The sequence below is a fragment of the Arachis hypogaea genome, chromosome 16 (genome assembly GCF_003086295.3).
Source record: "Arachis hypogaea cultivar Tifrunner chromosome 16, arahy.Tifrunner.gnm2.J5K5, whole genome shotgun sequence".
Lineage (NCBI taxonomy): Eukaryota > Viridiplantae > Streptophyta > Magnoliopsida > Fabales > Fabaceae > Arachis > Arachis hypogaea.
Window position 1 is genome coordinate 12244488 of NC_092051.1, and position 144179 is coordinate 12388666.

General features: G+C 35.8%; 8 protein-coding genes and 1 non-coding gene across 11 annotated transcripts; 4 read left to right on the forward strand and 5 right to left on the reverse strand.

The window, feature by feature from the left end:
• Window positions 1-6018: 6018 nt before the first annotated feature.
• Window positions 6019-11936, reverse strand: LOC112756431 (kinesin-like protein KIN-14I). Its single transcript, XM_025805020.3, has 18 exons — window positions 11377-11936; window positions 10934-11100; window positions 10697-10840; window positions 10313-10552; window positions 10157-10228; window positions 9811-9963; window positions 9592-9720; window positions 9421-9502; window positions 9224-9319; window positions 8966-9139; window positions 8780-8886; window positions 8518-8696; window positions 8134-8295; window positions 7803-8056; window positions 7474-7637; window positions 7176-7361; window positions 6567-7069; window positions 6019-6472 (listed from the first exon to the last, which is right to left on the reverse strand). Exons 1-18 carry the CDS (start codon window positions 11492-11494, stop codon window positions 6394-6396), a joined length of 3009 nt encoding a protein of 1002 aa, XP_025660805.1. The 5' UTR covers window positions 11495-11936; the 3' UTR covers window positions 6019-6393.
• Window positions 11937-20649: 8713 nt separating this feature from the next.
• Window positions 20650-20757, reverse strand: LOC112760060 (small nucleolar RNA R71). Its single transcript, XR_003180517.1, has one exon. It is a non-coding gene; the product is annotated as a small nucleolar RNA R71 (small nucleolar RNA).
• A 19255-nt stretch (window positions 20758-40012) lies between these two features.
• Window positions 40013-43741, reverse strand: LOC112756433 (nicotinamide adenine dinucleotide transporter 1, chloroplastic). Of its 2 annotated transcripts, none has more exons than XM_025805025.3 (8): window positions 43156-43741; window positions 42940-43035; window positions 42689-42798; window positions 42066-42114; window positions 41822-41928; window positions 41206-41300; window positions 40929-41112; window positions 40013-40561 (listed from the first exon to the last, which is right to left on the reverse strand). In XM_025805025.3, exons 1-8 carry the CDS (start codon window positions 43256-43258, stop codon window positions 40325-40327), a joined length of 981 nt encoding a protein of 326 aa, XP_025660810.1. In that variant the 5' UTR covers window positions 43259-43741; the 3' UTR covers window positions 40013-40324. The 2 variants fall into 2 exon arrangements, with proteins under 2 accessions (XP_025660810.1, XP_025660811.1); XM_025805026.3 differs by having other exon boundaries at window positions 42689-42795; window positions 43156-43696.
• A 5738-nt stretch (window positions 43742-49479) lies between these two features.
• On the forward strand, window positions 49480-52119 carry LOC112756435 (L10-interacting MYB domain-containing protein). Of its 2 annotated transcripts, none has more exons than XM_029293638.2 (4): window positions 49480-49939; window positions 50035-50128; window positions 50230-50732; window positions 51287-52119. In XM_029293638.2, the coding sequence occupies exons 1-4, from the start codon at window positions 49604-49606 to the stop codon at window positions 51857-51859; spliced, it is 1506 nt and encodes a 501-aa protein (XP_029149471.1). In that variant the 5' UTR covers window positions 49480-49603; the 3' UTR covers window positions 51860-52119. The 2 variants fall into 2 exon arrangements, with proteins under 2 accessions (XP_029149471.1, XP_025660813.1); XM_025805028.3 differs by having other exon boundaries at window positions 51299-52119.
• A 269-nt stretch (window positions 52120-52388) lies between these two features.
• On the reverse strand, window positions 52389-55261 carry LOC112756436 (protein DEHYDRATION-INDUCED 19 homolog 3). The gene is made up of 5 exons (XM_025805030.3): window positions 54843-55261; window positions 54561-54703; window positions 53545-53622; window positions 53117-53388; window positions 52389-52707 (listed from the first exon to the last, which is right to left on the reverse strand). Exons 1-5 carry the CDS (start codon window positions 54919-54921, stop codon window positions 52599-52601), a joined length of 681 nt encoding a protein of 226 aa, XP_025660815.1. The 5' UTR covers window positions 54922-55261; the 3' UTR covers window positions 52389-52598.
• Window positions 55262-91283: 36022 nt separating this feature from the next.
• On the forward strand, window positions 91284-94171 carry LOC112759153 (synaptotagmin-2-like). The gene is made up of 8 exons (XM_025807974.3): window positions 91284-91524; window positions 91650-91748; window positions 91858-91908; window positions 92207-92330; window positions 92409-92629; window positions 92734-92808; window positions 93026-93102; window positions 93190-94171. The coding sequence occupies exons 1-8, from the start codon at window positions 91414-91416 to the stop codon at window positions 94061-94063; spliced, it is 1632 nt and encodes a 543-aa protein (XP_025663759.1). The 5' UTR covers window positions 91284-91413; the 3' UTR covers window positions 94064-94171.
• Window positions 94172-109960: 15789 nt separating this feature from the next.
• Window positions 109961-112246, forward strand: LOC112756656 (uncharacterized). Its single transcript, XM_025805281.1, has 2 exons — window positions 109961-110364; window positions 112129-112246. The coding sequence occupies exons 1-2, from the start codon at window positions 109961-109963 to the stop codon at window positions 112244-112246; spliced, it is 522 nt and encodes a 173-aa protein (XP_025661066.1).
• A 19582-nt stretch (window positions 112247-131828) lies between these two features.
• On the forward strand, window positions 131829-136443 carry LOC112756440 (cellulose synthase-like protein D5). The gene is given in 4 exon segments (XM_025805034.3): window positions 131829-133235; window positions 133324-134128; window positions 134394-135230; window positions 135232-136443. Coding segments are annotated over 4 exon segments (3540 nt in total). The 5' UTR covers window positions 131829-132264; the 3' UTR covers window positions 136159-136443.
• A 4284-nt stretch (window positions 136444-140727) lies between these two features.
• Window positions 140728-143825, reverse strand: LOC112756442 (probable galacturonosyltransferase-like 7). The gene is made up of 2 exons (XM_025805036.3): window positions 142051-143825; window positions 140728-141224 (listed from the first exon to the last, which is right to left on the reverse strand). The coding sequence occupies exon 1, from the start codon at window positions 143173-143175 to the stop codon at window positions 142096-142098; it is 1080 nt and encodes a 359-aa protein (XP_025660821.1). The 5' UTR covers window positions 143176-143825; the 3' UTR covers window positions 140728-141224; window positions 142051-142095.
• Between the last annotated feature and the right edge of the window lie 354 nt (window positions 143826-144179).

Here is a 144179-nt window from a genome sequence, read left to right on the forward strand (position 1 = left end):
AATACACAAAAGCATCGGGACAGATGATAAACTTGGAGAAGTCGAGGATTATTTTTGGAAGCCAAGTTCCTATCCAAACGAGGGTAAATATTGAGGAGATATTAGAAATGCCTACATGGGAGGAACCAGGAAAATATCTTGGCTTACCGGCACAGTGGGGAAGATCCAAAAATAAGGCACTAACATGGATAGAGGAGAAGGTGATGAATAAGTTAGAAGGCTGGAAAGAAAAATTGCTAAATCAGGCGGGTAAAGAGATCTTAATTAAGTCTGTGATACAAGCAATTCCAGCATATATTATGAATGTTGTGATGTTGCCAAAGAATTTCTGTCAGAAGATCTGCACGATAATATCAAAATTCTAGTGGGCAAGCTCAGGGAAAGAAAAAGGGGTGCATTGGAGAAGTTGGACTAAAATCAGCATGAGCAAAGAGGATGGAAGCTTAGGGTTCAGGGACATGCAAAGCCAGAACCTGGCGTACCTAGCGAAACAAGCTTGGAGAGTAACTAGGAATCCTGATGCCATTTGGGTAAAAATACTGAAGGGTATATACTTTTCAGAAACAGATTTTTGGGAAGCCAAGGAGGGGAAAGGAAGATCTTGGACTTGGAAAAGCATAATACAAGGAAGAGATTTTTTAAGAAGGAAAGGAAGATGGAGCATCAGACAAGGTAAATCAATTAAAGTGACGGAAGATAATTGGATTATTGGGATAAGTAGAAATCAAGCAACCATGAACACAATAGTGGATAGAGTGAGTGATTTAATGGAGGAAGGTGGAGGATGGAATGAAAACAAAATTAGACAATTTTTTTCACAGAACATACGAGATATGATCATGAAAATACCAATAAGCTTTATTAATAAAGAAGATCGGATAATGTGGCCTTACAGATATGATGGAACGTATACAGTGAAGACAGGTTATTATGTGGCAAAGATGGAGAAAAGAGAACATGAAACAAGTTTAGCATCATCAAGTACAAATTTAAAGGAACTTTGGAAGGGAATCTGGGGAATGCGAGTCCCTAAAAAAATCAAAATGTTTGTATAGAGGGCTGCACATAATATAATTCCAATAAATAATAATCTATGTAAGAAAAGAATCATAAGAAGCCCTATATGTCAAATTTGTGGAACTGAAGTAGAAACAACAGAGCATGCACTATTACTGTGTCCCTAGACAAGGGCTGTGTGGTTTGGTGCTCAAAGTCAATGCATTCCAACACCAGAAAATGTTACCTCATATGGAGTATGGCTATTAGAGAATATGAGGCAAATTAACAGGGAGGGCAAAGAAGTAAAAGAAACTAAGATAAACAAATTGGGATACCTAAGCTGGAAAATTTGGAAATCCAGAAATTATGCAATTTTTTGAAATATAAACACAGAACCAATGGCAACAATTACAAGGGCGAGAATTTTGGAAACGGAATTCGTGGAGGCAAATAAATTAGATGAACAGAAGCAGCCAATCACAGACAAGAGAAACAGTATTGAAAATAGAAATTCTTATAGAAGAAGGGTTACCTGGAGGCCGCCAACAGGAGACAGGCTCAAAGCGAATGTCGATGGAGCTTTTAGGAAGGAATCCGGAGAGGGCACAATAGCTGTTATAATCAGAGATAAAGTAAGAAATTTGGTAGCAGGATCAGCTGAAATTGTCAGAGCAACATCGAGTTTAATAGTGGAATCAATGACATTAAGGAGTACTCTTATTCTAGCAAAAAATCTCCAATTAGGAAATATCCTATTTGAATCGGATAGTTTACCTCTCATCCAAGCAGTGAAAGCGAAGGAAACCGTCGGTGAGATAGATCTGATTCTAAGGGATATCTATGTCCTGGTGGAAGGTATATCGAATAGCGGTTTTACATGGACACATAGAGAGGGCAATCAACTAGCACATCAAGTGGAAAACCTTGCGATAAATGGCAAACTGAATCGAAATTGGACTTGGGACCAACCAGTGGAAATTAGAGAAATTGCAAGAAGAGAAACACAGAGGAATTTCAAAGAGACCATGACCAACCAGAACGGAAGAAGAGTGACGGCCATAGTAGAGTTTCAATGCACCAGCCACTAGGACATGGCAACAAGGTAACCAACTCTGACTTAGGGCGGGGACAACTTGCAATGTACACAGCTCTTCGTACCTGGGGATAACAAACTCACATACAGGACGGTTGTACTGGTGTGGTAGAGACATGGCCACCATTGTCATGAAAGCAATAGCTGTATAAGGGGCAGCGACAGTGAAATCTGAAATTGAAATTGAAATTGAAATCGGAGAAATGGGAGAGACAGCTTCTGCGACTGCGTCCACCGTCGACGACGATTTGCTTCTCAAGAACTTCTTTGCCGAAGTCAGCAAAGCCGAGAGGGACAACGAAGTCGCTAGGATTCTCTCTTATTTTAAGTTGAATCCATTTGAGTATCTAAAGCTTCCATTTGACTCATCACCTGATGATGTGAAAAAGCAGTACCGCAAGTTGTCTTTGATGGTTCACCCTTAAGCATCCACAAGCAAAGGAGGCTTTTGGAGCCCTAGCAAAAGCCCAACAATTATTACTAGACCAAAAAAAAAAAACTGATGGGAGATTGTTTATCGTTGTATTATTAGTAATGCTACATATCCAAGTCTTTTTATGAAGTCTAACCAAGTTAACCAATAAGACTTAGAATAATGTTAGTTATAGCTAATTTTTATTATGTTAAAACTCCGGGTCCTGATGGGTTTCAAGCTTTCTTCTTCAAAGAATATTGGGAGATCATTGGTCTTGATGTTTGGAAGATGGTTAAGCAGACATTCTCCGGTGTTACTCTTGATCCGAGAATGATGGAGACTTTACTGGTTCTTATTCCAAAGATTGAATCACCGGTATCTATGAAAGATTTCAGACCGATTAGTCTCTGCAATGTAGTTTACAAGATCATCACGAAGGTCCTTGTTAATAGGCTCCGTCCTCATCTTGCGGAGATTGTTGGCCCGCTTCAAGGAGGATTTATTCCGGGACGAGGAACGTAACTCTTGACAATATCATTATTGCTCAAGAAGTCCTCCACTTTATGAAGAAGACTAAATCAAAGAAAGGCACACTGGCCTTTAAGATTGATCTGGAGAAAGCTTATGACAGAGTTGACTGGAGATTTTTAACTCATACCCTTAAGAGCTTTGGTTTTCCTATTCCTACAATTAATTTGATTATGAATTGTGTCACTGTTTCCTCCTTATCTATTCTTTAGAATGGGAATCGTCTGAATGGCTTTACTCCTAGTCGAGGTCTTTGACAAGGAGACCCTATGTCACCCTATCTTTTTGTGTTGTGTATGGAGGCGATTGGCATGCTTTATTAGTCATCAGGTTGATTTGGGCTTGTGGGAGCCGGTTGCTATTTCTAGAGGGGGACCAAGAATATCCCACTTAATGTTTGCAGATGACTTGCTTCTATTCTGTAAAGCTACAAACAGACAAGTGCAAAATGTGATGTTGGTTTTAGAGACTTTTTGTAAAGCATATGGGATGAAGATTAATGTGGAGAAGTCTAAAGCGCTTTGCTCCAAGAATGTCTCTGCAACAAGAAAAGAGGTTTTCATTGGGGTATCCTCTATCAGATTTGTCCAGGACTTGGGCAAGTATCTTGGAGTTACCCTTAACCATTCTTAGGTGACCCGTTCAGCTTTCAATGGTGTCTTGGATAAGATTCGGAGTAGACTAGCAAGCTGGAAAGGGAGTTTACTCAATCGTGCTGGTAGACTCTGCTTGGTTAATTATGTTGCAGCCGCTATTCTCACATACCAGATGCATGTCTCTATTTTTTCCAAAGAAATCATTAGTAAATTAGAGTCTATGATGAGGAATTTTCTTTGGAAAGGACAAGTTGATGGAAGAAGATTGAATCTTATTAGTTAGAAGGTACTGGTTACTCCAAAAAAATATAGAAGTTTGGGGATTAGAGATCCTTATTGTGTAAATATTGTTCTTCTTGGGAAGCTAGTTTGGACTTTTTTCTAGCAGCCAAACAAGTTATGAGTCCAATTGTTGGATGCCAAATACCGATCATCTCTATTATGACTGTTTTAGTTGTCCTAAGAACAAGGACTCTCCCATGTGGAGGAGTCTTTGCAAGGCTTGGAAAGTGTTGAAGGATGGGTTTGCTTGGTGTATTGGGGATTTGAACCAGAATTTTTTTTTCTAGATGGAGGAGAGAAGGACGGTTATCTAATGAGATGTATTATGTTCACATTTCTGATTCGAATCTCTGGATACAGGATATTTGGTCGGTTGGTAGGTGGCATTTGGATACTCTTTATTCTCCTTTATCTCAAAATCTGAAAGGTAATATTCTCTCTTACAATCCAGATGTGCAAGCAGGTCCGGAAGTGGGTTGGTATTGGTTTGGGTCTGCTGCCAAAGTCTATGACTCATGCAATAGTTACTTGTGGTTGTATAAGCAGCTGTTTAATTGGGAGGAGCGGGAGAATTGGCTTTAGCGTCAGCTTGTTCCGGAAAAGTACAAGTTTTTGGCTTGGTTGTGTCTTAAGGAGGTTCTTCCTACTGCAAGTTTTCGCTTTAGAAGAGGGATGTCGTCATCGGATAGGTGCCCAAGATGTATTTCTAGTCAGGAATTGGTTTTACATTGTATTCGGGATTGTCCAAAAGCTCAGCTTGTATGGCATATGTTGGATATTTCTTGTCATCCTTTGGATTTGAAGAACTGGTTCTTGTATCATAGCAGAGAGCCTCCGTTCAAGTTCTTTTCGGGACTTTGGTGGATATGGCGAGCAAGGAATAATGACATCTTTAATCCTCATGAAACTTGGCCTCCAGAAAAAGTGATTTGTCTGGCATTAACTTCAGAAAAGGAGCTTAGGAATATTTTTGAATTACAATGTATGTCCTCTCCCTCTACTCTAAATGGTTTTTGAAATCCCTGTCCATTGGTACTTTTAAGATTAATTGTGATGCTAGTTATCTTGATTCGGGTGATAATATTGGTTTTGCTTGTATTATTAGAGATTGTAATGGGAGTTGGCAAAGGGGTGTTTGGGAATGATTGAGAGTAATAGTGTTCTTCAAGGGGAATTGTTTGCTATTTGGAAAGGATATCTCTTAGTTTGGGATATGGGTCAACGAGATGTTATTTGTGAGACGGATTGTGTGGAAGCATTTAATCTTGTTACTAATCACCAATATGGTTTTGGGTTTATTGATCCATTGGTGCTCAAAATAAGAGATATCATGCATTAAAATTGGCGTGTTGACTTTCGTTTGATTATGAGAGATGCAAACACGGTGGCAGATACTATGGCAAAGATGGCGATGAAGTTACAACTTTCTCAGTTTAAGAGTAGTCCCGTGGTGATGAAGTTACAACTTTCTCAGTTTAAAAGTAGTCTTAAACGGGACTGTTCCTCTATTTAAGCAGTTCCTTTGTTTTGTTTGTTTTGTCTTCCTTTGTTTAGTTTATTTTAGTCACAAAAAAAAAAAACTAATTTGATTGGAATTGTTTTAAGAAAAAAATTTATATGAATAACATTATTCTATTAAAAAATATATATATAACGTTTCTCATATTCTGGTGTGCAAATTAAAATTCTCTCCCAATTAGCTCTCTATGGTTTTCTTTACAAAAACTCGTCATAATAGAAAATGTATGTTTTACTTTTGTAAATTCATACTTATAGTATGGTAAAAATAGTTGTTGAGAAATATTGTGAATAAATTATTTTTGTAATTAAATTTAACTAAGTCTTTTTTCTTTTCTTTTTTTTTTTATGAATCTTGTTCTTTTTCAATTGGTTTTTATTACACCAATAAACTACTGGACCAACTTAGTTGAATTATTGTCACTGATATTTGTTATACACTTATACTAACACTTTATATAAATCTTTTTAAACACTGACAAATGACAAACAGAAAAATATAAAATAACCTTGAAGCAAAAACAAAGAGTGGGAGATAGAAAAAGATTGCAGTTTAATTACGAGGGGGAGGTGGAAGACAAAAACGGTGATGGGAAAACTGATTTCACAGAAAGTGACAGAAACCATTGCAGTGAGTTTTGTGTTTACAAATTACATCCCCTAAGCTGATTTCACAGAAAGTGACAGAAACCATTGCAGTGAGTTTTGTGTTTACAAATTACATCCCCTAAGCTGCTGTGTGAGATAAAACACAATACAAGCAACAAGCATTATTGCTCCCATTATATGCGTGTTTACAAAATACAAAAAAGTTACAAACACAAAATGTAAAAAATATATATATGGCAAAACCTCTCCTCGCTCTAAAAAATTGAAAAAATTGACAAATAAAATAGATATAACAGAAAAAAGAAAAGAAAAGAAAAGAAAAATCACTCTTTTTACGTTTTAAATTACCAGGTTTACTTTCTATTGCCAGCTTTACGTTTGACATCAACTGGAGCTGGATGCCTTCTATTTGAAACAGAAGCACCGATCCTGCTATAAAATTTGTCAAAACACAAGTCAGTTATTTTTCATTATCCACTGATGCTGAAAAATCATAATCATAACTAGAATGTCATTTTTGTATTACCTCATTTCTGGGCTCTTTGCTGACTTTGGGATAGATCTCTTAGTCTTTGATCCAACTGCATTGGTCATGGTCATGGTGGAGAGTTTAGAATGATTGAATTGCCAAAGCAGGTCAGGTTCAGAGGAATCACTGGTTGCAGCATCAAGCTCATCCATTTCATCAGAACCCGCCATCATGCTGAACTGGTTGCCTCCCATGAACATGTTGTACGATTGTTCGGAGTACATCTTAGAAGAGTCTTGCAGATATTTTTGGTAAAAGACATCGGATAAGTTCCCGTTGGCTCCCGGTGATTCCCAACATCCTAAGAGGTTGTCAGTTTTGTTTACGTCTTGCTTGTTTACCATGACTTTGTCCACCCATTCTCCAGAACCAGTTTCTTTATCGTCTTCTGCGTAGTTCTGCCCGGGACTACTTACTGGGGGCCAGGGTGGTGAAGTTGATGACATCTCATCAAAATCCAAGCTTTGAGTTTTGTGTCTAAATCTGGACTTACTTTGAAGCTGCAGGATGAATGGTTCAAGTTCCATGAGTTCAAGGAATATTAATAACCAACCAAAAAGCATAAATTAGCTATATTTAGAGAAACTCTATATTTTGAGAGCATACCCCTATATTGCCAACATCAACCATTGGTTGCCGGCATCCAGGGCGATCCCCAGCATCTGTGCCTCGCTGGCTTGCGTGATAAGGTGATAGATCACCAGCCCTTGTCCTGTATTTTTCAGAGCTACCAGAGAAAGAATGTTCCGATTCTCCTTCTTTTCTTGCCAATGCTGCCTTTAGGTTCGCAATCTGAAGTAAAACCCAATAGTTAGACTTCTATAAGTGGTAATGGAATTTGATCTTCTCTTTTGTAAGATTTTATTTTGTTATTAAGAAAAAGTGGTTAAATTTGAATAATAACCTGTTCTTTGAGCTCTTTGACATCTGCACTATCCTTGTTTACTCGAGCAGCACCGAGTTCAACTGTGGCAACCCTTTCGGCAAATTTAAGGGTACTGAGTGTTTCTCCAATAGCATCACTCTCTGGACTTATATGAACAAACATTAGTGTCTTGGCCTGTCCACCTGTAATTAAAACCCAAACAGACAGCATTATCAGTTTCATTCGAAAGAAAAGGTCTACCTGACTCAGCATTCAGCAAAGTTTACGAGAATACACATGCAATATAGTTACTACTACTCTACTAGTACTGACCCATAACATAAGCAAGACAGCTCTTAAAACCTTACCAAGTGAATCCTGGAGCAATTGTGTGAGTTTACTGTTTCTGTAAGGAACATGTGAGTTTTTCTGAGCAAGGGAAGCAATGACATCCCCAAGAGCAGAAAGGGATTTGTTGATATGCTGTGCTTCTTTTAGTCTGTCTCCTGTGGCCTCAGATTTGTCTACCCTTTCACTTCCTGCCAAGTCAACTAAATGCATGCATCCGCGAAGTATGGTTCCAGATGTCAAATCTCTTCCTTGAACATGAACAGTCAAGCAACTGCCAAATTGATAACCAAGTTAGCACTGCCTGCAAAACACCATCAGAATGAAACACTGGCCAAGAAGAGGATATACCTATGAGATCGGCTACTACGATCGTTAAGGGCTGTTGCTCCAACTGCGCGGTTCCTTTGCCCAAGGTTCATTAGCTCAATAACATCAAGTGTTGATGATACAGGGACAAGGCTTGCATCTGGCACACTGAGCCCTTTGTTGGAACTACTACGGATTTCTAATGTAATCAATGGTTAAGGGCAAGCAGTACAAATAAAAGGTTGTGTTCTTCATGAAAGCTTAAGCACTATGAAAAAATCCAAATTGCATGAGAGAGCATATTGGATTTAAAACCATTCATGTGCCTCTACCAAATAGCTTAAGTTTTTAAGAGAGATAATTTATGACAGGAATAACCATATAAGCACTTCCAAATGAGAATCAAATGACTGGTAAAAAGGATATCTTTTGTTTGTTCCATCACTAACAAGTAGATCCCTGACTTGCTCATTATATATCTCAATCATTTGAACAGAAACATCATAGTGGAAAGTATCCTTTCTTTGATCTGCTATGAGAAACAAATCACTTAGAGCCCTGTAGTTCACACCTTGGCTTTTCTCTGTGATCTCTTTTGGTCCAGTCTACGTATTAAAAAACCTAAATGAGAATAAGCTCGATAAATTAAATCTCAGTTTTTCCAAAGAAAACTTTAATTGAATTCTACCATAGTGTAAGTTTTTCCGGATCCTGTTTGGCCATATGCAAATATGCAAACATTGAAACCGTCAAGAACAGATCTAATGAGTGGCTGCATATCAAGGAAGACCTCCGCTGCAAAATGAGGGAAAAATTTTTCAATCACACTAACAAATAAATCCTGGAGAAAACTCAGACCTAAAACCAAACCAACCTTGGGATGCAGATGGTCCAAAGACCTTGTTGAAGTTAAAGGATTTGCGTCCCTTCCCATTCTTTGAAGGAATATGTACAGTGAGAGTTCCATCTTCTATACTTTCAACTGTGCTCAACTGGTTTGGTTGTCCAGGAAAGAAGGGTCTTACTCGACAATAAACTCGAATACTCCCTGATCAAACAAAATTATCCATCTTAATTCTATGCTAGGACTTAAAAAATAAAGAAACCTCTCATTAATCAGTATTCTTATTACCCTTGAGATCCTGGACTTGATTATATAGTTTGCGATTTTCTTCAAGAACTCTATGATATCCGGATGCAGCATGAGCTAAGCCACAAACGTGCATACCTATGGAATAATAGAAGTTAAAATAAGATAATGACATGTTAATGAGGGAAGCAACAATTGAGCAAAGAACTTGAAATTAATTAATCCCAACTCTGTAGTACCTAGATTAGAGAACTCCTCTTGAAATTTCATTTGGATAAACTGCATACCAGCTTTTGTTGTGTGGAGCATGTGCTTCAGTTCCTACAAAAACATAATGAACCAAAATATTTTATTAAATCAAGTATAAAATATATATATTATAATGACAAATACAGCCTAAGATTTTTTACTTGAATATCCCTCTGTTGTTGATCAGATAGCTCTTTCTGTCTCAGAAGTTGGCCTCTTGATTGCTCAGCAACACGGCTTTTCTGAATGAAATCCTCTTTCTTTGTTACCATATTAATCCTGTTGTCCACCTAACCAATTACAACAAAAATGCATTCTTAAGTTTCATAAGGTCCTGGAATGTTGCAAACACTAGGCATAACAAAATGTGATTGTGTTACCCTTTTATCTGGCATAACAAACTTCAATGCAGACCCATTGCTTTGAGAAACAGGATCTCTTGAAGTTATTTTTGGCTGTACCTGTTCACCTCCTCGGCTTGCAATCCGATGTTCGAACTCTTCTACAACCTTGCTTAAAACAGATTCAACCAACTGTTCCATACAGAGAAAAATATTACTTAGAAGCTTGTAGGCTCAAACGCACTCTCGATAGTACTGAAGCAGTGGAAGACTAGTGGTGGGACTGAGAATTGTTCTATCAGGATACATAGAAATTTCAAATGCATTTTACCAAAGTAGCCACTAACTTGATCATTTGTGGAACACCTACAATATATCAGCTTACCATTGGAACTTCTTCTGGCCTCTTATCTGATAGAATCGCATGAACAAGCGAACTCAATGATTGGGAACCAGACTGCAAATGTGTGATTATGATCATTCCATTAGTTATTCTTTCAGCTCAACTAGCCAAGCAATGCCACAAATAAAGCTTACCTACCATTTTACTATTAGATTCAGCTTCATTGTTAAGACCGGTTAGAGACTTTTCATTAATCGATGAGGTCCTCGACAAGGAATTAGTAAATGGCTCTGTGTTCATTCTCACAAAAGATTTCGTTGATGTAGCTGGTCTGAGATTTCCCCCGAATTTCCACACACCATTTGCCCCACTCTTTTTCCATTCACCATAGGATTTAAGGGCCAAGACGCAATTCACAATCCTGGATGATTTTCCTCCCTAAAACATAACCAGCGTTTCAGCAGAAAGACAAAGCAGTGCATAATCAAATTGGAAGGTCGTAATTAAATTAAATTCACCACTATGAGAATTCTATAAAGAAAAACAAAGTTGAAACAGAAAAAAGTATGTTATTTTACATACCTGTTCCAGATCAGATGCCTCAAAAGTAGGAAGTCCAATTTCCTGGACAGCAACCAGAAAATTCCTCACGTTTTCGAAGTACTGATATGCCGATAATGGTGCCCCATCCGGGATCAATGCAGAATCAACAGGACTCTCCACAACCTTAAAATGAAGAACACATTGTAGACATTAGTAAATACTAAACAAACAATAAGAGAAAAGTGAGTAAATTAAACTAGGATCTATCTAATTCACCTTGGGAACAGCTCCAGATTGAACCTTGTTAATAACATTACAAAGAATAATCCCACTTCTCAAACCAAGCCTAAACTCTTCTTCAGAGGGTTCAGCCGGTAAATCTTTGGCCGCAACAACTCCAACCATTTTTCTAAGCCACCCTGCTGCTTCATATCTTCTAGATGCTGCACATCAATGATTTTCTATTTGAGAATTCAGAATAACTCATACAAAATCCAGATATGCAACCGTCACAGAGATAAAGATGATAAATCAATACATTCACGCAAAGATGGATTGTGGATCAAAGGACTAAATTGTTCTGATGTTGAATTTACAGTGATCAGACATTGATAAACCTATCTCCCAGCAATGAAAAAAGAGCAATGCAGAATTCAGAGGTCATAGATTCATATTATGATCAGCGATTCCAAAATCTCAGAAAAATGAAGGGAAAATACCAGCTTCTTCTGCTTTCCTGGACTCCAAATCAAGATCTTTGAGTCGAGTGCCGTGCTGCTGCAGCACATCCTCCACCACGGACGCCACTGAGAAGGAGAATGCTGCCTCTGCCGCCATAACTGGAACACCACTACAATGCAATACGGAAGCTTGCTCTTTTGAGTCCCTCAGCAGAGGCAAAGTTCAACAACAATCCAGCTCACCAACATTGCAGAAGCAAGAAGAGAAAAGAGAATCTAAGGTGAGGAACAAGGGAGAGAGAGAAAGAAAGAGAGAGAGAAAGAGAGAGAAATAAAAGTGGTTTTAAAGAGTGGGTTGTGGTGTGCCTCTCTTTGATGGTGCTGTTGAGTGTTGTTGAGATTTTTTCATATTCCATAATTCCATTACCTTTTAGCTTTTTTTTTTTTTCTTTTTCCTTTTTTCTTCTCTAGCGAATACAGAAGAGATGATTTGCAATTGCAGGGAATTCAAGTTTCGCTTTATACTCTCCTCCACTAACCACTATGCTGGTTTTTCGCTTTCTCTTTCCCACTCACTCCGAACCTATACACCCACACCCAAACCAAACCTGGGACCTCCCTCTTTCAAGTTATTTTATTTTTTAATTTTTGTTTTGGATTTGTTCCCTTCTCCCACCCCAAAACCCCAAGCTTTGAGTTCACTTCCAGTGATGGCGCGTGCGCTTGACTTTTATACATAGAAACAGTGCAAGCGAAGGGTGTTTGTGTTGGTTAACATGTTTACATTCTACTGTACCTTTATTTTGTCTTGTAGTTGTATAGCTACTGTTATAGTGTTATGGATTATGGTGTATCTCTACAACATTTATGGCCGTAACTGCAGGTAAACTGAAACTGGAACGATTGCAATTTCGTAATGTTGGATACTTATTTAATTTCACTCGCCGTGTAATTATTCTCTTAAATATCCTCTTCAATATTAAATAGATTCAAATGTAAATATAATTACTTTTTAGTCCTAAAGGGAAAATGATCTGTTTTTTCTTTATAATCACATGTTTTTTTAAGTAGATAATTAGTAATAATAAGTTGGAGAAATAAAAGAAAGAATGTCGTTTCGTATGTAATAAGAACAAAAAAGGAAGACATAAACTGCGTTAAAGAAGTTTTATATGGTAATAAATTATATTTAATTTTTTTTTACTGAATAAAATTCAGAAAATTTATCATTCCAGAATTAATTTTTTTTAAAAAATCTTGTACCTTATTCTAGTCTTACATCCCACACCTTTAATATTAGAAGAACAATTCTATATGACCAGTAAATATTATTATTATGGATTAGTAATAATTTATATTTATATTTATATAAATTTATATAAAAAAATATATACTTTGTATTTATGTTTATCAAAATTTATACACATAAATTAATACCATTTGTACTTATATTTTTTAAAATTTGTACATATAAATTAGTAAAATATATTTGTTGAAAATAATTTAGTGTCTGAGGATCAAAATTTTTTTGCTAGTTCCAAAAATTTCTCATATTAAAAAGAGAAAAGAAGAAGAAATAGTTGGACATCAATGTCACATACGGTTTTTTTTTTTAAGTTAGAAATGAGATTTAAATCCGAATATTCGGTTGAAAGGAAAGAAATAAAGAGGAAGGAAATAGAAAAGAAAGAAAGGAAAGGAAAGAAATTGAGTGAATTTTTATTTATTTTTTAGATGTATTTGGATGGAAGGAAAATAAGAAAAAAAGAAATGTTATAAAAATAATTTTATGTATTTGGATGTGAATTTTTTTTCCATCACTTTCTTTTCTCTTTAGTTTTTCTCCTCAATTAAACAATAAAAAATAATCATTTTTCTTTCCATTTTCTTTTTTCCTTTTTCTTTCCTTCTATTTTCCTTTCAAACAAACATAGATAAAGATAGAGAGACTATATCATTTAAATTTTAACTCGTTGGCTCACTACTACATACGTTTGCTGACCGTTTTCTTGTTTAAATAATTTGTTTCTTGATACAAGTCTGTAAGATAGGCCAATAAAAAGAGAACGTTAAATATATTTGGTAAAAGAAATTGGAGAATTTGTTATAGTGTTAGTTTAAATGTAAAGTAAAAAAAAGGGGCAAATGACTTGGTTAAACCAAGTATATTTGAAAATGTTCTGAATGTCCCAAACGAAAATTTGCAACGTCAAAGTTCCAAACCACATTTTTATATAAATCGAATCGAATAAATTCGATTTATCAAAACAGGTAGTAAATCGAATCTAATTAATTCGAATTAGCCAATTAACAAAATTCAATGGAAATCGAATCAAATAAATTCGATTTAGAAGTGAACGTAAATCGAATGAATTTAATTCGATTTATACATACAACTAGCGTTAGAGTAAATCGAATGTAATTGTTTCGATTTACAAAGGAGGGAGGTATATAAAAACCAGATGCTATACAAAATTTTGTGAGAGAGTGAGATTCAGAATGGCTAGTGATGAAAGTTTTGTACTTCTTGTGCAATATAGAGGTTCTATTAAGAAGAAAACGCGATCAGGGATTAAGTTCATTGACAAGGACCCGATGAGTATTTTTCTCAAACCTTCGACAAGTTTCGCTGAGTTTAAGAGTACTATACTCTAGAGACTAGGACTGCTTGGCGTGAAACGGGTGGAGAAGTTGTTCTATCGTATTCCGATCTCCGTGTTACGCAATGATGTTAAGTATGATTCATTCATTATTAATAGTGACGAAGATATGCAGGTGTTGTTTCATTGTCGCCGTCAGTTTCCTGAGGTGAGGACTCCGGAGTTGTTGGCGAAACTTGTGGATGTGGCATCTAGTTCTGGAGGCTCGAACAGGAATATGCACTCCACAGGATATGTAGCCAGCTCTAGTGCATTGCCTGTTGGATCATCGTCAGCAGTGCCGGTGCTTGCATCCGAGTCAGACTTAGTGGCTTCACCATCGTTTGCCGTCAATCTGAATCGAAGTTGTGATGCATTAGTTGGCGAGGCTGGACCGTTGGAAGACGGTGATTTTGCGGCACGCAGCTCTCCTCCGTGTGTTCCGGTAATCGAAGAGCTTGTAGCACCCGAAGGGGTTGAGGATGCATTGCAGGATGATGATGCTGATGATGTGGAGCCCGCAACGATTGATGCGGATGATAGCAAGGAGGAGACTCCACGGATGACTCCACCTGTCAGCGAGGGAGCATCTAGTTCAGGTAATAATCAGTACTCTCCCCCCCCCCCCCACTTCTCTGCTCTGGACTTGGATGCCATAGTGCCTCAGGAAGATCCGTCTGTACCTGTTGGCTTCGGGGCGAGAGACTCGCAAAATCCAGGTGGCGTGTCGGAGTTTCAGGTCGGCCAGCAGTTTCAGGATAAGGAGGAAGTTGTGCTTAGCGTGAAGACCTACAGCATCCGCCGCAGGGTTGAGTACAAGGTCTTGGAGTCGGATCACCGCAAGTACTATGGCAAGTGCAAGGAGTTCGGGAGCGGGTGTGTATGGCTAATCCGGGTCAGCCTCCGGCAGCGCAAGAGAATTTGGGAGGTAAAACAGTACAATGATCCTCATACTTGTCTAGCCACATCGATCTCTAGTGACCACAGAAAGCTTGATTATCATGTCATATCGACTTTCATTATGCCCCTGATTAGAGCTGATGCTGCAACGTCGATTAAGGTACTGCAGAATGCCACGAAGGCACACTTCGGGTTCAGGCCGACGTATAGGAGGGTTTGGATGGCCAAACAGAAGGCTATGGCACAAATTTACGGAGACTGGGATGATTCGTATAATGAGTTGCCAGATGGGTATTGGGCTTGCAGATCACTATGCCGGGCAGTGTAGCTGTGCTGAGGACGAGTCCTGTTTGAGTGGGTGGGCAGTTGGATGATTCTACAGCTTTTTTCCATCGCTTGTTTTGGACATTCCCACCATGTGTTGAGGCATTTCGACATTGCAAGCCGTTGGTTACTGTGGATGGGACCCACCTCTACGGCAAATACGGTGGTACACTGCTTATCGCGATTGCACAGGACGGCAACTCCAACGTCATTCCTATTGCCTTTGCACTTGTGCAAGGTGTGAATGCGGAGTCATGATCATTCTTTCTATCCTACCTTAGGGCTCATGTGACGCCTCAACCGGGTATACTTGTCATATCAGATAGGCACAATGGGATAAAGGCTGCATTGGAGGCTCCTGATGGGGGATGGCTTCCCCCTACTGCATATAGGGCGTTTTGCATCCGTCACGTGGCGGCTAATTTTGCCCTGACTTTCAAGGGGAAGGATGCAAGGAGGTTGTTAGGCTGCGTTTGTTTCTGAGAACAGGATAGGACAAGACACTAAGAATAGAATAGGACAAGACACTGATGGACAGAGACACAAAATTGTGTTCTTGTATTCTATTTGGTGATAAACTAGAACAAATTATGAAAATCTAATTTATTCTCATTTTTTTCATTCAAAAAATTTGAGATGAAAAATATAATAATAAAAAAAATATAATTATGAAAAATTAACAAAAATAATGAAAAATAAGTTGTGTCCCTTGTTAGTGTCCCCGTGTCCTTCCTGACAGGATGGACACAAAATACACTAATTCAGTGTCTTTGGACACACTGTCTCTATCCATGTCTCTTCTGTCAAACATGTTTTTGTGTCTCAGTGTTCTGTCTCTGTAAACAAACGCGGCCTTAGTGAATGCTGCATATGCAAAGACGGAGGTCGAGTTTCAATACTGGTTTAACATCCTGAGAACGTTTGATCCAACGATGTGCGACTGGGCTAATCGAATTGAGTATGCACTTTGGACTCAGCATCGGGATGAAGGCCGCAGATTTGGGCACATGACTACGAACATATCTGAGTGTGTGAACTCGATCCTAAAGGGTGTTAGGAACCTCCCGGTGTGTGCATTGGTGAAAGCCACGTACGGGCGGTTGGCCGAGTTATTCATTCGCAAAGGAAAAGAGGCTGAGGCACAGTTAGGCACTGGGCAGCAGTTCAGTCAGCATCTACTTAGGGTGATCGAGGCCAACCTAAAGGCCTCAAGGTGTTTCACCGTGATGCAGTACGACAGGGACAACTCAGAGTTTACGGTGGCTGAGACCACTCCGACAGGGGGCTTTTCACTTGGGTCATACAGAGTATCGCTCAAGCTCGGCTGATAACCTCCCCATCTGAAAATCACAACATTTAGTTAACCATAATTATAGATGCTAAATAAATGGAAAAATAGTTCGCATGACTAATGGAGACTACCTCGAGGCCAACGGCTAATGAAAAACATCATATCCGTCCGGCCAGAATCTAGGGAACCTCCAAAAGATCCACGACTGGAGGAGCTGCAATGGACCAGCCAACTTGACGACATTTCTGTTCGCCACACGGTACATGCACCTGTATAGCCATGACAACGCAGCGGAACCCCAACTGTACTGACCCATGTCCTCCAACCTAGCCACATACGGCAACCATCGGATGTGGAGGCGGGTACCTGACTTGTCCCCAAACAGCTGTGTCGATAGGAGCATCATGATGTACGCACGGGTGTACCTCCTAACCGTCTCGTCATCTGCCCCCTGTGGAAGATCTGATGAGCGGATAATTTATACGCTTTTTGGCATTGTTTTTACATAGTTTTCAGTATGATTTAGTTAGTTTTTAGTATATTTTTATTAGTTTTTAATTAAAATTCACATTTCTAGAATTTACTATCTGTTTGTGTGTTTTTCTGTGATTTCAGGTATTTTCTGGCTGAAATTGAGGGACTTGAGCAAAAATCAAATTCAGAGGTTGAAGAAGGACTGCAGATGCTGTTGGATTCTGACCTCCCTGCACTCAAAGTGGATTTTCTGGAGTTACAGAACTCCAAATGGCACGCTCTTAATTGCGTTGGAAATTAAACATCCAGGGCTTTCCAGAAATATATAATAGTCCATACTTTGATTAAGTATAGATGACGTAAACTGGCGTTGAACACCAGTTCCATGCTGCATTCTGGAGTCAAACGCCAGAAACAGGTTGCAAAGTGGAGTTAAACGCCAGAAACAGGTTACAAACTGGCGTTCAACTCCAAGAAAGACCTCTACACGTGTAAAGCTCAATGCTCAGTCCAAGCACACACCAAGTGGGCCCCGAAAGTGAAATTCTGCATCATTTACTCATTTCTGTAAACCCTAGTAACTAGTTTAGTATAAATAGGACTTTTTACTATCTTTGTAAGGGGGTCTTTGATTAGTTTTATGCTATCTTAGACTTTCATGGGGACTGGCCATTCGGCCATGCCTGGACCATTATCACTTATGTATTTTCAAACGGTAGAGTTTCTACACACCATAGATTAAGGTGTGGAGCTCTGCTGTTCCTCATGAATTAATACAAAGTACTACTGTTTTTCTATTCAATTCAAGCTTATTCCTTCTCTAAGATATCCATTCGCACCCAAGAACATGATGAATGTGATGATTATGTGACGCTCATCATCATTCTCACCTATGAACGCATGCCTGACAAACACTCCCGTTCTACATGCAAACAAGCTAGAATGAGTATCTCTTAGATATCTAATACAGAGGACCAAGTTCGAGATATTAGAGTCTTCGTGGTATAAGTTAGAACCCATGGATGGCCATTCTTAAGATCCGGAAAGTCTAAACCTTGTCTGTGGTATTCCGAGTAGGATCTGGGAAGGGATGGCTGTGACGAGCTTCAAACTCGCGAGTGCTGGGCGTAGTGACAGACGCAAAAGGATAGTAAATCCTATTCCAGTATGATCGAGAACCGACAGATGATTAGTTATGCAGTGACAGCGCATTGGACCATTTTCACAGAGAGGATGGGATGTAGCCATTGACAACGGTGATGCCCTACATAAAGCTTGCCATGGAAAGGAGTAGGAATGATTGGATGAAGACAGCAAGAAAGCAGAGGTTCAGAGGAACGAAAACATCTCTATGCGCTTATCTGAAACTCTCACCAATGAATTACATAAGTATCTCTATCCTATTTTAATTATCTTTTAGTACACTATAATCTCTTAATACATTTGAATCCGCCTGACTGAGATTTACAAGGTGACCATAGCTTGCTTCAAGCCGACAATCTCCGCGGGATCGACCCTTACTCACGTAAGGTTTATTACTTGGACGACACAGTGCACTTGCTGGTCAGTTGTGCGAAGTTGTGACAAAGAATTAAGATTATGAACGTGCGTATAAAGTTTTCAGCGCCGTTACCAAGGAATGGAACCGTCACGATTTCTGCGCACCAAGTTTTTGGCGCCCTTGCCGGGGATTGTTCGAGTTTGGACAACTGACGGTTCATCTTGTTGCTCAGATTAGGTAATTTTATTTTAATTTTAAGCTTTTTATTTCTTATTTTCGAAAAAATACAAAAAAAAAAAATTTTCTTCTTTTTCGTTTTTCCCAAAATAATTTTCGAAAAATCCAAAAAAAATTAATAAAATCATAAAATCAAAAATAATTTGATGTTTCTTGTTTGAGTCTTGAGTCAAATTTTAAGTTTGGTGTCAATTGCATCCTTTTAATTTTCTAACAATTATTTTCGAAAATTTCATGCATTGCATTCTTCGTGATCTTCAAGTTGTTCTTGGCCAGTCTTCTTGTTTGATCTTTATATTTTCTTGTTTTGTATCTTTTCTTATTTTTCATATGCATTCTTGCATTCGTAGTGTCTAAAAAATAAAAATTTTTAAGTTTGGTGTCTTGCATGTTTTCTTTTCTTGAAAATTTTTTAAAAATAAGTTCTTGGTGTTCATCTTGACATTCAAAGTGTTCTTGCTGTTCATCTTGACATTCATAGTGTTCTTGCATGCATCACATGTTTTGATCCAAAATTTTCATGCATTGAGTCTTTTTTATGTTTTTCTCTCTCATCCTTAAAATTAAAAAAAAATCAAAAAAATATCTTTCCCTTATTATCTCATAAATTTTCGAAAATTTGACTTGACTTTTTCAAAAAATTTTAAAATCTAGTTGTTTCTTATGAGTCAAATCAAATTTTCACTTTAAAAATTCCATCTTTTTCAAATCTTTTTCAAAAATCAAATCTTTTTCATTTTTCTTTCATAATTTTCAAAAATTTCAAATTAATTTCAAAATCTTTTCTAACTTCTTTTCTAACTTCCTATCTTTTCAAAATTTAATTTTCAAATCTTTTTCAATCAATCCTATCTTTTTGTTTCAATCACATCTTTTTAAATTTCAATCACATCTTTTTCAAAATTTGATTTCAAAATCTTTTTTTTAACTTCTTATCTTTTTCAAAATTTGATTTTCAAATCTTTTTCAATTAACCACTTATCTTTTTGTTTGATTCTTATCTTTTTCAAAACTACCTAACTAATTCTATCTCTAATTTTCGAAAATCACCTTCACCTTTTTCAAAATTCCTTTTTGAATTAACTAATTGTTTTAAATTTAATTTAATTTGATTTAATTTTCCTTGCTTAATTTTCGAATTTTTTATTTTAATTTTAATTTTTAATTTAAAAACAAAAAATACTTTTATTTTATTTTATCTAATTTTCGAATTCTTCTCCTTCATCTCCTTCTATTTATTTATTCATCTACTAACACTTCTCTTCCACCCAAAATTCGAACACCATCTTTCTCTCTTTGTTCGAGTTTTTCTCTTCTCCTTCTTACATTCTTCTCTTCTTATACTCACATAAATGAATCTCTATACTGTGACATAGAGGATTTCATATTTTCTTTTGTGTTCTCTTCTTTTTCATATGAGCAGGAAAAAGGATAAGAACATTCTTGTTGAAGCTAATCCTGAACCTGAAAGGACTCTGAAGAGAAAGCTAAGGGAAGCCAAAGCACAACTCTCTGGAGAAAATCTGACAGAAATTTTTGAAAAAGAAGAAAACATGGCCGAAAATAATAACAATGCAAGGAAGACGCTTGGTGACTTTACTGCACCAAATTCCAATTTACATGGAAGAAGCATCTCAATCCCTGCCATTGGAGCAAACAATTTTGAGCTTAAACCTCAATTAGTTTTTCTGATGCAACAGAATTGCAAGTTTCATGGACTTCCATCAGAAGATCCTTTTCAGTTCTTAACTGAATTCTTGCAGATCTGTGATACTGTTAAGACCAATGGGGTTGATCCCGAGGTCTACAGGCTTATGCTTTTCCCGTTTGCTGTAAGAGATAGAGCTAGAGTATGGTTGGACTCTCAACCTAAAGATAGCCTGAACTCTTGGGATAAGCTGGTCACGGCTTTCTTAGCCAAGTTCTTTCCTCCTCAAAAGCTTAGTAAGCTTAGAGTGGATGTTCAAACCTTCAGACAGAAGGAAGGTGAATCCCTCTATGAAGCTTGGGAGAGATACAAGGAACTGACCAAAAAGTGTCCTTCTGACATGCTTTCAGAATGGACCATCCTGGATATATTCTATGATGGTCTGTCTGAGCTATCAAAGATGTCATTGGACCATTCTGCAGGTGGATCCATTCACCTAAAGAAAACGCCTGCAGAAGCTCAAGAACTCATTGACATGGTTGCAAATAACCAATTCATGTACACTTCTGAAAGGAATCCTGTGAATAATGGGACGCCTATGAGGAAGGGAGTTCTTGAAATTGATACTCTGAATGCCATATTGGCTCAGAATAAAATATTGATTCAGCAAGTCAATATGATCTCTCAGAGTCTGAATGGATTGAAGGAATCATCCAACAGTACTAAAGAGGCATCTTCTGAAGAAGAAGCTTATGATCCTGAGAACCCTGCAATAGCAGAGGTGAATTACATGGGTGAACCCTATGGAAATACCTATAATCCCTCATGGAGGAATCATCCAAATTTCTCATGGAAGGATCAACAAAAGCCTCAACAAGGCTTTAACAATGGTGGAAGAAACAGGTTTAGCAATAGCAAGCCTTTTCCATCATCCACTCAGCAAAAGACAGAGAGTTTTGAGCAGGATCCATCTAGCTTAGCAAACATAGTCTCTGATCTATCTAAGGCCACTTTGAGTTTCATGAATGAAACAATGTCCTCCATTAGAAATTTAGAGGCACAAGTGGGCCAGCTGAGTAAAAGGGTCACTAAAACCCCTCCTAGTACTCTCCCAAGCAATACAAAAGAGAATCCAAAGAGAGAGTGCAAGGCCATTGAATTAATCATCATGGCCGAACCTACAAGGAAGGGAGAAGACGTGAATCCCAGTGAGGAAGACCTCCTGGGACGTCCAGTGATCAACAAGGAGTTTCCCTCTGAGGAACCAAAGGAATCTGAGACTTATCTAGAGACCATAGAGATTCCATTGAACCTCCTTCTACCCTTCATGAGCTCTGATGAGTATTCTTCTTCTGAAGAGAATGAGGATGCTACTGAAGAGCAAGTTGCCAAGTACCTTGGTGCAATCATGAAGCTGAATGCCAAATTATTTGGTAATGAGACTTGGGAAGATGAACCTCCCTTGCTCATCAATGAACTAAGTGATCTGGATCAACTGAGATTACCTCAGAAGAAACATGATCCTGGAAAGTTCTTAATACCTTGTACCATAGGCACCATGGCCTTTGAGAAGGCTCTATGTGACCTTGGATCAGAGATAAACCTCATGCCACTCTCTGTAATGGAGAAACTGGGAATCTTTGAGGTGCAAGCTGCCAGAATCTCATTAGAAATGGCAGACAACTCCAGAAAACAAGCTTATGGACAAGTAGAGGACGTGCTAGTAAAGGTTGAAGGCCTTAACATCCCTGTTGATTTCATAATCCTGGATACTGGGAAGGATGAGGATGAATCCATCATCCTTGGAAGATCCTTCCTAGCCACAGCAAGAGCTGTGATTGATGTGGACAAAGGAGAATTAGTCCTTCAACTGAATGAGGACAACCTTGTGTTTAAGACTCAAGGATCTCCTTCTGTAACCATGGAGAGGAAGCATGAAAAGCTTCTCTCACTACAGAGTTAACCAAGGCCCCCACAGTCAAACTCTAAGTTTGGTGTTGGGAGGTCCCAACAATGCTCTGAATATCTGTGAGGCTCCATGAGAGTTCACTGTCAAGCTATTGACATTAAAGAAGCGCTTATTGGGAGGTAACCCAATGTTATTTAATCATATCTATTTTATTTTCTTTTTGTTATTTTGTGTTTTATTAGGTTGATGATCATGTGAAGTCATAAAAACTACTGAAAAATAAAAAACAGAATGAAAAATAGCATTGAAAATAGCACACCCTGGAGGAAAGCAGTCTGGCGTTTAAACGCCAGAAACAGGCACCAAGCTGGCGTTTAACGCCAGAAACAAGCATTTACCTGGCGTTAAACGCCAGAAACAAGCTACATTTGGGCGTTTAACGCCAGAAACAGGCAGCAGTCTGGCGTTAAACGCCAGGATTGCACAGCAAGGGCGTTTTACACACCTAATTGGAGCAGGGATGTTAAGTCCTTGACCCCACTTGATCTGTGAACCCCACAGGATCCCCACATCTTCTTTTCTCCTCTTCACACCTTTTCATAACTCTTTTCCACAAATACCCTTCACCAATCACCCCTATTACTCCTCCAAAACCATCATACAACCCACCTACACCCACCCACTCAAATTCAAACCATCACTCCTTCCTTTTCACACTTCATAACCACCTAAAACCCCCTTGACCGAACCAGTCCCACACCTCCATCTCCTCCATTTTCTTCTTCTTCTACTCACTTCTTTCTTATTTTGCTCGGGGACGAGCAAACCTTCTAAGTTTGGTGTGGTAAAAGCATTGCTTTTTTTTTCCATAACCATTTATGGCACCTAAGGCTAGAGACATCCTCATTGAAGAGGATAAGCCCATCACTAAGAAAAGGATGGAGCAAACAAGAGATCATGGACCTCAACATGAGCATGAGGAGATTCCTCACCATGAAATCCTTGAGATGCCTCAAGGGATGCACTTCCCTCCACAAAACTATTGGGAACAAATCAACACTTCTCTAGGAGAATTAAGTTCCAACATGGGACAACTAAGGGTGGAGCACCAAGAGCACTCCATCATCCTCCATGAAATTAGAGAAGATCAAAGAGCTATGAGGGAGGAGCAAGAAAGACAAGGAAGAGACATAGAGGAGCTCAAGAGCATCATTGGTTCTTCAAGAAGAGGAAGACGCCACCCTCACTAAGGTGGACTCATTCCTTAATCTCCTTGTCTATTTATTTTCTGTTTTCGGCTTCCATGCTTCATGTTTAATTATGTTTGTGTCTTATTACATGATCACTAGTGTCTAAGTGTCTATGCCTTAAAGTTATGAATATGAATCCATCACCTCTCTTGAATGAAAAATGTTTTAATTACAAAAGAACAAGAAGTACATGGTTTCGAATTCATCCTTGAAACTAGTTCAATTATTTTGATGTGGTGGCAATACTTTTTATTTTCTGAATGTATGCTTGAACAATGCATATGTCTTTTGAAGTTGTTGTTTATGAATGTTAAATATGTTGGCTCTTGAAAGAATGATGAAAAGGAGAAATGTTATTTGATAATTTGAAAAATCATAAAAATGATTCTTGAAGCAAGAAAAAGCAGTGAATACAAAAGCTTGCAGAAAAAAAAAGAGAGAAAAAAAATGGCAAAAAAATAGAAAAAGAAAAAGCAAGCAGAAAAAGCCAAAAGCTCTTAAAACCAAAAGGCAAGAGCAAAAAGCCAATAGCCCTTAAAACCAAAAGGTAAGGGTAATAAAAAAGATCCAAGGTTTTGAGCATCAGTGGATAGGAGGGCCTAAAGGAATAAAATCCTGGCTTAAGCGGCTAAACCAAGCTGTCCCTAACCATGTGCTTGTGGCGTGAAGGTGCAAGTGAAAACTTGAGACTGAGCGGTTAAAGTCAAGGTCCAAAGAAAAAAAAGAGTGTGTTTAAGAACCCTGGACACCTCTAATTGGGGACTTTAGCAAAGCTGAGTCACAATCTGAAAAGGTTCACCCAGTTATGTGTCTGTGGCATTTATGTATCCGGTGGTAATACTGGAAAACAAAGTGCTTAGGGCCACGGCCAAGACTCATAAAGTAGCTGTGTTCAAGAATCAACATACTGAACTAGGAGAATCAATAACACTATCTAAATTCTAAGTTCCTATAGATGCCAATCATTCTGAACCTCAATGGATAAAACGAGATGCCAAAACTATTCAAGAGGCAAAAAGCTACAAGTCCCGCTCATTTGATTGGAGCTAAGTTTCATTGATATTTTGGAATCTATAGTATATTCTCTTCTTTTTATCCTATTTGATTTTCAGTTGCTTGGGGACAAGCAACAATTTAAGTTTGGTATTGTGATGAGCGGATAATTTATACGCTTTTTGGCATTGTTTTTACATAGTTTTCAGTATGATTTAGTTAGTTTTTAGTATATTTTTATTAGTTTTTAATTAAAATTCATATTTCTGGACTTTACTATGAGTTTGTGTGTTTTTCTGTGATTTCAGGTATTTTCTGGCTGAAATTGAGGGACTTGAGCAAAAATCAGATTCAGAGGTTGAAGAAGGACTGCAGATGCTGTTGGATTCTGACATCCCTGTACTCAAAGTGGATTTTCTGGAGCTAAAGAACTCTAAATGGTACACTCTTAATTGCGTTAGAAAGTAGACATCCAGGGCTTTCCAGCAATATATAATAGTCCATACTTTGATTAAGGATAGATGACGTAAACTGGCGTTCTGCATTCTGGAGTCAAACGCCAGAAACAGGTTGCAAAGTGGAGTTAAACGCCAGAAACAGGTTACAAACTGGTGTTCAAATCCAAGAAAGACCTCTACACGTGTAAAGCTCAATGCTCAGCCCAAACACACACCAAGTAAGCCCCGGAAGTGGAATTCTGCATCATTTACTCATTTCTGTAAACCCTAGTAACTAGTTTAGTATAAATAGGACTTTTTACTATCTTTGTAAGGGGGATCTTTGATTAGTTTTATGCTATCTTAGACTTTCATGGGGGTTGGCCATTCGGCCATGCCTGGACCATTATCACTTATGTATTTTCAAACGGTAGAGTTTCCACACACCATAGATTAAGGTGTGGAGCTCTGCTGTTCCTCATGAATTAATACAAAGTACTACTGTTTTTCTATTCAATTCAAGCTTATTCCTTCTCTAAGATATCCATTCACACCCAAGAACATGATGAATGTAATGATTATGTGACGCTCATCATCATTCTCACCTATGAATGCGTGCCTGACAAACACTCCCGTTCTACATGCAAACAAGCTAGAATGAGTATCTCTTAGATATCTAATACAGAGGACCAAGTTCGAGATATTAGAGTCTTCGTGGTATAAGTTAGAACCCATGGATGGCCATTCTTGAGATCCGGAAAGTCTAAACCTTGTCTGTGGTATTCCGAGTAGGATCTGGGAAGGGATGGCTGTGACGAGCTTCAAACTCGCGAGTGCTGGGCGTAGTGATAGACGCAAAAGGATAGTAAATCCTATTCCAGTATGACCGAGAACCGACAGATGATTAGCTATGCAGTGACAGCGCATTGGACCATTTTCACAGAGAGGATGGGATGTAGCCATTGACAACGGTGATGCCCTACATAAAGCTTGCCATGGAAAGGAGTAGGAATGATTGGATGAAGACAGCAGGAAAGCAGAGGTTCAGAGGAACGAAAGCATCTCTATGCGCTTATCTGAAACTCTCACCAATGAATTACATAAGTATCTCTATCCTATTTTAATTATCTTTTAGTACACTATAATCTCTTAATACATTTGAATCCGCCTGACTGAGATTTACAAGGTGACCATAGCTTGCTTCAAGCCGACAATCTCCGCGGGATCGACCCTTACTCACGTAAGGTTTATTACTTGGACGACCCAGTGCACTTGCTGGTCAGTTGTGCGAAGTTGTGACAAAGAATTAAGATTATGAACGTGCGTATAAAGTTTTCAGCGCCATTACCAAGGAATGGAACCGTCATGATTTCTGCGCACCAAGATCACTAAACGCTCCTCAAACCGTATGCACTTCACTGTGAACTTGTCGATGCAGTTCGCAGGAGGCAACACCCCGAGCAGCTCCTCAAACCACACCCATGGTGGTTGGCTGCCCGCTATAAATCGCGGAAAGTCTGTGAGGCAGCCGCTAACATACTGACCGTCGATCGGGAGACCAAGGTGGTATGCTACATCCTGTAGGGTTATAGTGCACTCTCCAAACGGCATGTGGAATGTATGCGTCTCAGGGCGCCATCTATCTACGAAGGCGCTGACCAACGGCTCGTCCAACCTAAACCAACTCTCGTTCAATCTTGCAAGATGGTACAAACTAGCCATCTACAAGTAAGGAACGATCTTATCATCAACCTCATATCATGCTGTCGTCTCATGCTACTGATGCATCGATGGGGCTGCATAACAATAGAACATAACTTCTCACATTTGTCAAAGAAAAACCTCTCAATGAATCCCAACCAATCCTTTATAGATAGAAACGCTAACCACTACATTAATCACGATCCAATTTTTTGTATTAACAAAACAGTTACTAATATGAGATAAAAACATGTTATTTTTATCAACAATCATCAAAAACAGCAGTTAACCCTGTTCATTACTCTACACCTAACCCTATTCTATAGTTAATGACTCACTAAGACTGACATGAACTGAATTCAAATATCTGTTTCCGGATTTATTTTAAAAATCGCACACTAACAGTTCTAACTGACGACTAATTTATTTAAAAAAATTAAATATTAAAAAACACTAACCTCAAGGTGGACGACTCCAGTGATATGCGCGACTCCATCAAGTCGATATAGACGATTCGGGTCGTCCTCCATGCATGCAGAGTTGGTCCAAACCGGGTTGCTTTCCAGAGAATCTGGGAACTAGGTGGTGGGGTTGGGAGTGGGGTATGAGTTTCTGAGTTCGAATCAAGTAACTTCGATTTGTTTAAATAGCGAAGAAGCATGTAAATCGAATCAACTTGATTCGAACTATACTCGTTCCAATTGCATGTAAATTGAAGCAAGTGAGTTCGATTTACAAAAGTCCTAAATCGAAACAAGTGGTTTCGATTTACGTTGGTTTTGATTCCGATGGGTAAATCGAATTCAGTTAATTCGATTTATGCGGTTTCTGAAATCGAATTCAGTCAATTCGATTTATAGGGTTACTTAAATCGAATTGATTTGATTCGATTTGCATTCAAATTGTTCTCTAACGTAATTCGAATCATTTAAATTCGATTTACTTTGTGTTTGGCTAAATCGAATTGAGTAAATTCGATTTATATAGAAATCAACATTGAGACTTTGACGTTGCAAATTTCCATTTGGGACATTCAGGACATTTTCAAATGTACTTGGTTTAACCAAGTCATTTGCCCTAAAAAAAATATTAGTTACCTAATATTTTTCATATCTAAGAAGCTAAAAATATAAAATTCCTAATATATTTATTATATAAAAATTTAAATTGTGCTATTTAAATTGATTTAACATATTTGTCAACAAAATACGACTGTGAAACTAATATGAAATTATGAATTTTAACCTTGCTCTAGTTTAGCTCATAAATTGAAGATGATCGATACTAGCTATTAGTACATACTAGCATTTACAATGTGATTTTGGTGATTATCTTAAAGTGGCCAACCATCAATCTTAATGACCATGCTTTGAGTTTAGATTATTATGTTTATGTTATCCGTTTTTATTGTTTCATTGAGACTCATGAACCAATTGAACCTGTCCTCATCCACCCCACCAACTCTATGAAGAACCGACTTTGGCACATGAAAGAAAGGCTTATATGGCCAATGCCACATTCCCACACACGAGTTATTTTCTTCTCTTTTATTCCAAGTTTCCAATTTAAGTATTTCAATTTAAAAGTGGAGGATTTTAATGTTTCATGTAAAATAAACAATGCGCTTTGGCTAGGCATCACCCTAGCTATAATACTAGGTAGGTTATATATTAGTTGTCCAAGTAACCTTTTATTCTTAAACAAATTATATAAGTGTATAATTTAAGGATCATGACATGATGAGAGTCACTAATATCATGCCATACCATTTAAATGATCCTCTCTCTGTAGAATGTGCTATTGCTACCTTCTAATTAGAAAGAAAAGTAAAAAAATAATAAAATAATCGAAGAGGAGAGAAAAGAAAAGAAAAGAAAAGAAAAGAAAAGAAGTTCCATCTCTTTGCCTAACTTAGCGGAACAAAAACCTCTCCCTTTTGGGGTTCGAAAAAATTATTCTTAGAACCTAAAATAAAAGAAAAGTATGCTATAGAGAAGTAGAAGGTGGTTGGATTTGTCTGCTTCGTTAATGCTCATCCACACATTACAATAGCGCGTTTGGTTTGGTCGAGCCCAACTTAGCTTTGTATCATTTTGCTCACTTGATTCAAATTATAGAGGGAACTTAGTAGGTCCATCTAGCGCTGGAATTTCAAGTTGATAATGGGTTTTCTCTAGTGTTAATTTAGAATAATATGATTGTTATGATGGTTTTGCAAGCTTAATGCTGGTACTTATGGTCTTTTTGGTTAAGACTTAAGACTCAAATGATCAAAAGTGCCCTCTCTGTTTAGGCACCTTTTGGCGTTGGGTATTTAATCCCAAAGAGCAAATTAAACAATGAGCTTGCCCCTGTTAATTAAGGTTTTGAGGGCCACATCATGCATCCATCTTTTTTATAATAATGCATGATTATTTTTTAAGAAAATAAAAGCTTTATTTATGTATTTTTAAAGGATACTTTATATATATATTTGGTATTAGCCATTATATATTTCTATATAAATATATCTTGTTTAACTAATTTTTAATGTATATTTTGTATTCAAATTTTATATATATTATATATGATACACATACATAATTGATGTACATATTATCGGTTGTTAAAAAAATTATATCAAAATAAAATTTATATTGCTTAATTATCTATAATAGGTTTATATTTTCTTAATACAAATATTAGGTGAATAATATTTGCATTTGATATAATATTAACTCACTCTTTTTTTTTTTTTTTTTTTACTGAAACGCTAGTATTTAGCATTCCATTTTCTCAAAATTATTATGGATTGTAATTAGATGATAGTGTATGCACAAAATATTTTCACATGTGTGTATGTACCTTTTGATATATCACTAAAATATTCACTTTCCAAATAGTTATGGTTAGTAATATTAACAAAAAGTATTAATTATGTATTATTTTGTGGTTAGGAGGTATAATATTTTATTTTATTTTATTTTAATTGAACTAGAAGGCACAATTGATGTGTGTAATTCTCATAATAAGATGCATGTTGACCCAATGGATGAAAATGCGGTTTAGTTTCAAAGTGAAGGAAGCACATAAACTAATATATAGACTGTAGACACGTACCAACATTGGCTTAAGCAGGTTAGAAAGGTTGAAAAGCAAGCATTCACTGAGTTTCACATCGTATATTGTAATCAAATAATCCCATTTAGCAGTAACTTATTAGAAAGGAATGGGCCATGCAACCACACTATTTGGTAAACCTTCTCTTTCGGTTAGTGAAATGGTTGTTGGAAAACAGTTACCCTCCACAGCCTTCAAATTACTATTTTAATGATGAAATTAAAACAACCATATATAGCAAAGTGCAGTGTAACAACTGATCATCAATTGTTTATGTCCTTCTCCTCCAAGTCAATTAAATCTATTGCACACGCTTTACTCGTCACTTAAGCCGTAGATGATTTACGAAGGAAAATGTGTTTTGTATGGACTTTTTGTTGGAAATGTAGCAAAAATATTTTAAACCATTTTTTTTCTGTAATAATACGATTATTGTTCCCAAATATATATACCTTAAATGGATAATGTGTAAATTGACTTAGTGAAAGAGGTTGGAGGTGGCCAATGAACTATAACTCAAATGACATAGTCTCTTCATACTCATTTAGAGGTGAGGTTGTGGGTTCGAATCTTTCTATTTTTAGTAAAAAAAAAAAAGGTTGGAGGTGGCAAATGTGGCAATAAATAAGCATAAAGTGCATTCATTTCGATGTTTAGGTCAGTAAAAGGCATAATCTCTTCATATTCATTTAAAGGTTGCGAGTTCAAATTTTATTATTTTTAATAAAAAAAAAAGATAAATAAGTATAAAGTGCATTCATTTCGATGTTTAGGTCAGTAAAAATTTAAACAGTAGGTTTAAGCGAAAATTGAGTGATGAAATACCTAAAGTAACGAAGTATTTATAGAATATAGTCTCCAAATCGATTCATGTTAGAACCTCTTTATTGGATCACTAGTAATTAGAATATTATAAATTAGGATGTGAAAAGTTATATTATTATTGTTTCATGTTAGCTGAGGTAATTATTTTTTTGTTTATATAAATATTTAATAATTTAATAATCATATAAATATATTTTTTTCACTTAATCATGATCGACTTCTTTAGACTTTTCCAAAAAAGCTCTTGAAAAGTTTGGATTGTTATTTGATAAAATGAAGAAAAAGATTGCACTTAATAAGTAGAATATAAAAGTGGTGTTTGGTAAATTTGTTCATAAAATTTAAAATAGTTATAGCAAACAGAACATCAATGAGATGAAACCAAAATTAGACTCCTATTGTGAAATATAAGAATACGAAAATAGAAATAGAAAAAGAAGTCCAGAAAAAATGAGGTAATGATTAAGCTATTAATTATAGTAATCTAACATTATTTAATTTTTATAGACAAAAGGTATTTATATACAAGCTAAGACTACATTAAGCAATAAGGTTTTTTTGGTGACTACATTAACAATAAGTTGTATCTAGCTAATTAATAAATTTTAACCAATTTTAAAATGAAAAAGGATAAAAACATTCACATTAGACAAAAATATTTTAATCTCACAATGCAATATTCTTTAAACACACACTAGCTGTGTTATCAGTTTACTTTTTTATATTTAATAATAATTTCATAATGAGAAAATAGTATAGTTTAATAGTTTGTAAATTGAAGCAGCATGGTGGACGGACGTGGAGGCACGCACAAAACTTAGAAAAAGCATGACATGAGCGTAACGTTCAAAATTTTCAAATTGGAAGTTCGGAACCAAAGCAAGTAGGTTCGGGAAGGCCCACGAGAGCGTCCATGTAATGGCCCACTTAGCCCATTCAAACCAATTATTTGTCCACGTCACGCGCCGGCTGCCGGCAACCGGCAACCTGCAGCTCAGTCAACTAACACGCCACCCGCTCTATCCACTTACAATTCGTACACACTCTCACTCTCACACCCTCCTACGTAAGCGCGTGACAAATCCGTTACCATGTGAATTGCGAAAGCCTTCAACTATAATTTTCTCAAAATAAAAAAGACAAATGTAAAAAGATTTTGTAATTATTTAAAATTTAATTTTCATACACCATAAAAAATAAAAAAAATTATATGCAAATATCTCATCATGTACCATTATATAATTAAAAATAATTATTTTATATTTATTACTTAATTAAATAACAACGTAAATTTAATTAAATAATAGTATAAAATATTATAAACATCATGTGGTTCAAAATTAAATTCTCATTATCATTTTTAAAATTAAAATACTGATTTTAACTAATTTAGTTCCATTAAATTAAGATTTTATAGATGGTAGATTTTTTTAGCAGTTTTCTTTTTTATTATTATTTTAACTCAAACTTTGGTTTAAAGAGTAAACTTATTTTTAGATTGATCTTGATTTTTTTAGAATAATTGTTTTTAACATTTTTTTTAGATTGAAGAATAGAACTACATTGAAACAATTTTGGAGAAACTATTTGCTCTCAAGTTAGCATCAAAAGCAAAGAAAATGAAATTAGGAAGAGCATTAAAGATAAAATATCTTACTCTTCAAAGAATGATCAAACACTAACAATCTTTTTTGCTTGATCAAAATCTACCTACACTAACACTAACACTAATAAACAATTAGCAAGTCATAAATACAGTTTAAAAGAAATAATCATTCACAGCGAAAGGCCAAAAAGCTACTGTATGTTTAGAGTTTAGATATAAATCAGATCGCAACTAACCTTAGGTTTTATTTTCTTCCCCTCTAATTATAGGTCCAATCCAAAAAATGCATAGTAGAAACGTAGACTAATTATACATATGGGACCTGCAAATTAAAGTGGTTAATGGTTCAAAAAGAAAAGGTATTAATTTTGATCCATAATTTTAGAAATTAATGTAAGCAAATAAAGTTTAGAGTTACAGATATATAATTATTGAAAGGTTATTAAAGGTATGTGTTTATTAGTACTAGCACTTTTTCTTTATGAGTTTCACATGTTAAGTGAGCCCAGCTGCTACCCATAAAATATGATTGTATTCATGAGTAGTTCTCTTTGCATTGTGAGGTTCCCATCACTTTCTGGTGCATGTTCATGCTGTCAACTCTGTAGATGGCCAGCTACATCACTCAACTGAAGCACATGCCCTCTCTTCCTCTTCTCATCATCTTATTTATGCAAAACAATTATACTCCCTCTTTGCACCATTTATTATATCCAATTTCAGTTTTGTTGTTCCCCTGCTTCATCTTTATATATATATATATATATGCTTTCTTTTCTTTTTCATAATGCAAGATTATTGATGAAATGCCAATGAGTTATAGCTCAAATGGCATAGTCTCCATACTCATTTAAGATGTTGCGGGTTCGAGTCTCTTATCTTTGGTAAAAAAAAAAAATTTATTGATGAAATAAATGAATTAGCGTATAGTATTCAAATATTAACCATTTAAATACTTAAAATACAAAAGATTTAATTAATGAATAAATGGATATTGTTAAATATAATTTTGATACTAAGATTCTTTTTTCACCGAATAAGTATAGAGAGTTAATTTTTTATTGTAAATTAATCTTATTTTTTGGACGATTTAAGACTCAAAATTGAAATTTAAAATTTAGGATTAAAATAAAGTTGATTAATACTAATTAAAAAAGTTGGCTCCCATGATTGAGTTCTTTCTTGATTGTGTTGAAAGAGGACAAATAGTGTGCGGATGTGGTTGACATCTTATTCTTCCTCTTCTTATCTTTCATCCCTTTTTTTATATATAAAAAAGTTTAACAAAATTTATAAGGAATTTAATGGAAACTCTTGTACTCTGTTCATTCCAATACTTATGAGTATAAAGCTGAACAAAAGAATCTACCCCAAAATGTTATTCTTCTTTTATAAAAGGATAACTAAGAAGTGCTTGTGTGAAAAGAATGAAGAATAGTATGTATAAATTATTTAAAAAAATTAATAAAAATAAAATGATATTGTTCTGGCCCGGTTCGGCTGAGTCATTGTCCAATCTGACCCGGCCAACCGACTAAGTGGACCCCGCGTCCGGATCGCGTGCGGAAACCTACCTCCTGGCAGCCACAGCTGGCTGAGGAAGCTTTCAGGAAGGAGATCTCTTCTGTGGGACCCACCCTACTGATAGGGTATATATGGGGAGGGTCCTACCCCTTCTCCAAGGTACGTCACTACCTCTTTTACTCTTTTACCACCATCTGCACCATTTCTGACTTAGGCGTCGGAATGTTATTGCAGGTGGCTCCCCCCTCACGTCACAATTCAGGAGGTCGTCTGTCCGTGCGTTCCGCTCACCAGACTCAGGTCCTAATCAATTCCCACCTTCTCACCTAAGGAGCATTTCCTACCCGTCCGGCACCCAAAGTCCCGAACAGATATATTTTAAAAAAAAAATTTAACTATTTATAAAGATGATTTTTTGTTTCTTTACTATTATTTTTTTACCATATAGTATGCACCTTTATGAAATGCAGGTGAACACTTTTGGCCACTATCTATATTCGATGACCCCAAACTAAAAGAAGATTGTCACTTACTGTATTCATCATAGCGGTGACTTTAATATCGGAGGATAACTTTGGCTTTGGTAAGAAGGATCCTAAAAACAACAACGTAAAAGAGTCACCATTATAGCCCATTTTTGCTGTCAAAGTAGAAGCTTTCATCATCATATGAGTTTATTAATTAGGGAAAGCAAAACATATATACTATACAAGAATTTAAAATTACACCAGACATAAATTAATTATGTAATAAACATAAGGGAACAAGGGTACGCTTTTCCTTCATTACTTCCTTTAGGAATAATTAGTGGATGAAAAATGAAATTAAAAAATGTACAGCAATAGGCGTGGGTTTAATTAAACTCTCTAAAAGGGAAGATAGGAAAATAAAAAAGTAAAGGGCCAGGGTCATGGTATGATGAAGTAATGGAATATTAGTGTTGAAATAAAAATGGTCCATATATCCTCTTATAACATGCCATTTCTAAAGAGGCACGATGCCCAGCATTCCAAAAAGAATAATGAAAGTATAGCACTCCCGCTTCCATTGATGGAGTTAGGCATTTTGGACCGACCAAATAATGATAAGGTTGAAGGTAATGAAACTAAAACATTGTATTCTCCTGCTTTCCTTCTGTTTAGGAGGGGCAATAGCCAATAGATAGGTCAAAATATTGGTAATACTAGAAAAACAAACAAAAATCGTTAGAATTTATTTTATTTAATATTTATTAAATAAGGCAAATTTTAGTTATTTTTGATTAATTTTTTTTTGTTGTTAACCATTTTCATCAAAATATGTAGGGTTTAAATTAGGGCAATTCAATTAAATAAAATAATTAGAGATTAATTTTACTCAAATATAACTTTCCAAACAATAAGACGCAAATGCAATTTTTTACAAAACTATAGAAACTGTTACGGTAGCAGTTTAGAAGAATACGTAAACTGCTATTGACAGCCACGATTTACGTGAAACAATGGGCTAGCAGAAACCGCTATAGACAACAGCGATTTCTATACAAATGAGCTTGGTCATAAACCGCTACAAGCAGTAGCAGTTTATGTATTGTTGTGTGTGTACATAAACTGTTAGAGGTAGTCGCGGTTTACGTTGAAAGGGTGTATAAAACCACGAAAGCTAACTGCAGATTCTTCATTTGGTGTGGAGTTTGAATATTGTTATGGAGAGGGAGGAGAATTTTGGGAGCAGATCCGAATTTTCTCAGTGCTGACCTTCTCTTGGACATCATGGCAGACGAATAGAGCTTATATCGACTGAATGGCGTTGTCCACATTGCCAATGTCATTGTCGACGAGGTTAGCTTTTTTTTTTTTCTGAGTATTAGAATTTGTAAAATAGAATAATAGTATGTAGGGTATAAAAGCTAGAAGTTATAATTTAACCTTTATAGTTGAGTACTAGACTTTGAAATTTAGGATCTAAGATGTAGAATATGAAAAATAGAATATATAAATTAATATTTATAATTTAGTATTAGACCTTGGAATATAGAGTGTAGTATGTTGTAGCATATAAGACATGGACAATATCATCCACGTGCACCCTTTCCCAAACTCCTTGCATTTTTCGTGGTATTTAAGATGGTCTGACTCCATCACTTTGTACTCAACTCCATGCCGGATGCTGTAATCCTTTACGCTCAGCACAGCTTTCTCCTTACTCTGAAAAGATTGGCCAATCTGAAAATTCCGTTAGAATGGTTGCATCATGCAGACCCTGAGCTCCAAAGGTTGTATCGACATCCGGCTGTTGGCATATGGCTTCCAAGTTCAAGGTTGACAAGTGTGGAGGATATTGTTGTGTGCCAAAACCCGATGGCCCATGGGGTATATGTGGATTGTTCGGAATACCATCATTACTGTCCCCAACAATGACGACCAGCTCATTTTTCGAATCATCGTCTTGCATCGCATTTTCAACTCGATCCGATCTAGTCTCAACTGCAAAATCAGGAACACCACGAGACACAGTAGCAGTACCAACTGCAACACATGGAGGATCAGGGATCAGACAAGCAGGTGCTACCACAGGCATCGACGTTGAGGCACCCCATCATCGTCGACTAAGGATTCGGCACTGATACCCTAGAACTGTCGACGCCATCTTCCAATTTGGCAAACAACTCGGGTATTCTAATCTCAGGAAAACTTCGCACACAGTGAAACAAGACCTGCATATCTTCATCGGACCCTATCACAAACGTCTCATACTTCACATTGGTTGACACAATGGCAATAGAAATCTTGTAGAACAACTTCTTTACCCACTTTGTCCCACACATCTCCAACTTCTGTAATATGCTGTTTTTTATATCTGCCAACGTACTCAACGACCGGATAAAAAAGTTTAGCGGTTCTTTATCCGTAAATTTTATCAGAGCAATGCAGTAGAGTTAGAAAACTCTCTTCACCATCCGTTTGTGAAAAATAGCACTCCACTACTATCTCAATGCGTTGGAGGGGTATATATAGCCAAGCACCATATGCATACACCACACATAAATCGTTACTGCCTTTAGCGGTTTATGATCACACCCCCTTGTACAAAAACCATTGTTGTCTTTAGCTTTTTTTGTTTAGCCACTGCTCCACGTAAACCACAACTGTCAGTAGCAATTTACGTTCTTCTCTAAACTGCTACTGCCAACAGCGATTTCTACAGTTTTGTGAAAAATTGCATTTGCGTCTTGTTATTTTAAAAGTTGTATTTGAGTAAAATTCATATATAAACAATTTATTTAAGTGAATTGTCCTTTAAATTTGATTCTAACTCTATTCAAATCTTACTATATCTTAAACTCTTTAAATTAATTTCATTCAACCTGATATGCAAAAATAAATATATTTTTATTCGAATACAATATTTATTCTTTTTACATTTTATAATATCAAATATTATTTATGGATTATTAGTATACTGAATTATTAATTTGGTGACCCTATCCGCAGGGAATATTCAAACTGCTCCGAAGTTACCAAATTATTCTTGGAGCGGATTGAATACGTGCAGATTAGAGGAGTGCTTCCCATCCTAACTCCGTTCTAAACACTTTAAGAGAGTCTAATTAACAAGTAAATACAATTAAATATTACAAATTTACAATAATTTATTTAACATGAAACTCTTAAGATTAAAAATGTTATGTATCCCCACTCGATCTCACCCCAGTGATCCTTTTACAGTGTATTTATGCCACCAGAAACGCCGAACGGTAGACATTCTAGTACCCGCTTGTCTTTATCATCAACCTCATCTCATCAATTATCATCCCTGAAACATATACTAATGATGTTGATTTAACCAATATTCAATAATCATCGTATTGATGGATGTTGATCTCCAAGAAGCTGGAAAAAAATTATTCATTTTCTTTCATGCTTTTGGATTTGATATTTAGAACTTGACAAAAGAATCCGATTCCATGTGTCCTATTCAGCCGTCCAGGGATGTTTCGAATTTCGGATGCCAATGACTAATCCGTTGTTTTACTGGTGTGATAAAGTATTTTTCTAATTGGATTGGATTTACATTTTAAAAGGGATTACTTTTTTATGGTGAAAACTCAGGCGACTTTACGTGAAGTTGATAGAGTCGTTCGATAAAAATTTAGCCAAATGAGTCAAATCATTTAATAGCTCTCAAGTATCAACTTCACGTCGACTGTACTTGAGTTTCCACCCGTTTATACATAATTCTATTTGTTTACATAGACATACACATAAAATCTTTATGATTGACTTCTAAGTTAATCTGATTTTATTTGAAAATAACATATCTTCTATATTTATATATAACGGAAATAGCCAAATTTTATGTAAGTAATGCTCAAGCTCAAACAATATTAGCATCTAAAAGAAATATAACCATTTCTAAAAGAAATTAAACGTAATTTGGGGTAATGATCCCGCCATTTTATGATTTCATTATTCTCTTTTATCTAAAGGCAAAAGACAAACAAGAAGAGCTTTATGGGATGGTACATGTCCTACTTTAAAGAGAATATAATTGAGTCAAGTGAAGTAACGGGGAAACAAAATCCATCTACAGTAAGAAAGATAGCAAACTTGGTAAGGAAGCAGATTGAGACGTGTTCTCTAGCTGGAAATGAAACCTCCCTGATCTTTGACGTTTTCTTTGTGGGGAAATAAAAGCCTCTTTTGTTTGCTATTCCAAGTTCCTTTGATACTGACAACTCAACTCATGAAAACTTTTTTCCCCCTTCATCGTGGTTTTCGCTAGTTTTGTTTTAAATTAATTAAAACTTGTATAAATAGTAAATGGTATAGGCTAATTTTGTTTAGAGACATGGAATAATAACACAAAAATATATAAATATAAAATTATATTTAACAGATAAGATATAGAAATAAATATTGTATTTAGAAATGTTAAATTAATATATTTTTTTTATCTTTTTTAATCGAAAAAATCTAAAGACACTAATAAAAAATATAATTTATTTTTTATTTTATTATTTTTATAAATTTTTTATTATTATATTTTTTTCTTAATTTTTTTATATAAAAAATAAGAGTAAATTAAATTTTTATAACTGGTTTTTTTATATTTAGTCTATTACTAAATAAAATATCAAAATATTAATTTTTATGAATCTATTTTTTTATCATGTTTTCAATCATGTTTTTTAAGGATTTTTTTTTTCCGAATTTCTAACACTTGTTTAAGCAAAAGAATAAATTAATTACTCGACCAATCTAAATTAATTGTTTTCACTTTTCAGTCATGGTTTATTCTGAGATTTTTTTTTTCGGTAGAATGATTTATTCTGAGGTTATAATGTTATACTGATGTACTGGGCTGGACTCTTATATGGGCCCATTCCAAATAGTATCCTAGGCTCTTAAATTAAAATAAAATTAAAATGAAAATAATAATAACCTGTCTAAAAGGTTAATAATAGATAATGATTAAGAGTAGAATAATCATTATGATCCAGCGGTGATTACTCATGAGTCAATAACCTTTATGATGGCATATATATTTTGGGGCTTGGAAGCTTCTGCCCTGTAAGTTTTAAATGTTACCATATATTTTCATTCCAATCTTTAATCCAAACATGCCAAAAGTCACAAAGTTGCGTTGAATAATCCAGGAAGCCTACAAGTTATAGTCCAATGCGATCGCACCTAGCCACTTATCTTTCTTGCTTAAATTATTACATGCAAACAAGAAGGAAACTGCCACAACCCTATACTGAAGGAGATAATCGATATGAGAAGCCCTTGAAAAATCAAATTGCACCATACATACAGGGAGGCGAATTCAAAGAACCTTTTAAATTTCTGGACGTTCTCTAGTAGCAATTTGAATGATGATTGTAAGGGGACAACTATACCCCGCAACTTGTTATCACTGGTTATGAGAAGTGACTCTCCATTAGGATAGAAATGGGCCAGACTAATTTATATTGGTTTAAGTCTCGTATATTAGCCTCACTTGAAGACTATCAATAAGCCTGATTTTTTTAATAAATAAAATATTTGTAAAGAATGTTTGTCAAAAAAGATCTTAAAGCTTATTACCCTTATATATGAATCCATCATATAGGGCCTTTCTAGGTGAGAAATTTTTGTTTCGTAAAAAGAATTGAAACTTGGCCGACTACTAAACAACAAATAAATAATGGTTGAAAAAAAATTACAGAATAACACTTATTCGAATTTCACCGTGCGAACTACTAGTCTAGTAGGTGGCGTCAGCCGTCAAGCGATGACGTGAGCAAGATTGTTAAATGTGTCAAGTATTTTAGATTTTTAGATAGTCATAGAAGAGATGCATAATACCACTATACTATTATCATCAATGTATGTAATAACCATGAGAATGTGTACCACTATTATCATCTTTATCGACATCATCACTGATATATATTATCCTCGGTCTCCCTACGAAGACAATGACTTTGAACAAGTTTAACGAGAGAAACCGGGGTTCCAAATGGACGTATGGGGGCTCTACCATACATAAACACCTAAAAAATCACAAAGAATGGGATTTGCACCACCAAGAGATGGATTACTAGCTTCACTAGCTATGTTTGGAATCTATTGTTATGAATGATAGACGACCACCGTGATCAATAATCACAAAATCTGAGGCTGCGGATCAGACGGAAAAACCGAAACAAGAAAACGATGTATCATTTCAAAGCTTGTGAATGTGATTACAGCAGCTGGTGTTGTCCTCAGAAGGTTGGTGGCACACCCACGGTAAAACCCAGGTACGCCCTCTTGCTGAAAAACCTTCCGAACGCAATCAATCACACCCGAGTACCTTTTCTCAGAATGGTGCCCTTGCTCTTGCAGTCTGGAACGTACAACCTACAAACAGAACATGGTATTTATTTATTTATTTACCTCTTTTTCGTCAAACCAGAGAATAATTACTAATGAGTTCATGAAGCCTGGGCTACTAGTAACACCAAATTATTAGGTACATGGCTCTGTAGGCTGGGTAACGAAAGAAAGGAAATCAGCAAGCTCCAAATATTAATACAAGGAAAACTATGTCTATGGTGCTTTAATCATTAACAATGGGTTCTAAACCATTTTCCACATAAAAATCGCCGGCAAGGTCATTTTCGTTATTTTATTCACAAGACCGAGTATCTGGAAATATGAATATCAAAATTTATGTATTGATATCTTCAACAAATTGCAGAACTAAGTCAATCACTCAGCAACATACCTCATGGGGATATGTCAATGTTGATGCAAAAATTTTGGAGACTGATGAGGCAATTGCAACATCACGTGCACCAAGTTTATCCATTGATGTGTCACCTTGAGTTGCCAAGTAACATTTTATTTTCTCGTATGTTGGAAACTGGATGGCAACATGACTGATACCAGCCAGCGCAGGTACAAGTCCACTGAAGATAAAGAATACCCCAAAATTCATCAAATTAATAATTGCAATGCTATACATAATTAACACTGCTGCATTCATAACAAGCAACACCAACCTGTACAGCCCTCGAATACCCTCCTCGTGTGCAATTCTCCTCAATGCAGAAAGAGTGCTCCTATATGGCACAACACCAGATCTCATTCCCTGAGTCTGCATTTAAAAGGGAAGCAAACTTTTAATGCAGAGCACACATATGAAATGAATAATAGAAAGTTCTATATCTTATTATGGTAATACTTTAACATGGTTGCATGCACCATTAAATTGGATGGTATTAATCTAAACATTGATAACATTGCAATGTCATTCGGACAGTAAATTTCTGGCAAAACTTCTGGTTGTGTAGCATTTTCTGTTGTACAAATGGTATACGAGAAAGGAAATAAAATCTACACCATCCCGCTCCCATTTTGAAAGCAAGAAAAATTAAAGAGAGCTTCTTATTATTTTGAATATTTGTGCGCGTGCATTTGTGTGTGTGCAAGAGAGAGAGCGAGTGTTATGGAGGGCCAAGGCTAATCAAAAGAGCTTTTTATCCTCAAATCAAGTGTAAACTGCAAATATTACTAAATCATTTAACTAACTCATGCAGTATGCCAATTATCAGTGCTAGGTTGCAAGGATAATGAAATAGATCAGCAGAGAATTAAGCACGAATTGAGGAAACATACTTGGAGTCTAGTCTTGACAACCCAAAGTGGATTTGTGAACATTGTTGTTGCAGCTCCAGCACCAGAAGCGGCCATCATATTAGCTCCAACTGAAAGATTATGGCAATCTGTGTACATACCGTAAACTATTATAATTTGTACATCTTCAAAAATAGGAAACCCAAAAAAGTGCAAGTCGGACCAAATAAGCTCCATGAATCACTCATCTTGTTCAATACAAAAAAGTAATAAGCAGTGAACTAACCCTCAGGCTGAAGAAGGCTCTTGAGCTGTTCATACATGGTAAAATATACCTGCAAGTTTACAAATTGATACAACATATATAAATCCCTCTTAATAAAATAAAACAATATCCTGCTTCCAAAAAGAATATAGGCAGGCTAATCATAAATTTTCTGTAGCCCAGTGAAATAAATTAATAGTAAGCTGCACTAATTAGAAAAGAGAATCGTCCGATGCTTGAGACATCAAAACACTGTATGAACTTGACTTTAAATGTAATATGAAAGTTGCTTTGACAATAGCAGGTAATTTAAATTTAACCAAACCCAAACTACCACATTGGAAGAATCCTTCGCCTAGATAGCTACCGTCCTTATTGCTTGATCAAAAAATTGTAACTATAGAGATATCATATAACTTGGGCCTTCTAATGTCTACAACTATCAAAAGACTCTAGGCCAATACTTAACACTGTTTCGACTCCATATATCTGATCTACACCCCTCCTACTATCTAGTCTAACCCTAGATCATACTTTGAAGTTAAGAATGTTAAAGCAACAACATATTATTTTTGTTCTTAAGTTCACCGAGGGAAAAAAAACTAAAGAAATAAGCAGCTAATAGACCAGAGGGGAGAACTCACAGCCCAGTTTGGCAGTAAAGCTAGCACAGTGGGAGACAACCCACGGTACATGCCACGCAATCCCTCCTTGTGAAATATTTGTTCCAAGCTACCAACTATGATGCTGCCTGCTGACAAAATCACCCATAAATAAAATATTGAGTTTCTCTAATCATATTTTTTATTTTCTCTGCAATAGCTTCACGTACTAAAATTACAATGATAATACATAAAACAAAAAACGAATCCAAGAAGAGCAGGGCTAGGTATACCTTTAACACGTCCATTATGGAGTTGCGCTACCCCATGAACCTGAAACCTAGTTTTGATTACATCTAAAGGACACACAAATGTAGCAGCAATAACACCTGCATCAAATTGCAAATTAAAATAATCAACAAATAAGAAACAATAAGACGATCATATTGAAAAACAAGGGGGAGAAAATTGAAACAAAAAACATTAGGAATCAGATAAGTGGTGATTACCGGCGGCGGCGCCAGCTGCAGCATTGCAGAGAAGACCCCTGGGGTTGATATTAGGGGCGGCGTGAGTGGCGGGGTGTGTGGCGGCGTGAGTATCGGAGGACATGGCTACTGGTGCAGAAGAAGGAAGCTAAGCGAGAAGCGGAGAAATTATCGGCGGCGAAAAAAAAGGAGTCCTCTCGGGAGAGGGCGTTGGCGGAGAACGATGACCAGCGTCGCATGGCCTGAGACTAAGGTGGGGTTTTGGTTCGGGAGCTGCCAAAGCTAGTTTCTTTTGGATCGATCGATACGCGACGCAACAACAACGAAGATGTTTCTTCCTTCGGATTGGGTTAGGGTTCTTCGATGAGATCCAAGACCGTGCGAGTCAAAGCCAAAGAAAAAAGAGAGAAAGAAAGAGAGTTTATTTTGGTTTCTCTATTCTATTCTATGCGAAATTGCCTAGTGCTTTATATGTATGGCTCTGCTTTCTTCCTCTAATTGAATTTTCTTGGTTACCACTTACCACAACAATCTCTAACAAAGTAACAATAATAATGCAATTAATTATTTCATCACCCCCTCCCTCCTATTTATTACTTCTCTATTTAGTGGGTCCCTTCCATAAAACAGCACCATATAACAATATGCCATCTTTTTTGTTTTTGGGGTAACAAATTAACAGATAAAGATAATAATTTGGATTAGTTATGTTATTAAGTAATTTTATCTTACCTTTTAGATGATCTTCTGGGATAATTTAACTTTTTTGTATATATCTTTTCTACAAATGACAGAAGTAAAAAATTACGCTACTTAAACAATTGCATCGTCATGAATGGTACTATAATTATAGGTATATATTTAAATTAAAATTTAAAAGTTGGATAAGATATTTTTAAAAAAAAAAATTTTAGAAAAATTTAAGAATTTAAAATTTTTAAATACAAACTTTTTTAAATTTTAAATTTTGGACAAAATATGATTTAAATTAAAAAATATTAAATTTAAAATCTAAATAAGATATAAAAATGGAATTCAAATCATAATAAATTGAATCAAATTATTAGATTAAAAAATAAATTTAAATTAATATCATACACATTTCAATCATTCGAATAAAATTTTATTAAATAAAAAATAAAATAAAACGGATACAAGTCAAATCGTAATAAATTATATCAAATTTTATTTTTAAAATTAATTTAACTTATAATATAAAATATAAATATCTTCTTTTAATTATTCAATAATCTAATCTCACGTGATTTTTTAGATATTTCATTTGTAAACGGGATGTAAAAAAAAGGGTACGTATGTTTATATCTTTTTTTTGTCAATATTATAAACAAGATATATAATATAGTATACAAATATAACTTGTTCTAAATATACATATATTAGTAAAGTGATTTATTTGATTAATTTAATAAATCCCCAAAAAAGTCTTAAAAAAGTATTAATTACTCTTTCCATTTCATATTAATAAAAAATGTTATCTATTTTATGTCCTTGAATTTATAAATTGAAATTTTTTTAATTAAAAATGTAAAAAATTTAAAATTTTAATATATTTATTTTATATTTATTGTATGAAAATATTTAAAATATTTTACTGATGATAAATTTATTACGAATCCTAACAACACGGATTAGCTAAATACCTAAATCTATAAAAAAATATATAGCAATTACCTAAACTTCGAAGATTGATACTAATAAATTCGAGTCCTCAAAATTGGGTTAATAAAGTAACAAAGTGGCCTGTTAAGTGCTGAGTGCTAACCATGCTTATTCCCTATATAGTTGGCAAATTTGACTCAAGTGATGTTCTGCCATCCGAACCCCAAATTCTAGGTCAAGTTAATTGAAAATTCTCACACTCAATTGCCATCAACGACCTTCAAATCTCTGTGTTTGCCCAAATTGCATATTCTATCCTTTTCTGCTTGCTAACTAGTGGAAATAAATAAATTTAAATTCTATAGAAAAATTTAGCTAACATGTGTTTTAAAGGTATATGATAAATTTATTATTAATAGAAAGTCTTAAATTTTTTTATTTAATAAATATAAAATAAATACATTAAAAATTTAAATTCTTTGTACTTACAATAAAAAAAATTTCAATTTATAATTTTAACTTATACTTTTAGGACCTCATGATAGATGGAGCTTTTTTCGATAAAAAAAATGGATAAGTACTTTTTTCGTCCCCAAAATCTGGGTCGAAATCAAAATCGTCCTCGACCTTTTTTTGTTATTAAAATCATCCTCAACTTTATAAAACATTATAAAATCGTCATTTTTACCAATTTTATTTTTTTATTACCAAATTATCCTTTATTAAAAAATTATAAAATAAAATAAAAAGAAAAGAAAAGAAAAGAAAAGAAAGGCTGAGGGAGAAAGAGAATCGGGGGAAGGGGGAAGGGGGAAGGGGGGCGAGAAAGAGAGGGGGGGTGGGGGGAAAAAGAGAATCCGGGGGAGAGGGGAGGGAGGGCCTCAAGCTCCGCCGCTGTCCGCGAGTTGTCGTTGTTCGGTGGCATCAGATCCGCGAATTTGTTTTCTTCTTCTGTGAGGGGAGGGGGCAGGGGAGAGGGGAGAGGGGAGAGGGGAGAGGGGAGAAGGGAAAAGGGGAAGGGCGAGGGGGTAGGGGAGAAGGGAAAAGGAAGAGGGGAAGGGGAAGGGGGGGGGAGGGGGGACAGCGTCGGCGAAGGGGGGAAAGGGGAAAGGACGCGGGGTGGGGGTGGGGGAAGGGGTGTGGGGGAGGAGGAGTGGGAAGGGGAAAGGGGGGAGGGGATCGCCGCCGTTGGAGGAGCCGCGTCCTATCGCCGCCATCGCGCCAGTCACCTCAGGATCGTCGCCTTGTCACAGCCACTGTCTATCGCGCCGCACCACGCCACATTGCCATCAGGAACAGAGTGCGCACAGGGGAGGGAGACCGCCGCGTCTTCGTCGCCGTTCCTCGCCGCCTCCGCCTCCGCCTCGCAACCTCGCCGTCTCGCCGCCTCCGCCATCTGCATCTGCTTTCTTGCTTTCTTGTTTTTTGCTTTCTGTTTCTGCTTTTTGGTTTGGTGTTGTTTTGTGTTGTTGCTATTGTTTGAGGTTCTTGGTGTTGGTTGGTGGTGTTTGTGGTGTTTGTGGTGGTGGTGGTGGTGGTAGTGGTGGTGGTATTATGTTGTTGATGTTGCTTGATGTTCTTGGTGTTGATGTTGGTGGTAGTGTTTGTGGTGGTGGTGGTGTTGATGGTGGTTGTGGTGGTAATGTTGGTGGCAGTGGAGGTGGTGGGGTGAGAAAAGTAAAGAGAAGAATGATGATGATGATGGGTATTTTGGTCCAAAAATTCGGGGAAGGATGATTTTAAAGCATTTTTGAACATTGAGGATAATTTTAATAAGAAAAAAAGGTCGGGGACGATTTTGATTTCGACCCCAGACCTTGGGGACGAAAAAATTACTTATCCCTAAAAAAAATATCTTTTAGATCTTGAAAGATCAAAGGAAAATTAATGAAAAATATGAGGGCCAGTTCACAAATAAACTTCTATTAACTTGTTGGGCAAATTTAAATGTAGAGTTAAATTGGATTGGAGTGATAGAAAAGCTTGGACTAGACGACTTCGTAGCAGACGGCGCTGCACGATGGAGTAGAGAGAGTGATAGAACGCCGCCGAAACAGGAGTGTAGATCGGGTCCTGACCGAGTTGAGGTACACTGGACAGGAGACAATGGACGACATAGGGCAACTGTCAACATAAGTACATGGTGTCGATGTCTCTATTTACGGTCCTGTATTGTCTCCAGAACCATGGTGGAGATATGCTCTCGAAATTGGGTTTAAGTGGGGTTTGTGCCTTCTCGGTGGGTCCGAAGTGATGACAAATTTCACGAGGCAATGTTTATGGTGTTCAATGTGGGTAGGAACATACAGAGTATAAATGTTTGATCTGTTATGCATATAATGTGGATAATTGCTGTTATGAATTTGTGGAGTTTAAAATTAATAGGAAGAAAGATTGAATTTACGGAAAATTTTCTCTCTATTAATGAAATTTGTTCAACTTTAAAACTTGTCTTTCTTTCATATGAATGAGTGATGAAATGAAATTGAGGAAGAGTTGATTTGGACCTATTTTCAATCGATTTCCAGCCGAACTAAAAGTTATTAAGGTATTTATTGACATTGCTGTGTTTGAAATCGTTGTAATATTACATAAGAGACTAATAAAAATTATCAGTTGTTGTCGATGGGGAAATTTTGGATTACGTCTCTTGGGTTTTGCTATTTAGATGATAATGACAATGAGACTAGATTTTGGGTGAGGTTGATCAATTTGTAGAACCAAGTTTTAGTTATTGTGATGTCTGAAATGTTCCAGACGAATGATTTTGCAGAACCAACCTACGAGTTATCATCCAATTTTCACTGAGTCCATTCATTGCAGGTGTGTGTGTTTTGTTCATTGTGATGTTAATAATGTGTTATTGTCTGGATTATGTTGTTGTGCCCCCATTGCTTGGTCTAACCCATGGCCTATGTTGTGTGTTAGGTTAGAAAAGATGGGTTGAGCAGCGATACCATTATGCTGAAATACCATGTTCTGTATTTTACTATATTATTCCTTTTATTTCAGTGATTAATATTTGTTTAATTGAATAGTGTTCTCCAAATAATACTACATCTAGATATGGTGTAAATCAAAATTAATAATTGAACTCGTTCAGAATAACTGCAATTATAAAAAATTAACTCGACACAATTTCGTTATTTTATTAATGTGTATAGCTAGCTTCTTCAAATAATACTACTTCTCCGCCAAATAAAAATACGCTCACACGAATAGAAAAGTACTACACTTTATACAAATGAAACTCATAATCTTTCACACAAAAAAAATTTATCACCTGTCTTTCATGATTATTAATAATATTTTAAAAAAGACAATATAAATTTATATGCAATAAGTCTAAAATAAATAAATTACTTCTGGATTATTAAAGTTCTTTAAGGTCCAACAGCCACTTAGTCCACTAAATCAAATATCAATACTTTTTTATAAAAAAAAAAATTTAACCAATCATCATGTCGTCAATTCAATCAGAATGCAATATACTAATTTATAATTAGAGTAAATATTGGATCACATGTAATATTATAAATAATTTATATACAAAATCAATATGAATCACACATTAAAAATATTTTTATTTAGGCCTTAAAAGATTATATTATTATTTTTCCACTAAAAACATTCTCATGATAGATAAATACTTTATAGAAAAAAAAAAAGAGCTCACTAATTGGAATTTAACAATAAGAAGAATTGATTTTTTTTTTTGGTGACTAATAAAAAGAATTGATTGGATGACGGTGACGGGTATCATAAAAAAAGCTATAATCTTAAAGAAAATTATGAACCAAATAAAACCAAATGATAGTATCCAAGTTTCAAAAAGACTCTACTTAAGCATCAACAGTTACTATCCCCTCTTTCTGTCTTTCAAGTTTATTTCATATTTTCTTTTAGGAGTCTAACAAATTTTAGATACAATGAATTTATTAAAGATTAATAGTTAAATTAGTCTCTAAAAAATAAAATATTTTTTAAATTTATTTTTAAAAGATGTTTTTAATTAAATTAATCATTTAAAAATTATAAATTAGTTATATTTGTCTTCTAATCACTTCATTAACAATTTTCTTTAAAAATTGATGTTGTAAAACGTTAATTGATAATATATATAATACCTGATATGTCTAATTAGATATTGACTAAATATATTTATAAAAAATTTTTAATTTAGTCATTTTTCTTAATTACAAAAATTTTATTCCTAATATAACCTAGTGACTAAATTGATAGATTTTCGTAAACATATTTAGTCAACGTCTAATGATGTGTCATGTATGCTATCAGTTAATATTTCACATCATCAATCATTGACAAAAATTGTGAGTGGAGTAACTGAAGGACAAATATGATTAATTCGTAATCTTTAAGAGACCAATTTGATTAAAAAAATCTTTGAAAAACAAATTTAAAAAATATCTTATATTTCACAAACTAATTTGACTATTAACCCAATTTATTAACTTAGACACACACAAAATGGTATTATTAGAAATACTACAAATAAAAAGTTCATATTAAATATTACTTTTTAAATTTTGTATACATTAATCAAAATTTTCTCTTTTATTATCTTAATTTATACCGTCAGGACTCAGGACCATTCTTTTAAAGCAAACTCCTCTATTTAATTATGATCATTTGCAAGAATTTAACGAAAGAAAATTTTTAAAATATAAGAATAAAAAAAGCACGTGAGAAGTAAATCAAGTAATAAGTAATAACCCTAAATAGGATTGGGAATTGGAAGTATCGTATTCTTCCCACGGAGCATCTTCAACCTTATTCCCTTCCAAAGGTACTAATTTTTTCGAATTCATTCTCTTGCATTGAAGATAAAATGGGTTTGGGAGCACGAAATAGCAGCGAGCGCCTCAGAACAATTTGGACCCCTGAGATGGATCGCTACTTCGTTGATCTTTTGTTAGAGCAGGTTCGCCAGGGCACTAAATTCGATGATCATTTAACGAGCAAACGAGCATGGATTCATATGTCATCATTGTTCAATGCAAAGTTCAACTTTCAATATGAAAAGGATATTCTCAAGAATCGCTACAAAACACTCAGGAATCTCTACAGAGTTATCAACAACCTTCTAGCCAATCCGGGTTTTAGCTGGGATCAGAAGCGGAGTATGGTCACTGCTGATAATCCTGTTTGGGATGAGTATCTCAAGGTATGAAAATCTTGTCATTTACCCTAAATCAAATATAATCTTTTCAATTTTAACAAAATGTTTCCAATCATTTATCTTCAGCATGATTTGGGCAGTTAAATCCGGCTGCACGGTCACACAGAATAAAAAGTATTCCTTATTTCAAGGATTTGTGTATTATCTATGGAAATGCAGTGATAGAAGAAAAAGGTAGCTCTTTTCATTGAAAATTAATTTACACTATGCTTGATGCTTTGAAGGTCTATGTTTCAAACTTTCAATATCTAATAGTAATGTGTATGAATTCATAGGTGACAATGCACCGGGTGGGTCATCTTATTCAGGCGAAAATGAGACATTCATACACTTAGATAAGAATATAGGAGAGGATGTTCATGAGGTTCTTCATGATATAATGGTTGATGAAGATTTTGGAATATCTACCTTGGAAACTGAAAATGATGATTCGGAGCAGAGGGTGGTGAACGAAACAGCGATCCCATTTTCTACCCGTACCCGGACTTATTGGCAGCCACCAATGGATCGTTACTTCATCAATCAAATGCTTGCCCACGTGGACAAAGGAAATCGGCCTGATGGAGTCTTTAGCAGACAAGCATGGATGGAGATGATTTTGTCTTTCAACGAAAAATTTGGTTTTGACTATAGTTTGGAACATCTTAAAAATCGATACAAAACTCTGAGAAGGCAGTATAATTTAATTAAAAATCTTCTTGATTTGGACGCGTTTGTCTGGGATGAATCGCGCCAGATGGTTACTGCCGATGATTCTGCTTGGCAAAATTGTATTAAGGTATGTACTTGCATACAAAATCTGCTAGGAAATCGTACCTCTTTGGACTTGTATACATGAAAGGTCAATTGCTTATCCAGCCAATGAGTATATCCATTTGTGAAACGAAGAATGAAGGCTTACTGAAACTAGTTGTCAAGAACATAAATCGTACCTCTTTGTCATGCTCTTCTTTAATTAATTTAGTACCAGGATGCCAGCCTTCCCCTTTGAGCTAAAACAGGGAAACAACTTGGTAAATTCTGCAAATCTTAAGGGTTTGGTTGGTAATATACTAATATAGGTGCAAAATGGAGAAGAACAGAAAGATGGAAATTGGGATCATTGGAGTTTTTTTTTTTTTTTTTTTTATTATTCCTAGTTAGGTTTCTTTTTCATCCTTTGGTGCTGCTTATAGTTGAAAGGAGCAAGGTTATTGTGCAAGGGATTATTAGGGGATACTGGGATAGTCAAAGACAACATTATCTTCTTAGTCACTTGATTTTCCTTTATTGTTGAGTGTCAATGCAGATGATTTCTTAGTCTTCTTGTTTATGGTTTAACAAGTTCGAAAGCATTACATGCAGGTACATCCAGATGCAAGGCAGTTTATGACCCGGCCTTTGCCATATTATAAAGATTTGTGTATCATATGTAATCCTAAATTTGAGGAGAAAAAATCTACTCTCCTTCAAGATATTGAGCATCAAAACATAGTTGAAGTTAAGATTGATAGTGACTACGCATCCACAGCTAGTCATTCTTCAATTACTTCCAATCCCAGTGAAGAACAACTTGGTGTTGTAAAGGAGGTAGCTCATTCGGATCAGAAACAAAAGCGACAGTTAGAGAAGTTTTCCGGTGCTCCTAATCCTAAACACTCAAGAAATGAAGAACATGGCATGGCTGTTGCTCTCCGTGAGATGGCAACTGCAGTGTCTTCTTTGTCTACAGAGAAGAATGATGAGAACCCTGTATCAATAGAGACTGTCATACATGCAGTGCAAGCATTGCCTGATATGGATGAAGATCTGGTTCTGGATGCTTGTGATTTCCTAGAAGATGAAAGAAAAGCCAAAATATTTCTTGCTTTGGATATCAAGTTAAGAAAGAAATGGTTGATTAGGAAACTTCGCACACAGGCCTAGCCTGTGCATTTTCTATATCTTATTGGATTGTATACTTCTAACAGGGTTAGCTTGATTAGGTTTTCTTTGACTCAAAATCTAGTAGTAGATTTTATGATTAGGAAAGGGAAGTCAATATGCATCAATGATTGTCTAAGTAAATGTAAATGATCAATTGTTCAATGGTGGCTTGGCTGATTAGTTCAATAGCACTAAAATTCCCTTATATTAAGGTGACTTTGTTGAGATAGCGAATTTGGAAATGAACCATCTTTTTACAAGTACTTGATTAGATAGATATTAGGATTAAAAAAAAACCTCTAACATCTAATCACATGCTATTAAAAGTGAATTCTTTAAGATAGTGAAGGCAAAAATAAACTGAAATTGCCCAAGTACCTGATTGGCAGAAATTAAAACCATGTTTTAGATGATTAGTTCATTATACATTTTTATACATGCGATTCTGAAAATAATAATAGGTTCCAGCCCATAGCAAGGGTAAGAACTCGGAAGCTACTAAGCAAGTAACTAGAAGGAGCTGTGCAAATGTTATAAACTACTAATTACATTGCCTTGAAAATACGTTACATTTAATTCCTACATCTCTACCTCAGCTATACGATGTATATGTAACAAGACTAACAAACAGAAACATTGATTCCATAATTAAAATCATGTTCAAGATTGAAACTAATACTTTTTTCATTTTATTTTTCTTTTCATCAAACTAAATATAACATGTTGCCACTAGTCTCAATCAGAAGTCTGGATCAAGGATAGTAGACATCAAAAGTTCTTGTACAAATCCACTACGCCGTGCTTTCTCTGTTTGGTCTTTGTCAGATAAAGATGGCTGAACAACATCTCTGCAATAATGAAAGGAGGAAAAAAATTTTGCCTCGGCATTAGTATTGTCATCACCATCTTGAAAGCTATAGTCAAGTACTCAAGTGCATTAATTTATTTATTCTATTTAAAAAAAAAACTACAAATAATCATATCCTATATTAGGGTTCAGCCATCCTGGATTAGAGGAACACATTTAGCAATTTCAAGGTAAAGTGCTTGTTAAAGTGCAGGTAGTCTAAGAAAGTCTTGAATTGTAGCTACTATCAACCACCTTAACAACATGACTTATTTTCTCAAAAACACCCCACTCCACTTTCTCTTTTTTCCCCCTTTACATCAATGCAAGGACAACTAGATAATGGATGAGGAATATAGTAAGACAAGAAGTTGAAAAGTTAGGATAGGAATATGCTAGGAATATGGTACCTTTCTATCACTGTATCGCTTGAGTGTGTTTCTTCGGTGCTTACTTCACTTGAAGAGTCAGGCCCCACATTTTCGGTTTCGGCGGAGGCAGCAGCTCCACCGTATAAAAATGACAGAAATGGATCACATGCTGCCTTGGAGCTAGAGGTAGATATTGTAGGGGATAACCCATCCGAGAAAGATTGCCACTGTCCATCATCTATATCCTTAGAGCACCTCAGAAATGAGAGACTTGGGTATGAGTCTTTATAGCGCCTTGATTTAAGCTGAGCGTAGTCTCGAGTCAAGGAAGCAAAACAGTTGAACAAAATGAAGGACAAAGAACATCAGAAAGAAGCACTGTAAAAGAATTTGGTAAAAGGAGACCATAATTGAAACGAATTTGGTAAATATAATGTTTTTTTTATCAAATGGATGAGAAAGGATATCTTAATTATGCTTCCATGTTGTGCTGTTATGTGATCCACCATGTTTGTCCCCACCCACACCGCACAAACAGGACAAATCTGCAAGTAGATATAAAGATAGAGAACACAATTGAGTGTAACCCAACAAGTACAATGATGGATAGTAGCAAATGATAAATTAACACAGAAATACATTGTATGAGAGAGATTAAGCTTAGGTCATTATTTCCACATTTTGAATACAATTGCTTCTTACTCTCTTTGTTCCCTTTTAATTTGTAACTGTTACTGTCAACCAGAAAAATTGATCTAAGATGTGTGTCTAATAACATTATTAATTAAAAATCCGTTACAACGATGCTATAAAGTGACAGTGATCGATAAATACGAACAGAGGGAGTATGTGACAAACATGTGCTATTTGTCTGTTAAAATTGTTTTCAGTTATCATCTCTTGTATCCACATGAAGTACAAGTTAAAGAGTGTAACAGTTTTTATAGTTTTCAAATATAAACTATAAAAAAAGAACATTCATTTCCAAGCAGCAAAATGGCACAATGGAGTCTTTTCAAACAAACATATTTGCAACAAATTGTAAGACCTAGTGGTTAAACTGAAATATGTTTATCATTGAGAAAAATACAAAGTTGGATGGATTACAGCTAGGTAGTAATAAAGAAGCAACAACATGAAGGACCAAGTTGGCCTTTTAACTTTTAGCAGTTGTGATCACTCTGAAAACAATTTATATAAAGTTATTGTCAAAAAAGTAAAAGCTGGTTTGTGAAAAAAGCCCTAAGACGCGGTTTCTTATGTTTACCATGAGGATATTGACTTAATAATTCGCAGGCGAATAATCTAATTATTTTCAAGAATATAGATTCATATCCTACCATGTATATAATCCTATTGTTGTTAATTAATAATAATCAAATAGAACTAAAGCAGAAAACATAAAAAAAAAAAGGTAAATCTTTTTTTTTTTTTTAAATGAAAAGGAAAGAAAATGTTAAAAGGTGGGAGACGAATAAAATACCCCAGATTTGGGTTCAAGAGAATGTTCCAAGTCAATATGGCAACAAAGCTCGAGAAGATCAAAGTCATCTACACAAAACGGGCATGGATATACCGTCCTCAACTCATCTTCCCCTTTCATCTCTTCAAAATCCTCGAACACCTCTGCTTCAACATCCCCACCAAAATAAATAAATAAATAAAAAGGTTAAATATTGAGCTAACACAACACACCCCAAAAAGGAAAAAAGGACCTTTTTTGCTTCGACCCCACGAAACTGTGTTATAAAGAAGAAGAAAATACCAGCATAACGGGATTTGTGTCTGGATGGGTAGCTTCTAGAAGCAGTACCGAAGGGAAAACCCAAAGTGTCGCGGTCCATTGGTTTTGCGATTGAAGTAGGAACTGGAACAACCACCACAAGAAGAAGAAGAGGAAGAAGCAAATGAAGTAGACGACTATGTATTTGTGTGTGTAAGTGAGTGAGTTATATATATAGAGAGAGAGAGAGTGTGTGGGTGTGTAAGAAATGAGAAGGGGGAGGAAAGTACGAAGGAGTTTCGCTTGGTTCGGTTTGGGGTTGCAATTTGCACTGCGCGCTTCCTTCTTGTGGTGTGGATCCTTAGCCAGCACGAATTCTAGTTATTTTATGAATTTACCGAAATGCCCCTTCAAGACCAAGACCGCATCAAGTCATCAACCACCGTCCAATGTCCATCCTCAACCACCTCTAAGTAATTTCCAATTTTTTATAAGGTCCATTCAACTAGGCCCAGTTCCCATAATAGAGACTTTCAATCATCATAAGCCCAAATATACAGATTAAGCCCAACTCAAATCCATTTGTAATATTCTATATAGTATTCATCACGTTTGAGTCTAGAGTTCAGCCCTATACCAAAAATCCCAGACCAAATAGAAAAGTTTTGTCGGCAAACTCAATAACTCATACACTATCCATAAAGCTATTTGATAAAAGAACTAAATATAGAATTTTAAAACTTAAATTCTAAATTCTAAATTCTAGTCATAAATAATTTACATAGGAAAGAATCAGAGAGTTGAGTTTAATATTTGATATTTGATTAACGATCATTTTTTAATTTCACATAAGAAGAACACTGGCTAAAAGCAAACATTATTTAGGTATTACCACAACCAGACACTGCATGTTTTAATTTTGAACTTATTGATTACTTAGGATGCCATATTTGGTATTTATTCTGAGCTAGAAATAAACAGGACAGATAATTAAGGCAACTCAATAGTGTGGTTCCTGTCTGTGAACGTAACAGAGGAAACAGAGAAAGTGTAGGAATCTTTGAAGGTGAAAGTAATGAATTATATTCTTGATCAAATGTTACAAGTTGACATGTCAATGCTTATATAATATATCAGATACATGACTCTATATAATACGCACGTAACAAACCTCAGCAAACTAAACTAACTCTAATTGACTCGTAACAAACTTTTTATATCAGGTTCTAATGGCTTCCTATATTTGTTATGTTAACTATACTATCTATATCTCCCCTCAAACTTAGTGTTACATAGAGGAAATAATGCAAAAGTGGTATGTGAGAGCGGTTTCGTAAATACATCCACTATCTAGAAAGAAGAGAAACATGAACAACATATAGGTGCTTGCCAGTAACCATGTCCCGTATCAAATGCAAACCAACCTCAAAATACTTTGATCTATAGTATGAAGCACAGGGTTTGTTGTTAGCATAACTGCGCCAAGGTTATTGCAGAAGATGGTCGGAGGCATGGAGGATTCAACCTTGAGTTCTCCCAACAATTTTTAAAGCCATATGATCTCTGCATTTGTATCTACGAGTGACCTGAATTCGCCCTTTGTCGACGACCTGATGACCGTGTGTTGTTTTCTACTCACCCATGAGACAAGATTCAATCCTACATAGACGCATTATTCGCTCGTTGATCGGCGATCATCCACATTGTTGGCCCAGTCACTGTAAGAGAAAGCCAAAATTTGAAAATCAGTGCTTGATGTGAAGAGTAAACCATGTGAGGTACAACCCGAAAAATATCGAAGGATCTGCTTCACGGCTGTCCAGTGTGTAAAAAGAGGCCTTTGCATGAATTGGCTGACTCGATTGACAGAGTATACTATCTTAGGATGAGTCAATGTTGCATATTGTAAGCTCCTGACGATAGACCTGTACAAAGTAGGCTTATCAATCAGTGCCTTTTCTCTCTTTTAACACCAACATTTGATTTTTCTTTTGTTAAATAGGATAGATTGCATGATAATAGCTGTTTGCATGTATGTTTTGCTTGGTTGAAGTAATGAGTTTCTTTTCAAGACCTTATTTTATAGTATTTCACTAATTCAAATTAAAATTTGTGTTAAACTTGTTTGAGGATTGTAATTTGGAATATGATTTATAGCTAAGAACACACAACCTGTGAGATTTTGAGCTTAATTATATGGTTACATTATTTAACCATGATTTTTTTATTCTTGTGTGTTTTCTTCTCTATGATTGCAATCTATAGTTTGTTCCATTCTATATGTCCATTGTTTAGTGTATTCGCATGCATACATATGATTGAGGCCATCATTTGTTACTAACTCACTTACCCTAAATAGCCTACCGTTCCAATTACCTTTGTTTGTCACTTTGAGCCTTTTAATCCCCATTTGTTCTTTATATTACCACATCACTAGCCTTAAGCGGAAAAACAATTAATTACCTGATTTGAATCTTTGGTTAGTTTAAGATAGTGTGTGTCAACTAAGTGTGGGAAATTATGGAAACTTGGGTTGATGAGAATGTGTTGTATTTTATTGACAAAAATATTGGGAATTTGGGGTGCTTACTCATGTGAAAATTGAAAAAACCATATGCATTGATATATTATGCTTTCATTTATATATATATAAATAAAAAAAATAAAAAAAAGAAAAAAAGAAATAAATGAACAGGGGATAAAATCACCCCAATACTAAGTTCAATAAAAGATCAATGCATATGTGATGAAATTAAAAATTGATACACGAGTATGTGATGCAAAAGTGGGATTTTTGGGTAGCTAGGCATGATTTTAGAATTATATAGAGTGTGTGTGTTAGGTGAGAACTTAGGTTAGTCAAAGATACATATTATAGCTCACTTGGTCATACATATATCCTCACCCTTACCTTAGCCCCATTACAACCTTGAAAAGACCTCATGATGTTTGCATTTGTACACTAAATATTTGTTGATTGGTTAGATGAAGAATAAAGTTTTAGAAAGCATGACTAGAGAAGAGTAGAGTGGATTAACCCTAGACACTTGAGCGATTAGAGTGCATATACACTTCCAGTGAGGGTTCAATGCTTGATTCTATGTTCTCTGCTTTCATGAGCTATCCTCTTACAAGTTTACTTGTCTTTTATTGTGTAATTTGAATTAGTGGAATCTGATTTTTGTTTGTCTTGGAGAACTTGTTTACTTCTAACCAAGTAGGTAAAAACATCTTAGTATATAGTTGCATTCATTTACATAGACTGCATTGCACGAGTCTTACTTTCCCCCATTCATTCTTTTGGTCTCCTTGAGCTTAGCATGAGGGCATGCTAATGTTTAAGTGTGGGGAGATTGATAAACCACTATTTTATGGTTTATCTTGTGCTAAATTGAGTGGTTTTATTAATTCTTTGCACACTTATTCATACGAATTGCATGCTTTTACAAATCCTTCCCAATTTTGTTATATGATTGAAAACTTGCTTCCTAAGCCTTTAAATTGTGTATTTTTTTATATCCTTTTTGTACCATTCGATGCCGTGATCTGTGTGTTAAGTCTTTTCAGGCTATATAGGACCGGAATGGCTTAGAGGATGGAGAGGAAGCTTGCAAAAATGGGAGGAACACAAGAAACAAAGGAGATGACCAGCGAGGATCAACGCGCACGCATGGCTCACGCGTGCGCGTGACTTGAAGCTTTTCACAGCGACGCGTACGCGTAATTAACGCGTACACGTGACAAGCGAAATTGCACAGTGACACGTGCGCGTGACTGATGCGCACGCGTGACATGCGCAGAAGACCATCGACGCGTACGCGTGACTTACGCGTACGCGTGATGTGCGCCACGTGCAGAAATCACAGAAGACGTTGGGGGCAATTTTGGGCTGGTTTTGGACCCAGTTTTCGACCCAGAAACACAGACTAGAGCCAAGGGACAGGCAGAGACTCAACACATATTCACTTTTACACAATTTTAGTTTTTAGTTTTGAATCTTAGAGAGAAAAACACTACTTCCTCTAGGGGTTCTTTACATTCATAGATTTCTAGTTTTATGCTTTTGAATTGGATATTGAGAAGAGTTACTACCTCCGTTTGAAGTCTTTATCATTACAGTTTGCTTTCCTATTCCCTTACTCTTTTACTTTCCATTCAGTTGGTTTAGAGTTACATATGGATATCTTCGATTTTGGAAATTATTAATGCAAAGAGTTATTTTTACCTTTAATTAGTTTTTTGTTATTACTTTATTTGAATTACCATGTCTTCTTTTCACTCCCTTTATATGTTTATGAAAATGGCACTCATGTCAATGGAGTAGACTCCCAACTTGACATGGGAGTTGATTAATAGGAGACCCTTGAGTTGGAATGCTCAAGTGTTAATCTGTAATTGGAAGTTGTTGGCTGACTCTCTAGTCACTTACTCTAATCCTTCCCTATGAGAGGATTAGGACTTGTGAATCAGAGTTGGTTAGTTACTTGACTTTTCTTTATTAAGTAAAGGATAACTAAGTAGAATAACAACCTCTTACTATTATACTTGAGAAATTTCAACAAGGATAGAAATTTCGATTAATCCTCTCCCAGTCAAGGCTTTCTATTTCAAATATATAAAACCTCTTATTGATTTTTATTGCTTTAATTAATAATTATTTTATTTTTCCGTTCTCCAACTCTAAAATTTCTCAGAAAATTCCTGACCAATAAATTGCACTCTTTTGTCAACTCGTTGGGAGACGACCTGGGAATTCTACTCCCAGTATTTTATTCTTAAATTGTGACAACTCTTTTTAAATTGATAAGCGGAATTTTTGTCGGTTAAAAACTATACTTGCAACGCTGTTTTCATTATAAATTCTTAATCGGCAATTTTCCGTCTGTCATGAATTCTTGGAAATTAAATTATTTTGACTAAGTAGTTGTATTCATGTAGATAGGCTACTTATAGATAGTTTACATTGAATAAATGTTGATACCCCTTTCTTGTATCTTTCATGCTTTAGCATGAGGACATGCTTGGTTTAAGTGTGGGGAGATTGATAAACCACAATTTTGTGATTTATCTTGTGTTGAATTTGGTGAATTTTATCAACTTTTCCTACATTTATTCAATGAAATAGCATGGTTTTATGAATTTCTCCTAAATTGTGCTTATGCATAAAAACATGCTTTTTATGCTCTTAATTTGCTAATTTTAATCCTCTTTAATTTTATTCGATGCCTAGATGTGTTCGTTAAGTGATTTCAGATTTAGAAGGCAAAGATTGGATTGAAGGAATGAAGAAAAAATAAGTAAAAGTGAAGAATTCATGAAGAAATGAAGTTTTGGAAATATGTCATGCAAGGCGTACACGTGACCCACGCGTACGCATGACTAGAGTATCGTCAAGCGACGTGTACGCGTGACCCACATGTACGTGTGACATCTGTCACGTGACCTCATTAAAGAAACATGCTGGGAGCGATTTCTGAGCTCATTGAGGACTAGATCCAACTCATTTCTGAAGTATTTGAGGCCAGAATCAAGAAGGAAGAAGGGGGGAGCAATTAGTATAGTGTAGGAAATATGCTTTAGGTTAGTTCTAGAGAGAGTAGCTTCCTCTTCTCTCTAGAAATTAGGGTAGATTTAGGATAGATTTCTCTTAGGTTTAGAATTTAATTGTTGCTTTGATTTTGTTTCCTTGCAATTTCTTATTCCTACATCTTTGTTCTCTTAGTTTACATTATTAGTTTCCCTTTTATGTCATTTTCATGTTCATGCGCTATTGTTGGATTTGAATTTTCTTTAATGCAATTTTATGTTTTCATGTCATTGATGTTTAATTGAGTTGTTATTGTTATTTTCTTGCATTTGGTAGTAGTAGATTTTATTCTTATTGCAATTCATTATGCTTTTATTTTTATGCACACCAAGTGTTTGATAAAATGCTTGGCTTAGGTTTACAGTAGTTTTTTAGCATTCTTGGCTTGGAAAGAAAAATTAGGTGATCTTGAGTCATTAATATCCAATTTAGATTGGTGATCTAGAATTGCTAGTTAATCTTGTTTCCATTAACATTACTTATGGATTAGGATTAACTAGGCATATTTGACTTTCTTCCGATGTTGAAGATAACGTAATAGGCTTTAGTTCTTGATAATTATTGTGTTATGATTAATGACTAGGATAGAAAATCTTGATTCTCAATCCTTGCCATGAATGACTCTTTTTAGTATTTGTTATCTTTAATTGTTTTCTTTACTTTATTGTCATTTAAATTCTTGCCTTTTTAATTTCTTGTCTCATCATCAACCTAACCCCGTGAAACTCATAACCAATAATTGAGCAATCGATTGTAATTCCTAGGGAGAACGACCCGGGAGCAATACTCTCGATTAATTTTATTCGGTTGAACTTGTGACAAGCAAAATTAAACTTTGATTAAGGGTTATTTGTCGGTTTGGAACTATACTTGCAACGAAGTGATTTCTTTTATTGAGAAGAAATTCTAAGCCGACAAAACTCCTCTTTCACTAACCAGAAAAGATGCACCATTTGTTTGGACATCGGAATGCGAAGAGAGTTTTCAAACTCTGAAGCAGAAACAGACTACTGCGCCTGTACCTGTGTTACCTGAACCTGATGAGCCTTTAAGGTATATTGTGACACGTCATTGAAAGGTCTGGGGTATGTGCTAATGCAACACCGTAATGTCGAAGCATATGCTTCTCGACAATTGAGGCCACATGAAATGAACTATCTAAGTCTGGATTTAGAACTCGTTGCGGTTATGTTTGCTCTGAAAGTCTGGAGGCATTATTTGTATGGAGTCAAGTTTCAAGTTTTTCTCCGATCGTAAGAGTTTGAGATATCTTTTCGATCAACAAGAATTGAATATGCACCAGAGGTGGCGGATGGAGCTGCTGAAAGATTATGACTTTGAATTAAATTACCATTCAGGAAAGGCAAATATCGTGGCAGATGCTTTAAGCCAAAAATCATTATATGTCGCATGGATGATGCTTGAAGACGAAAAGTTGCTGAAACATTTTAAAGACTTGAATTTTGGCGTAAGGGAAGTAGTAGGTGAAGTATGTTTGAGTCAGTTGCACGTCTCGAGTGACTTTAAGGCTGAGATTCATAAAGCTCAGCTGAATGATCAGGAAATGGGAAAAATGTTACAAACAGTTGAACAAAAGAAACCTGAAGAAGTCGCACAAGATAGAAAAGGAGTGTGGAGGTATAAGGGGAGGATTTGTATACCGAACGTGGGAAGTTTAAGACAAGACGTGTTAACGGAAGCTCACCGGAGTAAGTTTTCGATCCATCCAGGAAGTACCAAGATGTACCATGACTTGAAGGCAATGTTTTGGTAGCTAGGAAGGAAAAAAAGATGTGGCATCGTATGTTTCTAAGTGTTTAACCTGTCAAAAAGTCAAGATTCAGCATCAAAAACCATCCAGAGCCCTTCAACCTTTAGAGATTCCTCAATGAAAGTGGGAAAGTATCGCAATGGATTTTGTGTCAGGTTTGCCAAGGACTCGGACTGGATTTGATGATGTTTGGGTGATTGTGGATTGGCTGACAAAGTCAGCTCACTTTTTGCCCGTTCAGATGAATTATACCTTGGAAGGGCTAGCACGCTTGTACATCAAGAAAATTTTAAGGTTGCATGGTGTGCCTACCACCATAATCTCTAACAAAGATTCCCGTTTCACTTCAAGATTTTGGGGAGCTTTCTAGCATGCGTTTGCAACTCAGTTGAGCTTAAGTATGGCATACAATCCTCAAACAGATGGCCAAACGGAGAGGACCATTCAAACCCTAGAAAATATGTTGAGAGCTTGCATTCTGGACTAACCGGCGAGCTGGAATCGATATATGCCGCTAGTGGAATATCTATCATCCGAGCCTCGGAATGGCTCTGTATGAGGCTCTGTGTGGTAGGAAGTGCCAATCTCTACTGTGTTGGTATAAAGCTGGAAAATCGAGTTTGTTGGGGCCTGAGTTAGTAGCCGAAACTACCAAACAAATTAAGAAAATCCGAAATAGAATGCTTACTGCTCAAAGCCACCACAAAAGCTACACCGATCAGAGGTGAAAACCTTTAAAGTTCGATGAAGGAGATCATGTATTCTTAAGGGCTATCCCAACCACAAGAGTGGGTAGAGCGATTAAGAGAAAGAAGCTGAACCCTGGTTATATCGGTCCGTTTCAGATTCTGAAGAGAATTGGAACAATAGCCTACCGAATAGCCTTACCACCGCATCTTTCGAACTTGCATGACATGTTTCACATCTCACAGCTTTGGAAGTATACTCCTAATGCCAGCCATGTTCTGGAACTTAAATCAGTGCAATTAAAAGAGGATTTGACACTCCAAGTAACACCGCACAGAATCGACGATACCAGTGTGAAGATATTACGGGGGAAAAAGGTTTTATTGGTTAAAGTTTCTTGGAGTTAAGCCATAATTGAATAACACACTTGGGAACTCAAATCTAAAATAAGAAAGGACTACCCACACCTCTTTTCAGGTAACTAAATCTGAATTTTGAGGGCAAAGTTCTTATTTTTGTGGGTAGGATGTAAACCCTACATAATTAGTAAATAATTAGCCAATAAATTAATTATTAACCAAAGAAATAAGGAAATTAAATTTTATTAATCCAACGAGTTAGAAATATTAAAAATACAAATTTTGACACTAATTTTAAAGAATTTGGCCTAAAACCGGGCCAACGGGCCGAACCAGCCGGACCGGACCCAAACTAGGTCCATGGCTCAACATATAAATGACAAGTTCAGCTCCTTTCATTCCCATTCATCACACTTCACGCTGGAAAAGGGAGGAACACAAGGAACCCTAACCTAAACCCTTACTCAATTTCAATCTCATATAACTTTCAATCGAGAGCTCCGGTCGCCGCATTGTTTGTGGCCACACGACCACCACATTGAGCTCTACAAGGCCCACTAAAAAATTTGGTAAGGATATCTCACATGCACACATAGTCTCTCCTTCCTAATTTTGAAATTTGGCTATTTGGGAATTGAGATTTTTGAGGTTTTGATGTGTTAGGATCAAGCTAGCTTGTGGGGATTGGAGTGTTTTGGTTAGAAATAGCTGTGGGGTAAGGTATGAACCTTCCAACCCTTGTGCCATATTTGGAATTATGAACTCTATGTTGATTATAGTGGTATTGTATAAAATTAGATTGAATTTTGTGTTTTAGAGACAAATTGATGATGTTGGGAGCTTGAATTAGAACCTTGGGAGCTGAATTTATTATTGGATTAGAGTTGGAGCCATGGACGGTTGTGGAACAAAAATATTTGAGGTGCTTCTCCATTAGTGAGGACTCAGCCAAGGTATGTGTAAGTATGTTAATGTTTAGTAACCTTGATGGAAATATGGAATTATCTTGAGAATCAGTTAATGAATGATGATCTTGTTGATTGATGATTTTGGTGTTTGATGATGATAATATATTATGATGAGTTACGTTGTATGATTTTGGGGTTGTTTGGAGTAAAAATCATTATAACTGCGTAAATAATGTAAAGGGGAAGAGATGGAATGGTTGTAATCCTGTTTTATACACAATGGGTGTGGTTTTAAGGAGTATATATTAGTTTTAAAATGAAAGTTTGGTAAAAATAGAGGTTCGGTAAAATTTTGTGAAACTTAATTTTTGACCAGATTTTGCGGGCCATAACTCAGCTTTCAAACTCTCAATATCTATCAAACTTATTTTAAATTAAAATTGGGTCCGTGAAGTTTACACCGTTCGAGGAACGGATAAAAACCAATTTCTAACAAAAAATTTATGCGTATCAGAAGTTTGGTGTGCAAAAGCAAATTCTGCAGGACTTAGTAGCTTTTTAGCATGTATGGAGGAGATGCGTACGCGAACATACAAGTGACGTGGACTTGGGCTCTGTCCGGTCATCCTATGTACATGAGCGTGTGCATGCGTACGCGAAAGGGGAATTTTACAGGATCGCGTACACGGGCAAGTAACACGTGACGCGGGACATTTCCTCTGTTCGAGGGGCTCGTGTACGCGGACAACAGTCCTAAACACGAGTTGGGCGAATGACACCCCTGCGTACGCGAAACATAGCATGCGTACTCAGAACCCCTGTTTTGGGGAAAAGTGAATTTTTGTGATTTTAACCAATTTTCGAACTTCCAAACATCTATAGTTACCTTTTAAAGTTCCAAAATTAGTTCCTAATCATAGGGAGAGGGGAAAGCTTAGAGAACGAGTTAACTTGACGGTGAAGAAAGGTTTTGAAGTAATGATTTTTGGTTAAGTGAGGAAATGATAATGATGATATGAATGATGACAGAATTGATAATGAATGATTGATATTGAATTATTGGTTGGCTTATGCACTTTTACTTATCTGAGATCCGAGTTTACCTGGGTAAATGTAATGGTCAGCCACCACTCGCTCCAGGTACTCTGTTGACCCTACGTCGCAAGATTTGACGAGGTACTTTAACTCCCAGAAAATTCCCCCAATGAGCTAAATTTGATGAATGATTATAAAGCTATGCATAGACTTTTGGGGATGCGCGTACGGAGGGACTGTCCAAGATCTACCAGACATGTCCAGGGACTTGTCTCTGGTTCAATATATAATTCTGAGTTTTAAATCTGAGTATCGAAGTTCTAGAATTGCTTCTAGCTTTTTCGGGACCTTATCTCTTATGTACGTGGGCACCTTTACCTTGCTGAGAACCTCCGGTTCTCATTCCATACATGTGTTATCATTTTCAGATGCAGGTCGAGAGGCACCTTGCTAGACGTTTGGATTTTCTCCACAAGCAAAGTTGGGATGCTATATTTTGATATTTTGTTATGTATATCTATGTATATAGACTTCTCCTCCATATACGATTTACTTTTGTTCCTTCTAGAGGTTTCATAGAGAAATAGGAAATTGTTATAGCTATTTGAGTTTGGTTTTGGGATGCATATATATATGTATGTATGTATGTATGTATGTATGTATGTATGAATGTATGTATGTATATGATATTCTCCGGCCGGCTTTGGCTTCGCAGGTCGAGCTCAGGACTTGATATTTTGTACCATTGATATTCTGCTCCTTATGTGGTGTGTTTATATATATATATATATATATATATATATATATATATATATATATATATATATATATATATATATATCTTTGTTTTCTTCCTTCTCTAGTTTCCATTCACACGAGTGATGCGCTTTTTTTTGTGACTTGTTGCTTAAGCTTTCTTTCATGGCTCTTCAATTTTGTATTTCTTTCAATTATTACCATGTAAATATTTAATTTTAGAGGTTGTAATACTGGTGCATGAATCCGCACACTTTTGTACAGTTGTACCAGCAAGTGCACTGGGTCGTCCAAGTAATACCTAAGTGAGTCAGGGTCGATCCCACGAGGATTGTTGGTTTGAAGCAAGCTATGGTTATCTTGTAGGTCTTAGTCAGGCGAAATCAGAAGGTTGTAGGATTACAGAGTTGTATTAGGATTTTTGGAATCAGTAATAGGAATATAGTTAAAGATTGGAGTTGCTTTGTCTTTCTGAATTAACTTTGCTATCACTGTCTTCTCTGCTTGTGAATGATCTCTTCTATGGCAGGCTGTATGTGATCAAAGCCATTGCCCATGGTCATTGATTTTCTCTGCTCCAGATCAAACGCCATTGCCCGTGGTCATCAATCTGACGGAGGGTGAAGCTCTAACAGTTCATTCTCTTGGCGATCCTACTCAAAACGCCACAGACAAGGTCGAGTCTTCCGGATCAGAGAATGCCGCTTCTTTGAATTCTAGCCTATACCACGGAGACCTTAATCTCCCCAGAAATTGGCTGAACTGGTGTCTCGAGAAGTCTCCAATGAAGTCGTGGATTAGCCGTCTGAGAGATGTCTAAACATAGCTGTTGGTTCGCGCTTTCTGGCCACGTATTCACACGAACCCAAGTAGACGTGGGTGTTTGTCAGGCACGTTCATCTTAGTATGATGAATAGAGTTGATTGTCACTGATCATCCTATTCACCATGTTGAAGAACGAATATACATCTTAGAAATAAATCAAACACGGATCCGAGAAGAAATAGTAATACTTTTATTAATTCATAGGACTCAGCAGGGCTCATCCCCTCAACCCAGGAGGTTTAGAAACTCATACTGAAAAGAAATATAAGGTAAAACTTGAAAATAATGGTAAATGATAGGCGTCTCCCCCTTAGAGAGATGTAAAATAAGTCTTAAATACTAAACAGATGACTAGTAAGGGTAAAACAGTCTATCTAGTGCTAAAATTCACTTTTGGGGCCCACTTGGTAAGTGTTTGGGCTGAGCTTTGATGAGATCCTCGTGCTATGAGACTCCTAGGACGTTGAACGCTGGCTAGCTGGACTCTGCTCTGTAGGCGCTGGACGCCTGGAAGAGGGCAAGTCACTGGCGTTGGATGCCAGTTTTTGGCCTTCTAATCCGAAGCAAAGTATGGATAATTATATATTTCTGGAAAGCTCTAAAAGTCAGATTTCCATAGCCGTTAAGAATGTGCCATTTGAACTTCTGTAGCTCCAGAAAAACTCTTCCAAATGCAAGAAGGTCAGATCCAGACAACATCTGCAGTGCTTTCTGTCTCTGAATCAAACTTTTGCTCCAGCTCCTCAATTTCAGCCAGAAAATACTTGAAATTGTACAAAAATACAAAAAATCACAGTATAATCCAAAAATGTGAATTTAACACTAAAACCTATAAAAACTTAATAAAAACTAAATAAAACATATTAAAAACTATATGAAAATGATGCGAAAAAGCGTATAAAATATCCGCTCATCACAACACCAAACTTAAACTATTGCTTGTCCCCAAGCAACTAAAAACACAGTAGGATAGAAAGAAAATTAAGATATAATAAATTTTAAAGTTTTCAATGAAGCTCAGTTATAATCAGATGAGCGGGAATTAGTAGCTTTTTGCTTCTGAATAGTTTTGGCATCTCACTATCCATTGAAACTCAGAATGGTTGGCATCTTTAGGAACTTAGAATCCAGATGATATTATTGACTCTCATAGTTTAGTTCTTTTTTATTCTTGAATACAGCTTTTCAGAGTCTTGGCCGTGTCTTTAAGCACCTTGTTTTCCAGTATTACCACCGGATACAATAATGCCACAGACACTTTAAATGGGTGAACCTTTTCAAATTGTGACTCAGCTTTGCTAGAGTCCTCAGATAGAGGTGTCTAGAGTTCTTAAGCACACTCTTTTTGCTTTGGACCACGACTTTAACTGCTCAGTCTCAAGCTTTTCACTTGACACCTTCACGTCACAAGCACATGGTTAGGGACAACTTGGTTGAGCCGCTTAGGCCAGGATTTTATTCCTTTAGGCCCTCCTATCCACTGATGCTCAAAGCCTTGGATCCTTTTACCCTTGGCTTTTGGTTTAAAGGGTTATTGGCTTTTTGCTCTTGTCTTTTGGTTTAAAGAGCTATTGACTTTTTTTGCTTGCTTTTTCTCTCTTTTTTTTCTATTTATTTTTTTCGCCACTTTTTTTTTCGCATGCAAGCTTTTTCTTTTTTTTTTTTTGCTGCTTTTTCTTGCTTCAAGAATCAATTTTATTGATTTTTCAGATTACCAATAATACTTTTCCTTTTTTCTTATTCTTTCAAGAGCCAGCATTCTAAAATTCTAACTTCAAATGTGCACTGTTTAATCATACATTCAGAAAACAAAAGCAATGCCACCACATCAACATAATTAAACTATTCTTATTTTAAACTTGAAATTCATGGATCTCTCAATTCCTTTCAAATAAAATTTTCTTTTAAGCAAGGTGAGAGATATATGGAACATTTTACAACTTTAAGATATCAATGCAAATGATCATGCAACTAGAACAGGAAAACAAACAAAACATAACAAAAAATAGAAAAGAAAAGGAAGTAAAAGAGAACGAGTGCACCTTTAATGGTGGCGGCTAGTGCTCCTCCTAGAGGATCCAATGTGATGCTTGATCTCTTCTATATCACTCCTTTGCCTTTGTTGTTCTTCCCTCATAGCCTTTGGTCTTCCTTTATGGCTCTTTGATCTTCTCTTATTTCGTTGAGGGTGATGGAGTGCTCTTGATGCTCAACCCTCAATTGGTCCATGTTAGTGCTCAGTTCTCCAAGAAAAGTTTTCCATTGATCACAATAGCTTTGGGGAGGAAAATATATCCCTCGAGGCATCTCAGGGATCTCATGCTGAGGCTGTTGCACAGGCTCTTGTGCATGCTCTCTAGTTTGCTCCATCTTCTTCTTAGTGATGGGCTTGTCCTCTCCAATGGAGATATCTCCTTCTATGACAATTCTAGCTGAATTACATAGATAACAGATGAAGTGTGGGAATGCCAACCTTGCATTGGTGTGAGGCTTCTCAGCTACCTTGTACAATTATTGAGGGATCACCTCATGTACTTCCACCTCACTTCCAATCATGATGCAATGAATCATGATGGTTCTGTCAATGGTCACTTCTGACCGGTTGCTAGTGGGATGATGGAACGTTGGATGAAATCCAACCATCCTTTAGCTATGGGCTTGATGCACCACTATTTCGTGGTACATTTTATGCTGAATTGGGTGGATTTTATCCATTATTCTCACACCTATTCATAGAATTCGCATGTTTTACTTTTTCCTTTCTAATTTTGTGCTATGATTGAAAACATGCTTTTTTGGCCTTAAATTACTAAATTTTAATCCTCTCTTATTACCATTCGATGCCGTGATATGTGTGCTAAGTGATTTCAGGTTTTCCAGGGCAGGAATGGCTCAGAGGATGGAAAAGGAGCATGCAAAAGTGGAAGGAACACAAGAAATCAAGTTTTTCAGAATCTGGTAGTGACGCACATGCATGGGCGACACGTACGCGTGACCAGTGCAGCAGGCAAGCGACGCGTACGCGTGACAGAGCGTCACGTGCTGCATTAAACAGAAGACGCTGGGGGCGATTTCTGGGCTGCTTTTAGCCCAGTTTCAAGTCCGAAAGTGAAGATTAGACACTACAGAGTGGAGCTAGAAGGAAAAATCAATCATTCACACATTCATTCATTCACAGTTAGTTAGGTTTTAGATGTAGTTTTCTATAGCCTCTCTCTAGGTTTTAGGGTTTTTAGTCTTGTTTCTTCTCAATTTTAGAATTGTACCTTGCTTTAATTGAGTCTTCTTCTACTCTTATTTGTTCTAGCACTTTAGTTATCTACTTCTCTTATTGATTCCTTTATTTTGCTAATCTAGTTTATGAGTGCATGTGTTACTCTCAATTTTCATTAATGCAATTTATGTTTCACGTTTCTTATTGTTCAATTGCTTTATTATTGTTATTTCTTTGCTTTGGCTAGTTTTAGATTTTGCTATGTCTTATTAGTTTTCTAAGTTTTTATTTTATGCCTTCCAAGTGTTTGATAAAATGCTTGGTTGGATTTTAAATTAGATTTTTATATTCTTAGCTTGGATTGATCAACTAGAGACTCTTGAGTTATCAAAATTCCTTTGTTGATTGGTGATTGAGACTTGCTAGTTGGCTTAGACTTCACTAAATCTAGTCTTTGATTAGGACTTGTGAACTTAAGTTGATTTTGCTCACTTGACTTTCCTTCATTGTTAGAGGTTGACTAAGTGAAAGCAAAAGGCAATTACCATCACAATTGATGATGATAATGAGGATAGGAATTCCAATTCTCAATCCTTGCTAGGATATTTCTTAGTTGTTATTTTATTTCCTTGTTATTTACATTACTTGTTCCTTATTTTAAAACCCAAAAATATACTTTCCCATAACCAATAATAACTACACTTCCCTGCAATTCCTTGAGAGACGACCCGAGATTTAAATACTTTGGTTAATTTTATTGGGTTTGCTTAAGTGACAAACAATTTAAATATTGATTGAGGTTTAATTGTCGGTTTAGACTATACTTGCAACGCGATATTTTTGTGAAAATCTTTGCCGACATTTTTCCTACGTCAAATTTTTGGCGCCGTTGCCGGGGAATTACAAACGTGTGCCTTATTATTGGTTATTGTATATATTTACCTTTTGCTTGTTGTTAGTTTTTGTTAGTTTTAGGACTTTGTTGCTTATTTTTATTGGTTTTTATTTTTGTTTGCTACTATGAATTCTCACCTCTTTGGCTATGAGCTTAGTTCAAATTATGTTGTAGGGAATGGAAGCTACAATGAGAACATACATCAATGTTGGGACAATCAAAGGTGGGAGGAGCCTCAAGCTTATGGACAACCCTCTTGGCAACAACCTCCACCAACTTACTATGAGCAAGAGCCATTCCAGGATGCATATCAATCCAATGGATATGGTGGACCCCCTTGTAGTTACTAACAAGCCCCACCATATGCCTATGAACCCCCTCCTTAACATAGCTTTGAACCACCATACTCACAAGCCACCTACAACCAAACACTTCCATATGACCCTAATCCTTATCCACCATACCAACCACCATATGAACCATACATAGAGCCACCTCAATTCCAACATAATTACTCCCAAGAACCACCACCTCAATATACACTACCTCCAATATATGAAAATTTTCAACCACAATATGACTTTTCTTTTCCACCACAACCTTCCATAGGAGAATGTCCATATCCATCAATCCAAGAGCACTATGATCCTACTTATGATAGCCAAGTGGAACAAGAGTCACAGGATCATTTCAAGGAAGCAATGGATTAACTTCAAGAAACCATCCGTCAAAAGTTTGACCCATGGGACTCATGCAACAAACAAAGCATTTCCATGGATGAGTGTGTTGTACAACAAGTGGAAAAGATGGAGAGTATTTAACCGCCACATCCTTATCATGATGAACCACCCTCATATCATGAACCCTTCCTCCCAAGCAATGAACCCTCATATCCACTCCAATCTCAAATGGATGACACTCTTGGTGTTCTTCTTCAAGAGCAAAGAGAGATGCAGCATATGACACTAGAGTTCATAGCTACCTTGACCGATGTAGTAGATAATTTAGCTTCACTGCACATCAACACTCAAGGCACTACCATGGCTATATGTAGAGAATCTAATGAAGAGTGTAGCATGAAGGAGAGACTACAAACTCCGGTGGACAATGAAAAACGTGACTTTGTATTGGAACAAGTGGAGGAAGTCGTACCTGTTGAAGATGATGAAGTGGTCGAAGACTTAGGAGATGCTGAACCTCCATGTGAATCTAGAGTTGTAGAGTATTCCCCCAAGAAGCTTGAAATTGATGTTGAGGATGATAGTGCACAACCTCCAAGGCATATTCCCTATGAATAATTGGATGGGATAGATCAAGAAGCAAGTTCCCTAGGTGATGATGATCATGAATCAAGCCCTCCTAGTGATGAATTCGCATTCGCAAATGAACCCCTTGAGTTTGAATAACCTTCTCCCGATAAAACTGAAAGCAACATTGAGGTAGATTTCTCTCAACCTCATATTTATGATTTGAATGACGGAGAAGAGTTGGATGAACTCGGTGAAGAAGAGCTTGAAAGCGAAGACTGTAACAGCCCAGACCACCCGCTAGCACGATATTGTCCGCTTTGGCACACAAGGCCTCACGGTTTTGCTTTTGACGATAAGGATGATAGCCGAAACCCCCCACACTCACTCGTCAAAACGCGTCATGCTAGGGAGAGGTATCCACACCCTTATAAGGCATGCTTCGTTCCCCTCTCCAACCGATGTGGGCCTTACAAAGACTCTTTTCAAAAGGTGGAAGTCCTTCTCTACCTAGTTTGCCATATAATCCTTCATTTGAGTGGGTAAAACTTATCTCTATTCGCTTTCCTGTCCCACTTGAGTATAGTATTCTTGAAACCGATGGCCAACTTAGGAGGCTTTGTGGAATTAAGCGTAAGAGAAGGATGTTTAGTGATTGGAGTTGCAAATCAAGGCTCATCAAGGTTGAGATTTCAAGAGCTAGATGCAAGGGTTGGACTAGTGATCAATTGGTTAGATCTAAGATAAGAGTTTGGTACTTCATTGAGAATTTAGATTGCTTACCACCCGGTTGGAACAATGATGATCACTTTCAAGACGGGTGTAGAAACAAAATTTGGGATCCCGGCATACAAGAGGATCAACTTTGGGAGCTCAAAGCTTGTGAAGAACTTCATCAAGGCTTGGTAAATTCACTTAGAAATGTTCGAGCTTATTGGAAGTCCAAGCGTTGGTGGAAATTTCAAGATGAGTTCAAGCACAACCCACCATGACAAGGAGCTCACCAAATGTCCAACTTAAGGACTTTAATTAAAAGTGCTAGGTGGGAGACACCCCACCATGGTAAATTCTTCCTATTTTCTCTTTTATTTATATTGGTAATAATTTAAATTTTTATTTTTAATTAGGATTATTAAGTTTAAGCTGTGGTTTTACTTATTTAATAAAGTTTGGCTTTACTCTGGAGGCTTGTTAGTTTATAAAAATAAATTAACAAAAAAAAGTGCATATGACGCGTAAGTGTCAATGACGCGCATGCGTCATGTGGAGGTTCGCTCTCATGTATTTCTGAACAGAGAGTTACGCTGGAACGGTGCGGGAGGGGTGCCAGGTGCACAACCCATCCCACCCGTACGCGTGGTACGAAAAATCAGCGTAAATTGGTGAATTGAACAAAGAGTTGTGCGGGTATGATGCTGGAATTGTGCATTTGGCACGACGAGTAGTCACGTGTACGCGTGACCGACGCGTACTCGTCACCTCCTTGTCCTGCAACCCACGCGTACGCGTGGGCGAAAGCGTCACATCCTGTTTTTCATTTCTTCACTCTTTCTTCTCTCTTTTCTTATTCTTTCCTCTTTCCTTTCTTCTTCCTTTCTTACTTCCTTCTTCTCTCCCCTTTCAAAATTTTACTTCTCATTTTTATTATCTTTCTTTTCTTTTACTTATTGCATTTCCATACTTTCATTCATTGCATTTTAACTTTGTGCATGTTCTTATTTTCTTTTCCAAGTTTGATATTATACTATTGGTGTTACACTTTCTTACTCAACTATTGCATATTTCTTGCACTATTTTGAGTGCTTCTTGACTTGTTTGCTATTTAGTTGCCTTGCCCTTTGCTTCTATTGTTTTCTCACTTGCATGTTGTAGCTATCATGTAGTTGAGAATCTTATTATTTGGCAATAGCCTACATATATTTTTATTTCTTTTCATATCTTTATTTGTGGGTTATTCTTCTTCCTTTTTCATTTCTTTTAGGATGACCACCAAGAGGGGAGAGGAATGGCTTCCAAATGGGTGACAAACAAGTTCATGTGCAAAATCTTTGGAAAAAAAGCATCAGTTGTAACAACCCATCCGCTTGCACATCTTAGCATGCACCGAGGACGGTGCAATCTTTAAGTGTGGGGAGGTCAATACCGACTTTCGTGGGTTAGTTACTTTCTTTTCAACACCAATGTTTAGTTTTCTTTGTTAATGAGTTAATTGCATGATAGATTCCATGTGTAGCTAGTTGCTTACATGTATGTACTACTTGGTTGAAGTGATGAATTCTTTTCCAAGAAACTATTTCATAGCATTTCACTAATCTGAATTAAAATTTTTGTTGAACTTGTTTGAAGAAATTTTATTTTGGAACATGGTTTTAGAGCTCGAACACACAAAACCCAGTGAGATTTTGAATTTATTTGATTGGTTGCATCTTATCAACCAATACTTTGTTTTGGTGTGTGTTATTTTCTCAAAATTTTGATCTTTGTCTTGCTTGATTCTATATTTTCATTGTTTGATGTATGCATGCACTTATGTGATTGGGGCCTTTGTTTCACTATAGCTTACATACCCATATGACCTTATCATTTTTATTATCCTTTGCAAACCAATGTTGAGCCTTTTAACCCCATTTGTTCTTTACTTTAGCACATCATTAACTCTAAGCGGAAAACAATAATGTCCTTCATTTGAATCCTTGGTTAGCTTAGATTAGTGATAGTGCTCATGATTTAAGTGTGGAGAAATTGGGTATGGAAATATTTGGTTTGGGAATTGCGTGTTGTATATTCTAGTGAAAATGTGAAAAAAATAGTTGAGCATATATTCTTGCATTCAATACCTTAATCATATGCATTGAGAAAAAGAAAAGAAAAGAAAAATAAAAAGAAAAAAAAGAGAAAAAGAAAAGAAAAAGAGCAAATAAATAAAAAGGGGACAAAATGCCCCAAAGTAAATGGTGATAGCAATGCATATGAGTTGTACTCAAGTTCGGATGCATGAATATGTGACAAAACATAGTTAATGGGTAGTTAGATTTTGTATGTTGATTACATGGATTGTCTTAAGTTAGGTGAGAAGTTTAGGTTGATCAAGGATTCAGATTTTAGTCCACTTGACCAAATACATCCTACCTTGACCTTAACCCCATTACAACCCTTAAAAGACCTCTTGATACGTGTATTTATGCATTAAATTTTTGTTGATTGGTAGAAGAAGAGCAAGCCTTAGAAAGCAGGGTTAATAGAGAATTGAGGGAATCGAACCTTAAACACTTGAGTGATTAGAGTGTATACACTTCCGGTGAGAGTTCGATGCTCAATTCTTTGTTCCCGGCTTTCACAAGCTTTCTTCTTGCAAGTCTATTTGTACTTTATTTTGGAATTCAAATTAGTGGAATCTAGTTCATATTTGTTCTTGGAGAATTTGATTTACTTTTAACCAAGTAGGTAAAAGCATTTTGCATTTAGTTGCATTCATATAGATAGGTTGTATTTCACAAATTCTACCATTCCTATTCACTCCTTTATAACTTCTCTTGAGCTTAGCATGAGGACATGCTAATGTTTAAGTGTGGAGAGATTTGATGCACTACTATTTTGTGGTACATTTTATGCTGAATTGACTGGATTTTATCCATTATTCTCACACCTATTCATAGAATTTGCATGTTTTACATTTTCCTTCCTAATTTTGTGCTATGATTGAAAACATGCTTCTTTGGCCTTAAATTACTAAATTTTAATCCTCTCTTATTACCATTCGATGCCGTGATATGTGTGTTAAGTGATTTCAGGTTTTCGAGGGCAGGAATGGCTCAGAGGATGGAAAAGAAGCATGCAAAAGTGGAAGGAACACAAGAAATCAAGTTTTTCAGAATCTGGTAGCGACGCACACGCATGGGTGATGCGTACGCGTAACCAGTGCAGCAAGCAAGGGACCCGTACGCGTGGATGACGCGTACACGTGACCAGGAATTTGTTCAAGAGATGCGTACGCGTGGCCGACGCACAGAGCATCACGTGCTGCATTAAACAGAAGACACTGAAGGCGATTTCTGGGCTGCTTTTGGCCCAGTTTCAAGCCTGAAAGTGAAGATTAGAGGCTGCAGAGTGGATCTGGAAGGAAAAATCAATCATTCACACATTCATTCATTCACAATTAGTTAGGTCTTAGATGTAGTTTTCTAGAGAGAGAGGTTCTCTCCTCTCTCGAGGAGCGACGCGTACGCGTGACTGACGCGTACACGTGATTTAGAGCTTTCCATGGCGACGCGTGCGCGTGACTGACGCGAATGCGTGATTTGAAGATTTGCACATCGACGCGTGCGCGTGACCGACGCGTCCGCGTGACCGACGCGTCCGCGTGACCCACAGAAAAGACCATCGACGCATACGCGTGACTGACGCGTACGCGTGACATGCGCAACGTGCAGAAAACGCAGAAAGACGTTGGGGGTGATTTCTGGGCTGTTTTGACCCAGTTTCCAGCCCAGAAAACACAGATTAGAAGCTGCAGAATGGACAAATCAAGTGGTCTCCATCCATCCATTGAAGACTTGATTATTTAAATTAATTTGAATTTAAATTCAAATTTGAATTATAGGAAAAGATATTATTTTTAATTTTAAAAATTAGATTTTAAATTTATTAGGATTAGTTATAAAAGGGAGAAGAAACCTCTCTTTTGAAGGAGGGCCTCGGAGGGGACTCAGATTCATCAGATTGGAACTCTGTACATTTTACCTGAATCCTTATTTTCTTTTTACCATGAGCAACTAAACCTCCATTGTTAAGGTTAGGAGCTCTGTCTATTTCTATGGATTAATTTTATTGCTTTTTCTATTTTAATTTATGTATGGATTTATAATTTAAGAATTGTTTTCACTCTTCATCTTATGAATTTGGGTGAAACGGAAGTATCACCCTCTTTCTATTTGAGTTATTGTAAAACTTGGAAAAGCTCTTTACTTGAACAACAACTTGAAAATAATTTCTCCTAAATTTTAATTATCTGAATTTAACAGGATACGTGACATATAATCCTTTTACTTCTTGGATAATTAGAGTTTTTGTGGCATATAAACTAGAAATTGATTATTACCCTCTAATTGGAATTAATTGACCAAGGAATTGGCAGTTAATGAATTTTAGAGGAGACTAGGAAGGTCTAAGGAATTAGGGTCTAGTCATATACAATTTGCCATAAATTAAATCCTGCATAATTAAATTAGTTAGTAAGAAAAGTTAATCCGAAAAAATAGATAACTCTGAAACCTTAACTATTTTCTCCATATTTTATTCCCAAATTAATTATTTCCCTGTCTTCTGTTTAATGCTCTTTGAATATTCAAGTACTCTTTTCTGTTTGTCTAACTAATCCTATCAAACACTATTGTTGCTTAATCCATCAATCCTCGTGGGATCGACCCTTACTCACGTAAGGTATTACTTGGTACGACCCGGTGCACTTGCCGGTTAGTTTGTGGGTTATAAATACCGCACCAAGTTTTTGGCGCCGTTGCCAGGGATTGACTGTGATTAACAACTATTAGTTGTTTGATTGTTTAGATTAGGCGTTTTAATTTTAATTTTATTTAAATATTATTTTATTATTTTTTCAAAAAAAAAATATTTTAATTTTTCTTTTTTTCGTTCCCATCCCCTGCCCTGTTTTATATTTTTTTTACTTCAATTAACTTTTGATTTTTCTTTTCAAAACCTTCGTAAGTTTTTTTTATTTTTATTTTTATTTTTTTATTTTTATTTTCTTTTATCTTCATTCTGTTTCTTTTCATTATATTTTTTTATATATTTTATTAGTTTTATTTTATCTCTATCTTTAATTTTCAAAAAAAAAATTTTATTTAAATAAATAAAAAGTAGCACTAATATTTTTCTTTAATTTCTAAAATTAAGTTTGGTGTTTTCTAGTTAGTTTTATTTTAATTTTTCTTATTTTAATTTTTAGAATTCTGTTCTTTCTTCTTTGCTTTCCTGTTTACTACATGATGCGTTTAATTCTTTTTGGTATTTTGTGCTAAGAAAAAATAATGGAGAGAGATCATATGGGTTACTACTCACACCCGAGTAGTGATTCATATCATTATAAATGGGGGAACTACTCGAATTTTGGTTGGCAAGGTCAAAACCAAAGAAACTTCAATGCTCCATGTTCCAACTATCAAGAACCACCATCTCCATATTCATATCAAGAACCACCATCTTCATATCCATACCAAGAACCACCACCTCTCTATCCATACCAAGAACCATCACCTCCTTCTTATTCATATCAAGAGCCACCATCTCCTTATTCATTTCAAATACCATCAGATATTGAGCTCCTCATGAAAGAATTCTTGCATGATATAAAGACGAGTGTCAAAAATATAGAGAAGCATGTGCAGTTGATTATCAAGTCACAGGAAGAGGAGCAAGCAAATTTCTTCCCAAGAGATATAATGCAAGATCCTATAGAAGAAAGTGAGGAAATCAATCAAAGGAGTTCATACTCCAGTGAATTAGAGAACTTTCCATCCTCACACATGAAAGAAGAGGAAGATGCACAACCTCCCATGCCCTTGGTAAGCAATAAAGAAGATATTGAATTAGAAGAAAGTTACCAAGAAGAAGAGGTTGAAATTGAGGAAGCTTGCAAAGAGGTGATAGAATTCAAAGAAGAACACAAAGGAGTGGAGCTTGTAAGACCTCTCCCAAAGCCATCACCATCCAATACAACATTCAAGTGGGTAAAATTCCTATCCTTAACATTTACGTTCCCACTTGAATATGGGCTACTGGAGACGGATGGTCAACTTAGAGCTCTTTGTGGCATTAAGAGTAAGAGGAAGATGGTTAGTGGTAAGAGTTGTCAAGCAAGGTTCAACATGGTTGCATGCTCCGAATTGAAGTGCAAGAATTGGTGTAGAGCTAATTTGAATGGGTCTAGAAGGTTGTTTGGATGTCTCTGTGAGAATTCAGATTGCTTGCCACCCGGTGGGAACAATGGTGATACACAAGAAGACGGGTGTAAAAGCAAGGTTTGGGACCCTGGAATTCATTCCCACAATCAACACTCTTGGGGCTTTGTCACTTGCTTCAACTTGCTCAAAGGCGTTATGCGCCTAGTTTGGGATCCCGGTAGCCATTGGAATTACAAACATTGGTGGAGATTCCTGGATCAGTACAAGCACAAGCCACCATGACAAGAAGCTCACAACATGTCCAACTTAAGGACTTTAACTAAAAGTACTTGGTAGGAGACAACCCACCGTGGTATGATCGTTCCCTTTCATTCTTAGTTATTTTTCATAGTAGTAGTTTTCTTACTTATTTGATTTTTATTAAGTTCTTACTAATTTTCTGATCATGCAGCTATTTTATCACAGGAACCGAACACTTCAGGCTAAAAAAAAAAGGGGGGGCACACGACGCGCAAGCGTCATTGACGCGAACGCGTCAATCATGTGTGCGTGAAAAATGAAAATTGACAGAGAGTTATGCGGGAGTGGTGCTGGACTCATGCCTTTCGCACAAACGATCCCACGCGAATGCGTGACCTGCAAATTCGATGTAAAAGAGCGTTTGGGCAGAGAGTTGTGCCGGCTTGGGGCAAGAAGTGTGCTAAAAGCACAAATTTGGTCACGCAGATGCGTGACTGACGCGTTCGCGTCAGTTGCACATACGGCCATCCACGCAAGCGAGTGCATGACGCGAACGCGTCGTATGAAAATTTGGTTCCCCAGCCATGAGAACAGAAAGTCGCGCGGGCGCGCGGCTGGCTTCACGCAAATCGCACAAAACCCATGGCACGCGGATGCGTTCCCGACGCCAACGCGTCATTTAGAAAATTCGCAACCCACGCGTACGCATGTTGCACGCGTACGCGTCACCTTCGCCGCACAACTACACTTGTTCGCTGCACAGTTTTCACTTTTCTCTCTCTCTCCCCCACTCCTAACTCTCTCTTGTTCTTTTATCTTTATATTTTTCTTTCCTCTCAGTATTTGTTTTTATTTTCAGATCTTCTTTGCTTGAGGACAAGCAAACATTTAAGTTTGGTGTTGACGCTGCGCTTATGGATTTTCTACACAAAAGGGAGGCGGATCATCTTCACTGAGGAACACAACCTGAAGAATAAAGCGACCGCTAGGATAACTAAGGTGGTTGAGTTCCTTTCATTTTTCATTCCTTCCCTCTTTTTCTATGTTATGTTCCAGTTTTCTGCTATTTTTACTTTGTTTGTTGCATGATCCTTATTTAGTAAATTCATAGGTTCTAGTATTTGTGCTTTAATTCTGAAAGATGTCTCATGTATTACTCACTGAGCTTGAAATCAAAAAGAAAGAAGAACAAATATAGTGCATGAGAATTTGAGTTTAATTTTTAGAGTAGTCTCATTTACTTAGATGTGGTGGTAATTTCTGTAATTCTGAATGAATGCTTGAACAGTGCATATTTTTTATAGTGAAGTTTATGAATGTTAAAATTGTTGGCTCTTGAAAGAATGATGAAAACGAGAAATGTTATTGATAATTTGAAAAATCATAAAATTGATTCTTGAAGCAAGAAAAAGCAGTGAAAAAAAAACACAAAGCTTGCAAAAAAAATGGCGAAAAAAATACAAAGAAAAAAAAAGAAGCAAGCAGAAAAAGCCAATAACCCTTTAAACTAAAAGGCAAGGGTAAAAAAAAAAAGGATCCAAGGCTTTGAGCATTAATGGATAGGAGGGCCCAAAGGAATAAAATCCTGGCCTAAGCGGCTAAATCAAGCTGTCCCTAACCATGTGCTTGTGGCGTGAAGGTGTCAAGTGAAAAGTTTGAGACTGAGTGGTTAAAGTCGTGATCCAAAGCAAAAAGAGTGTGCTTAAGAACTCTGGGCACCTTTAACTGGGGACTCTAGCAAAGCTGAGTCACAATTTGAAAAGGTTCACCCAGTTATGTATCTGTGGCATTTATGTATCCGGTGGTAATACTGGAAAACAAAATGCTTAGGGTCACGGCCAAGACTCATAAAGTAGCTGTGTTCAAGAATTAACATACTGAACTAGGAGAATCAATAACACTATCTGAATTCTGAGTTCCTATGGATGCCAATCATTCTTAACTTCAAAGGATAAAGTGAGATGGCAAAACTGTTCAGGATTGCAGTTGTAAACCCCATTATAAGAAGAAGACATGGGCTTAATTGAACTCTCATTCTCATGCAAATTCACATCCTAAGCTTATATTAGTTTTGGTTGCTTGAGGCCAAGCAACAGTTTAAATTTGGTGTTGTGATGCGTGAGCGTCTTTCCTATTTTTCCTAGTGAATTTGCATGTAATTTGTCGAGTTTAATTAAGAATTAATTATATTTTAGCCACTATGGATGCTATTTTGATTTTTGTGCAATACTGTTTATTTTAGGTAGCATTTGGCGGAATTTGATGGAGTTTCTGTAGCACAAGAATCAAAGGAGATGGCAGCAAGGAGCGACGCATACGCGTGACTGACGCGTACACGTGATTTAGAGCTTTCCTTGGCGACGCGTGCGCGTGACCGACGCGTCCGCGTGACTCACAGAAAAGACCATCGACGCGTACGCGTGACTGACGCGTACGCGTGATATGCGCAACGTGCAGAAAACGCAGAAAGAGGTTGGGGGCAATTTCTGGCTGTTTTGACCCAGTTTCCAGCCCAGAAAACACAGATTAGAAACTGCAGAATGGACAAATCAAGTGGTCCCCATCCATCCATTGAAGACTTGATTATTTAAATTAATTCGAATTTAAATTCAAATTTGAATTATAGGAAAAGATATTATTTTTAATTTTAAAAATTAGATTTTAAATTTATTAGGATTAGTTATAAAAGGAAGAAGAAACCTCTCTTTTGAAGGAGGGCCCCGGAGGGGATTCAGATTCATCAGATTGGAACTCTGTACATTTTACCTGAATCCTTATTTTCTTTTTACCATGAGCAACTAAACCTCCATTGTTAAGGTTAGGAGCTCTGTCTATTTCTATGGATTAATTTTATTGCTTTTTCTATTTTAATTTATGTATGGATTTATAATTTAAGAATTATTTTCGCTCTTCATCTTATGAATTTGGGTGGAACGGAAGTATGACCCTCTTTCTATTTAAGTTCTTGTAAAACTTGGAAAAGCTCTTTACTTGAACAACAGCTTGAAAACAATTTCTCCTAAATTTTAATTATCTGAATTTAATAGGATACGTGACATATAATTCTTTTACTTCTTGGATAATTAGAGTTTTTGTGGCATATAAACTAGAAATTGATTATCACCCTCTAATTGGAATTAATTGACCAAGGAATTGGCAGTTAATGAATTTTAGAGGAGACTAGGAAGGTCTAAGGAATTAGGGTCTAGTCATATACAGTTTGCCATAAATTAAATCCTGCATAATTAAATTAGTTAGTAAGAAAAGTTAATCCAGAAAAATAGATAACTCTGAAACCTTAACTATTTTTTTCATATTTTATTCCCAAATTAATCATTTCCCTGTCTTCTGTTTAATGCTCTTTGAATATTCAAATACTCTTTTCTGTTTGTCTAACTAATCCTATCAAACACTATTATTGCTTAATCCATCAATCCTCGTGGGATCGACCCTTTCTCACGTAAGGTATTACTTGGTACGACCCGGTGCACTTGCCGGTTAGTTTGTGGGTTATAAATACCGCACCAAACTCCCCGGGGCTACTCCCTGGCTGGCGTTCAACGCCAACAATGCTACCCATGAGGGACGTTGAATGCCCAGCAGGGATACCCTGGCTGGCGTTCAACTTTAACACTCCATCCAAAGTGTTCTGTTTTTACTGATGTGGAAGTCTGTCTCTGTTCTGACTGCTGTATATGATTATGACTCTAAAAAGCAAGAAAAACAAAATAAAAGGAAATAATAATTAATTAAGGTTGGGTTGCCTCCCGACAAGCACTTCTTTAACGTCACTAGCTTGACGGTTAGCTCCTTACGGAGATGAGTATGGGATTAGATTTTCGTCCCTTACAGTGAATTTTCTTCCTGTCTTCTCATGAATGAGCTCTGCATGCTCTAGAGACAGGACACGACTCACTATATGTGGTAAGAATGGATTCTTGGTGAAGACAACTCACATGCCAGGTGAGAGGCCTTCTGTTGGAACTTTCTTGTTCTTCTTAGTACCTTTGTGCTTAGAGCTTGTTAATGGCTGCCCAACACCAAACTTAGAATTGATGTTTGGGGGCTCTGTAGAGCTCTGCATAGAAAGAGAGGGTTAGAACACTAGGTGTTTTACAGTTATTTCTCTTTTAAAGGGAGAATTGGGATTAGGCCTCTTGAATAAGATGTGATCCTCCCCTAATTGTAGGGTCAGTTCTCCCTTAGCCACATCAATGATAGCATTGGCGGTGGCTAGGAAAGGTCTTCCAAGGATGACAGAGTCATCCTCATCCTCTCCTATGTCGAAGACTATGAAGTTTGCAGGGATGTAGTGGTTTTCAACTTTCACCAAGACATCCTCTACTAAGCCATATGGCTTCTTCATTGTCTTGTCTGCCATATCTAATGAGATGTTTGCAGCTTGTACCTCAAGGATTCCCAACTTCTCCATTACAGAAAGTGGAATGAGGTTTATGCTTGACCTTAGGTCACACAGAGCCTTGTCAAAGGTCATGGTGCCTATGGTGCAAGGGATCAGAAAGCGTCCAGGATTTGGAAGCTTCTGAGGTAGCCTCTGCTGAACCAAAGCATAGAGTTCTTTGGTAAGCAGTGGAGGTTCTTCCTCTAGAGGCTTCATAAGAGCTCCTAGGTACCGAGCAACCTTCTCTTCCCTAGTGTCTTCTTCCTCATCTGAGGAAGAGTAGTCATCAGAACTTATACACTTCAGAAGTGCATTCAAAGGAACCTCTATGGTTTTTATGGTTTCCTTTAGTTCTGGGATAGAGGGTTCTTGAGTGGGACTTAAGTACTTAAAGGGTGTGCTTTTACTGACGTTCAACGCCAGCTCTGCTAGCTCTTTGGGCGTTGAATGCCTTTGCTGTCTACCCTTACTGGCGTTAAACGCCAGTCCCTCTAGTGTTTTGGGCATTGAACGCCCAGCAGTGATACCCTTGCTGGCATTCAACGCCAGCTTCCTTGGGTGTTTGGGCATTGAACGCCCCCTCACTGGCGTTCAGCGCCAGAATGGTTGCATGGTTGGGTGTTGAACGCCCAGTGAGGGGTTCCTCACTGGCATTCAACGCCAGAAAGCCTGCCTGGTTGGGCGTTGAACGCCCAGTGAGGAGTTCCTCACTAGCGTTTAGCGCCAGAAAGGCTGTGTGTTTGGGCGTTGAATGCCCAGCCAGTGATCCCTGGTTGGCATTCAACGCCAGCTCTACTGCCAGGATGGGTGTTGAACGTCCAGTGAGGGGTTCCTCACTGGCATTCAGCGCCAAGCTTGCTGCTATTAAGGGCGTTGAATGCCCAGTGAAGCCTTCTTCACTGGCATTCAAAGCCTCCCCAATCTTCTCGGATTCGGCCTCTACCTCCATGGTTATGGCCTTGCACTCTTCTCTAGGATTCACCTCTGTGTTACTAGGAAGAGTTTTAGGAGGAATCTCAGGGATCCTCTTGCTAATTTGACCAACTTGCACCTCCAAATTTCTAATGGAGGACCTTGTTTCATTTATGAAACTATGAGTAGTCTTAGAGAGGCTGGAAACCAGAGTGACTAAGTCAGAAAGGCTCTGCTTAGAGGTTTCCATATTCCCTTGAGAAGATGGGAATGGTGATCCGTTATTGAACCTATTCTGGTTCCTACCACCTTGATTATTGTTGAAACCTTGCTGAGGTTTCTGTTGATATTTCCATGAAAGATTAAGATGGTTCCTCCATGAAGGGTTGTAGGTGTTTTCATAGGGTTCTCCCATGTAATTCACCTCCTCCATGGTAGGTTGATCAGGATCATAAGCTTCTATTTCAGAAGAAGTTTCCTGAGTATTGCCAGCTGCAGTTTGCATTCCAGTCAGATGCTGGGAGATCATGTTGATCTGTTGGGTCAAGATCCTATTCTAAGCCAATATGGCATTCAGAGTATTAACTTCATGGACTCCTTTCTTCGGAGATATCCCATGGTTTACAGGATTTCTTTAAGAAGTGTACATGAATTAGTTGTTTGCGGCTATCTCAATGAGTTCTCTTGCTTCTGCAGGTGTTTTCTTCAAGTGGAGTGATCCACCTACAGAGCTGTCCAATGAAATTTTGGACATCTCAGATAGACCATCATAGAACACGCCTATGATAGACCATCATAGAACCTACCTATGATAGACCATTTTGAGAGCATGTCAGGAGGACATCTCCTGATCAATTGTTTGTATCTTTCCCAAGCTTCATAGAGGGATTCACCTTCGCTTTGTCTGAAGGTCTGAACTTCCACTCTAATCTTGCTCATCCTTTAAGGGGGAAAGAACTTAGCCAGAAAAGCATTAACCAGCTTTTCCCAAGAGTCTAAACTCACTTTTGGTTGGGCATTCAACCATAGCTTAGCTCTGTCTCTTACAGCAAAGGGAAAGAACATAAGCTTGTAGACTTCAGGATTAATTCCATTAGTCTTTACAATATCACAGATCTGTAAAAACTCAACTAAAAATTGCCGTGGATCTTCCATTGGAAGTTCATGAAATTTGCAATTCTGCTGTAGAAGAGAGACTAACTAAGGCTTAAACTAAAAATTGTTAGCTCCAATGGCAGGTACAGAGATACTTCTGCCATAAAAGTCAGAGGTAGGCATGGTGAAGTCACCAAGAACCTTTCTTAGCTCCTCTTGAGGTTCGGCCATGTCTTCCCTTTCTTGTTCAAAGTTTTCTGAGAGGTTTCTTCCGGAGTGTTGTGCTTTAGCTTGTTGTAAACGCCTCCTTAGAGTTTTCTCAGGTTCAGGATTGGAATTAAGAAGAGGTTCTTTATTCCTGTTCCTGGTCATAAACAAGAAAAGAAGAAAGAAAGAAAAGAAGAAAGTTTTTTGTGCTACTTGGAACAAAGAGCTTTCAGTTAGATGTGAAGAAAGAATAAGAAGATAGAAAAGTGAAGATGGAGGATGAGAGAGTAGAGTTCGAATAATAGAAGTGAATAGAAGAACAAGTATGAATAGAAAAGATAAATAAGAATTAAAATATTTTTATTTTTATTTTATTTATTTATTATTTTCGAAAATTAAGTTAATAATTTAAAATGGATTGAAAATTGGTTAGTGAATTTTCGAAAATAGAAGAGAGAGAAGGAGGAGAAGTTTTCAAAAATTGAGAGAGAGAAGAGTTAGTTAGGAAGTTTTGAAAAAGATGAGAGAGAAGATAAGATATTAATTAAGAAAAGATTTTAAAATAAAATAAGATAAGAGATAAGATAAGAGAAGATTTGAAATTGAAATTTGAAATTAGAAAAAAGATAAGATAAGAAATTAGAAAGATTTGAAAATGATTTTAAAAAGATAAGATTTTGAAATTTAATTTTGAAAAAAGATTTGATTTTTAAAATTTTGAAATTTGAAAAAGATAAGATTTTTAATTTTGAAAAGATTTGATGTTTGAAAATTTGAAAACTAAGATAAGATAAAAAAAATTTGAAGTTGAAATCTGAATTTTTATGGTAAAGTTTTCGAAAATTTAAGAAATTAAAAATAGAAAAGACATTTTTTTATTTTTGAATTTAATGATGAAAGAGAAAAACAAGTAAAAGACACAAGACTTTAAAATTTTTTAATCTAGTGCACCTTATTTTCGAAAATTTTGGAGAAAAACACAAAGGAACACCAAACTTAAAGATTTTAAGATCAAAACAAAAAGAAAACACAAGAACACCTTGAAGGTTAACAAGAACACAAAGAACAAAACTCAAAGACTCAAAGAACACAAGAACATAAAAAGGACACCGAACTTAAAACTTTTAGAAAACCAAATCACAATTTTCGAAAATTAAAAAAAAAGTAACAAGAAAACACCAAACTTAGAAACTTGACACAAGATTTAACCAAAGAAAAACTATTTTTGAAAGGAAGATACCAAAAAATCGAAAATTGCAATAAGAACAAAAATAAAGACTCAAACACCAAACTTAAAAATTGAAACAAGAATTAAACAAAGAAACTATTTTTAAAATTTTTTTGAAAGAAAGACTTATAGGGGACAAAAATTTTTAACCAAGAATAAAATAAAAGACTCAAACAGAAAGCTAAGGATGCTTAAAAATAAACTGTATGAAAAAGATTTTTGAAGAAGTTTTAAAATTTTTGTAATTGAAGGACAGAAAATATGAAAGACTCAAACTAAGAACACAGATTAAACAAAGAAAAGAAAAATATTTTTTTTGAAAAAGTTTTTAAATTTTTCGAAAATTGAAAAAAGAAGACAATAAAAATAAAAGACTCAACAAAATAAAATTACCTGATCTAGGGAGCAAGACAATCTGTCAACTTGTCCAAACTCGAATAATCCCCGGCAACGGTGCCAAAAACCTGGTGCACGGATCCCTACACTTTCGTACAGCTGTATCAGCAAGTGAACTGGATCGTCCAAGTAATACCTGAGCGAGTCAGGGTCGATCCCATGAGGATTGTTAGTTTGAAGCAAGCTATGGTTATCTTGCAGGTCTTACTCAGGCGAAATCAGAAGGTTGTAGGATTACGGAGTTGTATTAGGATTATTGGAATCAGTAATAGGAATATAGTTGAAGATTGAAGTTGCTTTGTCTTTCTAAATTAACTCTGGTATCACTATCTTCTCTGCTTATGAATGATCTCTTCTATGGGAGGCTGTATGTGATCAAAGCCAATGCCCGTGGTCATTGATCTCCTCTGCTCCAGATCAAATGCCATTGCCCGTGGTCATCCAATCTGACGAAGGGTGAAGCTCTAGCAGTTCATTCTCTTGGCGATCCTACTCAAAACGCCACAGACAAGGTCGAATCTTCTGGATCAGAGAATGCTGCTTCTTTGAATTCTAGCCTATACCACGGAGTCCCTAATCTCCCTGGAAATCGGTTGAACTGGTGTCTCGAGAAGTCCCCAACGAAGTCGTGGATTAGTTATCTGAGAGATGTATAAACATAGCTGTTGGTTCGTGCTTTTCGGTTACGTATTCACACGAACCCAAGTAGATGCGGGTGTTTGTCAAGCACGTTTGTCTTAATATGATGAACAGAGCTGATTGTCACAGATCATCCTATTCACTATGTTGAAGAACGAATATACATCTTAGAGATAAATCAAACACGGATCGGAGAAGAAACAGTAATACTTTTATTAATTCATAGGACTCAGCAGGGCTCCTCCCCTCAACCTAGGAGGTTTAGAAACTCATACTGAAAATAAATACAAGGTAAAACTCGAAAATAATGGTAAATGATAGGTGTCTTCCCCTTAGAGAGATGTAAAATAAGTCTTAAATACTAAACAGATGACTAGTGAGGGCAAAACAGTCTATCTAGTACTAAAGTTCACTTCTGGGGCCTACTTGGTGAGTGTTTGGGCTAAGCTTTGATGAGATCCACGTGCTATGAGGCTTCTAGGGCGTTGAACACTGGCTAGGGGGTCCTCTCTGGGCGTTTGGGTGCTAGACTCTGCTCTGTGGGCGCCGGACGCCTGGAAGGGGGCAAGTAGCTGGCGTTGGACGCCAGTTTTGGACCTTCTAATTCGAAGCAAAATATGGACTATTATATATTGCTGAAAATCTCTGGAAGTCGGCTTTCAATAGCCATTGGGAACGCTCCATTTGGTCTTCTGTAGCTCCAAAAAAGCTCTTCCGAATGCAAGGAGGTCAGATCCGGATAGCATCTGCAGTGCTTTCTCTGTCTCTGAATCAGACTTTTGCTCCAGCTCCTCAATTTCAGCCAGAAAATACCTGAAGTTATACAAAAATACAAAAACTCATAGTAGAATCCAAAAATGTGAATTTAACACTAAAACCTATAAAAACTTAATAAAAACTAAACAAAACATACTAAAAACTATATGAAAATGATGTCGAAAAGCGTATAAAATATCCGCTCATCAAATACCTCACCACCTCTATTTTACGACTTAAGCGGAAGACTCTGTGTGGTAAGGTGTTACAGCAAGCATTTTATATTCATCTTCACATATATTCTTATCGATTTTATTAGGTTGATTTAATCCCTTTTAGGATTTACTTAAGGAATTATCATCTTAAGTAAATGAAGAAACATTAGAGATGAAGGAACATGAGGTCATGGTGGAAATATTTGGACCTGAATGACATAGACGAGTTCGTGGTTATGGGGCTGGCGTGACTCATTCATATTTTCTGATCTCCAAACAAAGTTTCAATGTGAGGAAAAAAAAATATTAAGACTCTAGAGGTGGATGATTTGAAGAAAGGTAGATCATATGGCAGGAATACTTGAGCAACTATTAGGTGGAAGGTTGCCTATAGTTCAAAGTGACAACAATCCTACTCCGTCCATTTGATTAATGGCTCAAGACTTTGATGAGTTTAAGAGTGTGATTCATATAGCATTATACAAAAAAGAACATTAATATGATATTATGATATTGAGTATTGGTTTTAAAACTTGGTGTTAATTGTTGTTGATATACTTGTTAAATGCTACATAAGGATGCTATTTGTACTAGTTTTGAATCATGATCAATTATCAAAATTGCAAAGATCTTGTTTGATTTTATACGATGATTATATATGATCAAGTGAAAGTATATTCATGTTATAGTGGTAGAAATTTTGTTTTGTCTATTATTAGAGTCATTTTCATTTGAAAATCAATAATAGGTGAAATCTTAACTTTTATAATAATGAATGTCAAAAAAAATATGATTGAATTTTTTTATGGTAAAAAATTGCCAAAAAATTCTATGATATAATATATTTCACGGTTAATAATTGTAAAAAAATTTTGTTGAGAATTTTTTATGGTCATTAAGTGTTAAAATAAATAGTATTTTTGACGGTTAATAAGTATCATAAAAAATATATTCTCAAATTTTTCTAACAAATTATTTTTGATGGCCAATATTTATCAAAATAAGATTAAGCTTTTTTCACAATTCCTTATATGTTAAAAATACTATTTTTGACAAAATTTTTATTAACATATTTCCATAGTTAAAATAGTGTCAAAAATTGATTTGTTGACAGATTTTAATTCTTTTTTGACACATATAATCCTTAAAAATAATATACGTTGTTGTAGTATCGTCTACTTGATTCGATTCAGAAGAATAATTTAAATTGCTCTCATTCAACTGATTTGAACTTGAATCATTCATTGTTTTGATACAGAAGAATAATACGCTATTCAAATGCATATCAAAATCTGAAGAGAAAGTAGAGAAAACAAAAATTAAAGAAATTAGAGAAGAAACACAACGAAAACGAAGAAGAAAACGAAAATCTAAAGAGAAATAAGAAAAATTAGAGAAAAATAAAAAAATTTTATGTTGAAGAAGAACGAAGAATGAAACTTTACATTGAAGAAGAAGTTTTATGTTAAAAGTCTGTTATAAAAGTATGAAAGAAAAGGTAGCATAATACATGAAAGAAAATAACATGGTTGAATAAGAAAATTACTTAAATGTAAAGTATTATTCTATATTTTATTGGATCTATAATAATTCATAGATAAAATGATATTTTCAAAAAAAAAAAAAAATACCCCTTTTACAATCCTACATATTTTTTGTTGATAAGTATTAAAATTTGAGAGGATTGGAATTTATATTTCATTTAGTAGTACGATGTTGACTTTTAAACAGGATATAGGGTAAACGAAAGCCAAATAAATAAATAAATTATAGTCACCTATAGTTCTTAAACTATAATTTCCAAACATTTTTATATACGATATAATAGTTACATTTTTATTAGTATAAGGAGTAGGATTATTAATCTCGTAACGATAGATAGACAGTAATTTAACATTATTTTATTTTATTTAAATTCATAATTTTATGTTTATAATATTTATAATTGTATATCTATTATATTTAGAATTATTTAATTATTTAATAATAATAAAAATTATAAAATAAACAAATTTAATATAAAATAAAATAACTTTAAATTATTTTTTTATTATCTTTCAAATATTTATGATGTATTAATTCTTTTTGGCTAAGAAGACAAATAAGTAAATAAAAAATAATTATGTAAATATTACTCTTTCTTTTATCCTTGTTGTTTTCCAAAATTTGCTAAGCATTACACGTTTTAGCGGAAGGATGGTGATCCGAGGAGAGCTCGGAGACATTAGAAGTGATGCATTTTTGAGATGGTTCTTTCGATGAAGATAGATATGATTTTGAAATTTTTTCTTTTTTTCCAGAGTTGAAGCTTTAGAGAAGATGAGTTTTTTCAGTACCATTTTTGGGTTTTTCGGGTTCGGAATTGGAATTTCATTTGGCCTTGTCGCTGGCTATTTTCTCTTCATTTACTCTGAATCCGTCGATGTTAAGGTATGTATGTATATTCCTTTCGCCTTTGACCTTCTTTATCATCAAGTTCTTTCATTACATACACATACAAATACGCAGCCATAGGTGTATGAGTAGTTATACTGACACTATTTGAAATAACACAGGATCCTGAGATCCAACCACTAGCGAATCAAGACTCTGAAACTCTCCAACGAATAATTCCTGAGATTCCACTTTGGATTAAAAATCCAGACTTCGATCGGGTACGTAATGTATTATGCATTATTATCTGCTATATATATATATATTGTTTGGACAAATTAAACGCAACACTGTTTATTATATTATTTGTTTCAATCTTTGTCCCTTAAGGTTGACTGGCTTAACAGGCTTATCGAATACATGTGGCCCTATCTTAACAAGGTAAGGTATAGATATAGTCTATTCCTTAATTAATTGATAAATTATTAATGTACTCTACTGGGTAACTAATATCCAACCAGTTAACTTTTAATCAATTTGTTATTAATTAGTAATTTTGATTTTTAAAATTATTAATTAGTAATTATTTAAATTTTATTTTTAAAATATAAAATTAATAATTATTAATTATAGTTGTTTAAAGTTGGTTGGTGAGGAGTTATTTACCTATAGTTTCCATTATTAATTGGTGTACTTTACTTACTGCATGCATGTAATCAACTAACTGTTGTTTAATTAGGCAATATGCAAGACCGCAGAGGGCATTGTGAAACCCATGATTGCAGAGCAGATTCCCAACTATAAAATTGATTCTGTAGAGTTTGAAGTGCTCACTCTTGGCAGCCTGCCCCCTACTTTTCAAGGTTTTCTTAGCTTGTACAAATAACAAGGTACCAATCTAACTAAGTGGTACATATTAATTAATTCGTTGATCTCCTCAGGGATGAAAGTTTATATAACTGATGAGAAGGAGTTAATTATGGAACCAAGTATCAAATGGGCTGGAAATCCTAATGTCACCGTCGCAGTTAAGGCATTTGGCTTGAAACCAACCATTCAAGTGGTGGATTTGCAAGTTTTTCTTGCACCTCGTGTCACTTTGAAACCTTTGGTTCCAAGCTTTCCTTGTTTTGCCAACATCTTTGTGTCTCTTATGGAAAAGGTTTGTAGTGGTGTTTGTAAACCTTTGGGGGCATAGCTTACTATATCGCTTTTCAATTGTTTCATGATAAACTCTCTACTACTTTGGCATCCTTTATGTTGCAGCCACATGTTGACTTCGGACTAAAGCTTCTAGGGATTGATCTTATGTCTATTCCTGGTCTCTACAGGTTTGTTCAGGTAATATGTCTGACCACATTTTTATTTTTGTTTTTATTTTTTTAATTCTTAAAAGTTGAGATGCATTCGTCATCGACTTGGAGTGGTAATCAGGGAATCTATTTATGGTAGAGCGAATGTCGCTCTTCCTAATTCAATTTATGAATTGAACTGTTTTGATATTACTACTAGTACAGTTTGTTTAAAATATGTATGGCTTTTATATTATTATTTCCAGGAGCTTATCAAAGATCAGGTTGCGAATATGTATTTATGGCCCAAAACCCTCGACGTTCAAATCATGGATCCGGCAAAGTACATACATTACTTTTGCATTTTTATTTTATGTATTCTAAAAAGAAAAAGAAAAATCACTTATGTATTTTTAATCTGAAATGTTAGAGCTATGAGAAGGGCTATTGGAATTTTAGTTGTAAAAGTAGTGAGAGCAATGAAGCTAAAGAAGAAAGATCTTCTTGGTGCATCTGACCCTTATGTGAAGATAAAGCTTTCTGGGGACAATATGCCAGCGAAAAAGACAACGGTGAAGCACAAGAACTTGAACCCAGAATGGAATGAAGAATTTAATTTGCTAGTGAAGGATCCAGAAACACAGACACTAGAGTTTGAAGTGTATGACTGGGAGCAGGTCGGGAGGCATGATTTTATGGGTATGAATGTGGTGGCTCTGAAAGAGTTGAAAGAGGAAGAAACAAAGGTGATAACACTGGATCTGCTTAAGAACATGGATCCGAATGATGGGGCAAATGACAAGTCCCGAGGTCAGATAGTTATGGAATTAACATATAAGGCTTTCAAGGAGGAAGAGATGGGGAAAGGGTTTGAAGAGACAGAGATGATGATGATGGATAAAGCTCCAGAAGGGACTCCTCCAGGTGGAGGATTGCTTGTAGTTGTAGTCCATGAGGCACAAGACGTGGAAGGAAAGTACCACACGAATCCACAAGTACGCCTCATTTTCAGGGGAGAGGAGAGGAAAACCAAACACGTGAAGAAGAACAGAGACCCGCGGTGGGAAGAGGAGTTCCAGTTTGTGGTGGAGGAGCCTCCCACTAACGACAAATTACATGTGGAGGTTGTTAGCACTTCTTCCCGTAATTTGCTTCGTCAGAAGGAGTCTCTCGGTTACGCTGACATCTCTCTTGCTGATGTTGTTACTAACAAGAGAATCAATGAGAGATATCATCTCATAGATTCCAAGAATGGTCGCCTTCAGATTGAGCTCATGTGGAGACCTTCTCAACCCGCCACTTGATCACCACCACCACTTCCTTATATACCTTTTAACAAAGTTTATTTAGGTGCATATCATTTTCATTGCTATTCCTACCTCTTTTGAATTTTAACAAAATTTTCAAACCAATCAAGTCTTCTGGATATAATGTAGACCCATTTAATCAACCATTTTTGGCATCTAGCTGAATTTATTTCTTCATACTTTCATAGATAAATCCACTATTCATGAGTAACTTTCATAATTCAATATAAAAATCTTTAAATATGTTTAAGAACCAAAAAAAAAAATATATTCCAAAACTATGGTTGAAATAATTAGATAATATTAAATATAATAAATACATAATTATAAATATTTTATAAATAAAATTAAAAATAATAAATTAAATAAGTTAATTTTAAATTATTGTTTTTCTAACATTATCAAACCATCTCAAAGTAACATTACTTTTATAATTAGGTACATGCTACGATGAATAGAAAAAAAATAATAAAACTATAAAGATCTAATTTTATAAATAGTTAAATATCTTTTTTAAAAAAAGGGTTAATCACCAAAAAAGTCTCCGAATTATTCAAATACTGATAAAAATGTACCTAAATTTTATTATAAAAAAAAATACCGTTAAATAATTTAAAAACACGATAAAAATATCCAACAATAAATGTATATTTTCAAAAAATACTTTAGAAATTGAATTTTGATGTGAATTTTTGTAAGTATAATTTAAAAAATGAGATATTATTCTTAAAATTTAGTGATTTTTTTCTAAGTATATAATTTTTTTGTGATTTTTTAAATGTATTATTAGTTGTTAACAAAAAAATTACAAAAAAAAAATATACTTAACAAAAAATTACCAAATTTTAAGGATAATAATATCTTATTTTTTTTAATCATGCGTGCAAAAAATTGTATCAAACTTCAATCTCTAATGTGTTTTGTGGGAAATACATATTTAATGTTAGATAATCTTATATAATCCTGTTAGCTTTGGTTAATTAGGATTTTTGTGGTCATAAACTAGTTTTTGAACTTAACCATCTAATCGGAATTAAATAACCACGAGACTAGCGGTTAATGAAGGTTAGAGGAGGCTAAATCACTAAGAGATTATGGTTTAGACATTTACAGTTTGCCATGGAATGAATCATGCATTGTTAAAATAGTTGGTAAGAACTTTTAATCCGGAAAGATTAACATCTCTGAAGTTTTAACTGCTTTCTCATACTGTTCTTACACCAAACCCTTATTTGCTTTATTTACTTACTTATTTACTGTTTTATGCGGATAGACTCACCAAATCCCTTTCTATTTGCCTAACTAAGTTAGTTGGACAACCATTGTTGCTCAGTCCGACAGTCCTCATGGGATCGACCCTCACTTACCTGAGGTATTACTTAGATGACCCGGTGCACTTGCCGGTTAAGCTGTGCGAAATCCTAATTTGGGCACCAAGTTTTTGGCGCCGTTGTCGGGGATTGTTTGTGATTGACAACTACTAGTTGTCTGGTTGCTTAGATTGGGTATTTTTCTTAGTTTTATTTATTTTATTTTTCCTTTAACTTTTGATTTTTGTTTTATTTATTTTTCTTTAATTTCGGATTTTAAGTTTGGTGTCCCCGGAGTAATTTTTGTAAGGTCCCACATCAGTTGGGGAGGGGAACGAAGCATGCCTTATAAGGGTGTGGATACCTCTCTCTAGCATGACGCGTTTTGACGAGTGAGTGTAAGGGGTTTCGGCTATCATCCCTATCGTCAAAGGCAAAACCGTGAGGCCTTGTGTGCCAAAGCGGACAATATCATGCTAGCAGGTGGTCTGGGCTGTTACAGATGGTATCAGAGCTGGAGCCCAGATCGATGTGCAAACGAGGACGCTGGGCTCCCTTAGAGGGGTGGATTGTAAGGTCCCACATCGGTTGGGGAGGGGAACGAAGTATGCCTTATAAGGGTGTGGATACCTCTCCCTAGAATGACGCGTTTTGACAAGTGAGTGTGGGGGGGGGGGCTTCGGCTATCATCCCTATCGTCAAAGGCGAAACCGTAAGGCCTTGTGTGCCAAAGCGGATAATATCGTGCTAGCGGATGGTCTGGGCTGTTACACAAAATATACTAAAAACTATATGAAAATGATGGCAAAAAGCGTATAAAATATCCGCTCATCATTACCCACTCAAGATGCTTTTGGAATGGAGTCGCTCTTGTGAACTCTTGCATGAAACTTCTCACTTCTTGATTGTCTATCTCTTCCTCATCATTCTTCTCTAGCTCTCCCTTACCAACCTCCTCTAAATGTTCCTCACTTTCATTCAATCCATACTTAGGAGGTTGTGTGAGGTCTACTTCCATATCTCTCTCAAACTCAAAGGAGAAGGGTTCCTCAAGATCATTGAGGGGATTGACCAAGGTGAACAAAATATCATGGATGATGGAATCCACTTCTTGATCAAATTCCCTTAATTCTCCATTCACCTCTTCTGATTCAATTGTTTTACCTTCCTCCTTTTGCGACTCTAGCCTCAACTCCACTTCTTCTCTTTTAGCCTCCATGTTCTCCTCCCCACTACACTCCTTAGTTGATCTTCTACGCTCCTCAAGGGGAATGTCTTGATTGCTTGAGCATAGTAAGGCCAAGCGGTTCACCGCTTTGGCTATGGTAGCCATGAACTCCCCTTGCTTCCATCGAAATTTTTCTTGCTCTTGGAGAAAAGCTTGAAGGTCTTGCTGTTCTTGGGCCAAGGGTTGGAAAATTTCACATTACTGTGAGAAAGGAGGTATATTGTTTGGGAGAAAGGTTGTATAGTTGGAAGGTATGTCATGTGGGTGAGGGTAATGAGGTGGTGTATAAGGAAGTGATGGTTCATATGGTTGGTAGCAAAGTGTATAAACATTCGAATTCCATGGAGGTGGAGTGTGTGGTGCTTGAAGGTTTGGTGATTGGGGGTTGTGTATAGGGTATCGTTCATATCTTTGGATTTGGTATGCATATTGGAGAGGGTTTGGTTCATTGTAGCATAGGGAAGGTAGTTGTCATGAGTGTTGCTCATACGCAATTGGTTCCTCCCTCAATTGATTCTCCCACTCCATGATGCAATCCCAATTTGAATCCATCACACCCTACAATATGATCACAACCAAACTCCAAGCAACGAGGGTGATAACTCATAGAAAAAGTAGAAAACAAAAGCAAAAGACATCAATAAACAAGAAAAACAAACACCTAAGTATTAACAAAAACAATCAAATAACGAAAAAGTAGGCTATTTACACTATTGATATATTTACAACAACAAAAAATATGACACCGATTGCATTGTTCCCCGGTAATGGTGCCTAAATCTTGATGAGTGGGGATTGTACCGGTTCGGGTTTTTCCACTTAAAAATAATTTTCATTGCATGTATAGACCATACCTGCAACTGATAAACCCCATTTTTAGGGTCTATCTTGTGCTTAATTTAGGGGATTTTATGACCTTTTACCCACATTTATTCAATGAAATAGCATAGTTTCATGATTGTCTCTTAATTTGTGCTTAAGTGTGAAAACGGGGTTTTTAGGCCCTTAATTGCTAATTTTGATTCATCTTTGATTCCACTAGATGCCTTGATATGTTTGTTAGTGAATTCATATTGGAAAGGCTAGGAATGGATCAAAGGGATGGAGAGGAAAAGCATGCAAGTAGAGAACTCATGAAGAAACAAGGATTTGGGATGCTGAAATCGACGCGCACGCGTAGCATATGCGTACGCGTGGATTGTGAGGTCGCATGGCGACGCGTACGCGTATAGGACGCGTACGCATGGATGGCAATTTGTCAAGCGACGCGTATGCGTGATCCACGCGTATGCGTCGGTGCTCGCACATAACTCACTTACAGGCAATCCGCTGGGGGCGATTTCTAGGCTTCCCAGGCCCAAATCCAACTCACCTCTGATGCTATTTAACCCAAGGATTAAAGGGGGATCAATCATCTAGTTACCAATTAGTCTTAGTTAGTTTAGTTTCTAGTTTTAGTGAGAGTTAGTTTCTAGAGAGAGAATCTCTCTCTTCTCTCTAGAATTAGGTTAGAGGTAGATTAGGATTTTTTAGATCTAGGTTAATTTCAAGCTTTGATTCACTTTTCCTTTTGTAATTCTTGTTCTTCTACATCGCCTCTTGGCCTAGGTAGAGTAATTGGTGACTCTTGAGTTATCAAACTCCTTTGTTGATTGATAATTAGAAGTTCCTAATTAACTTGAATGCCACTAACGCTAGTCTTTCACCATGATTAGGCTAGGACTTGTGGAATCAAGTTAATTCATCCACTTGACTTTCCTTCATAGTTAGAGGTTAACTATGTGGGAGCAATGGACAATTGTTGTCACAATTGAGGAGGATAATGAGGAGAAGACTTCTAGTTCTCATACCTTGCCAAGAGCTTTGTTAGTTGTTAGTTTATTTCCTTTTCCATTTATATTTCTTGTCTATTACCTTAAAAACCCCCCAAACATACTTCATAACCAATAACAAGAACACTTTATTGCAATTCCTAGGGAGAACGACCCGATGTTTGAATACTTTGGTTATTTTTATAGGGGTTTGTTACTTGTGACAACCAAATTTTTGTATGAAAGGATTATTGTTGGTTTAGAAACTATACTTGCAATGAGAATTCATTTGTGATATTCTATACCATCAAAAATCTATTCATCAGTAACCAACTCCCACCATCAAAGTTTAATTCAAATAAAATTAACCGAGAGTAATTAAACCTCGGGTCGTCTCCCTTGGACAATGCAATTAAGGTGCACACCTTTGGTTGTGACAAAAAGGGGGGTTTTGTAAGCATAAAACGGAAAGATTAAAAGAACTAACAAATAGTCAAAAAGGAAAGTAAAGCAAATTAAAACAGAACAAGATCAAAACTTAGCGAAAATGTTATAAATGCATAAAAGAGCCTTGACTTGGAAATGCAAATTAAGGAATCCTATCATCGTCATAACCACAACTATAGCAACTATGACGAGTCAATCTCGCTTCGTCGACCCCTAACATCGAGGTGTAAGTCAAGCAAGCATAATTGACCTTAATCCATAAGTCCTATCTAACTTACCAATTAACTTGGCAAAAAGCTAGCGTCAATGAAAAAAAGAACCAACTAAGGACATTATGACTCTAGTATCCTAGGAACTCATTTTCCAAGCCAAGGTGTGAAAATATACTCAAAATTATGAAGTGGTATTTTCACAAACACTTAGTGCGCATAAAACCAAAACATAGGAAATTACAAAGGAAAATGAAAAGTATAACCAAACTATTCACAAAATCAACAATAAACAAAGCAAATAGAAATCATAAAAGACAAGATTCATCAACCAAAACTTCAAGAAACGAAAATTGCATATATTAACAAAATAACTTGAACTATGAGCAAAATGTAACAAAAGTAGTGTAATTAAGGAGGGAATTAAAGAGTACTTACAATGAGATGAGCAAAATCCAAGATCAAAAGTAAAACTATAAAATTCTACAATGAAACCCTAATAAAAACCCTAAGAGAGAATTTTCTAATCTACACTACTCCTACTCCTAATGCATTTTCTAATGTCTAAGTGAGTTCCCTAAGCTAATGCTTTGATATGGAATGAAGTCCCCTTCATATAGCACTCAAAGATGGCTTCAGCACTTCCAAAATTGGGCCAAAGAGACCCAAAATCTCGAGCCACGTACTTCATTAATGAAGTCACACGTAGGGACTTATGCGTACGCGCAGGGACTTATGCGTATACACAGATGTGTGCGTACGCACAATTGCTGATTTTGCCAGTTGTGCGTATGCACAGAGGCGTATGCACACTTCAGTGTATGCTTCTCCTTTATTTTCTTCATGTGTTCTCCCTTTTTGCATGCTTCCTTGCACTTCTATCAAACCATTCTTGCTTAATTGAGCTGAAATCACTTAACAAAACATGTCATGGCATCAAATGGTATAAAAGTAGAATTAAATTGCTCAATTTAAGCATAAAAATGCATGTTTTAACATTTAGGTCCAAATTAGGGAGAAATCACAAAAGTATGCTATTTTGGTAGTTTAGTGTGAGTTTATGTGTTAAAATCCGTCTAATTGAAGTCAAAATTTATCGTCAAATATGGATTCATTAATGAGTTTAGGCACTCTGCATTTGAGAATATTAAGCTCTAAAAGGAAAGGGCCAAAAAGTGGCATGATAGGTGTAACGACTCACATTTTTAAAAATATAAAGATAAATAAGTTATAATTTTATAAATTGGAGTTCCTTATTTTTAGAAATTACTTTATTTTAAATAATTAAATTAATTTTATAACTATTTGAATTTAATCAAATTCATATTCTTTTATATATATATATATATATATATTATGATGAAATATTTTACATAATTAAAACTATAATTCTAGTAATTTATAAGTAATAAAAATTATATGTATATTTTAATTTAAGTAATTGATATTTTTAATTTAAAAATAGAGTTTAGTTAATATTATTATCATCAAGTTCCGAATCCGCCGATATGAGTGAATATCAGTATTCTTCGGTGAGCTTAGTTGTACTAATGCTTTACCGTATATCTTTTATCGTTATGTTACTAATGTCATTTATATTAGTAACTCATATATATATTATTACTTGTGTTTTAATATATCCAGTTTTCATAGTTATCCGTTTAAGATATTTATAACTTGAACCGCTGACTCAACAACTTTATAACTTGACTCATGGCTCATGCATGACACCCAGCCCCCCGTGTGTAACCAAACTAACTAAATCATTATTTTTACCATTAATAATCATCATTGAGAAAGAAATGAAAGAATGGCCGTGTGAGAGAGAGTATGAGAAACCATGGAACTTCCGACTTTTAGCGTTCGATTTCTTGAAATTCATAACTCCAATAAAAAATCTAATCTGATGAAAATGTTTGTATCTTCCTCCTCTACGTGTTGGTGTCACTTTTTTGGTGGAAGTTGACAGTGGCATAGCTCCCCTTCCCTTTGAGTTGCCAATTGGAGTTCTAGGGGGCACAGACGATTTCTGGTATTTTCTTCTTCAGCAGCACCATCAAAAAGCTTTTCCAGAGTTTTTATTGATTTTGATTTCATACGGAGGTAGGATTTTTGTAATTTTTCATCGGTTAAATTGGTATAGGATTAGTGAATTGATGTTGCAATTTATTGTTGATTGAATTTGACTGAATTTGTGTTGAATTTTTGTGATATATTGATATTTGTGATTAGTTTAAGATTTGGTCGGTTTAAATGTAACCAAGAACCAAACTATTTTGATGAATTTGGGGCTGGAATGTTGTTGGTGATCAAGTAGAATTGGTGAAATTTGATGATGGCATTGAGATTTAATAAGAAATAAATTGATGAATTGATAACATGATTTAAGATATGAAAATGGTTTGATTTTACAGGCAGTTTGATTCTTAATTGGTTTGATTTTATAAATGTTTTGATATTAGAAATGGTTTTGATGATTTATTGGAAATGATTTGAAAAAGTTTGAGAAATAGTTAGGATGGGACTCGAGAAGGGTGACAAAGTCCATGTTTTAGGGGAGATGCTACCGAAATTTTGTTATAAAGTTTAACACTTTGTTTGAAATATTATTTAGAAAAAGATTGTATTTGAGAAGCTATATTGTTTGATTTATTAAGAAAATAGTTATGTTTCGAGTTTAATTCATTTAAGAAAAATTATATGTTTTGAGTTCGATTTATTTTGAAAAGAATTATTTTACGACTTAAAATTATTTTTAAAAAAAAGTATTATGTTTAAGGTTGATTTAAATATGAAAAGAGTTTATGTTTTGAATTTGACTTAAGAATTTCATTCGGAGGAGTTTTAGTGAACTTTAAAAATAATTGAATTTTGATACAATGATTTCGTTTTACGACGTCTTGGAAAAAGTTAAAGAATTAGTTTCAAGGATGAAATTGGGATTGGTTTTGGTTTTGAAATTGCTTCGGAACTTCTAATTTGTATGATTTGATTTTGATTTGATTTAGAAACTTTATTTGATTAAATTCAGTTTAAGAAAACAATGATTTGTTAAGGATTTATAATGATATCAAGAAAATGAGTTTGGTTGTCACTCCCCTAAAGTCTAGAGGCCTTGCTAACGGGTTTAACTAATAAATAGTTTTGCTTTGTCTTTTGAAAGAAGAATTAGTTTAAGGAAAATTGTTTTAAAAGGTTTTGGAGAATGTCACAAATAGCTGATTTTGGTTTTAAAAGAAAAAGAATAAAAAGAGAAGGATGTATGGTGCAAGGAATTGTGATCACACTTTTCACAACTCCGGTACAACTAACCAGCAAGTGCACTGGGTCGTCCAAGTAATACCTTACGTGAGTAAGGGTCGATCCCACGGAACATAAAAATCGAAAATATGAAGAATAAAAAGAGCATACAATTCGGAAAAAAAAAACAAAAAAACATGTAATTGACACCAAACATAAAACATGAAACTGAACTCAAACAGAAGACTCAATTAAACAACTCAAAGAAAGATTAAAGATTAATAAAGAAAAATAAAATTTTTGAAAGATTTTTGAAAACTTTTTTTTTTTTTGAAAAGAAAATTAAGGACTCAAATTTAGTGACTCTAAACCAAAAAAGATAAATTTTTCCTAATCTAAGCAACAAGATGAACCGTCAGTTGTCCAAACTCGAACAATCCCCGGCAACGGTGCCAAAAACTTGGTGAACGAAATTGTGATCACACTTTTCACAACTCCGGTACAACTAACTAGCAAGTGCACTGGGTCGTCCAAGTAATACCTTACGTGAGTAAGGGTCGATCCCACGGAGATTGCCGGCTTGAAGCAAGCTATGGTTATCCTGTAAATCTTAGTCAGGAGATTAAAATGATATGAATGATTTTGTTTATGAAAAGCAAATAACATGAAATAATGAATGATACTTGTGATTCAGTAATGAGGAACAGGTTGAGGTTCCGGAGATGCTCTGTCGTCTGAATCTCTGCTTTCCTACTGTCTTCTTCTCCAAACACGCATGGCTTCCTTCCATGGCAAGCTGTATGTTGGTGGATCACCGTTGTGAATGGCTACCATCCGTCCTCTCAGTGAAAATGGTCCAGGTACGGTTTTTGTACGGCTAATCAACTGTCGGATCTTTCGTCTAGGATGAAAAATATCAGGCACAGCTACCGCATGGCTAATCATCTGTCGGTTCTCACTTGTGTCAGAATAGGATCTCTCTATCATTTTGCACACTGTCACTGTGCCCAACATTCATGAGTTTGAAGCTTGTCACAGTCATCCCATCCCAGATCCTACTCGGAATACCACAGACAAGGTTTAGACTTTTTGGATCTCAGGAATGCTGCCAATTGGTTCTAGCATCTACCACGAAGGTTATGATCTCATGGGTTTGAATGCTCTGTTGTCAGGAGATGCAAGTCAAACTCGTGGATTAGAAACCCACGAGATACGCACTCAAGCTGTCGCCCAATGACTACGTTGAGCTCAGATAGAACGGGAGTGGTTGTCAAGCACGCGTTCATAAATTTGAGAATGATGATGAGTGTCACAGATCATCATATTCTTTATATTGAAGTACGAGTGAGTATCTTAGAACAGAATCAAGCGTGATCGAATAGAAAACAATAGTAATTGCATTAATCCATTGAGACACAGCAGAGCTCCTCACCCCTACCTATGGGGTTTAGAGACTCATGCCGTAGAAGATACAATATGAGATGTAAAATGTCATCCCCCCCCCCCCAAAATGAATCTCTAAAAGTAGTTTTTATACTAAACTAGTAACTTAAGTTTACAGAAAATGAGTAACTAAGTATAAATAGTGCAGAAATCCACTTCTGGGGCCCACTTGGTGAGTGTTTGGGCTGAGCTTTGAAGCTTTTACATGCATAGGCCATTCTTGGAGTTAAACGCCAGCTTGGGTGCTAGTTTGGGCGTTCAACTCCAGTTTTGGTGCCAGTTCCGGCGTTTTACGCCAGAAAAGGGTCTCTGGCTGGCATTGAACGCCAGTTTGGGCCATCAAATCTCGAGCAAAGTATGGACTATTATACATTTCTGGAAAGCCCAAGATGTTAGCTTTCTCGCCCAATTGAGAATGCGCCAATTGGACTTCTGTAGCTCCAGAAAAATGCGTTTGAGTGCAGGGAGGTCAGAATCCAACAGCATCTGCAGTCCTTTCTCAACCTCTGAATTATATTTTTGCTCAGGTCCCTCAATTTCAGCCAAAAAATACCTGAAATTACAGAAAAATACACAAACTTATAGTAAAGTCTAGAAATATGATTTTTGCATAAAAACTAATAAAAATATAATAAAAAGTAACTAAAACATACTAAAAACTACCTAAAAACAATGCCAAAAAGCGTATAAATTATCCACTCATCAATGTATTAAGTGAAAGGATCTCTGCCACAGTAGAGCAGATAGAAAAGAAGGTATTAATTAAAGGGATCTCTACCACAGTAAAGTAGAGAGAAGATTGAAAAGAAATTGATTGATGTTAGGCCTAAGTGCCAAGTTTCTAGTGAGGATGGCGATACGTAACGCTCACTTGATACTATAAGGACGGCTCAGTGAGGACGGCGATGCGTAACACTTACTGGAGACCAAAAGGAAGGTTCTCCCATGAGGACGGTGATACGTAACGCTCATGGAGGGGACGTTGGCTGAGATAGTGATGGCGGTACGAGACGCTTATCTCAGAACCAGTGTCGGGAATCGGCCAACAAACCGACCCATGAGCTCATAGCCTGTATAGGACTAGACATGCATCATACTTGTTTGTGCATACTTGTTTATGATTGTGTTTTCTATGATTGTGTGTGCTTGTGATTGGATTCTATGTTCTATAATTGTTGAATTGGATTGTACTTTGTTGACTGTTATTGCGGACCAAATATATATAAAATGAATATAACTCTACACCCCGACCCTACTAAGAACTCCCCAGTTCTTACCCCTTATTTTCACCCCTTTCAGCTACAGGTGCGAAAGTTTAGTGCGGAGCTACAGGAGCATAGAAGATTATATTTACGAGTTGAGTTCTTAGATTTTATTTTTCCCTCGTCATTTATTATTTTAGTTTTTAGAAGGGTAGGAATTGTATTTGAGGATCTTTAAGTAAGTCTATGTATATAATGCTACGTGGATATAAAAAACTTTGTGATTAAATGATTTAAAGTACCGACTCTTCATTTTCTTGGTGAAAGTTTCGGTTCGTATTTGCAAAGGCACAATATTAAATAAAAATAGCATAGAATATAAAGGTTTAGAGGTAAGTAACACCTGAGCTTTTAGTACGATCATGAGGTGCTAAAAGTTAGGGTGTTACATTATGATATCAGAGCAGTTCGTTCCTGTTAGAGCCTTGGAAATGGACTGACTATGCTTTACTGCATACTTTGAGTGTCTGTCATGTAGTACGACTTGTCTTAATGACAAGAGTTTGAGTTTTATATGCATGACTGTCTATTGATTAATGCTATTAGTCGACCATTACATTTCTCATGGTATTAGGTCTGGCCAACTTAATACTGATGATTTGTGTATACGGGAACACTAGTGGATTATCATAGACGAAATAGAAATAATAGGTTATGCGAATCACGGAGTTTGGGAACGTTAGGAGTTATTTCTCAATGGTCCGTTCAGTTTCGACTTACAATTCTTGACACAAGAGTTGGCAAAGCATTTCCTATTTTTCCTCTTTATTGGAGTTCTTTGTTTCAGATACCTTTCCTAAACCATGCTTTGATTCCCTTCTGATCATATTCTATCATTCGCCTATATCTTTGCTTGACCATGTTTCTAATTGGCTACTTGAACCTTTTGAAACATCCATCTTTATCATAGTTTGGTGTCAGTATGACTTTGATTTTCCTCTTGTTTGAAAATTAAACCGGTCAAATATTTCTATCTTTCTTTGACATGTTTGAAAAGGGAGGTTAGAATGAATCTTTTTCATCTTATATCAATTTTCGAGGGCGAAAATTTTTGTAAGGTGGGTAGGTTGTAACGATTCACATTTTTAAAAATATAAATATAAATAAGTTATCATTTATTTTATAAATTGGAGGTTCTTATTTTTAGAAATTACTATATTATAAATACTTAAATTAATTTTATAACTATTTGAATTTTATCAAATTATATATATATATATATATATATATATATATATATATATATATATATATATTATGATGAAATATTTTACATAATTAAAACTATAATTCGAGTAATTTATAAGTAATAAAAATTATATGTATATTTTAATTTAAGTAATTGATATTTTTAATTTAAAAATAGAGTTTAGTTAATATTATTATTATCAAGTTTCGAATCCGCCGATACGAGTAAATATCGGTATTCTTCGGTGAGCTTTGCTTTACTAATGCTTCACCGTATATCTTATATCATGTTACTAATGTTATTTATATTAGTAACTCCTATATATTATTACTTGTGTTTTAATATATCCAGTTTTTATAGTTATCCGTTTAAGATATTTATAACTTGAACCACTAACTCAACAGCTTTATAACTTGACATGTGGCTCATGCATGACCCCCACCCCCCTCCTAGTGTGTAACTAAACTAACTAAAACATTATTATTACCATTAATAATCATCATTCTCATTTTCAAATCAGCTGTGCATGCTTCATTGAGAAAGAAATGAAAGAATGGCCATGTGAGAGAGAGAATGAGAAACCATGGAACTTCCGACTTTTGGCGTTCGATTTCTTGAAATCCGCAACTCTAATAAAAAATATAATCTAATGAAAGTGTTCGTATCTTCCTCCTCTACGTGTTGGTGTCACATTTGTTCGGTGGAAGTTGACGGTGGCATAGCTTGTAAGAACCGAGCTTAATTAATTATTTAATTAAGTAATTAATATTATCCAAGTTAAGTCCCAAAAAATTAGAGTGAGAATTTGAAGATTTAAATATGATTTTTGGACTCAGTAGGTTTTTCTAAGTCAGAAAATGTGTTTTCTACGAAAAACCACGAAAAACTATGAACCGGCAGTTGAACCGGTCGAACCGGTTCAAGTCTTCCCAGTACTGTGCGAGAAAAAGTGAAAACAGTCAAAAACCTTAGAAAAATATTAGAAGTCAAAAACTGGGTGTTAATTTTAAAGGTTTGGCCCGAAGTTAGGCCAAATGGGCTAAAAACGCTAACGGATTGGACCGGGCCCAAATTGGGCCCAAGCCCAACATATATAAGCACTTAAGTGAACCCATTTTCAGCACAACACTTACTCAAACACAACACTTGCATGCTGAAAAGAGGGAAGAAGAAAAACCCCATGGTTACTATTCATCACCGTCTTCACAAGCTCATATCTTGAGTTATAGAATTCCGATCGCCGCACCATTTGCAGCTACGCGTTCCTTGTGAAGAGCTCTACAAAATCCATCCAAGAAATTAGTGAGGTAACCACGAAATATTCTCAGTTCTTCCCTTCAAAATTTCGAGTTTAGGGCTTTTGATTAAGTGAGATTTTGTGATTTTTGGGTGTTTAGGTTCACTCTAACTCTTGCTTAGCCTTGGATTTTGGCTACCAAAACTGTTGAACAAGTTTAGAGGCATTGAACTTTTGTGAAATTTTATTTATGATGAGCCTAGGTTGATTAGTGATGATTTGTGTGTATATAGCTTGATTATTATGAGTTTGAAAGCTATTGGATCTTGTTGGTGCTTGTTGGAGTGGTATTGGAGGCTTGCTTGTGGTTGGAAGCCTAGCTTGTGCTCAGTTTGGGTTAAGGGCATATTGGGAATCGGCCAAGGTATGGTTTTGGTTTCCTCTATGTAGCATATAATATTCATGGACACTTAGACTAGTGACCTATACGATAGGGTTGAATTGATATGGTTGTTGATGTTGTGAATGTTGTTAAATAATGATGTTGGAATGTGATGTATGATGAACTTGTATGAATGTGCATTTTTTATCATTAATATGGAGCATGAATGAGTTGATCATAAAGATTGATGCTGATGAAATGAGGATTGGTGAATGTGTTGGTGGGAAATTGTTTGATATATTGTATATGTGATAATTGAGGTTGAGAATGATGAAGTGTGATGGAAAAATTAAAATGAATGGTGAATTGTGACCCAAGAAGGTAGATTAAGCTGTAAATGAAAGTTTGGTATTGATTTAGTTGGATGTATTGATGACATGTCATCATGTCATGTTTTTCTATGCTTTTTCATATAAGAAATTGATGATTAGTGCTTAAAAATTGAATGCTTTTGTGCTTAAATGGTATATTTCTTTGATCTTTTGATTTTATAAACTTTATAGGAAATAATAGAAGAAGAAGCAATAAAAAGTACTAAAAGAAGAATCATACTCCTAAGGTGGCAAAAGAGTTGGAAATAGACTCAAGGAGGAGCAAAGAGGATTTGCAACCCTGACCTCTTTACGCTCCAACAAGAATAACTCGAGCTACAAAACTCCAATTGAGGTGATTCAAGTGGCATTGGAAAGTAGGAATCTAGAGCTTTCCAAGAATATATGGCACTGTATGGTGGACACTAAATCTGAGGGAGAAAACTTACCTCGAAAGTGCAAAGATGAACATAGTATCAACCTGCAGTAAGGCTAGCTGACCTCTCTATCTTCCAAGAAGAATAACTTGAGCTGTAGAGCTTTGAATGATGCGCTCTCAAATGCATTGGAAAGTAGACATCCAGAGCTTTCCAATGATATATAATAGTATGGGGTGAACATTAATTTTGGGCCTCAGAAGCTGGCGCTAACTTTGGCCTCCAATCAGCGCTCATTTGCCAAGTGAGCGCCACGCTCACTAATTGAGCGTTTTCGGCCTCCAAAACAGCATGACCATGCCTTCTTCAAAGGAGCATAACTTGAGCTACAAATGTCCAATTGATGCACTTTCAGTTGTGTTGGAAAGCAGACATTCAGAGCTTTCCAACGATATATAAAAATCTATATTTGGCATAAAATTGAAGCACAAGTGATAGGCATCTTTAAGACCCAAAAACCATGCTCAATAGCCAAACAAGGCTAGAAAGTGAGCGCCACGCTCATTTTTTTAAATTTTTCGTGGGTTTTGAGATGGGAGGCAAGGCTTGTGCCATCCATACCAAGGGTAGCTCTCAAATTCTTAACGTAGCATTCAATAAAGGAGCGCCAAGGAAGGGGATTGCGCACCAAAGCACCCAAGAGCCAGCGCTCAAAGAGTAAACTAGCGTTCACTAAGGGAACGCTAGAGAAGCAAATTTGCACGCCTAGGCTAGTAAGCGCAGCGCTCAAATTGTGAACTGAGCGCCCCACTGGGAGCTGCACTAAACACCCCTGTCCCACTCTAATTCAAGGCCAAACCAACAAAAGCCCATTGGACATGACTCAAAGGCACAAGAAACAATTAGAATAGGAATTTCATTTGAATTATAATCTGTTTCAATTTCAATTTCATTTTCATTTTGTAAAACATATATAAAGGCATCAACTTCATTTCATTAGGGAGATCTGTTAGGCTGCAATAGTAGTAGGCAACATTAGGAGTAGGAGTAGGATAGAATAGAAAGCTCTCTTGATACACTTTAATTCTTCTACACTTTTACATTTCAGTATTATTGAATTCAGTTTATGAAATTTCAATCCTCTGCTATAATTTTCAAGCTCTAGTGTTTTCTTATACATATTGTTAGCTATTGATTATGTTTCTAAATGGGTGGAAGCAATTCCTGCCCGTACTAATGATGCTAATGTTGTTGTCTCTTTTGTTCGAAATAATATTATCTGTCGCTTTGGATCACCACGAGCAATCGTGAGTGATCAAGGCACTCATTTTTGCAACAGGAGATTGACAGGTCTACTGAAGAAACATGGCATTGTTCACAAGGTAGTCATGGCTTACCATCCCCAGACCAATGGGCAAGTCGAGGTGTCTAACAGGGAGATAAAGCGCATATTGGAGAAGATTGTCAAGCCTCACAGACGAGACTGGAGTACCAGGCTTGTAGATACGCTTTGGGCTTATCGGACAGCATACAAGACACCCATCGTAATGAGTCCATTCCGCCTAGTCTTTGGCAAGGCTTGCCACCTCCGAGTGGAGGTGGAGCACAAAGCTTTCTGGGCGGTAATGGAATGCAACATGGGATTTGAGAAGGCCAGTGCTGAAAGGAAGCTACAACTAGTAGAACTAGAGAACCTTCGACTCGAAGCATATGAGAACTCCAGCCTATACAAAGAGAGGGTGAAGGCTGTGCACGACAACAACATCAAGAGGAGAGAGTTCAGACCTGAAAAGTTGGTTCTTTTTTACAACTCCAGGTTGAGGCTCATGCCAGGCAAGCTAAGATCAAGATGGGAAGGCCCCTACCAGGTGGAAAAGGCTGAGCCATATAGCGTTTTTCACCTGAGTCATTCTTCAAGTCCCAAATTCATCAAAGTTAATGGCCACCGCTTGAAGCTGTATCATAGTGAGAAGATGAAGAACAACAAGGAGCTGAAGATCTTCCTCTTGGAGGATCCACCAACAGAAGAAGATTGAGCTTGTGGACCGTCCAACTTAAGGACGTAAAAGAAAAGTGCTAGGTGGGAGGCAACCCACCATGGTATGATCGCTCTTTTCTTTTTATTCTTAGTTTTATTTTATTTTATTTTTATCAGTGTTAATTCATAAATTCTGCATAATCACCTGCATTCTGCATAAAAAAAAAAGAGGCATTCGACGCGCAAGCGTCTATGACGCGTACGCGTCATGCGTGAATGCGACAACTATTGGGTTTGAACAGAGAGTTGTGCCGGAGTTGCGAAGGAAGCGTGCTTTGCGCGCAAGCAAGCCCACGCGTACGCGTCACTTGCAGTTTTGGCAACCCACGCGTACGCGTCTAGGACGCTCAAGCGTGGATCAGGAAATCGGCGTCAATCCATGTTCGAACAGAGAGTTGTGATGGTTTCGCACTGGCACTGTGCTAGAGGCACAAAAACACTCATGTGTACGCATCCCTGACGCGTGCGCGTCATCTTCACTTTTTAGCCATCCACGCGTGCGCGTGCCTGACGCGCACGCGTCATATGCAAATTTTGGGTTCTATGCTATGCGAACAGAGAGTTGTGTGTGCACGCGGCTGGTTTCGCGCGAATGGTACACCCAACGGCACGCGTACACATGCCAGACGCTTACGCGTCGCCTTCACATTTGCGCCACCCACGCGTACGCGTACGCGTGCGCGTCGCCTGCGCTGCCTCACTTAAACCAGTACGCCGCCCATATTTCAGTTTTCCCCCTCCCAAATCCTAATTCTCTTTCAATCCTAATTCTTCCTTCTTTCCCTCTTCTTACTTTTTACTTCCTACTTCTTCCTTCTTCCCTTTTTTTTTCATCTTCTCCCTCAGGTTTCTTTTCTTCCTCTCCTCTACTCTTTCATTCTTCTTTCTTTTATTGCATTTAATTATTTTTCTTTTTTCTCAATTTTATATTAGCTTATTTATTTATGGTTTCTTCTTCATTCTTTTATCATGCATTTTTATGTTGGTGTTGGAGCTTTATTTGGGTATTATTTTATTATAATTGAGCTTGTGGATATTATGAGGAGTGATTTGACAATTGACATTTTATTATGGATCTCATATACACTTGGATTAATTATTCTAATTCCTAATTTCACTTGCACACCAAGTGTTTGTGGAAAAGCTCTTATGGCATTTTGAATTCTATTTTATTTTACTCTCACAGTTTAATGCCTCTCTTTTTCACAACACTTGCAATCCACATGTATTGAGATTATCATTCACAATTGTCATCATACAAGTACTCTTTAATTTAGTACATTTAATAATTAATACTTGAGTTATGCTTCTCATGCCTATTACTTGCATGTTTTTAACCCTTTTGCATCTAATTGTTTTGAATTGCCTTCATGATTTTACATAATGTCTTCCATGCATGTTGTAGCTACCATGTATAGGACATCCCTTTTCCTTTGGCATTCATTCTTACTTGGACCTCCTTCCTTCCAATTGTTAGTTATCTATACTTGAAATTAATTCTCTTTCTTCCTTCTTTAGGATGGCCACTAAAAGAGGAAAGAAAAAGGCTTCTGAAAAGCCACCGGCAAGGAGAGGAACCAAGAGAGCACCGGCTAAGGCACCACCTTCTACAAGCATCAAGCCGCCAACAAAGTGAGTAAAGAGGATCATCAAAGTTGATGAAGCAGAGAAAGCCTTTCCCCCACGGACCCACACGGTTCACTAACCGTTATTGCGAGCAGATGTTCCCCATCCTAGCCGAGAGGAACTACAATAATGAGCATTTTGTCATTGTCCCAACCCATTTTGTTGATTTTGTGGAGCCCCGTATTGAGAGGAGACAGTGGGAATTTTTAAGGAGGCAGTCGCGGGAGGCCAACCTATCATGGATAGTTGAATTCTACTCCAACTTCTACTCGCCTACCTTGCAGACTGTCTATGTTCGTCAGCAGCAAGTCCCTGTCTCCGAGGGTGCCATACAGAGAGCACTGGATATTCCACCTAGTCCAGGGAGATTGGATGCATATCAAGAGGCCCAACTTAAGTACCAGATCTATCAGTTTGACTGGAATAGCGTCCTTGGAGTTATAGCCCAACCTGGCAGCACCCGGATCTATCGGCAACACCGGTCAAAACCCAAGAGCATCTCAGCCCAATCACTTGCCTTGGAGGCTCGCGTGTGGGCACATATTATGTCCCACTATATTTTTCTGAGCACTCACGAGTCCATCTTCACAACGGACATGGCTGTTCTCATCTGGTGCATCCTGACAGAGCAACCTCTCAACCTGCCCTGACTCATCTGGCAGGCAATGGAGCACGTGCAGATTGCGGCTAACCTGTCTTTCCCTGCATTGGTTTTAGATTTAGTCTCTGTAGTGGGTGTTTCCTATTGGGCTGGGGACACGAAGGTCATGATCCCTAGGGCCGATTAGTATGTCCCGAATGGAAAGTACATCAGACCCCCAGTTCCCTCTGTGAGCCGGCCTCCAGACCCATCTTTGGACACTCTTCCTTCTTCTACTCCACCATCATCCACACCACAAGCACCATTCTCCCATCAGATGTTCCTTCAGATCCTTCAGAGGTTCGACCGGCAAGACCGGCGGATGGAGCGAATGGAGCGCCGCAAAGCGCCGATACAACTATCTGAAGGAGCTCATTGTTAGTACTCACCGACCTCCAGAACAGAAGGACACCCCGGACTCCCCTTCACCTAGTAGCACCGGGAGCCATGATGAGCCAGACAGTGGAGGCGATGCTTCCAGCCCTACCTTGCTTCTTACTGATGGCACGGAGGACCGTGGCAGGCCTTAAGTGTGGAGAGGTCAGTCCTTGACTTCCGGAGGTAATTTCTCTCTTTTAACACCAATATTTGATTTTTTCTTTTGTTAGATAGGATAGATAATTTTTCAGTGGTGAGCACTGGCATAGAAACAACCTTAGACTTATCCATGTCCACCCTTTGTAACAAATCATTAATTAATATATTTTGATTGAGAGATATGTAAAATATCTTTTTGTGGGATATGTAATTTCTAATCCTAAGAAATAATGTTGTGAACCTAGATCTTTAAGTGAAAAAACAGATTTCATTTAAAAAACAATGTCATTAATAGCATTATGATCTAAGTCGGTGATAACAATGTCGTCCACATAAACTAGAATATAAATGCAATATGTAGATGTGAATTTAATAAATAAGGAAGTGTCCGATTTGGTACTCGAAAAACCAAACCGAAAAAAATGGAACTAAGAGTGTAAAACCAAGATCTTGGCGCTTATTGTAGGCCATAGATTACCTTATTTAATCTGCAAACAAAAGAGGAGTTAGAATCATAAAATCTTAGAGGTTGAAGCATAAAACTTGTTCATTTAGTTCACCATTTAAAAAAGTATTGTTAAAATCAAATTGCCTAAGAGGCCACTTTTTTGAAAGAGCTGTTGTGATAACCATTCAATAGTTGAGGGCTTAATAACTAGAGTAAAAATTTGATCATAATCAATACCCTCTTTTTGGTGAAATCCCTTAGCCACCAATTTAGCTTTATATTTGATAATTGAGTTGTCGGGTGCTCGCTTAATAGCAAACACCCATTTACACCCAATAATAGGTGTTTGGGAAGGTGTTGTGACAAGAGTCCGTGTGTTGTTGCGCATGAGGGTCTCATGTTCTTCCTGCATGGCAGAGGCCTAATGAGGACAAGTGAGGGTTTGTTTCACATTTCTTGAAAGTTTTTGAGTGAGATCAAGAGTGATAGAGTGACATTGTTTTGGTTTTGAGGTTCCATCTTTGGACCGTGTGACGATCGAATGGGTGTTGAGAGAGTTAGTTGAAGTTGGTGGTAAATTTTGTGAGATAGAAAGGATAATTCTATTTTTTATTATTATATTTTTTGTCTCAAATTTTTTGAAAAAAAATGAGAATAAATTAGATTTTTATAATTTGTTCTAATTTATCACTAAATAGAATACAAGAATACAAAATTTTGTGTTTCTATCCTTTATCTCAATATCTTATCTTATCCTGTTCTCAGAAACAAACACACTCTAAGTAATTTCCAATGTTTTATATGGTCCATTCAAATAGGCCCAGTTCCCATAATACAGAATCTTTTGATCATTATAAACCTAAATTTACAGATCAAGCCCAACCCAAATTGATGTGTAATTTCTATAATATTTATCACTTGAGTCCAGAGTTCAGCCCAATACCAAAATCCCAGACCAAAAAGAAAAGTTTTGTCGGCAAACTCATAAATTATTCATAAAGCTATTTGATAAAAGAAGAACTAAATATCCTGACAAAAAAAAAGAACAAAATATAGATTTTTAAAATTTAAATTCTAAATCCTAATCATAAATAAAATAATATACCAGAGTTGTGAATTTAATATTTGATATTTTTTTAGAGATATTTTTTTAGTTTCACACACAGTATATCCAGACCACACAAGAACACTGAATAAAAGCAAACATTATTTAGGTGTTACCACAATCAGATATTGTACATGTTTAAATTTTGAATTGATTGATTACTTAAGATAACATATTTGGTATTTATTTTGAGTCTGAAATAAATAGGACAAACAATTAAGGCAGCTCAACGGTACGAGTTCCTGTCAATAGGGAATTTTAAAATATGAAAGCAACTGATTTTATGAAGTCATTGTTTGATTCAAATTGAAGCCCACACGCTAGGCGTCAATAGAACAAAGTTACACAATTTGCTTTCTTTATCCATTATTTAGGTTTCCAAAAAAGTGGAAAGCAAGATAGTTTATCGGACCGTTGAAATATAGTTTATTTCTTTTAAATTTTAACATTCACATTTATTTTATGAAATATCTAAACCTATTGAAATGAAAGATCTAGGGTAAGTAATTTCAAGTCACAGCACGGAAGAATTCAGTAACTACAGTATATTAAACTCATTAGTACTAAAGTAATTAAACTAAGTGGCAAGTGTAAGTATATATATATATATATATATATATATATATATATTTAGTGAAAAAGGTGTTTTATATGAGAAATGAGAGCGTTTAATTATAATTATTAAATTTAAATAAATGGTTAGAATTAGACTATAAAATTTAGAGAAAGAATGTGTATAATTAATGTGTTTAAAATTAGAGAAAAGAGATTATTAGTATTCTTAAAATTAGAGAGAAAAATTAATTTTAAAATATATTTATAATTTATATATTTTTAATTATATTATTTAAAACATAATTCAATATATAAAGAGTTACTTTAGTTATGAAATAAATATTGTAATAGGTAATTTATTTTATTATTCTTTAACTAAGAATGAAGAATTACTTTAGTTATAAAATTATATCCATTTTTTTTAAATTGACAAATATAAATTTTTTTAAATAATTTTATTAAAAGAATAGGTCCTAAAATTACATCCCACTAATTTAAGGGTTACTTGAAACAGTGATTTGAGCTTGAATTGAGGTCTAGATCCTTTGGTATGGCAGCGTCCGACTTCTTTGGTGTCGAGGTGCTGCCTGTCCGAGTTTCTCGTGAGAAGGTGAGGGTGGTACCTGCAAAAGATTCTGATGCTTAAGTTAACAGGAGCTTTGAGTAGGTTTTTTAGTAGAGTAGAATGTGTCTTATACATGAGAGGTGTTAGTATATTTAGTATATTTATAGTAGAGTAGATAACCAAATTTATTGGAGTAGTTCCATCTTTTCGGATGGATAACTGTTCCCTTTATCTTGGGAGTTTGTTGGGATCTATTTTTTAAAAAAGATAGAGATGGTAAAATTTTGTCTCCTTAAATCCGTGTCCGACGACATATTGTGAGGGCCACCTTTTTGGTGGATCTTTTTGTTTTATTGGGCCTGACTTTTGTTTATTGGGTCAGGGTATGAACACCAACTATGAAGTAGATCTATCTATAATTCTATCGCACGGTACATATTGTATAGAGGTGACAATGCTAATTTGTGAGGATATATCTATATTTATTCATTGATGGTCGTTTTCACAATGTATTTACAATAATCTGTTGTTTACAAATACTATGTGTACAAAATTTAATATTATAGTTATTCACATGAAAATATGTAATGGAAAATTGCATGTAATTATGTTTATAGTTGATTTTTTTTAATATATTAAATTATTTAATAATTATTAAGTATTAATTTTATATAAAAATAATTTATATATTAAAAATAGTCATTATATATTTATATATAATATATATTATTTAATTTATTTTTAATGTATAATTTAATATATGAGTTATGAAATAAAATACATTAGTCTATAAATAAATAATATATAAGTAAATATTATAAATAAATACAATTTTACTGCATGATTAAATTTTATGGCATGATAAAATTAAGAGTAATAATATAATGAGAAGTTATAAGTTTAAATTAATTTTTAACTTCATAAAAATTTATGATAAACATTAATTAATAATGAGAATCATATAAAATAACATAAATTACAAGTTCATAAATGACATAAATACTAATTTAATGATTCGTGATATATTTCCTTCGAAATTGTCATTAAGAATGATCACAAATTATAAATTTGTAACAAGTCATACAAAAGACATCTCATAACTACAACACTTAAAGCATAAAAAATGCTAACACACAAACTAAAGTAACAACTCATTTATAATCTACCAAATTAACAATTATCTCCAAACACATAATTATAGTAACAAAACTTCATATCTTTGATTGCTACAAAACAGAAAAAATAATAATAATAATAATAATAATAATAAAATTAGAAAGTGAAATACCAGAAGAAATTATATTAAATTAAAACTAAATGACATAATTGATTATCAAAATTTAAAAAGAAGTCTTTGTGGAGCAATTGCAGCTATCATGGTTTGCATATTATTTGCAGGTCTTGCAAAGTCTTATTTTTTTGGTGTTGTTCAATTGCCTTCTTTTTTCTACTTTTAAGTTGTTTTTCACTTTCTTTGGTGTTTGAAGAATCGAGCAGAAGAATTTCAACTTCTTGAAAAATATTAGAGCCAATAAAAAAACTCTAGTTCACTTTTCTTAGTCGATATGACTTCATTTTTCTCCTCGGCCAATTGCATCTCAATAGAAGAAGCTTCATTTATAACCAGGAGCAATTTCTCTTTAGATCTTCTAGCCATATGCATATACTTAAATAATTGAGCTCATGCAATTGAAATTAATTTGTTCTCATTTTTTTTTTTTTAGAACATACCTCCAATACATTGCCATCTTGATCAAAAATAGGTTTAGCAGTGGTTGATTTAGTGTTTCTATCTATTCTATTATATAAAAATAAAATTTATACACTTAATGATGGATCATGGAACTAACATGACATACTTTTTAGAGTATTTTTCGATTTATTTCTTTTAACTCATTAAATATAATTTATTACAATAAATTAATTATATCAACTAATTAATTTGATTAAATATTAAAATATCACACAATTTATTATAATTTATGTCAATTAATTAATTATAATTTATTATATCAAATATTTTAATTATTAATTTATAAGATACATGATAACATAGATAATTTATTATTTATTCTAATTGAATATAATAAATACAGATTAATTTGGTTAAGAAATTCATTGTTACTAGGCTTTTTTATTTTTTTAATTTATTAAATTCAATTAATTATAAATCACAGGCCAAAATCGGTGAAATCAAAGGGGATTACTTGAATGCTACTGTAGGTACATGCAAAAAAAATGATAAAAAGAGCTCTAGTTGCTAGAATTTTAGAAAATTGGACACTTCTATCATAATGCACGATTACTTAACAGGAGAATTTTGATCCGTTAGTCTACTAATTTTTTTTTTTAGAGAAAGAATAAGAAAATGATTTTTTGTTCTCTGATTTTTTTATTTTTATTACAATGAAAAAATACTACCAAAGAGTTTTAAAGAAGGGAGTTATCCTTACGTAAATTTTTTTATAGCCTAGATCAACTTAAGTTTAATGGACTTTCTATCAAACTACTAAAAAAAAGTGAAAGTATCAAAAAATAAAATTTTATTACTTATTCTAATTGAATATAATAAATACAAATTAATTTAGTTAAGAAATTTATTGTCTCTTATGCTTCTCTTTTTATTTTTTAATTCATTAAATTCAATTAATTATAATAAATTAATTATATCAAGTAATTAATTCAATCAACTATTTCTTAATTTATTTTGTTTGAATTCAATAAATCAAATCAAATCAATTATACTAATTATTTGTATCAACTAATTAATTCTTAAAAATATTTATTTAATTTATTTTATTTATTTAAATACATAAATTACAACTAATTAATTATTTAATTTTATTAGGATAAATGTCAAATTCAATTCCTCATATAAAAATACAAAATTTTATTTTTTAATTTTTATTTTATCACTATAAAGTTCATATATACTAGAAGAAAATATTTTTTTTTTACCAATTACTCTTTCATTGAGTAATTTTTACAGCAATTATTTTCTTTTTATGAGATGTCGTCTCAAGAAAGCAACTATTGTGAACACAAGGCACCTCACCCTCCAACTCTCATTAATGAGTGTTTATCATTTGAAACTATATATGATATGTTAGCTATAAAGCATTCATGGACTATGGTATTATCATGTATGCATAAATAAAAAAAGTTCTGTGTTTGAATTTACTTAAGTTATTTATTTATTTGTGTAGTGTATTGTAGTGTGGACTTACTTTCAATTTGCGTTTTGCAATGATATTATGGTCTAATTTAAATTTTTACTTTAGAGTCAGAGGCGGAGCCACGTACAAGTCAAGGGGGACAATGGCCTCCCCCAACTATCAAGTTTTCTTTACAAGTTATACATAAATTTTAGTTTAGTCCCCCTTAAAATTTTTATTTTATTCTTTATTAATTATAAAGTTTTTTTTGGCCCCTTCCTAAAAATTAATCTATCTCCGCCCTTGTTTAGAGCTGTATTGTAACACCCTACCACATTTAATCTTATGCTTAAATCATAAAATTGAGGTGGTGAGGTATTACAACCTCTAAAAGTAAAATTATATAAAAATATAGTTGAAAATGAGGTTATCTAGGAGCCTTGAAGAAAAGTTATTGAACAAAATACAAGCAGAACAACGCAACACTCACGATTGGATAGAATATACAAGATCATAGTTCCAAGTATGCAATTAACAAGTTCTAAGCTCGGCCTGCGAAGTAAAAATCAACCAGAATATACATATACATATATATACACCCCAAAGTAACCCAAAACAGAAAATCGACAACCTGTTTCTCTGAGACAACCTCTAAGAGGGACAAACATAAAATATAAGGTGGAGAATCTATACACATATATAAATATAAACAAAATACAACCATAAATCCCAAGAGTTCTTCGCTTCCTCAGAGTCTCTCCAAAATACACAGTGTGGTGCTTCTCAACCAGCATCTGAAAAGCTACAACACATATGGAATGAGAACCGGAGGTTCTCAGCATGGTAGTGGTACCCACATACATAATATATAAGGTCCCGAAAAAATCAGAGGCAATCCTAAAACTCCGACACTCAGTTTTTAAAACTTAAAGATTTAAAACAGTAGCCATAAGTGGGGTAGCTCTTTAATGTTCTTAATCTTAACTAAACTCTAAGTTGAACCCACAACTATTCACCTTCCTCCACCATCCTCCAAAACACCGGTAGAACCACACAAACAAATAAAGCAGACAATGACAAACACAAATAGGATACAGTTACAGCAGGTAGTGAACATAACAGGTAAGCATGATAATCACATAGGCAATCCCAATTAAATACACAATCAAACAAAATACGCATATGCATATGATGTATGCCTGCCCTATGACTGATGATATCATCTATCGGTTATATAGCCAACCCGACACGTCCTAGTAGCTAACCATGGATAAAAACACCCATCGCCGAGTAAGTGGGTTTGAGCTACAACCCCCTTGTTACTACCCGCTTAACCCAGAGCAAGTGGAAGAACCACTATTACCGCTACTACCCAGGCGGATGTTTAAAAGCTCAACCTGGAGCAAGTGGAATAATCTACTATTGCTGCTACTACCCAGGCGTCACAATCACTGACCTGGAGCAAGCGGGACGAACCACAATCCTTGCTACTGCCCAGGTATCACCAACATACATCCATTCATTCTTAATCAATTATCATCGTTATCACATCTCAAACATTGACCCAGAACAAGCGAGACGAACTACAATCCTTACTACTGCCCAGGTATCACAAACATATATTCATTCAATCTCAATTCATATTATCAATTATAACTCATCAATATTTCGTCATTCTCATTCAGGTCATATTCATTATTCCCAACAATTTATCACAAGACTCAACATTTTCCGCACTTCTTAACTTACATCACCCCTTCACAATCTTTCTTCACTTACAAGTTATTATCCTCTCAAGGTTCAACTCTCTCACTGTAATTAAAACTAAGTTTTAGGATCTTAGAAAGTAAAAATAAAGGCTTAAAATCTTAAAATTACGTTTAAATCATAAAAACTCACTGTTGCTGAAAACAGGGTCCCGCGTAAGCATGCCATGGTGTGCGTACTCGGGAGTGTAAATTTTCTCACTCGCGTACGCGACTCCTCACGTACGTGAGTCCCCTTGGCTTGAATTGATTGCTCGCGTTGCGTGCATGTGCCGGCATACGCGAGGTTCTGCAGGTTAGGTAAAAATTTATTGAGTGCTACAGAATCCACTTTACACACCAAACTTCCGACGGGTCTAACTTTTTTGTTAAAAATCGGTTTTAGCCCGTTCTTCGAACGACATAAATTTCATGGACCCAGTTTTCATATGAAATAAGTTTGGAAAATATTGGGAGTCTGGAAGCCGAGTTATGCCTTATCGAAGTTGGGTCAAAATTTAGTTTTTTATCAAAAACATCAACCTCTATTTTTACCAAGTTTTCCAACTCAAAACCAACATTCCAAGTTTTTAATCAACCCAAAACAAGATAAAATCAATCTTAACCCTTCTCATACATTTCACAACCCACCAATATACTTACTCATCAACTTCAACCCTAAGAACTCATAATCAAACATAATTCCGTACTTAAACATTAAAATAGCATTATTATTCATTTAATACATCATCTCATCAACCTTCCGCCGCACTAATATCATTAGCCAACACAACATATTTCATAATCAATCTTATAATTAATCCTCAATATTCACATTCTCAATCCCAACAATTCAAAATCACATAATACATTTTAATTCACTCATCAGTCATCTTTCATAACTCTTCTATATTTACAGACATATATCAATTCTCAAATTCATTACACACACACACACACATATTAGTTCCCTAATCACCTCAACAACCAAACATTCAATCCAAACTTATTCTATGGTCATTTAGTCTAAGTTTTCATGATACTTTACATATTATATACGAGAAACCAAAACCATACCTTGGCCGATTCTTCGTTAAACCTGGAACACGTCAAGTGTTCACGCACCACAAGCTTCACCACTCCAGCCTCTCACCAACGAACCCAACCTCCAAAGTTAACCTTCTAACTTCCAATTTCTCAAATTGACTCCATTCAACAACCAATTTCAATTTAACATTATAATTGTCACTATAATCAACATATAGTTCACTATTTCAATAGTACACAAGAGTTTTGAGGGTGCTTACGTGACCCACAACTCAAACAAGCTAAACCCGGCAATACCCGCAAGTTAATTCGAACCTAAACACCGAAATTACACAAAATTCAACATACTTGTTCATTGAATTTCGAAATTAGGGAGAGAATGGATGAGAGAGAAACCAAGATTTTCTTATCAAATTATTGGGTGGGTTTTGAAGAGAATTCCGTGACGGCCACTAACGGCTCGTCAATCGGAGCTCCGGATCAAAAGTTATATGAGATTGAAATTTAGCCAAAGGTTTTGTGATTTTCTTTGTTCCTCCCCCCTTTCTGAAATTTCCCGCGTGTTTCCCTCAAGGTTTGAGGAATGAAGAGCTAAGCTCTTCATTAATATGAGGTTTGAGTTGGGCCTTGGGCCCATTATGGGCCCAATTCGTTTGGTTTAGTTTGATTGGTTTAATTTTGAGTCAAATTCTTTAAAATTAGTGTCAAAATTTTTATTTTAATTAGTTCTATCTCATTAAACTATAAAATTCAATTTTTCTAATTTTTATTAATAATTAATTTATTAGCTAATTATCTACTAATTTTATGGATTTTACATGTATTATGACTTGATTTCATTATTTTTTTTCTTGGATATCAAGTAGACATATTTTTATTTATTATTATTGAAACGAATGTGATATAAAATTTACAAAAAAAAAAACTCTCACACTTAATTTATTTTAGTGTAGTGTATCTCTTCTATTTCTTTTATTTTCTTCTTATATATATATTTTTTAAATATCACACAATTTATTATAATTTATATCAATTAGTTTAATTCATTAATTTATAATATGCATAATAAAATATATAATTTATTACTTATAACGTTAATTCTTTTAACAATCTAAATATGGATAATTATATTTTTACTTTTGGTTATGATCAAAATATTATTAATAATGAATAATAACCACTCATACTTTTAATCAAAGTGTTTGGATGATTGTTTTTATTTATTAATATTAATTGTTGATTATTTTTTGTAAATAAAGTATATTATAATTTTATGTTAGTTCATAATTGATTAACGATTAATGTTCATGAAGCTATGTTACTCTAAATTGTATATTAACAAATATTTTATTTAAATGTAATTGTTTAAACATAAAAATTTATTATTTTTAATAATATCATATTTGTACTTCTTTTTTAATTCTAAATGAATATTTTATCGATCGAATACTAATTAAAATCATCCTCCAATTTGCTTTTACTAATCTATTATCTAACTATTATATAAAACTAAAATCGTATTAATGTATTTAATATTAAAGTTGCTTTGACTTTTTATTTAGAGTATTTTTCGATTTTTTTTTTAAATCTAATCCACCAAAACTATTCAATTATGAATAGTCACTTCTATCTTATTTTATATTATTAACTACTTAAAATTACTAAAATTCAATAATATAATTCTATTTTATATTTTTATATTTAGTCCAATCCATCTAAACTATACAATAATTACTTTAATTTTTATATTTTATAATGTAATACTAGATACGTTAATAGTAAAATAATGTAATATAGTAAATTATCATGTTTTAATATAAATATAAAATTAATACGTACAAAAATTACACAATTAATTATACACATTCTCTTTTTAAATTATATATAGTCTAATTTTAGTCATTTATTTAGGTCTAATAGTTATAATTAAACTCTTTTATTTTTCATATAAAAATATTTTTTTCACTAGATAACACTTCTATATATAAAATTTTGCTATCGTATGTCCTAAAAGCATAAATTAAGCATGCCATAAAAAAATATTTTAATATTATTTATTATAAAAATATATTTTTTTTTACGTTTTCAATACATAGAAACAATAAATAATATTAAAATAATTTTTTTAAGTTTAATTACTCTGTTGGTTCTTATAGTTTCACAAAATTTTCAATTAGCTTCCTATACTTTTTTTCCTTTTAATTTGATCCCTGTACGAAATTTTTTTTTTCAATTAGGTCCCTATTGACAGTAATTGGTTTAATTGTATAGGGACTCAAGTAAAATAAAAAAAATTGGTATAGAGACACAAATAAAAGAAAAAAAAATATAGGGACCCAATTAAAAAAAAATTGGTGCAAGGACTCAATTAAAAGAAAAAAAAGTATAGGGACCTAATTAAAAATTTTGCGAAACTATAGAGACGAACAAAATAATTAAACCTTTCTTTTATAATATGCTTAACTATAGGGACCTAATTAAAAATTCTTATAGGGACCTAATTAAAAAACTAAGAGACGAACAGAGTAATTAAACCTAATTAAAATTCTTATATATATATATAAATATGGATAAATGACTAAAATAAATCATTTGGGCCTCAAATTTACCGAAATACAACTTTTGCATATTGCATATGCAATTTTTTACTAAACTATATAAACCGCGAGAGAGGTCCCACGGATTCCAAATGAACATAAACCGCTACACCCCTCCAGCGGTTTATGTTGATGTGCAAAATGGCTAGAAACCGCGGCAGGAGTCTCGCGGTTTCTATGTATATGGGAAATGTGCATAAACCGCGACAGGGTCCAACGGTTTATGCTTTAGTATAAATACGCGAGAGGGGAGTCGCAGATTATTTGTAATACCCTAATTATCCTAAACCTTACCTCTAGCCGTAAAGCAAAGGTTAATCAAAGGTTACGATAATTCTAAGCCTTATACATAAATATATATAGAAAGGAATAATAGTTCTAGAAGCCCAATGAAGAATTAAGCTCAAAAAAGAGTTTCAAAAGCGCAAAACATTCACACAAGGCTAAAAAGCATAAGATACAAGGTAAAGATAAAAGAGAACGAAGCATATATAGATATTATAGTATAATAGTCATAAAGAACTAGCCGCAGCCCGCGGAATTTAAGCCGACTAGTGTATACAGACATACAGATTTTTTAAAGTAAAATAGCTTATACAATATCTCTCTCATAGTAAGCCTCTAAGGCAAATATAAATATAAAAGTGAGAGAACTAATCAAAATAACCAAAGTGACAACAAAATGGAATAAGGTTTTCTGCTCTGTCACCATTGAGTAACTCACCGAGGTGGGTTGCGACCTGCATCTGAAAAATAACAGCAAAGTATGGAATGAGAACCGGAGATTCTCAGTATGGTAACAGTGCCCAGTAATGTAAGATATAAGACTCCTGGACGCCAGAGGCAATCCTAGAGTTTCATATCCATCATAAGATTCAAGCTTAAAACATAAGTACATTTAAAACCATTACTTAAAACCATAAAGAAAAATAAGAGGATCTAACTTAGGGATGTTCTATTCTAACATTTACACCGCTGTCCCACAGCCTTCGCCAGCTAACCTCCATACGATCCCATCGCCACTGCCTTCCGAACCTCCTCAATCACAACAGAAAACACAAGTAATAGCAATGTAAGTAAAGCACAAGTATAGCATGTATATCAAGAAAGTCAAGAAGTAATTAATCATGTTATTCAATTAGGCAAGCAATTTCAAGTCGGAAAAGCAAACAAACAGATAGAAGATGCACATGATTAATGCCTGTCTTATTTGGCTGTGATATCACATTGTCGATTCAACTGCCAACCCGACACATCTCCATGGAGACGTCGCCCTTCGGTCTCAGAATGGGAACCCTCGAGATATCGTGGCCAGAACACGGTCCAGGATACAATGCTTACACACTCTAGTGATTCCGAAGGGATACGAGTGAGATACTCTTGCCACGGACCTCACATCTCAACGTAAGCGGGATAAACCTACCGTCCTTGCCAGGCGCATAGCGTCTCAATAATCTCATTAAAAATTAATATATCAGTGGTTTCAGAAATCGCTTTTCAGTACATCAGTAATCCATCATTCCACTACGAGTTTCAGACTCGTCTCAACCACCATCAATTCATAATTTTCACAACTCATTATGTCAATCATTATTACAGCACTCCGTCATCTGTCTCAACTAATCCATCTTCAGTATACCAGAAACCTAAGTCTCTGTCTTCTAAAATTCATACAGAAATTCATCTATTTAAGTTTTTAACTCATCCTTAGTAGTATTAGGACCTAAGCACTAGATAGTATTCTTAAACAGCCTTTAAAGAATGTTTGGGAAACTAGAGAACCTTTGAAAACAAGAAAAAACAGTTTTTCAGAAAAATAGGGGTCTCGCGTACGCATGCTGTTGAAAAAGGGGTGGTCGCGTACACAACCCTCTGCTCGTGTACGCGAGTGTCCTAACCCGAATAGGTTGCTCGCGACGCGTGTTAAAATTCACATACGCAAAGGTTGCATTTTTTATAGCTCGCGTCACATGTTAAAATTTGCGTACGCAAAGGTTGCATTTTTGATAGCTCGCGTACGCATGCAGTGCCTCGCGTACGCGAGATGTCTAACCCGAATAGTTTGGTCGCATCGCGTGCACTGTGTCGCGTACGCAGCCCACACCAGACTTAGAAAATTTTCAAATGTTGCAGAGTTCAGTTCTTGGCACTAAACTTTAAACAGTCATAACTTCCTCTATAAAATTCCATTTGGGTAAAGTACTAAATTGGTCCCCTATGTTTGGGCGTAATTCTATTTTAGTTCTTAAGGTTTAAAGTGTCCTATTTGAATCCAAAAAAGTTTCATTTAGCATCAATTTAGTCCCACAGTGAGGTCAAACTTAAATAACTAACGGAATGTCCTACATAACAACAGTACAAGAACAAAATCGATAATCTGGAGAACAAGTACAAGCTCCAGAGGCACAAAATCAACCGTTGATGCATCAATATATTTATTTATCATTCTCTTTAGTTCTATGGAAAATATTTTATTTATATTGTAGGAAAAATAATAAATAAATATATTGATACATCAACGGTTGATTTTGTGCCTCTAGAGCTTGTACATGTTCTCCAGATTATCGATTTTGTTCTTGTACTATTGTTATGTAGGACATTTCGTTAATTAATTAACTTTGACCTCACTGTGGGACTAAATTGATGCTAAATGAAACATTTTTGTATTCAAATAGGACACTTTAAACCTTAAGAATCAAAATATAATTACGCCCAAACATAAGGGACCAATTTAGTACTTTACCCAATTCGATTTTCTTCAAACTTTATATCAATTTAAGGCTCTCAAAGCAACCTTTAATTTAAAACAAAGTTCATTCAATTTCATGCTTTGAGGATCAAGTTATGCTCCATCAAAGTTCACCAAAAACTAGTTTTTACCAAAAACAACAAGGTTCTCAACTTTCCAAAATTCACAACCAAAACCAAATCAAAACCATTTTACAAACATTCTATTGCACATCAATCCTTACCATTCATGTCCATAATCACAATCATATGTCTCTCCACTTACCAGTTGACCTCCTCCATCAATTCAACCCTATTTCAATCAATTTTTCCAACATAATTCAACAAGCTCTATAAGTTATAAATCAAGATTTCAACCTCCCCAATCTAACACAATTTAACTCTTCACCAACATAATTCATCATATCTCATCATATTTCATATAATTATCATCATTCATTCCAACATCAACAATTATCATCATAATTCATCATAATCATCACAAGCATCAATAATCATAATCAACTATCAACCATTCAAACCTATCTTATAGTCCACTAGCCTAAGTGTCTAGAAATATTACATTTTACATAGAGAAAATCGAAACCATACCTTAGCCGATTCTCAATATGTACCAACACCAAAATTTGTATCCAAACCAAGCCTCCACTTACAAGAGTTAGCTCCCAAAGCTCCAATTCCACAAGTTCAACCTCCAATTTGGTTTTTCACCAACAATATTTAATCTAAACCACATATATCACTACAATTAATCCCTAAACTCAAAATCTCAAAAATTTATAAGAAGTTTAGGATTCTCACCTTCTCCAAAGGTCATAGGATCATAACCAAATACTTTCCTCAAGTTAGATTGATCCTAAACACATTAAAACATCAAAATCTCAAAACCTCAAGCGCTAAATTTTCAAATTTATGGAAGGAAAGGCTGAGAGGGAAATCGAGATTTTCTTACCAGTTTCTTGGGTGAGTTTTGTAGAGCTCTTTGTGGTGATCGCGTGGCCGCAAACAGTGCGACGATCAGAGCTCCGTAGCTCAAGTTATGAGCTTGGGAAGTTGGATGTGAATAGTGACAATGGAAACCCTCACTCTCTTCTCACTTCAGCTGGTGTGTGTTGTGTTTCAGTGAAGAATGAGGCTGAATGAGTTCATTTAATGAACTTATATATGTTGGGCTTCGACCTAACTTGGGCCCGATCTAACCCGTTAGCGTGTTTGGCCCGATTATCCCAATTTCGGGCTAAACCTTTAAAATTAGTGCCCAATTTTTAATTCTAAATGTTTTCCTAAGGTTTTCTACTATTTTTAATTATTCTCGCACAGTACCGGACAGACTTAAGCCGGTACTGCTGGTGGTTAATTTACCGGTTCACGTTTTTATGCGATTTTTTGTAGAAAATTATATTTTCCAACTCAGAAAAATCTACTGAGTCCAAATATCCTATTTAAAATTTCTAATTCACATTATAAACTTTTGGATCCTATTTTGAGTAATTTAATTATTTAATTAAATGGTTAATTAATCGCGGTTCTTACATTATTCAATTTGAGCCATTTTCATCTTTTTAGAGAGAGAAAGCGATGTTTTAGAGAGAGGGAGAGAGGAAAGTGTGGTGAGGAAGACAAAGTTTTTCACGTTTAGAGGATTTGGCCATTTTGATTTTGCTAGAGTCGGGACCATTGCGGACGAACGCAGTCTTTACCGGCTCAACGGCGTTGCGCACATTGCCGGCAGCATCAACGAAGAGGTAAGTTTGTTTTCTTTTAGTTATTGAATTTCATATAAAATAAAATGTAGTATTTGGGTGCAGTAGTTAGAACACATAATTTAGGATTGGCCAGTTTAGAATTTCAAAATTAAGACATAAAATTTAAAGGTAGGATTAAATGTTTAAGTAGAATGATGATCCTCTTGTATTTGAGATATAGGGTTCAAATTGCAAGGCTTGTAGGGTTGTTGTTTAAGTATCGTATTTGAAAACTAAGATTTAAAATTTTAGCCTTTAAATATGTAAGTTTAAATTCTAATATTATAATTTTGGTAAAATTTAGGGTTTAAAATTTAAAGATTAAATTTTGTAAATAAAACCTAATGGTTGTATTTTACATTCTTAAATTTTAAAATTATAAGTTTTGTAGTTTAGTTATTTAAATTTAAGATTTAAATTTTGAAATTACAAGTTTAGTATTTGATTATTTGAAATTAAAGATTTGAGTCTTATATTTAAGTTTTATTATTCAACAATGCCACAGTTCCTTCTATCGTTGCTTGCACACCAAGGATCTAACAGGGCAACTCGGCATAGAATTCTTCCCAATCTCCATAGATCTGTACAACTGCCTTCTGTTTTGCCATCCACACCTTTCTATAACTAGGCTTGAATCCATAGGTTGCCTTAATAGCTTCTTACAACACCTTTATCGTAACCGCTGCATCCGCCCTAATCAACGGAAAGATCCTCGCACAAATGACGTGGTGATCGAGTTGTCGGTAGTCGCTTGAAATCGAAGTGGCCAAGCAAGTGTGAGGTCCGTTGTACCTTCTAACCTCCCAATTACCCTTACGTTGTCGAAGTGTGATGCGAATCATCCATGTACAACCGTTCTCGAACTCCTTACATCTCCTATGATACTTCAGATGATTTGACTCCATCACTCGATACTCAGCTCCATGACGGATGTTATAATCCTTAACACTCAACACAACTTCCTCCTTAGTCTGGAAAGATTGGCCAATCTGAAATTTTCCATAAATATTTTCCTTGTGTAATCCTTGACCTCCGAATGTAGGATCTAAGTCCAGTTGCTGTCCGACGGCTTCCAAGTTCAACGTCGAGAAATGTGGCGGGTGTTGGTGGAACCCAGAACTAGATGGCCCCTGGCATGTTGGTGGGTTCCTAGGAGTATCCTCGACCTCGTTACTGTCCCCTATTATGTGATCTGGCTCATCGTCCGAATCATTCTCTCGCATCGCATTTTCAACCCGATCCAGTTTACCGTCACCTAAAAGACCGGGAATCAAATCAGGTGACATAGCTAACTCAACTGGAACAGATGGAGGTTCAGTCAACAGACAACCAGGTGCAATGACAGGCATTGAGGTAGAAGCACCCCTACCGTCGTCGACTGAGGATTCGGCGCTGATGCCCCAAAACTGTCGACACCATCTTCCAACTTGACATACAGCTCGTGTATTTTCACTTCCGGAAAACTGCGCCAACAATGAAACAAAACCTGTATGTCTTAGTCCGACCTTATCACAAATGTTTCACACTGCACACCAGTTGACACAACCGCAATCGGAATCTTGTAGAACACCTTCTTCACCCACTTGGTCCCACACAACCCTGCCTTTTGCAATATACTTGTCTTTAGCTCTGACAAAGTATTTGTTGACCAGATAAAAACACTCACCGATTTTGTATCAGTAAACTTAACACCGTGCCTTTTGCTGTTTTTTATTTTTTCAGAGCAATGGACTAGAACAAAAAAATTCTCCTCACTATCTATTTGGGAAGGTGTGAAAATGACCCTTTACCATCACATCACTCCCTCCTGGTTAGTATATATAGACGTTTTTGGTGCAAGCATAACCCCTAGACCCCTATTATGCTTTATACATATTTGACCAAATACACAGAAACCGCTAAATTCCTGCCACGGTTTCTAGCCTTTCTGCATATCAACATAAACCGCTGAAGGGGTGTTGCGGTTTGTGTTCATTTGAAATTCATGAGACCCCTCTCGCGATTTATATAGCTTAATAAAAAATTATATTTACGAGAAGGTTGTACTATTATATGTAGTACTATTATATTATGAGAAGGTTATTGATTTATGGATGTACTTCATTCTTTTTGGTAGAATAATAAATATTAACTAGTTTTTGTAGCTTAAATTATAAAATAAAATTTATATATAATTGATAAAGATTTATTTATTTTGTACTTTAAAAGTTCATGTTAAAATTATAAATTAAAAATATTTTATTAAAAATATAAAAAATTTAAAATCTCCTACGAAGGTTAGTTAAACTCAATTGTTAATTCATATTTATAGTGGATAGTAGAGTCAATGTGAATATTATTCGCTAACAGTGTAGTGTCCCTAAAAAATGTTACTACACATGGTAGAACAATAATTAGACATTGACTGTATTGCTAACATAGATTACTACTCCAGATTTCTTTTAGTCAACGGCGCTTTTTTTTTTTTAATAAAAATAAAAATAGTAATATATTCTCACATCATAAATTTTTGATATTTTTTAAAATTGTAAAAAATATACAAATTAAAAGGCTTAATTTTTATATCTCAAATATTTTTATTTTTTTAATATAAATCAAATGATCTAATTTTTATACTTCTAACAAATCGAATGATCCAATTTTTATTTTTTTAATTAAACAGTTTTATATTTGAGAATAACATCAACAGTCCACACTTCAACAAAACAGCATTGTAACTCCAATATCAAAAACAAAAAGTTCTTAATCAACACCTTCAATTAAAAGATAAACTATAAAATAGAAAATAATCGTGTGCAGTGCAAGTAAATGAACAGCTCAGATTTGCCGACCGTTGCATTTAAATCCCAAAGCCAACCTTTGCCCTTCAAAATTCAAATTCGACCGTTGCCCTTCTTTCAAAGCTACTGCCCTTCTTACAAAGCTACACTTTCTCCTCCTTCTTCTACTTCTGTTGCCCTTCTTACAAAGCTCCCACTTTCTCCTCCTTCTACTTCTCCTTCCTTTCTTCTTCTTCATACTCACTTCATAATTATGGACCGTTGAGGATTCTTTTCTTTATTATCTCTCTCTTCACCTTAATTTCCTTCTTCTTCTTCTTCGTCTAGTTACTATTTCTAGTTCAGTCTTTGATCCAGTAAAATGGTGAAATCCCCTTCCTCTCCCTCTCCTGTGACCATAACGGTCTCTTCCGGAGGAAAAGAAAGCGGAAGCAGAAGCATAGGACTAACCAGTCCAGTTCCGCGCGCTTCCATCTCCAATAACCCTAATTCCCCCCTAAGGAGAGCTTCTGGTGGCGGCGGCGGCAGTGTTGTAAGGAGGTTATCAGGCGGAGGAGCCAACAACTATTCCTCAATTTCAAATACTACAGAAGAATTCAACTCAGAGTACTACACATACACTGTTCAAATTCCTGCCACTCCTGAACGCCAGCCATTGACAACCTCACAGACAAGCCTTCCCGAATATGGCAATAACACCGGAAAACCCGAGACAAGCTACATCTCAGGAACAATCTTCACTGGAGGGTTCAACTCCGTGACCCGAGGGCATGTCATTGAGTGTTCCATGGAGCAAGAGGAGCCAACAAAGAAAACTAAATCCATGTGTGGAATGAAAGGCTGCGACGAGAAAGCGATTCAAGGAAGGTCCAGCGGTGGTCCTTGCGAGTGCGGGTTCAAGATATGCAGAGAGTGTTACTTGGAATGTGTCGGAAATGGAGGAGGCAAGTGCCCTGGTTGCAAAGAGCCTTACAAGTATGTGAGTGATGATGAAGATGACGATGGCAAAGACTACGACGACGACGACGATGACGAGCGTGTTTCTGAGGCTGAAGATCAGGCTTTGCCTTTGCCTTCCATGGCTGAGTTCAAGCTGGACAAGAGGCTCTCTGTTGTGAAATCATTTAAGGCGCAGAATCATCCGCCGGATTTCGATCACAACCGCTGGCTATTCGAAACGAAGGGAACTTATGGCTATGGAAATGCTGTGTGGCCTAAAGATGGACATGGAGCTGGTTCAGCTTCGGAAATCCGTCCGGATTTCGGAGAGAAAGCCAGAAGGCCCTTGACACGAAAGGTTGGAGTATCTGCTGCCATTCTCAGTCCATACAGGTTGGAGTTTATACAAATATAGAAATATTTCATTTCATTTCAATTCAATTCAAACAATTCATTCAAGATTCAACTGTGTTTGTTTCAGGTTGCTTATTCTGTTTCGTCTTGTTGCACTTGGATTGTTTCTAACATGGAGGATTAGACACCCGAACCGCGAAGCAATGTGGCTATGGGGAATGTCCATAACTTGTGAGCTATGGTTTGCATTCTCTTGGCTTCTTGATCAGCTCCCTAAGCTCTGTCCTGTAAACAGAGTAACTGATCTCTCTGTCCTGAAAGAGCGCTTTGAGTCACCGAACCTTCGCAATCCTAAGGGGAGGTCTGATCTACCTGGAATTGACGTTTTTGTTTCCACGGCAGACCCTGAGAAGGAGCCTCCTCTTGTCACAGCAAACACCATTCTCTCCATCCTAGCCGTTGATTATCCAGTGGAAAAGATTGCTTGCTACTTGTCTGATGATGGTGGAGCTCTGTTGACATTTGAAGCTCTCGCCGAGACTGCTAGCTTTGCTAGAATTTGGGTTCCTTTCTGCAGAAAACACAGTATAGAGCCTAGAAATCCCGAAGCATATTTTGGGCAAAAGCGCGATTTTCTCAAGAACAAAGTTAGATTGGACTTTGTGAGGGAGAGGAGAAGAGTGAAAAGAGAGTATGATGAATTCAAAGTGAGAATAAACTCCTTGCCAGAGTCAATAAGGAGGAGATCAGATGCTTACAATGCTCATGAGGAGCTAAGAGCAAAGAAGAAACAATCCGAAGCCGGTATCACTGCTTCCGAACCTATCAAGGTTCCTAAGGCAACATGGATGTCCGATGGTGCTTATTGGCCTGGAACTTGGGCTTCAGCAGAACCAGACCACTCCAGAGGGGATCATGAAGGCATAATCCAGGTAACTTATTTCACTCAAATTACTCTCTAATATATTGTAAGAATTAGTGTTAACAGATATAGTTACAGAGTGTTTTGAATCATATGGAATTAAATTGCGTAAGTATTGTGTTGCGAAGTTGAATATGCATATAGATTATATAATTTAGCTATAGAATTTTTAAGTCATATGACATTAAATTATGTAATTGTTGTGTTCTGTAGTTGAATCAAAGGGTTTAGCTATGCTAGATAGTGTTTGAATTATGAGGTATTGAATTCTGCAGGCAATGTTAGCTCCTCCAAATGCAGAAGAAGAATTTGGATCAGAAGCAGATGCGGAGAATTTGATTGACACAACAGGCGTAGACATTCGATTGCCAATGCTTGTGTATGTGTCAAGAGAGAAGAGGCCTGGATATGATCACAACAAGAAAGCGGGAGCGATGAACGCACTGGTTCGAACAAGCGCAATCATGTCGAATGGACCATTCATTCTGAATCTTGACTGTGATCACTACATCTACAACTCCCTGGCTCTCAGGGAAGGCATGTGTTTTATGCTCGACAGAGGAGGTGATAGGATATGCTATGTTCAATTCCCTCAAAGATTTGAAGGCATTGATCCGAGTGACCGATATGCGAACCACAACACGGTGTTCTTTGATGTGAGCATGAGAGCTCTTGATGGATTACAAGGACCAATGTATGTGGGAACTGGCTGCATATTCAGAAGAACAGCACTTTATGGTTTTAGTCCTCCAAGAGCTACAGAACATCATGGATGGTTTGGAAGGAGGAAAATTAAGCTGTTTCTGAGAAAGCCAAAGAAGTCCAAGAAGGAAGAGGATGAAGTTGCTGTGGCGATCAATGATGATGACGCTGATATTGAGACATTGCTTCTTCCAAAGAGATTTGGCAACTCTACTTCTCTGGCGGCATCCATCCCTGTTGCAGAATATCAGGGAAGGTTGCTTCAAGATTTGCAAGGAAAGGGAACACATGGAAGGCCAGCAGGCTCTCTCGCCGTGCCTCGCGAGCCCTTGGATGCTGCTACGGTTGCAGAGGCAATTAGTGTCATATCTTGCTTCTATGAGGACAAAACTGAATGGGGGAAGCGAGTTTGGGTGGATATATGGTTCTGTTACAGAAGATGTAGTAACTGGTTACAGAATGCACAATAGAGGGTGGAGATCAGTGTATTGTGTCACCAAGAGGGATGCTTTTCGAGGAACAGCTCCGATCAACTTGACAGATAGGCTCCACCAAGTTCTCCGCTGGGCGACCGGATCGGTGGAGATCTTCTTCTCAAAGAACAATGCAATGCTGGCAAGTCCTAGAATGAAGTTCTTGCAAAGAGTGGCATACTTCAATGTTGGAATGTACCCTTTCACCTCAATGTTTCTGATTGTGTATTGCTTCCTGCCTGCAATTTCTCTCTTCACTGGAAAGTTCATAGTGCAATCCTTAAGTGCAACATTCTTAGTCTTCTTGCTTGGCATCACAATCACACTCTGCTTGCTTGCACTCCTTGAGATCAAGTGGTCAGGGATCACTCTTCACGACTGGTGGCGAAATGAGCAGTTCTGGTTGATCGGTGGAACCAGCGCCCACCCTGCCGCCGTGCTCCAAGGCTTGTTGAAAGTCATAGCCGGAGTGGACATATCATTCACCCTCACTTCAAAATCAGCCACCCCGGAAGACGGAGACGACGAATTCGCAGACCTTTACGTGGTGAAATGGAGCTTCCTAATGGTTCCTCCGATCACAATCATGATGGTGAACATGATTGCTATTGCTGTGGGAGTAGCCAGAACTATCTACAGTCCATTTCCACAATGGAGCAAGCTGGTTGGAGGTGTGTTCTTCAGTTTCTGGGTTCTCTGCCATCTCTTCCCCTTTGCAAAGGGACTCATGGGAAGAAGAGGGAAGGTTCCAACCATTGTTTATGTTTGGTCTGGATTACTCTCTATTATCATATCATTGCTTTGGGTGTACATAAGCCCACCTTCAGGAGCAGCACAAAATTACATGAATTTCCAGTTCCCTTAGTTTTCTTCCTAAGAAAAAAGATGAAGTTTTCCTCTACTCCATCTTTTTTTGCATTGTGCCAATCATATATGTCCTAGTGTATTTGTTGTACTAAATTGTACGTGAGTAGAAGTATATCTTAGTTTTCTTGCTATTCTGAATATGCATGTGAGAAAAATATATTGCAGTAACGTTCATTCAGTTTTAGTTAACACATCTCAAATGATTGAGATAAAATATATCACCTTGCCAGCTTTGTGTATACTATGTTGTACGAGAACTTGTCCTAGATATTTGATTTGATTATCATGTGTATTATATTTGTTAGCGTAGATCACGAATATGAACTTTGTCTCTGATATTGGATGCAGACTCTCACATGGTATAAACCTTGATGCCATGTATGATTCAACATTGTTCAATGAGATATTGATTAGGAGTCACACAAGATGAACGTGATGGAGCCCATTTTAGAAACTTGATAGATTTTTCTTCACCATGTATGGTCCCCCCACCTTCTGTCACGGTCGCGTGAATTAGAGAAACCATGTCACTGACAAAGGGCATTCATGTATTATTTTGTCCCTCTCATCTAACTGATGAAAAAACAGAAAAAAAAAAGAGAGAAGATCTTAATTAATTGCTTCTGGTGTGCGTGACCAACCACAGAGAAAATTTTCCATGTCTATCATAAATACCCATCAACATTTAGGTCCATAACATTCCAAACACTTGGGGGGATGCCCCAAAATCTATTCCAGTTCACATAAAAGGCATAGCATATTCCTATGAAAAGTTGAAACAAGTGTGTAACACGTGAATTGGAAGGCTACCCTTAAGCTTCCATCCAAGGAGAGGGACTTTGTAGCAGCTTGCAATGTAGGACAACCTTAGATGCTGAGGTGCCAACTTTGTGGACCAAGGAGCGTTTGTTTATGGTCCCATGCCCCCTCCCCTCTTATCTCTTTCACTGGCTTCTACCTCTAAAGCCTCCAAAGTGATACTTATATTCTTTGTTTCTTTTCTCCCTTTTTCTTCATTATTCTTCATATTACAATCACCAATCTGGATTATAGTAAGCATGAATTAAAAAAAAAGAGATGTCTTCTCCAAAGGCTCAATGATTATGTCACTAATTAAAATTGGTTGAACAAGCTAATAATAGTAATAATAATAACAAATGGTAAATTACAAGAGAAAAAGGGTGGCCAAGTTTTCACCAACTTCCTTAATATGAATTTTTTCACGTACTAGTAGGTGGTTTGTTAAACATCTTTATCATGAAATTGGTTATTGGTATAGCACCTCGGGAAAAAAATGACGCTGATTTGAAAGAGGAAAAATTATTAATACAACGAACTAATGATTGTAGAATTTTATTTTGGAATGGAGGCGCCTCGTGTAGGAACAAGATTCCACCGACACCTTACCAAATTGTGCTAGGAATAACCGAATAAAGCATTAAAATTATTTTTCATTTCATGCTTATTATTATATTATGATTGATGTAGTTCTGTTCAGTGTTGACACCAAATACAAAGACGTATTTGTCCTTGTATGAGGCAAAACCCTCACACACTCCATGGACCAAACATTGTGTTGTTTACTTGTTTTGCACTATAAATAAAAGTTCAATAGTTTATTAAAAGGTCAAAATTCAAAGTGCAAATGATTTTAAGTGGAGTTAATAACTGAGAGTTGTTAGATAATTTGACTTATTATCAACTTTATGTGAAGTCGACTGTATCTGAATTTTTACCTTATTAAAATTGTGTTTTGAAAAATATAAAAGTGATAAAAAATACTATTTGTACAATAAAATGCAGTGAATAATGTGCGGTGAATGTGACTGCTCTGCTTCTTTTAGAATTTTGTATGATATTAATTAATAATTAGATGGTTTAAGGTTTAATTTAAAATTTTAAAATTGAAATTTTGAATTTTAATTAATTTAATTTTTTTATATGTATTTAAATTATAATATATTAATAATTAAATATATTAAATCTGAAATAGAAATTTAAAATTTAAAATTTAAATTTTAGTTTTATTTAGTTTGTATTTTGAATGTATATTTAATTTTAAAAAGATATTAAATAAATTTATTTATAATTTTTAAATGTATTTATTTTATTTTTTTAATTATTATAATAAAAGACTAAATATTATACTATTTTTAAAGGATATTTAGTTGAGTTGAAAAGTTATATTTGATAAATCGAAATAAAATTAACTTCTAATAAGAGCAGCAGGTGCCGTTGAAAACTTAAATTATAAAAGTTTAGTACAAATACGTCATTTTTTTTTTAATTTATCAAATACAAAACGAATTTTTAAAAGAGGCTCATTTGATATTTAAAAACTCCTCAGCAACTGTGGACAAATAAAAAATATTGAGATAAACTAAAAAACTTTGAATAGGGTCGGAAATTTAAAAAAATATATATGATAAAGTTATTTCTAATAAAATAAAGAGTAAAAATAAATATAAATATATAATATTATATTAAAATTTTTCATTTTAAAACATATAAATTAATTTTAAAAAATATTTTCGTAAATATTTTTAAAAGCATTTTAATTTTTAAAATTAAAATATAAACATGTGGGTTATTTATTTTAAAAATCTTCATATTTAAATTTATTTAATAACAAAAAAAATTATACACACAGAGAAAATTTGATTCCTGCTCCATCCACATGAATGAACTACCTTTACCCACAGAAAATTGGGTGGTAAACGGTTTTATTTTTTCTTAATATAAATTCGTCATTTTGTTTTCCATAGTAGGAATTGTATTATTTGTTTCATGCTAATGAAATCGTTGCATAGTTCTAAGAGCTACAATTACAAGGTAAAAATTAAGAATACAAGATCATTGGAACTTTTAAGTGTTCCTTTCTAATTAAAAATACTTGGTCTTTCTTAAGTAAGCCCAATATACAACAAGGCAATTGATAAGAACACTTTTGATTTCTCAATTTTACATATCAAGTGACATTATTTTAAAATTGAAATAGGAGAAATTTACTAAATTTATATAAACTTTTCAATTTATTTTAAATCTATATAATTATTATATTGAAATCAATAATGTGTGAATTATGTTAAAATTAACTACTTTTTATTAAATACTTGTTTATAACAGTTCAATATATATGTATTATGTTTCATTTTATTGCATTGCATTAAATTCAAATTATTTATCATCAAATATCTTTTAATAAAAAATGTGTATTCTATTAGTTTTTAATGTGTCTCACATCAACTCGAATAAGAATCTTTTAATACTTTTATATGTCTGTAATATTTAAAAAAATATAATCATCTGCAACTTGAAAATCCATGGCAATGATCAAATTTTTATTAGTATATTAAAATACTCTATTAAATTCTACGTTTTAAATCTATCAATAAATAATATGTGTAGTTTGGATTTAACTAAAATATTAATGCCCAATTTTTAACATTTTAAAAGTGTCCAAACTTTTATTAGAGGTCACCATAAAAGATGTTCAAATTGAATAGAGTGAATTAGTCACACAAATTTACTAGATCCTATCCAAGGGAATAAACACCTAGCGGCACATCGTTTGGCATCATCTATCCACCTCTCATCTCTATTTCCATATTCTAGATGTGTTTTAAAAAGAAAAGTGTGAATATAAATAAAATTATTATATTAACTTTAGATTGTATAAAAATTGCATCAACTAAGATGTCTTTGTCATAAATTGATCTTTCAACCATATGTCGTGGCGTATGCACAAGCATGCGTTACCACGTCCTAATCCTATATTACTAGTATATTATCCTTAATCCACTCCAGAGACTTTTTTGTTTTCCTACTCCATAACCTACTTCCGCAATACTATACAGCTAATCCTTAGCAAGGTTAGAAGCTAGCGATGATTCTCACATAAGCATAATTTATATCATTGTTCACAAAGTATTATAAACTCCAAGACACACAGACACAAAAAAAAAAAAAAAAAGAAATAAACACCCTCTTCAAGTTTAAATCTCACCCTTAAAATTAACTATTGATAATAAAATAACATTGACCCTGCTCGACTTTATTCGATTTAAAAAGCATACACTGACCTGAAAAAGAAATCGAGAAAAATTAATATATCAAATATAGTATACGAATAGCAAAAAGGTTGCACCAAATCTGATCTCAACAAATTTTAGTTAGTCCACTTTGCAAAATATATAACAAGGTCCCTTTGCCCAAAAAACATGTGAAGGGTGGTGCTTTGCGGTGTCAACAATCGATCATGGTTTTTGAAGAAACAAGAGTTGTAGCCAAATGAAAAGGATGGATATAAAATAATGGGCACAAGTAGTGTTGGAACTGTATTGAAAGAGACGAAGCAGCTGGCCACGTGTGACACCAAGGGGAAGAAGAGTTGGTCCCCGAAGCAAACAATTAAAAGCAACAACGACACGAGGACCCCTCCTCCTCTCTCTCTTCAAATAGTAAGAGCAGAAGTAGAACCATTGAATTTGATATCATCCGCACACCGAGTACCAGCCATCACAAATCATAATCTTTTAAAATTAAAAACAATCCAACAGTGTCAATCTCAGGAATCGTGGAATTGGACACGAGTTTCATTTATTGTATTAAGGGAGAAAATGAAGAAGTGTGAATCCAAAATCTAATGGTGGAACTGAAAGAGTAAAAACAGAAACACAAGAACAATTGCCAATGCCAGCTATGCATGCGGTGGGTGCAAAGGACAAAAAAATAATAAGAGTATATATCCTCTACCTATCAATCTATTTATATTTCTCATCCCATATCATAAATTCCCCGCCGCTCGCGGCCACCACCGAAAAACACATTGTTTCCCCTTTGAGAACCCCCGCCAAGTTTGCTTAGCTGCCACCTCAATCCACAGAAACAGATTGCTCGCAAGATTTGATATGCATATGCCCTTTGATGAAATGACCCCATTTTAAACACTGCTTTTTTTGAGTTGATTGATTGTAGCCCCCCTTCCCTGGCCCTTCACTGCGTTCACTTTGGACAACTAGGCAATCTTTTCAAGCTGTGCAACATACGTGTCTTCCACCTTCTCTGCTTATATATAATTAACTATCAAGAATTAAAAAAATAAAAAAAATAACAACTAGCCCCTCTTTCCCCACACACACAAAACAAAGTTTGAACAGGAGACAAAATGCAAATTTTGCACATGGACAACCGTAACCAGCACTCTAAAAACCATTACTACTAACAACTAAGGTTTGGTGTTTTACTACTAAAAAAAAAGCTCGCAGATGAGTCAACAGTTAGGTTGAGATATAGGGTTGCAATAAAAGTCACTTCCAGAGTTGGAAAAAATTGTGGAGAATCATACAACCACCCAGACAGAAACCAGCCACAGTCACTAATGAAACCACATTAAAAATTAGTTATTGACCGACCGTTGCAGTAATATAATTTAATTCAACAGGAATAACAATCATCAATCAATATTATATAGTAAACCACGTATTTTCCTCTAATCTCAAACACTATTTTGGAAGACTAACAGCATTAGCATAAGCTCATCTGAGTTGATGGATTGAATTGAAAACAAACGGAAAAAAAATCAACAATTCTTAAAAATCATGCTACTTTTTCTTTCTATCAACCTTTTTTATTATTTGCAGAGCAGGAATGGCACAATAGAATGGGAACATATATCAATCAATATAAGGTACAAATGGCATACAAATCGCCGTCTAAAATATATGGAAAATAAATCTACTAAGAATCTGATTACTGAATACTGATATATCTGATTCTGATCACAGTAAGTAAAATAGAAAAATGAAACGAATGATAACCAAAAAAAAAAGTTGAAAAACAAATGAACAGATGGAAGAGACAAATAATAAAAAACAGTGGTGGAGTTTACCGGCGCAGAAATGATTCATCTTCATTTTCACAATCAACAACATCGTCAGTGAGTGTATCCGTACAAATCAAACGGCGCCCAAAGAGCCTCAAGGGGGCAAGGCCGCTTGGAATCGAGGCGGACCCACGGCTTCCCGCTGCCGGACCAATGCAGGAGGCTCACCGGGCCAGCGTGGAGGTCCCGGCAGCTTCCCTTAACGTTATCACCTCCCAATCCATGCTGGTTCCACCGGTGCTCGATGGGCGCCACGTGTCCCGCGAACACCAGAAGGAACGGCGGCAAAGACCCGAGCTCGTAGATCCGTGCGCTCTTCTGAACCTCCATCCACCTCTCTATCCTCTTTGTGTACCCTTCCCTCCTCCACCTCACCAGATCCATCACCATCACCCCCGTGTTGAAGTAGCAGGGCCTACGCCCCTCAAATGTCCCGGCGAAGCGGTGGTCCGACCAGAACGCCGCCGTGAAATACTTGCTGAAGTTGGCGTGGCAGTATTCGGGTGCTCCGATGGTCCTGGAGCCCAGGCTGGTGCTCCAGAGCTTGGATATGTCGTCGACGACAACCAGATCGGAATCGAGGTAGATGACTCTGTTGACGCAAGTTTCGAGAAGGTCAGCGAGGTAATTTCTGGCGTAATTTAGCGGTTGCTCTAGGGCTTGCCTGACGGAGGTTGAGATCAGGTTGCGAACGATATTGGGATCGAAGTAGTATACCTTGAAGTTCAACTGCGGGAAGGTGGATTGAACGAGGGAATCGAGATTGGTGTCGGAGACAAGGAAATGGAAGAAGATGTTCTCAGGGCAGAGAGAGTGCTGGAGGATGGAGTGGACGGCGGCGATGGAGCCGCGGAGGTACTCGAGGTCGAGGGTTAAGGCAACATGGACAAGGGAAGGGTCGCAGACGGTGGTTAGGGTGCGGTTGTTGGGACGGCATTGCTCGGCATTGCGGAATGGAGAGGCCTTGCGGAAGGAGAAGCGGTTCTGTGGGTCTGGCTGGCGGATGTAACCGTCGAGATGCGGCGAAGATCGGATTGCCTCCGCTGGGTGGAAAGATTGCAGGGAAGGGGAGAGGATTATCATCAGCATTGCGGCTGAGAAGAACCCCGAGAATCTCATTGCCCACGACATGTTGCTCCTCTTCCTCTTCCCCCTCTTCGAAACTCTAGGGTTCTGTGTTTGAATTCAATTGCGGATGGGATATTATTGGAGAGATAGAGAATGTGGTGCGTAGTATTGAGTGTGAATCAAAGCAAGGATGCCGTGGGCACGAAGAACAGAATTAGAGGCGGAGGAAGAACAAGAGCAAGGGAGAGGAATCCCATTGGAAAGGCGTGGTGCTAAAGTGCGCACCCTTCTGCCTTTCTGTATTCTTCCTCTCTTCCTCTCTCTATCTCTATCTGCCTCTGCTAACCCTTTTTTTATCTTTTACCTTTCGAGGGTTTTTCTTCGTTTTTGCTTCCCCTTCTCTTCTCTTCTCTTCTCTTCTCTTCTTCTCTCCCTCCAATGTTTGTTGTTGGTTTTGCAGTGGCAAAGACTGAAGCGCAAGCACACACCGTGCTTTTCTTTTTTTATTTTCTTTTGCACCACTCAATTATGCACTGTACGCTCCCCGAAAACATAATTATTGGCATTTACTAGGGTGAAATTTTTTTTTTTTTTTTTGGTGACCTACTAGGGTGAAATTTATTTATCAGATAATCTTCTTATTCTTAATTTGTTTATTTACCAATTAATTGCTTGCCAAATCTAAGCAAAAATATTATTTACTACCTTTTTTCGATTGAGTGGCAGGGTAACAACCTACAAATAACAGCTGTGGTTGTCGTCTGTTTCCCAAAATGACAATAGTGTCCCCTGACCCACGCTTTTGTTCCATTTTTGCCCCTACACTCTGTTTCGCTGCCCTTCCTCCTAGTTCCTTTTCTTTCTATACCCTATTAACACTATACAATACACTACGCTAGATACCCTAATGCCCTATACTCTACGGTACGTTTTTGTACTTGGTGGTTAACTATGTCTGCTCTCAAGTATCAAGTATGCACTCTACAGTCTATACTCCAAAATGAACACTCCACCGTCCGTGGTTGTTAACAGTTAACACTTACTTTGGGAACATTTTTGCTTTCTGA

What these genes read in the sequence shown, in the direction of transcription:
- LOC112756431 (XM_025805020.3), bottom strand. Translation starts at nt 11,494, where the DNA reads ATGGCGGCAGAGGCAGCATTCTCCTTCTCAGTGGCGTCCGTGGTGGAG. An exon ending in AGAGGAGTTCTCTAATCTAG is followed by an intron (nt 9,320 to 9,420) that starts GTACTACAGAGT and finishes ATTATTCCATAG; the next exon opens with GTATGCACGTTTGTGGCTTA. An exon ending in TTGATGTTGGCAATATAGGG is followed by an intron (nt 7,070 to 7,175) that starts GTATGCTCTCAA and finishes TTCATCCTGCAG; the next exon opens with CTTCAAAGTAAGTCCAGATT.
- LOC112756656 (XM_025805281.1), top strand. Translation starts at nt 109,961, where the DNA reads ATGGCTTACCATCCCCAGACCAATGGGCAAGTCGAGGTGTCTAACAGG. An exon ending in AGAGAGTTCAGACCTGAAAA is followed by an intron (nt 110,365 to 112,128) that starts GTTGGTTCTTTT and finishes TTCCTTCTTTAG; the next exon opens with GATGGCCACTAAAAGAGGAA.
- LOC112756436 (XM_025805030.3), bottom strand. Translation starts at nt 54,921, where the DNA reads ATGGACCGCGACACTTTGGGTTTTCCCTTCGGTACTGCTTCTAGAAGC. An exon ending in CTCTTGAACCCAAATCTGGG is followed by an intron (nt 53,623 to 54,560) that starts GTATTTTATTCG and finishes ATCTACTTGCAG; the next exon opens with ATTTGTCCTGTTTGTGCGGT. An exon ending in AACATGGAAGCATAATTAAG is followed by an intron (nt 53,389 to 53,544) that starts ATATCCTTTCTC and finishes ACTCGAGACTAC; the next exon opens with GCTCAGCTTAAATCAAGGCG.
- LOC112756435 (XM_029293638.2), top strand. Translation starts at nt 49,604, where the DNA reads ATGGGTTTGGGAGCACGAAATAGCAGCGAGCGCCTCAGAACAATTTGG. An exon ending in TGCAGTGATAGAAGAAAAAG is followed by an intron (nt 50,129 to 50,229) that starts GTAGCTCTTTTC and finishes ATGAATTCATAG; the next exon opens with GTGACAATGCACCGGGTGGG. An exon ending in CTTGGCAAAATTGTATTAAG is followed by an intron (nt 50,733 to 51,286) that starts GTATGTACTTGC and finishes CAAGTTCGAAAG; the next exon opens with CATTACATGCAGGTACATCC.
- LOC112759153 (XM_025807974.3), top strand. Translation starts at nt 91,414, where the DNA reads ATGAGTTTTTTCAGTACCATTTTTGGGTTTTTCGGGTTCGGAATTGGA. An exon ending in TGTGGCCCTATCTTAACAAG is followed by an intron (nt 91,909 to 92,206) that starts GTAAGGTATAGA and finishes TTGTTTAATTAG; the next exon opens with GCAATATGCAAGACCGCAGA. An exon ending in TTGTGTCTCTTATGGAAAAG is followed by an intron (nt 92,630 to 92,733) that starts GTTTGTAGTGGT and finishes TTTATGTTGCAG; the next exon opens with CCACATGTTGACTTCGGACT.
- LOC112756433 (XM_025805025.3), bottom strand. Translation starts at nt 43,258, where the DNA reads ATGTCCTCCGATACTCACGCCGCCACACACCCCGCCACTCACGCCGCC. An exon ending in CCATAATGGACGTGTTAAAG is followed by an intron (nt 42,799 to 42,939) that starts GTATACCTAGCC and finishes TGATTTTGTCAG; the next exon opens with CAGGCAGCATCATAGTTGGT. An exon ending in CATTGACATATCCCCATGAG is followed by an intron (nt 40,562 to 40,928) that starts GTATGTTGCTGA and finishes TTCTGTTTGTAG; the next exon opens with GTTGTACGTTCCAGACTGCA.
- LOC112756442 (XM_025805036.3), bottom strand. Translation starts at nt 143,175, where the DNA reads ATGTCGTGGGCAATGAGATTCTCGGGGTTCTTCTCAGCCGCAATGCTG.